Consider the following 144,179-nt stretch of genomic DNA (forward strand, 5'->3'; position numbering starts at 1 on the left):
TCCCCCAAAGAGGCAGCAGCCTGCTTCCTCCACTGTCTGGGAAGTGGTGCATTCCCAGGAGCCAGCGAGGGGACACACCTGGGATTAAGGTGAATAAATCACAAGAAGACAGCTATAGTCTGCTCTTCTTCATTTCCCAATCTTAAGAATTGATGAGATTTAGTTTTTCCTACCGAAAGTTGTCCCTTCACAGTTGGGTGTTAGAGGCAAGCAGTGCCTTATTGTGTATCTGTTAATGTTCTCATGAGCATGTTTGCTCCAGGAAACTCCCTTCTTAACTTGTGATAGGGGAGAGAACTCCCAGCACGTCCATTTATCATATGCCTAGAGTAACTGGGAAGTGATCTTTTCTCAAACATGAGTTACAGAGCTTCCTATGTGCCGTTTATCAATGTCTACTGTGGAAGGGGAGAACACAGGGTAAGTTTATTACTTAAAGAATGTGCTCTCTGTTGTCCTTAGAGCCCAATTTCCCACACCTTGTTCTAGAACATAATGATACTGAATCTTGATGAATATTGATGAAAACATTGATTAGGTTAGTTCCTAGAGTTACCTGCTACCAAACACGGAATAGGCGTTTAGATTGGCTTTACTTTTAGGCTTCTGTGTCTACCTAAACACATCTTGGTTAGATGTTTAATATCTAACGTAGGCAAGGGATATTTCCTCAGATGAAAGCTCAACCACTTTGAAGTTGGAAACAATCTAGAACTCTGAACTAGGCAAATTGAGTTTTAGAATTTTCTCTGCCACTTCTCAAGAAGGAAAAAAAGGACCAAAGCTTCACTAAAAAACAAAATGGAGGGTTGAGATTTTGGCTCAGTGGTAGAAAACTTGCCTGGCACATGTGAGGCACTCGGTTCAATCTTCAGTACCAAATAAAATAAACAAAATTAACACATCGTGACATATATATATATATATATATATATATATATATATATATATATATATATATAATTTTTTTTTTAAAGGAAAGAGTCCTACATTTCTTTCCCCTCCCATCAAAATGTTCCTTACATGGGGCTACAAACCTTGGCTGAATGGGAAAGAATGTCACTACTTGCATTCACATGAAATAGTTAACACAGGAAATACTTCCCACTTTTAAGGAGTCAATATAAACAAAAAACTCATTGCCTCCAGATTTCCTTTTCAAAAAGCTGGTAGCAGTGTGTGCCTGTGGTATGAGTACGTGGGAGGCTAAGGTGGAAGGATCACTTGAACCCAGAAGTTCAAGACTAGCCTGGGAAAATTAGTGCGACCCCCAACTCAGAAATAAACCAAACCCAAACAAAAATCCAACAGCTGTTGTGTGGACAGATGATAATTTCAAGCTAAACTCCCTCATGCCACTCAAGCTTATGGGTTCACCTCAACAAACATTCATTTACCACCTACTTCTTTATCTCCCTCTCACATCCTACTTATACCCCTGGGGCCCGGGCCCTCATTAATGTTGAACAAGAGTGAATGTTGAGGTTTGTGGAGAAGAGACTCCGGTTAGTAGGTACTTAGTGGAGTGGCAGAAACATAGAAGATGTCTGAAACATATGATTAAATATGAATGACCATATGGACAGTACCTCCAGGAGGTCAAGGTCTAAACATAGGCCAGGGGAGTGCACTTGGAGACACATGAGAGAAAGTTTGGGGGAGGCCCCAGGGTTAAAGGGGGGGTTCCTAGTTCTACATTGTAACTGTTTTCCTTCTTCAGTTCACCATACAAGGTAACTGGGTCAGCCCCCTGTTAGGACTATGACTCTTCTAGCAGGGAAGGGAGACACTTGATAGTCCTTTGGAGACAGAGGGACTCCCTCATTGAGGTTTTCTGACAGATGTCATTCCCCTGCTCTGTATTCCAGTTTATTTTCATCAGATGTTTGTTGAGAGCCACAGAAGTGGCCCCAGCAAAATTCCAGCTGATTGGCTCCTCTGTGGTGCCGCTCATTGGGCTGTTTCCCCGCCCTTTCAGACCACGGAGCTGTTCATTGGGGGACTCTTTTGGCTCCGCCCATGAGACCCAGCCAATCGGCCCTTAGGGCGGGAAGACCACCGGTTGAGAGGTTCCTGGAAGAGAAGGTGGAGGCAGTTGGGCTCTGAGGGAATTCCTGGAGAGCTTGGTGGTGTGCTTGACAAGTGGCTAGTGAATTGTGCCCAGCCAGACTGTGGCAGATGTTTTGAATAACATCATACCCTTTCTCTTTCATGATGGGGGACGCTTAAAATCACAGTCCCGGAAAATCACCTTTACACAAACATCTTTTAAAAGCAAACTCCAGGCCCAAGCCAGTGGTCCAATTCCATTTTTAAAAAGGTTATTAATATTAAGTAAAATAGTTGATCTGATTAAAAACACTTTCATCGAAGCACAACATTCCTGCCAACAATATTAAGAGTTGAATTATTGATTTTTTTTTTAAACAGCAGATAGTCCATTAGCAAGGAAGAAAAGAAAAAAAAAAAAAAAGAAAAGTGATTCCTCCTCCTTCACTTTTGGTGTAACAGGGTGAAAGTAGTGACCTACTGTTAGGGACCCAAGCAAGAGGATGGCTAAGTGTGGGAGGGCGAGAAGGCAGAGGAAGGGGCCTGGCCTGGGGGCTGTTGGGGAGAAGGGACGGTAGCAGAGGCAGGAGAGGTGAGACGCCTAGTGGAGCCAAGGGGCCCCTGGTGCCCGCAGCCCGTCGGGCGCCCCGCGGCCACAGCCGCAGCAGCGCTCACCGGGGTGCTGCCGCTCCCGGCCACCAGAGGGCGCGGCCGGAGCCAGCGCGGCGGAGCCCGAGAAGGGAGGAGGGGAGCCGGTGGAGAAGGGTCAGCCGCGGCGGCAGGGCGGCGGCAGCGGCGCAGCTCTGCTCCCAGTGCGTCTCGGTCCCCGCGTCCAGGCAGGACGCTCAGCCCCGGCGACCGGGATGCAGCCGCCAGCCTGCCGTGTCCGCCGCCTCGCGTCCCCCGCGCTGCTGGCGCTCCTCGCGTGCTCCGCTGGTAAGTAGCGGGCGGCCCGGGCGTGCGCTGGCGAGGCTTGGGGCTTCTCGGGCGCAGCTGCCCGAGCCCCAATGAGCCCCAGGAGGGAGGTGCTGGGTGGCCCAGCCTGGCCCCGCTGGTTTCCGCGTCCCGCTGCCCCGTCGTCGCCGCGCCGCCTCTCAGCAGCGCCATCTCCCGGCGCCCAGGCGGGACCCGGGGCGTGCCCGCCCGGTGCCTTTCTGTCCCGGGTCCCCGCCGCCCCTGCCGGGCCCCAGACTCGCGTCTCTCCGCCTCCTTCCGCCTGGAACAGGCGGGCTGGCGGGCGGCCGAGCAGCCGGGGCGCAGCGCCCATCCCCACAGGAAGCGGAGGGAGCTGTGCAACTGCGAGAAACTTTGAAAGAGGTTGGCTGCGGCCCCTCCCCCCGAGTCCCGCCGCTGTTCGCCAGTCCCGAGCCCCGAGCGTCCGCGCTGCGCCCTGGCTGCGCCCTGGCTGCGCCCGCGTGGGATGCCAGGCGGCAGCTGCCCCGCGCGCACTCCGCGACCGGGCGTCCCTCCCTCTGCGCGGCCTCGGACTTGCCCCGGCTCGCTAGGATGTGCGGCCAACTTGGCACCCTCCCTACTCTGATTCTGGGAGGGAGGACGGGGTGCCGGGCCGGGCCTCGGTGTGAGCGGGAGTGGTGTGGGGACACCATGGGGAAGCTGTCTGAAGTCTGGGATCTTCACTGGGCAAATTAGAAAACCCGTCTGAAAACAATGCTCTCCGACTCTCCTGCTGTGGTAGAGGTTTTCTCAGAGCGCAGGAAAGGATAGCAGAGAATTCGGCAACATTTCTTAGCGGCTCCTCTGGGATTCCAAGATGTTGATTGTCACTGGGGTGTGGGCCCCCCAGGCTGGGAGAGGTGACCTTGACTGGCATCAGCCAACTGATCCATAGGAGACAAGTCCTCCTGGTATGCCAGGGCAAGGACCCTAGGAGCAAAAAGGAACCCTGGGCCCAGGAACCAGTGCAGGGAGCAACGCGCACAGGACAGGTGGGAACCTGGGTTCAAGAGGTAGACCTGCTCCTAAATGGCAGAAAGGGAGACTATCACTGCCCAGGTAGTGTTGATTGTGCAAGATGAAACTGCAACTCTAAGGTACTGGGCCGCGGGCTGAAGACATGTTTGAATTCGAGTAAATGGGGGGACCAAATGAGATGGGCAGAACCTGAAGCGAGTGGAGAGACCTGATCCTTGATTCCAAGAGGATCCTCTTATGGCTTAGGGCAGCGCCAGACTCTCCTCTACCGGCCTGCTCTGGCTCCAGAGTTTATGCTGACCTGCCAATGTTAAGAGGCATTCCCGCTAGGAAAACAGCTGGAAATGGACAGAGCAGTTGCTCGCCCCTTCCCCATTCCCTTTTTTTTTGCTTGTGATTGTCATCTTTTGGGGGCAGGAAATGGGTGATAAACAGAGTTAGGTCACCCCCCTAGAGTGTATGGTAAAGAATTTAAGAGGGGGGGGTACGCTGGAGATTATGGAACTAAATTGACTCCTGGAGAACTTCAGACCTTCTGTGAAATAGATTGGTCTTCATTTGGAGTAAGTGGGCCCTCTGAGGGATCACTAGGTAAAGAGCTACATGAGCAGGTGCCCAAATTAGTTTGAGATCAGAGAGGAGAAAAAGTGTCACTTTTAAATCCAAGCTGCTGTGGGACATAAATGGCTGTTTTATCTGTTCTTGTGCTCTGGGATTCTGCCAAGTTCCTTCCTAATGCTAGAAAATAGGAGAGGCAAATGGAGGGGATCTGGAAAGGCCAGGTAGACCAGGTCCTGGACATTTTAAGGATGCTCAGGAGGTCTGCATTCTGCCTTCCAACAATTTAGGTGTTGCCCCAAGCCACAGAGGTTAGCTCTGCAATTTTCTGCAAATGCCTGATAGGAGAGTCTGATGGGCCCAGGAATATCAGGGATGCTCTACCTCCTGGAATGTTTTCCTCTTTGCTGCAGTTGGGCACAAGGTGGGATTGAGCCATGACTCAGAAACAGAGGACTATAAGCAGGAGAGTGGCATGGGGAAAAGTGCAAGAAACCACCAGTTTGGTGGTGGTGGTGGTGGATGGTTGCACCTTTACATTAAAACAAAAAAAAAAAAAAACCCCAAAAACTCTAGTCTAGAGAAAGAGGATGCTGTCAGGGGGAAAAACACTGAAAAAACCCCAGATAGCTCTCTGGGGCTTAAGTTAAAATATTAAAAAGAGTCCTAAGATAAAAAGGAAAAAGAAGCCATGATATGATAGACACTGTTGTTTCATTTGGACTCAGGAAGCTATCCTAAAGCCTTCACTATTTCTGGCTCAAACTTTAGGCCTCCTCAAGGCCCAGACTCCCCCGACTTCTGCCTCTGGAAATGATGCCAACAGTAGGGCAGAGCGGGGATCTGAGCCAGCTGCAGTGGCTCCCGCTTCTCCACTGCTCTGTCTCCTTTACTATCCAAGTTAAGGAAGGAGTTCAAACAATGCCAAAAGGATATTCAGATCTTATTTTCTGGGGAGGCGCTAGAAATGAATTGGAGAACAACAAAGGCAGGTTGGGAGTAATTATGGTCATATCATTTTTTCCTTCAAAACCTCTGTCTTGAGCTCATGGTTTCTGTGTTGCATTCACACTTGGTCCTGTGCATCTAAATTTATAGTGTTTTGCTCCGATCAGTCTTGTTTTGTCCAACTTGAGTTTTTAGTCCTTTGTCTTTCCTTCTTCTGTCTTTATTCAGAGATCAATTATTCAAGGAGAAGCTGTAAAATCTTTGTTTCCTGTTAGTTTTTATGTTTATTTCTGTGCATCTGTGTACTATATGTTGTGTCTCTATAGAATATCTATCATGTACCTGGTATCAAAATTGGTTTATAGATAAATGAGTACTCATAAATTTAGTAAATGGATCCAAATGTTTTTTAGTTCACATGACTTAAACGTTTCAGAAAAAGTTCAATTTAAATTGGCTAAACAGATAAGAATTACTAACCCACATGTTTTTCTAGGTGGTCAAGCAATCAATAGTGTTGCTTTCTATAAGATGTTTAAAGTATAATATCCATTGCTTCTAGAATTTTTCTTTAGCAGAAACTGATGGCATGTACCTGTAAACTACACTTGTCTCATAGCTTGGTTTTCATGAGTAACCTAAAGTTAACAATTAAAAATGAGTAAACTAGATTAAACATAAATGGGATTAGTTTTCATAAATGTGTTAGAGGAGACATTTGATCAATTTTCAAAATTAAAATAGTAAAACATCAATTGCTAAATATTAATTCAGGTACTCTTCTTAAATTCCATAAGATAATATATACTTTAGTATTATATTGTTTTTATAAATTGGTAAATGAAAAAAAGGGGGAATTTCATATTGCTTTGTTTCTGCATCTTCACTAAAGCAAGGTTACAAAGGATAAGATTCTAATACATGTAATTCTATGTGCAAAGAGTACAAAAGGTTTCAGCTGTGTTTAATTAAAGTACTGCAAAAAGCATATAAAGAATTTCATGCTATTAAAATGGAGTAATTTGTCTAAATTTAGAAATTTCATAAGGATTGTTCCAAAAGGTAAATTTAAGAGTCAGCAACTAAAAAGATATAAAAGGTATGGAAATATATTTTAATGTAAAAATGTTTCTGGAGGAAAAAATATTTCATGTGGTGAAATAAACAAGTCATAAAATGTCCATGTAAGTTATGCAAGGATTTTGGAGGATGAATCTCAAAAAAATTGGGTGTGGTTAAGTTGGCTGTTATGAACATGATCAGTTAATGTATTTAAGGGTTTTTCCTGAGGTCAAATATTAATGTGCTAATAGAAACCAGAATTTAATTCTGTATGTGTTAAAGTAACAAGGGTTTCTTAAAACATTGGTCTGGTCTTATCTAGCAGGATAATTTTTTATGTCTTTTAGGTTCTATTATTTAGGAGAGATAGTCTTAGAGGAATTAGGGGTTGTACAAATCAAATTGAATATACAACTAATTTTTAGATTATTACACTACATTGAACATTCTATTTTTTTTAAGCTTAAACTTGGTTAATCTGAGGACATCATTGTAATTGTGATTCTGTTACTAGCTTCTTTATATATCAGATATATTTATGTCCTCCAAGTATATAAGTCTTTTTTACAGCATTTTACTAAGCTGGTGTTCTCCAAAATAAAGCCTATAATAATAGTTTATTTTAGGCTTATTTAAAAAATAACAAATTTATTTATTTATTTATATCAGTTACTATTTTATAGTCAGATAAAAATGACTATCATAATAATTATACATGTATATGGTTTTCTGATAATCCTTACACTGGGGTGGGAATTTAATGTATTTTTAGAAGATAATAAGGAGAGCCTGGTTTGTTTAATTGTTGACAGTATGAAACATAAGACATTTTGCCACTTTTCCCAAAAAGAAAGTTGGAAGCTCTCTAATTGCTTTTTAAAAAAATTATTATTATTATTCATGTTCCTGATAAGATGATACATTGTGTTAATTGATATTCATATAATCTCAGGAAATAATATACAAAAACTTTATAAAATGACATCTAAGAGATAAAACACTTTTCTTGTCAAGAGGCCACCTCATCTGTGTTAAGACTCTGCCTCTTATTCCATGTTAGAACAACTCCAAAGAGGGCTAAATTTAACTTTATTTAAAGTTAAGTTCAAAAGATAGATTTCTTGTTGTTAAGATTACTGTGATCTCAAAATAAATAAGGGATGTAATATATAACTAAGTAAAGGTTTGAGATTATAAAAATTATGCTTCTTGGTTTATAGCTATTATACAAACTACATGTTTTTGTTCTTGTCAATTCATTATGTATTTTCCTTGTAAACTTTATAACTGCTGTTAGTGGTTTACAGAAGTACAACTTTTAATATAACAATCTGAATTATTTGAGACAAAAAGCTATCACCTATAGGACAGATAGGATATAAGGCTCACTTCTAGCACTAACACTAGCCCCTATTAAATAGAAATGTTAAGTAACTATAAAATTATAGACATTAATAGTACTCCTACTCTAGGACTGGTAAAATTGGCCTGCTAGGTGTTTAAAACCAAAATTGGAGACTAAAGTTAATGAAATAAAGGTCAAGAAAAAAAATTGCCAATATTTTGGCACTTACCCTTTAAGTCAACCAGAACCTAGAACAATGAGACCCTATTATTATTATTATTATTATTATTATTCATGTTCCCAATAAAATGATATATTGTGTTAATTGATATTGGCCTTGCACTTCTGGTGAGTCACTCTGAACTCCTCATCAGGGAGACTGAGAGGACCCTAGAGAACAAGAAGCCAACCAATGCACATGCTGCAAAGAAGAGGGTCATTGGAGAGGGGAATGTCCCAATGTTTCCAAGGGAAGCCAAATGTAGTCAGCAAGACCCTCACCTATTCTGGCAGATGGCACACTGGTAGAAGAAACTAGAGGAGGTCAGAGGCTTCTCACTCATCCCAAAGAGTAACCCCCAGAGGAATCTCAGCTGATTTTTAACAGTAGTAGGAACAAGGTCAATTCTGACCAACTTGGTCTTAAACACCTGGTAGGGAAATTATAACCGAAGTATAGCCATACATGGGCTGGTGTTCATGGCTAAGGAGGTACAACTGGTGCAAAGGGGTTGGAGATCACCTGGAAGTTACAACTAAGCAAACTGTGTCAGGAAACCCACCCTCACTGGATCAAGTGTTGTCAATTATCTTGTTAATGCTTAGGTCTAGCCATACTAGATACTCAGGATTCTCCACTTATCAGATTCTTTATGGACCTCCTCCTCCTAGTATAAGAGGTATACAAGAAGCTCTTTTAAATATTGGAACACATTTCTCTGAGGTAGCAGAGGCAGGCTCTAGATTCAGCCTTGACCACTATACACCATTGGGTTCGGGAAAAGCTGCTTGTGAGCCTGACCACAGATGCCTACCTGTTTAAACCAGGAGATGCTATTTGGGTAAAAGAGTGGAATGTCCAACCCCTAAAGCCTCTTTGGAGGAGTCTGCTCACCATCATTTTGTCCACCCCTACTGCAGTAAAAGTGGCCAGTGTGGCCCCTTGGACTCATCACAGCAGAGTGCAACCAACCTTATGATTGGGTGTACCTTCCCAGTCCAGCTACACCATGTAAGTTGACCATCCAAAACGAGCAAGCTACACCCCGAGAGGCTCCCAAGGACTACAGCCCTGCTTTAGTCACTTCGGACGCTGACTAATCTATGCATGGCAGAAGCTTGAGGAATCAACCGCTGGCTGGGATAAATGGACAGGTCTTATTTTCTATGTACAGGGAGGCTTTGGTGCTGCCCCCCGCCCCACCCCCGCCACTTTATTCCTCTCTGTTGCCACACTCTTAGCCTTAGTTTTCACTGTAGGATCAACAGCAACTGCTCCAGCCAGCTGGCACTGGGTTGAAAAGCTTCTATTAGCAGTCTCTCACCTCCTTTTGACAGGATGCTTTGTTACTCTTGGTTGTGTTTGATCTGGCTCCCGACTGTGGGCTTGAGTCTCTTACCCCGTGACCCATGTCTTCATATGACTCAACAGGCCAAGTTGTAGCCACAACCCTACTTGATCATAACCATTTCTCCTACTAGGAAACTATCTCAGGAATCTGCAGGTTGGATAAAAAGGTCACCCACATCTCAGTCCAGACCTGTGAAAGGTTAGAATCCCAGGGAATTATTTGGAGGATAGTTTTCAACTTTGGGGGGGGGGATTCAAGAGTCTCCTAAGTATTGTGGTTTTTATGTTAAGGGGTCTGCCTTCTCCTGCCTTGCCTGTTACCCCTGGTTATAAGATCTATTTCTAGTTTCATAGAGGCTCTGGTTAAAAGGAAAATGGTCACTTATGTCATGATGTTATGGAAATATAAACCATTAAAACTCTTTGATCCTGAAAGAATCTTAGCATCAAAGTGGGAAATGTGGTAGAGATTTTATCAGGGCGCAGAAAAAGATAACTTGGCACCATCAGTATCAATGTGAACCTTCCCCAACTCAGTTGCAACACTGTGGCTACTCTGTAGTGTAGAAAATAGAAGTCCTAACCTGAAATATGTACTACCTCACACGGGAAACAAGGAACTACTATGTAAAAGGAAACTGACAAGCACATATAAAGCTATACCTCCCTATGCTAAATTCTCAGCCTTTGGATGAGAATCCACTGAGCCTCTGTTGGCACAAATAAACACTTCCTGCTGAACGCCCTGGGGTCCTGTGTCTCTGAGCGCGAATCCTGCTTCCACAATGTCCATTTCTTTTTCCAATCTCCTCACAAAGGCCTATGACCCCACCCCTTTCTCATAAAAGGATGTGGTAAAAGTCTTTTTTTTTTTTTTAATCGTTATGATTGACTATGATGTGATTTGTTCAAATTGAAAAGCTTGGCTGAAAAAGTTATTTCCTTTCAGAGTGTTATAATGACACTGTCCTCTCAGGCTTGCTTGAGTTTCTAGGCTCCAAAAAGGCAGTAATTTCAAATTTTTAGAAATGGTAGAATGTTGCAGTTGAGGAAGAGGCGTAGCATTATTGCACACTGCTTTCGTTAGCCACTGGAACCTTGACAGTCTGTGTGTAATTGTATCGAAGTTCTCCAAATAGGGGCCTTATTTGCTGTTTCTGTACATCCCAGACATTTCTGTAGGTGCTCTGTAAGTGTGGGAAAATCGAATCACATTAGTTGGTAATTGTTCACACACATGATTAATTTGCCGACTCTGTAATTAAAATTGTTAGGGCACCTTGGACAGAGAAGGCTGTAATTGATCATCTTTGGTGGAAGAAAGCATTGTTGGGTGGTAGCCCTAGGGAGAAGGGGAAGTTGAAGATTTACGAGCAGGTGACGACTGCTGGCTGTATCAGTTGGCTTATTGCCTGGAAGTTTGTAACTCACCAAATGAGTGGGTGGTAGCAGAAACTGGCATTCTATTTACAGCACTGCACTTAATAATGCTGTACTGGGGATATTATGCTTGTACATGATGCCCACAATGTATAGGCTGAAATGTACATTTGCATTTCTATGTGTAATCCTTTATTACCGTTAGGGGAATATTTGCACAGTCCAAACTTGATATTACACTGAAGGACATTCAGAATGAACTAAATGTCAACACATTTCTAGAGATGTCGATTAGCCTTGTGAAGTTGTCAGATAAGCACAATAAATAAGACATAAAACCCATTAAAAGGTCCCTGTGAGACATTTGGGCTTTGTGAACTGGCTTTCATGGGTTGGTAGAGACGGGAGGCTGTATTCTCTGGGGTCGGAAGTAAATCATGACTATGTTTTATTGAGGTTTAGTTTGATGTTAAGGGAGGGACATCGAAACATATGAAAACAAAGAAACATATAAGGATATCATGAGTGGGGCCTGATGATTGCCTTAAAATTCTGCTAAAACAGTGTAATAAGAGTCCTGAGATGGGATCAATCCTGAAAGTTTATGAATACCTTAAATATTCCCTTACAAGATTGGTTCAGCTATGGATAGTTTCTTGACAGACTTAACATTTATTTAAAAATTTTTTGGCAGGGTGGTGGGGGGAGGTCAAGATAGCACACATCTGTAATCTCAATGTCTCTGGAGGCTGAGGCAGGAGGATTGTGAGTTCAAAGGCAGCCTCAGCAATGTTGAGGGGCTGAGCAACTCAGGGAGACCCTGTCTTAAATAAAATACAAAATAGGGCTGGGATGTGGCTCAGTGGTTGAGTGCTCCTGAGTTCAATCCCCAGTACCCAAAAAAAAAAAAAAAACCCAGAATAAGAAAAATAAAAAGATAAAGAAAGAAACATTTGTTTTAAATCCATATGCATATACAGACAAAATTCACAGTAACTTCTGTCCTAATGTCTGGCACCAGTTGTGGAGTCAGATTTATTCAAGCCTTTTGGTCACTACTTATTTATTAGCTGAATGACTTTGAAGCCTCATTTTTTTCATATAAAACTGAAGACATGTATTGGTTGGGAACCTGGAAACTTTTCTGTCTCTTATAGTTTTAAGAAAATGATTCCACAGAGGCAGAAACTGCTAATTGCCTACACAAGAGTCCTTTGAACCCTCTTTTCCTAGCAAAACTCAATGGGATTATACTGAGGTTGAGGGGATGGTTGGAGGAATGGTGTCAGTGGTGGCAATGTGAAGCATTTTCAGTAGCTCTTGCAAATAGGGGTGTCTAGTGATGAATCCATAAAGATTATTGGACAGAACAATCCAGTAATCCTGCTCGAATGCAGGCCCTTTTTGCCATGTTTCATTCCCCCTTCTCCCTATTGCTTGTTCCATGGATCTGATGGCTGGAGCTGTGGAGGCCATGTTGTGGCTAGGAGGTGACCTTGAAGACAGAGGCAGGCAGTAGTAAGGATGATAGAATGGAAAGAGAAGAAGTCTGGGTGCCAGGAAGGTGTGGAGCATCCTGTCAGTCCTGTCTATCACCTATTTGCAGTTTTGCCTTGTATGAGACTCTATGCAGCCAAACAGTCCTAATTGATACATCTGTGAAGAAGCTGATTCAAACCAATGGTAAAATAATAGGTATTAGCTTGTATCTTTCACATCCCTGTCTCCTCTCGGTAGGAGCCAAGATTGTATTTCTTAGCGCCTGCCAAAATTAGGAATGATTTTTTGTTCTGAGCCAATTCTTGCTCAGATTCCTTTCATTGCAGCGAGTCAGAAGTTTTAAAACAGCAAGTCAGACCTAATTCCAGGCTGTGTGTGTGTGTGTGTGTGTGTGTGTGTGTGTGTGTGTGTGTTAAACCCTCCCTTTATTACTGAGGCAGTACACAGCTATCACCGGTACAAATTTAATCTTACAGGTGCATTCTTTGTCATTCAGGACCCCCAAGTTAGCATAGCCTCCTTGGTCCTGAACTTGATCCATGGGGGTTTGCCTGCAGTTGACAGTCAACCTCTGGGGTACAAGGAGCATCTTCTGCAAGTGGGACAGGGGATAGAGAGAAGATGTTTGTACCCTTTTTAAAATTTCCTTGGAACTGAACATTTTGGGGCACATAATATAGCACGTCCTAATAATTAACCTCATTTGAAGCATCAAGGTCAAAGATTTTTGCAGCTGGTTAGATACATTGTAAGAAAATAAGCAAGCATAATGTCTAGGCATAAAGATAGTACGTATAAGGACTTTGCAACTGATTTTCCTCTTGTAGAACAATGCATTTGGCATTGTTCAGGTTCCTGCTTAAAAATAATGTACCGGAGTCCCCATAGGTTTACCCCACCTCTCCCACGATAAAGGAAAGTTGTGGTGAGTGTCAAACTCCTTGTGCCTAGTATTGATTGAGAGTCTCCCTTGCGGCCGTGATTTCAAAGTATTGTTCACTAAGAGACTCCCAGAGAAACACCATTGTTATTGTACAGGCTCACTTGAATTGCTAGACCGTGTTGATTTCCAAACAGTAAAAAGAACATTACAAGGAAAAACTACCCAAAGTTTGCTTCATTTATTAAAAAGTAATTGTTGAGGACCTACTATGTGTCAAGCATCGGGATATTGCTGGAACAAGACGGATCTGCCTGTCTCCCCCCTTGTAGAGCTGGCAGAGTAGGAGGGAAGGAGACAAAAAACAATAACTACATAGAAGCTCACTGCAGCTTCTGTGGAAGACGCTTTGAGAACATGTTGCAGAAAGATCTATGGCTTTCAGCAAGTCTGGGGCAGGGGTTTTCTACTGAGAAAGATCTTGTACTCAGGGAACATTCATCAATGTCTTGAGACCTTTCGGATGTCACTGGATGGTGTGGCAGTGGTTGCTGCTAGCATCCAGAGCCAGGGACATAGCTGGGTGACCTACAATGCACAGGACAGCTGTGCCCCACCACCAAACAATTGATTATTGGGCCCCAAATCTCAACAGAACCAGGGTTGAGAAACCTTGGAATGAGAGCTTAAAGAAGGCCTCCATGAGGAAGTGACACGACCTCCCAGACGCGAAGGGGAAGTGGAACCCGTGAAGTGGAGGGGAAAAGAGCGAGCCATCTGAGGGACCCAGCTAGGCTGTGAAGGAATCCTGTGGAGGAAGGACAGAGCCCCAGCGAGTGTGAGAAAGGGGCAGGCGACATCAGCAGGGGCCAGCTTGGACAGGGCTTGCAGACTGGGTAATGCATTCAGGGCTGTGTTGAAGGGCTGTCATGGGACAGTGCGTGACTTGACTTGATGGAGCTCGATCTGGTCGTCCTGTGGAATGGGGGTCGGAGGTTGTCGGTGTGGACCTGGGGAACCAACCGTGAGGAGGCGGCCATAGCAAACTAGTTGAGAGATGATTACGAATCTCTAAGCCGCTGTGATAGATTGGGCACAGTGGGCTGGGAGAGAGGGTGGGGGCAGGGATGAGTCATGGATTTCTGTCAGGAGCTGCCTGTGTGTTGTGTACCGACTTAGGCACTAATGAGGAAGACCAGATTTAAAAAAAAAAGTTCTTATGGTTAAATATGCATAGCGTAAGATTTATTCAGCCTCATAAATCTTAGGCATATAATTTTGTGGCATGAAATACCAGACTTTTTTTTTTCAGATATATTTTTTGGGGGAAGTGAAGCTGATCAGTTCTGGACAAATTCAGGTTATGAACTGTTAGATATTTGGGTGAGGAGCTCAGAGGAGAGGTCCTGCTGGAGAGGTATTTGGGCTTGGAAGTCCCTGCACTATGTGGCAATTTGAAAGTTTTTTTTTTTCTTTTCTTTCTTTTTTTTTGAAGAGAGACTTGATTGACAGAATAAATTCACCTAAGCTTTTATTCCAAATGTATGTGTACAGAGATTTGGTAGAAGTTGGGGGAAGAAAGCAGTCTTTATCTGTATGGTGGAAAGCTGAGAATTCAGACAAAAAAAGAAAAAAGATTTTCGTCTCATCAAAGAAGATTTGCATGGATTTGAAGTCTAGCAATACCATTTCCTCCTAGGGATATATAACTTATCTTTATTCCTAAAAGACTATGTTATGAAATGGAAAAGGTGATATATTTTAGTTTACATCATTACTTCCCATAAGCAGCTCAAGGCTTTTTATGCATCATGTTAAATTTATCTCCTCTAGGTCCTTGAGGGGTTTATGCAGGAGGGCTGCACTTTTTACAAAATAAAGGAAGTTAAGTGGACAAGGCCAGCTGTGAAAATAGCCTCGTTATTTCCCTAGATTTCCTGTCTAGCTGTCCGTCCCTGTGCTAAGACTTTGCTGTTGGTAACAGGAGCAAAGGGCTCTTTGCCTTTTACTGTAGGCCAGGTACTGTTCTGAACCTGAACGTACACTGCCCTCTTTTTGATTCTTATTTCATTTTCCCCTCTGAAGGGAGAAAAGCAGGCTCAGAGAGGTCAAGTCACGAACCTGAGATTGCTGAACTACTAAACGGCACAGCTGGATTTGAACCCAGTTGGTTTGAGTCTAGGGTTTGTGTTTTGACCCTGTGCTGTTCTATTTCTTGTAGTCAGGTAAGGCTGGGGTCTCAGGTCTCTTGGACTGTGACATCTTTCTGTTGCATTATGAAGCTTTAAGGACACAGCTCCTGGAAAGAACTTGAAGATTCCTTCAAGAACCGAGTTCCCTCCTGTTTCCTTCCCTGCCTGGGCATTCCTTTTTGTCTTCTTAGAGTTTTTTTCCCTGAGATGTTGTGGTCCCCTGCCCTGATTTGGCTCCCCATGTCGTTCCTGCAGGTGCACCCTGTCTTGTGACTTTGTCCTCTGGTACTGCACTCCATGCCGGGCTCCCCATCTGGAGGCTGGCTGCTGTGGGAGACTTCCACTTGAACGTCCTCAGGATCTGGGGAACCAGACGGAGGTTTCCCACACACCTGCTCTCCCACCCTGAGGATTAGCCTGTGTGTGATGTCCCAGGCAAGGTGCCCTCTCCCTCCCGCCCTCAGCAGTATGATCTGTCAAAGGCTCCAGCTTCTGTATCTTCAGCCTCAGTCCTCTGTGCCTGGACACTGCCCCACCTCGGTTCAGGCCTGGATCTGCCCTTGCCTGACTCCAGTAGCTTCCTAGCTGGCCTGTTGGAATCCTTTTTGTCTCCCCACAGCCGCTCTCCACACTAGCTCCAGAACATGCCTGGGACACAGCTTAATATGGTATTTTCCCTCTTTGAATACTTCAAATGATTTTCCAGATTCCCTAACACTAACCCCTTTCATGATATGGCTCCTGCTAATCTCAGCCTCATCTCTAGCCCTAGTCAGTCTCCCTTAGATGTCTCCACCCTAGACTACCCTACCTTAGCCAGGTGTTCCTGCCTCTGAAGTCCTAGGCTGTGCTGGAGGAGTGGTGAATTCAGGGAACTCTGACAGATCAGGTCTGGCCTCTTGCCTCAAAAATCAAATGGAGAAAATATTCAGCATTTGTTTTTTGGGGATTGGGTAACTTTACTTAGCATTATCTTCTCCAACGCCATCCATTTACCTGCAAATGCCATGATTTTATTCTCTTTTATTGCTGAGTAATATTCCATTGTGTATATAGGCCACATTTTTTTAAAATACATTCATTCACTGAAGGGATCTGGATTGGCTCCACAGTTTAGCTATTGTGAATTGTGCTGCTATAAACATTGATGTGGCTGCGTCCCTGTAGTATGCTGTTTTAAAGTCTTTCGGGTATAGTTGGAGGAGAGGGATAGCTGGGTCAAATGGTGGTTCCATTCCCAGATTTCCAAGGAATCTCCATACTGCTTTCCATATTGGCTGCACCAATTTGCAGTCCCACCAGCAGTGTATGAGTGTGCCTTTTCCCCCACATCCTTGCCAACATTTATTGTTGTTTGTCTTCATAATAGCTGCCATTCTGACTGGGGTGAGATGATAGAGTAGTTTTGATATCTCTGATATAAGGAGGCTGACTCATGGAGAGGGAGCATGGGAGGAATAGATGAATTCTAGATAGGGCAGAGGGGTGGGAGGGAAAGGGAGGGAGCAGGGGATTAACAAGGATGGAGGAATGTGATGGACATCATTATCCAAAGTACAAGTATAAAGACACGAATTGGTGTATATAGTAGGTGTCAACCTACTATATGCAACCAGAGATATGAAAAATTGTGCTGTATGTGTGTAATAAGAATTGTAATGCATTCTGCTGTCATTTAGTTTTTAAAAAATCAATAAAAAATGAAAAAAAAATCAAATGGAAAAAGTAATGGTAAGGTAGGGAAGGGATTCAATCAGTATAGCTATATCAGAAAGCAGAGGGACTTGCAGGCATCCTTAGTCCTGTTCAGACAAGGGCTTCAGGTTTAAATGGGGGTAGGGACAAAAGTGGAGGGGAGGAGGAAAGAAGGAGAGGGGTGGGAGTGTGCACAGATACGCAGCCTTGGTCAAACTGGGATCTGGTTGGTTATTTTCCCAGGTCTGGTTCTGATGGCTCCAGGGAAGTCATTTTTGCTTGAGGGGATAAGCTGGTTCCCATCATGAGGTGATGGCTCCTGCTGAGGGGGACAGCCTTGGTTCCTGTCATGGGGTAATTGTTCCCTTCAGAGGGCCAGTCCCATCATGGGGTGATCTGTCTGCAAGGCTTGCTGTTCCTGGGATCTTGAAAACATCTTATTTCCTCTTATCTGGGTGCCTTCAGCCTTCAAGGGGGAGGATTATCAGCTTTAGACAGACACTCCTTAAATAATTAACATGTCTACCTGCAGAGTGGAGCAGGAATCTGACCCACAGTTTAAGACAGAAAGGAGACAGATACAAAGTGAAGGCAGAGACGCCAAGCTTTAAATTACCCCTCGGACATCTGCAGGCCAAGTGCAGAGTCAGTGCTTTCAGCAGAAGCAACCTCTAAGCCCCGTCACAGCCTCACCCCAGCAACTCTCCTCAAGTGTCCTGCCTCACTCACTCCCCCTCTCAGCAGTCCTTGCCTCCCCTCAGCTTCCTTTCCCGGTTACATTTTTCTCTTGCAGATGTTCATGCCCCGGGCACACGGGACTGTTGACCCTGCTTTGTGTGTGGAGGTCTGTTTCCAGGTCTCCTTGGCTTTGCACTTGAAGTCCCTGTTGCACCTGCATTGGATCTGCTGCCCCAAGCAGGGCATTGAGCTCACACCAAGCCCTGCTTCCCTCCCTGGTAGCCTCCCTTCTGCTCCCTCCGCTGGGGCTCCCTCGTGACTGCCATTAGAATGAGCTTCTCTCTACTTGTTTTTTTGACTGACTGGCTCCTCTCCTCCATTAGCGGGTAAGCTCCTGGGGAGCTGCACATACATCTCCAGTTTCCCCACTTTTAGCATAATGTGTGACACCTGATACACACACAGCAACTCTAGTCTATTGAACTCAAATGATAATCTGAGTGAGTAATGATAAGGACAATAGCTGCTGACACCTACAGCACTTAGTATGTGCCAGGCCCTATTCTCAATATTACACTAGCTAAGCCATTGGGTCCTTAGACACTTTGTGGGCTGGTTCTGTCATTTAGCCCCAGAATGGAGTGACAAGGCCCTGCACTCTGGGGAAGTGGCTGGAGCTGCTACCCTGCGTGTCTGCAACTGCAAGGCCAGTGGATGAAGGGAAGCGAGGCAGGCTCTCTCCCTTGTCACAGGGCCACACTTTTTTCCTTCTGTTCCCTTCAACCTCTGTGGATGACCTCCAAAGCATGTAATTGGAAACAAATAAACTGGCCTTGGGCCACATGTGCATCCTGGAGCTTAAGGACCCTTCTAGAGGACCTGGAATTAAACCTGGAAAGCTCCCGGGATGGGGAGAGCCTGGAGGCTGGAGCGGCACTTGGTGAAATATTTTGTAAGTAGGTCACAGAAAAGAAAGTGAAGCCAAGGGTTTCCCCCCACAGTGCATTAGAAGAAAAAGTCTGTGTGACATCCTAGCCAGAGCCAGAGCCAGAGCCAGGCTGGGCACCTGCTGCAGATTTCCAGGATGTGTCCCTGTGCTGGGTGGCAGTGCCACAGCAATAGGTTTAACCCACCCTCTGGCTTTTATGCAGGGCACACACTGACAGACTGACGGTCATTTCCCTGGTCATCTGTATGACCTCAGCTGTTGCCTGAGCTTTTACACACAAGGGCTTTATGCTTCATTGAATTTACAACCCCTCTGAGGTGGAGTTATTTGGTGACTTTGTGAGTTCTTTTTTTTTTTTTTTTTGTGCATTGGGCTGGTTTCTATGTAGATGCTCCTGGGAGAGAGTTCGGGAAGACAATTCAGGAGAATAAAATCGAGTCGGGAATTAGGAAGCAAAATTATCTTCCCTGTCTGGATACAGGGGTCCCTTGCCCCCTCTCAGGAACCAGAAAAGAAAGTTGATTAGTGTTGCTTAAATGCATTGCAATTACCTCCTCGAGTTTTCGTACACTCTGGGGTTTAGGGTAGTCTATAAATCTTAGTCCCGGGTTAGTTGTAAAATCTTGATTTATCCTTCCGTATAGGTGTGCTAACACATTCATCAGCTTGAATTATTTAGAGTTATCATGAAAAGGATCTGATTTCTATTGCCTTCCTGATTTGCACTTTAAATATAGTTCCCTGTCTCCAGAATTCATGTTGAAAATAGAAAGAGAATATTACTTTTAAGCAGTAGTTTGGCATATAACAGCATGATTTACCTTAGAGTATTTCTCCAATTGCTTGTTAAGGCACTCAGACCAAGTTTGTAAGAATCTGAATCTGGAAATTACCATGAAACCAACACCAAACATGGAGCCCCAGGTGGCCACTGCTGTTTGCTCCTTTGATCTGGGTCCCTGAATTGGGGGACTCTTCCTCCCTCCCTCTGTCCCCCATTGGATAGCCCAGGCCCACGTGGGTGTTCAATTCACAGTGTGAACTCCCCCTCTTTTTCTTTTAGCACTGGGGAGACTTTAATTTTTGAGAAAAATTAAGCCCATCATATACATAAGAAATATATGACATTTCATGCAGGCTTGAAATTAACAATTCAGCTTTTGTGACAACGTATAGAATGAGAATTACCTATAAATACAGCATACTTACAGTTCTCATGCATCATAATCTTATACTGTGATTTATACAGCTTCTCTTTATATTTTATATATCCCACCATGCTCACATGATTAATGTACCCTAAATCTGTGCCACTTTGGGATTTAGAAATTTAAAGAGAGAGAAAAAGCAAGCACAATAACCTATCTCATCTTGCTTTACGAAAATGAAAACATTTATGTAATGAACTAATTTAAGAAATTGAGGACTTACACACTTTAGTAGCTAGGATTAAACATAAGCAATACAAAATTGAATAAATCGTGTTAGAGTTGTGGAAAGGAAAAGGAATAAGTTCTTCCTTGCAAATTTTTTTTTCTCATTTTCCTCATTTATTTGCACCATTTCTACTTCATTTCCATGAAACCGGGATATTGTTGGTAGGAATTCTGCAAATGATTCATTATTTTAACATTAGATTTATTAGTGGCAGAGCCTGTTCTGTACCTTCAGAATACATTTAGGTCCTTGATGATTTCTTTTGTTTGATGGAGATTTTGTAAATGTAACAATAAAACCAACTGGCATTTTAAAAATACATATTTAAAAAAATATTCTTCTAACGAGGACTGTCTTGCCGTATGATGGGTTCTTAGGAAAGCACTGATGGATTTCTTATGCCATTGCTTTAAATATTATATAATTTGTATCTATCATGAGAAAAGGGAGTTTGTAATTTAACATCAGAATGATAGGGAGAATTTTTTTTTTAAAGGATTTTAAAACTCTACATCTGTGTATTTTGGATGGAACTAGAATCTAGTTTAACATTAGCTCAGTTAAGCCTTGCCTGAATGAAGGAGTGGTGTCTTGATTTCAACAAACAGGATTGCTGGAACTCGCTTGATTTATTAGCAGTATCTTTCCTCTGGGTAATTCCCACTTTAAACATTTCGTTGTCAAATGATATTTGCTGCTTACTTATGAAAGGCGATGTGTGAGTAATTTTCAGTACTTAAGAGGCATCTTTCCCGCACCTGGCTCTACATTCTGAGGGCCAGTGGCTTTCTTGTGGACAAGTGCTTCCTTGTCTGACCTTGCAAAGAAGTCAGGTGAAAGTCAACGCTGGTTATTAGATGATGTCTCCAAAGCTGTTAAATTAAGAAAGCAATTTTACTTCCTTAAAGAGGAAATTCTAACCCCTAGATCTTTGTCCATGTTTGGAGTAGGAGTGGATTGGGGTGAGGAAGACATAGTTTTTGAATTATAGTCATGTATTAGTCTGGTCATACTAATTCAAATTTTTACAATTCTCAGAATGTTCTGTTTTCCGAAATTCTGTGGCACTAAGGTTACAACAACCTTAGTTGTAACCTCCCTGGAAGATGCTTCTCATTTATTTATTCATTTTTGGTGCCTGGGATCCATCCCAGGGCCTTGCACAAAGGAAGCACATGCTCTATCGCTGAGCTATGCCCCTAGCTCCTGATGTTTCTTAAATAATTCTATTTCAATATCTTCTTAGGGGATTTAAGTGTGCAGAGTACACTAAATGCAAATGGAATAAAACAAAACAAAAATATTAAGTATGCTGAAACAGAATTTAAATGGCATTTGAGGTTACATCTTGCCTCTGTTCTTAGACCTTGATGGATAAATATTTGGATTTTGCTTTTCCTCTGTGTGTGCACGAATCTGTGAGCATGCATCAGTGAGAGCATGGATCAGACCCTGGTAAAAAATAAGCACAGGGTTTGGGAGTGGACCACGAAACTCCTTCCCTCTACTGATTAGGTGCTACTGTTTTAGGAGTAGGCAGCCCTTGAGTGATATGAACCCAGGACTATAATGAAGACTTACATTCTTTCATCCAAAATTATTGAGCTGCTTCTATGTTCTAGCTATGCTCTTGGTGTATGGGGCAAATAGTCCATAAAACTATTTCTGGATAAGTAAACTGATGTATAAGTTGAAAAGACATGTGATAATTCTCTGATGAAAAGGGTGAGGGGATGAGGTGGGTGTGGAGTTGGGGATTTATTGTTTTAGACGAGGAGGTCTCAGAGAGGCCTCCTGTTCTATCTGCTCGTATCTAAATTCCACTTGCAGAGGTTCATTTGGCTTGCATTTCAATTTTGCCCTGCCTTTTGAAATGTCATTCTGGAACTGGAAACGATTAAACCATGTTATTCATTTGCTCTTTAGTGTGAGTATGTTTTAGATTATTTCCTTTGCGCAAATGTTAATGGGGAATTTGAGGCAATGGATGTCTGGGGGCAAGGAGGTATTAGGTGGAAGGGACCCAAATGGGTGGAGTTGTCTCTCCCCTCTGAGTGGGGTCTCCCTGCCCTCAGGGTGCTCTACCTCTGACACTTCTTGGACTACATCACTGCTCCATGGTATCGCTGCTCTGATTCTTTAAGTGCATTCCTGCACCTTGGCATTGCCCATTCTCCCCAGGAATGCTGACTGGAGAAAGCTAAGGCTTTGCAATGCTTGCCGCTGGGCTCTTTAGGAAAAGTGCACTGTACAATGAAGGTATTATTTTTTTGTTCATTAACCTTCTTGACTGTTTGGATTATCATTTTGCTTTATATTTTTAATGCAGAGCCCAAGTGTGTCTCTCGGGAGATCTTTGTCTATTTATGGGCTCTGACTCAAAACATTAAATCATTCTGAATGGGGAGTGATTTTAATTCTCCTCACTCCTGCCCTGTGGCTTTAGTGGGTTCTCTACACTCTCCTTGCCCACTAACAGCGGCATCTGTGTTACACTTCTAACCCTGCAGCACCCCCCCACCACCACCACTACCACCACCAAAAAAACAAAACAAAAAACTCCAAAATTAGTTCTGTTGCCTGCCAGGCTCTGGTAGTGGTGGCAAGGGTGGGAATTTGTACTTCCCCCTGGATTCTCAGGAATTTTCCTTTGCTTGTGAAGTCACCAGAATCAAGGTTTCTAAGAAATATTTTGTATACATATTGTGTGTGTTTGTGTGTGTGTATGTGTGGTTTATGAACACAAATGGCATACACAGATTTTAATTTCTTTGATGTCATATTTCTTTTGCTTGGTAGTGCAAGCAGGTTGACTTCACATCAATGAATAATTCTAGGTCTGAGATGAAAAAAACAAACAATACTACTTTGCAGAGATGCAGCTGCTTAAAAATGAGCAAAATGTATCTTGTGAAAGTCTCTTTTTTTCCCCTCATTATAAACAAAACTATTGAATGTGAGAGCAAACCTAGATTGCTATTTTAATTTTAAAATATTCCTTTTTTTTCTCTTTTTTTTTTCAGCTTTTGCTTCGATGTCAGAAGATGTAAAGAAAGAGGTCAAGGTACTGATTCTAATGTTGTCTGCCCCTCATCTCAGAGACTCTTTTATATTTAATGGGAACTGTAAAGATTTTATCCTTCAGTAGTTGATGTGTTTCTTTTGTTGTACAAATTAATGTAATGTTGACTCACATAGATTTGAAACCCTAACAGCAGCCTACAGGTAGACTTGCTTAAAAAAAAATCATTTCATAGTCATAGTAGATCCATTAGGTTTTGAAATCATTTTAGGATCAAAGGTAGTTGGCATGGCAGTAGACGTTTTAGAAGTCTTGCTTGAGCACCAGTTTTCTCCAGTCTTACTCTATCCTAACATTACACTTAGTATTTTTCAGTCTGTGAAAGGATTTGGCTTTGTCACTTAGTCCAAATCCATGCATATCATTTCTTCATGATAGTTCAGTGAACATTTTTCGGGTCTGAAAAAAAAAAGTTAGCACTTTAGTTGTTATTGATTAGTACATTAGTACATTAGACTGTCAAGAGCCTGATTCCTGTTACCTTGAAGGTGGGAGGGGATGCTGGGTTTTAGACCCCCAAAGGCAACCAAGCTGCCATAATCTTTGCATGCTCAGAATCAAAAACCAGACTGGGGGACCAGCAGAGAGGGGGCAACAAATCTCAGAGCTGCTTTGCTTTGATCATTGGTTGTGTTCAAGAACCTCATCTAAGTGTTTACCATTTGCACTTTGCAAGGGACCAATTTAGCACACGAGAAAGAGAAGAAGCAGTATTTCCATTGAAACAGTATTTCAGAACAATTTGTTTTTGTCATATTAATTATGGTTTTGTTGAGTCTGACTTACCCCACAATTTGTATAAATGTGTTTTATCAAGAGTATTATCTCGTCTAACTATACTGTGAGGTTCTGCCACAGGGGAACTGATAACAATGATGTCTTATGATTTTAAAACTCTTTATGGCTAATAAAGCATCTTCACACATTTCACTTAATTTGATCTTCTCAATGATTCTGTTATTGCAAAGTAAATATTTCCAGATATAACAGAGAAAATAAAGCCTTAGAGAAGTTAAGTGATTTTTACGAAGGTCACATGATTATTAAGAAATGAAGTTAAAAGTTTCTGAATCCTTGAATTTTTCACCCTTTACTATTTTATGTTATATAGTCCTGCGCATTCTAATACGTATTTGGCAATTGTGAGGTTATTTAATGACAAATTTACTATAATTTGCCATATAATCATTGCAGATTTTATAACAATTTATTTTTTCATAAAAAAGTGAGTTGTGACCATTATGTGAAGCTTTTCTTTCTTTCTTTTTTTTTTAATATGCTGGTGTTACTTAAAAATAATTTATCACAAAACTCCCCTTTGTATAAGATTAGGATGCACGGAATACTTATGGATAAATAATAACAAAATCGCATAGTCCAAATCCATGCATATAATTTCTTTATGATAGTTTAGTGAACATTTTTCTGGTCTGAAAAAAAAGTTAATACATTAGTTGTTATTGATTAGTACATTGTAGCTGAAATATTGCACTTGAGAAAATTTAGTACAGTGTTACAAATCGTGGACTTCGAAAATTTAATCTTCCGTGTCTGAGGATTTGCACCACTATTTTCTTATCTTATATTAGACCTGTGTACTGTTAGTACTGCAACACTCTAAAGCCATGCAAGTGGCCTTTTTCTAATGTTCTGATGATGTGCTTGTGCTGAGCATTCTAGGCAGTGGGTGAGAAGACAAATGCTCATCCATGTGCCACTGGTGAATACATCTCTGCTCTGTTCACCTTTTAAGCAGGTGAGGAACAGAAGTAGACCATGCAATGATTATATGGTGAAAGGGTATAAACCAATTTTTTGATTAAAAAACAGGAGTGGTATGGTTATGCAGTGGTGACGATTATGTGGGGAAATATGGTAAAGTGCTACCTAATGATTATTAATAGGGAATTAAAGTTTTGTTTAATAAATTTAGAAATTATAGTGCAGTCTTTTAAATATAAGTTTAAGGTATTTTTTCAAATATTATATATGTATATATTGCTTTAAGTATATATGTAAATATAAATAAAGATAAACAAGCCCTATATTTTAATGTCATCTTTCGTTCAAAGGTATTGATGCACTTGAAAGATGTCATTAATTGCACCTATGCATGGGCTTCCCAGCCAAAATAGCTGTTATTCCCATGAGCAGAGACTATGATAACATGTCTATGCTATAATCAATACACCTGAAACTGGTAGACGGAGAAAAATTAGTTTGTACAATGTTGTTCAAAATCTTTAGTTGAACCTGGAGATAAAGTTTAAGGCTCTGAATATTGACCACTTGAATTTTGTTGTCATTAATTTGTCACCCAAGCAGTACTGATGGAGGTCTTTCCCGCCACTGTGGCCCAAGGCAGCTGCCTCCAGTTCACCTCACCTCATGCTTGCCTTAGTCAAAGGCCCCATGTTAGACTTTTTGTCCCATGCAGGCTATCTTAGTTGGGCTGGGTTCTGCCCCCAAGCAATATGTACACTCACTGTTGGTATTGAGTTTGGCTCCCTATCAAAATCCTGAGAGCTGCCGGTGACCTCAGGTACATTTGTGGCCTGACCTCTGGGCTCTCTCCTCTGTCAGGTTCCTAATGCCTGAACCACCTTGGATTCTGACCTATGGACAGTTTCAGGGAAGCCTGCCCACTCCAGGCTGTAGGTGCTGCCTCAGTTGTGACTGTCCACCTGCCTTCAGACTGTGCTGTGGTAGCCTGTGGTGGCAGGTGTCTTTGCATCCTGTGTGGTGTGAGGTTAATTGTGTACGCTGGAGGCAAAGTGCCATAGTTCATCTATTCTCCATCACATTGTGGGACTTAGACTCCCTGTTTCTCAGCTTGCTCATCTCTAAGATGGGGTAAGAGGATCTACTTCAAAGGGCTGTTATGAAGGTGTGTGTGTGTGTGTGTGTGTGTGTGTGTTTGTGTAACTCAGAATAGTACCAGTCCTAATGGTTTACCTAATAGTAAGAAATGTCTTATGCAACCTTTCAAGGGGTTGCTTAAATAATCTCTTCTGCCTAGGCAAGTCAAAGCAACAAAGTAAAAGACCTGATTACTTTCACTAGTTAAATTTCTTTTTGTGGTAGCAGCTGAAGTCATATGAAATAGATGATGATGGTGACAAGAATTGGAGCCAGATGAGAAACTGAGGCCTGACCCAGTAATTGGTAGAGGCAGATTTAGAGAACAGCACCAGCTTACAACTGGTTACAATAATGAGAACACATCTGGAATAATGTACTTGAAATCTAGAGTGAGGTGGTGAGGACAGAGTTGGAAGATGGCATTTTATTTCTCTTTCTTCATCAAAAATTACATACCAAATATTTTGAGCATGTTATACTTTGTTTTTGTGAAGAAGTTTCAAATTAAGCATTGCATATTTCGATTGCATGTGTTCAAATCTGTTGTGGCTTAAAAACATCAAACCCATGTAAAAGAGTGACACAGGTGTCTGTTCCTGGCTAGGGTGGGAGCTGTTGGCAGAGTAAATGCATTAATAACCAATGTCTTTCCTATCTGAATGGTAATTCAGTTGACTTATACAACCTTGACTGTGAGCACATTCTGATTAATATTGATAGTCAGTATAAGAAATGTGGCAGCAGAGATAATAAAACAAACCATGTGTTTCTTTCTTCTTAGAAAGAGCTAAGACTATTCACGAGGGGCGCTGAAGACAGAATTTTAAATGTTCTGTCAGTTTGTTCATTTACTCTCATTTTCTATCTCAAAGGGGAGATGACTCAAGACCATTCTGGTTCCATTTCAGTTCACCTAATTCAGCAACCGTTCCTTGGGTGTTTTATTTTAACAGTTTACAGATTGAGTCATTTGAAATAGCTAATCATTTCCTAGCTATTGTGTCAGCCAATCTGAGCTACAGTGCTTAATAACAACTAGAGATACATAATTTGGGTTCCTGTTTTTAGGTTTCACAAAGCTATCCGGTAGAAAGTTCAGCTGGTATCCCAGTTTGTTGAAGTCGGTCTGGAAGCACTGCATTCTGCTCTTTTTTTTTTTTTTTTTGTCTTTCAATGTGTTGTTAAAGGTGACTTCTGTTGTAGATGTTAGTTTTAGCTTACTCTCAAAATACATTCATATCTAAAGGATGCCTCTGGGCAAGGCTGTGCGTGCATGGTGGTGTGAGGAAGGGGCATTACAGAGGGCTTGACTTTCACCCGGGTTTTGTGGCTAGTGACTTGGGTCCTGGAAAATTCCTTTATCTTCCTTATGATAAAGGATTGTCTTGTTGGTGAAAGGGCTGTGTTGGATTTAATCAGCTCCAGTGCTCTTTCTAGATGGTAACATTGGACCTTTCTGTGAGCCTTTTCTGGCAGCCAAGTTTGTGGCCTTGCAAGGAGCTGACAGCTTTGGTTCAAGGGCAAACATAAGGTTAATGGTGGGAAGCAGTGATGCCCTGGAGCCAAGGTCAGTGCTCCCAGCCCCCACAGCAGGTGGTTCTGATCAGGTGTGGCATTTAGGGGATTTCGTGCAGGGAGTCTATTATCACTAACTTAAGATCTAACCTGGCTTTGGCTCCCTACAGTTAGAGATGTAGGTTAAACTCTCTGGGCTTTTCAAGTGGGTTCTTCCAAAAGCCTCTTTTATCAGGATTAAGTGACATTAGATCCTGAGATCTAACAAATAAGCACCTAACCGTGAATTCTTCCCTGGCTCAGTGGCATTTCTAGTCTTGAGACAAAGATAATAATTTTGTAAAATGCCATGTGCAGTTGTCATTCCCCTGCATTTAGCTCTCCCTCCTCCCTGCCTATTGTCCCTGCCTCTTTGGCATTCTTAAAGGACACATTGCTTTGTGGCTGTATCTTGGCTTTTAAGCTGCTCCCGGTTTTGATGGTAGAGGCTCACAATCAATCCTTAGTGCAGTGTGTGAAGGAAATTGAGGGATATTTGCCACCATCCAGGTAATTACAGCATGTGGCTGTTGAGAGTGGAAAGGGCGATTAAGAAGAAAACAAGAAGAAAACGCCTTTTCAGTCTGTGGAGGAGATAACAGAAATGGCAGATTCAGCTGCTGATTCCTTGTACTTTGTCAAAGAATCTCTTGAGAGTTCCTCCTTGAATCGCATAGGGTCAGAACCAGGTATTTCCGTGGCAGCATCTAGATTTCTGTGTCTGGAGATTGCCAGCTCCGAGGTTCCTCTTTTATATTTGTGACTGTGTGTGGTACTATCTTAACAAAATACCTGAGACTGGTCATTTGTAAAGAACTAAGGTTAATTTCTTACAGTTCTGGAGGCTTTGAAGTCCAAGGTGGGGGCATCCTGTGAGGGCTTTTTTTTTTTTTTTTTTTTTGCTAGAATCATCCCATGGTGGAAGGCAGAAGGGCAAGAGAGCATGTGTGAGAGCAGAGGACTGAACCAGGATTTATAACAACTCACTCTTAATGACATGAACCCACTTGTGAGGGCTGAGCCCTAATCACCTGTTAAGGGTTCCATCTCTCAACACTGTTGCACTGAGGATGAAGTTTTCAACATGTGCTTTTGGGGGAGCATATTCAAGCCATAGCCACTACCATCAGCTGACCTCCTCTGCAGCCCTGTGCAGGCCCCTAGGGCTGCTTTGCAGGAAGCAGAGAATGTGGTGGGAACCTTCCTGGTGACAGTAGGTCCAAACTCCCAAAGAGCACTTTTTAATGAGGAATACCCTGCCAGTAAGGGGACTGTCTCTAATCGGTTTGTGATGCTTTAGAGTTGACAAGGTTTCTAAAATTAACTTTCAAAGAACATCATCCTACACAGGAGGAAAGAGCTTCAGCTCAGTTAAGCGATTTGCCCAGGATCATGTAAGAGAAGCGCAGTTCTGATTCAGCGCTTCTGGTATGAGGCGGAAGTACTCCGTTGCTGCTTTCCCACCTTATGTTGTGGCCTTCTTTCTTTAGGAAAGTGTTTCCAAGCTTCTGTCTTCAAGTCTTCCCCCTAAGTGTTAATAGGTACCATACATATTTATCCATAGATTGCTAGCTCTTGTTATTCGATGAGATTTATCATTTTCTCTTTCATTTTAAACATAGGATTTGAAGAAAAGTGGGATATCAAGAAAAAATGGCATAGGTAAGTGATTTTTTTTAAACCTAAGATGTATGTATTTAGGCAAATTTTTTGTACATTATATTTCATAAAGTAGATTTTTTTTTCTTTTTACTTATGGGATAAATTTTGTTGTTCAAATACTCTTTCCTATTATGCAGAGGTGGGGAGAACACTTTTCAGACTGGCATATTGGTATATGATAGGTGTTAGAGGTAACAATTAAAGTCTTAGATTTAATTCCCTCAGCCATCACTCACTGAGCTTTCATGAGGGTATAGCATCATGCCTGGTGGGTGCTGTGGGGGGTGCAGAGCAGGACAAGACATAGTCTCTGTTCTTAGGGGCTGTGTTAGTTCATTTTCTGTTGCTATAACAAATACCTGAGGATGAGTATTTATGGAGAAAAAATTTTTATTTAGTTTATAGTTCTGGAGGCCGAAAGTCCAAGTACATGAGGTTCCATTTGTTCTGACTCTGGTGAGGGCCCCCCTGTTGGCTGCATCAGATCATGGCAGATGGCATCATGGCAGGGATGAGTGGGAGAGGCAAATGTCACATGGCAAGACAGGAAGCCAGAGAGATTCAGGAGTCAGGCTTGTTCTTTTATAGCAGCTCATTCTCAGAGGAATTAACTGGGCCCTCAGGAGAGCTACGTTGATCTCTTCTGAGGGCAGCACCCCAATGACCTAACCACCTCCCATGAGGCTCCACCTCTGAAAGATCCCACCACTTCACAGCCCTGCCTCTCTGGGGACCAAGCCTCCAGATCATAAACCTTTGAGGGACACATTCAAAAGATATCCACACCATAGCAGAGACTTGTACTTTGTGGGAAAAGAGGACCAGCTGTGGCCTTTGCTCATGCTGTGTTCTTCTAGAGCCAGGCTCTGTCCTTAACTGGTGGGTGGATGGCTGTGTGCCCTTTAGGGTCAGTTCAGTCACATCCTCAGACTCATCTGGGGGACTCTGGCCCGAAAGCTGCTCCTCCCTCCTTTGTGACACACCGCCCTTCTGTCACAGCCCATCTACACGTTGTTGGTACTTCCCATCCCAGCATGTTGTAATCATCCTTAGGGATGTGACCATGAGTTAGTCACTTGTTAATGTCATTTCGTGTGCAGACAGAGGGCAAGGCTGCACCTCTTGAAGTTGGAGTGGGCCTGACCTCCAGGAGTGTGAATTTTGTCCTTGTCCTTCATCCCAGGATAGGCCATAGAGACCTGGAAGACAAGCTTTGGATAACAGGGAGAGGGAACACTCTCCTTTCTAGGCCTTTCCTTCCTGAGCCTGGATTCTGAGGATGCAGAAGAGCAGGAAGCTACCTCCCCAACCCTGCACATGGAAGGGGAGGTGCATCTGGGGCCTGTGAGGGCAAGGTTCAGGGTCTGTGGGCTCTGAGAGTAGCTGCATTTAAGGGGCCATGTCTATTCATTGTTTTTTCTTCTATTACAACACCGGCTTTGGTTCAGCTGCTCCTTCCCACGAGGAGATTTCTCTCTGCTGCCCCCACTGGTGGTTTTGGATATTTGTAGGTTTATTTCATGGGAGCTGTTGGGTCTCCTCCTAGTGCTTGTATTTAGAGACCTGAGTCTGCAACATGAGCTTGAAACTACCCAGGGGAAGTTACCTTGGACAAGTAAATTGACAATCTTACAACTGCAAACTGCAAGTCATGGTGATACCCAACTTGGTATCAGTTCATCTGAAAAAGACCCAGGGGGCTTCTTTCTCCCAAGTCTTCCTGTGCACCTACAGGAATAGGAGGCTACTAAAAAGCAATACCTTCATAGTCATGGTGTCATCAGAAAAGCCAGAGTGCCACAACTCTGGGCTCACAGTACTCAGAGCAGATCACAGCCTTCACACACCGGTTGGTCATTTTTCCTCTTTTGGCTCACTGCCTAATCAGTCAACTCACTAGTGTGCAATTGCTCTTGCTAAGAAGACACACTTGGAGTGGCTCTTCCTGTGTATGGGTGTGTATGTCTGTATGCACGTTTACCCCTCAGTTATAGATCATAAGGCTACTTGTTAGTCACCTTTTTCAGAAGAAACTGTATTGATTTCTCATCAGAAAAGCACCAGTATGATGAAATCCATTCTACGGGGTCATTTCTGAGTGCTTGGCCCCTCTCCAATGGGTGCTCAGCAACAGATGAAGTTGTTTCTCTTCCAGGCATCCTTTTCTAACTTTACCCTTGGCCCTGTTGCCTTTCCTGAATCTTCTCTGCAGCACACCGTTAGCTGCAGTATCTCCTTGGTCCTTTCCGTATCCTTGACTAATTTCTTTATATTCCCCTTCTTCTAGCCTGTCACATTGATAGTCATTGTCAGGCACTTAACATGCCACCCATTTATTACACATTGTTGTAGGAGAAATGATGGCAGTCTGTCACGGGTTGTGCCAGTGTTTGCTGAAGGTGAGTTGCAGTGAGTTCAGAGATGTGCTACTAAGATGCAAAGAAAATAGTGCAATCGTCTTATTCAGCTGTGTCCAGTGGGCAGTGGGAACCTGAGAGTCCGGCGGCTGAATGGCATCAACAGAGAAAACGGCTGCCCAGATAAACTCTGGGATCTGGACTTGGCCAGAATGTGATTTGGCTGAGGGAGGGACTAGGTTGTATGTCAGAAAATAGTTCTTGGTTCTGATGTGAAGAACTGCTGTGATTTAAGCATGTAAGTTGTTTTTAGCTGTAGCAGCCTGATTATTCCCTGGAGTGGGTTGGGACTGAAGAACATGTTAGTGATCTTCTTTATTCATTAATGTCAGGTGTCCCCTTCCTCTTTAGCCTTGGCCCCGAAATATCTCCAACATGCATCCTATTTCTTAGCCAGTTCCAACTGTTAATATTTTCAGAGTCCTAAATTCAACTCTCTGTTCCAAGCCTTCGCTGCTCTCTCTGCAGGGAAGGTCTCCCCCCATCCTTTCTTTTTGTGCCTGTCCCCAGGACATAGTGGCCTCATTCCCTCCTATTGGCAGACCCTGCTGCCTGCAGCCACACTTAGCTCCTAAGACCCTAGTCAGTTTGAAGGCAGTTCATTTGCATTCCAAGCCTCATAGCACAGCATATAAGTCCTTCATGATCTGGTGGGGCTGAGTCTGACTCTCTCTCTAACTTTATCACCCATAGTGCTTCTCATTCTTTTTTCAGAGGGCCTGCCAGATTCTCTGGGTAGGTACTCAGGAATGCTACAGAAGTAAGGCAGGCTGCCAGCTCTGTAATAACCCCTTGTCTTCATTCCCTAATGATCTGCTACCCTCTGTGTGTGAGACAGCAGAACACTGCAGCCTTTTGAAGGGAATGGTGGAAATCTCTCTTTCCAGGATCGTTTCTTGACCCAGCCTCACCTGCTTCCCATGCTCCCCTAGTACCCTGGTCTTAGCTCTGGCTTTCCACCTCCTGGTTTGGTTATCACAGCCTGACTTCTGAGCTATAGGCTCCAACATTTCATTGCTGTGACTGTGCTCATTCATCTGTGCATTCCAGAGCCTTGCACTTAGTGGGCACTTGGAAGATGGTTGCTGAATAAATGCATGTAGCATGCAAGATTGGAGTACATAAAAAGGAAGGGGTGAGGGTGGTTTCTTAGTAGTTGTGTTAAAAAATGAATGGCAGAAATTCACAGGCATGACTCAGATATATGAAAAGGGGAAGAATTTGCTTTTGTTCTTATAAGATCTCTTCCCTGCATGGAAGAACTGTGGTCTTTGTGAGAACAATGAGAAATTTGCTAAGCTGGTAGAAGCATCAAGAGTCAGTTACCATGGTGCAGGTAGGGTCAACTTTTTGACAGACAGATCTTCTATTCTTTTAAAGATTTTATTATGAAGCAATTTGAACACATGAAAAGGCATAAATACAGAGATACTGAATATCCATGTATCTTCCACTTAGATTAAGAAACACAGCACTACTGCTACAGCCAAAGCCTGTTAACCGTTATCCTCATGCAGTGTTTATCATTCTCATATAATCTTTTATATTTTTACATGATATGTATGCCTACATATAATATAGATCCACTTTATGAGTATTTCTTGTTCTATATTTGCAAACTGTTGATTTATATAGTTATTCTTATGCAATTTGTTTTTTTTCCCCCAGGATTATCTTTTTGGTATTCAGCCACAGTATTTGGATTGATACATATCATGCTAGTTAGTTTTTACATGTGGCTACTTTATGTTCAGAGTACTAGTTACTTTTTACTGCTATGTAGTATTCTGATTTATATATCTTGTTAGTGGATATTTGGGTTGCTTTCTTTCTTTTTTTCCTTTTATACAATGCCACTGTGAACACTCTTTTTATATGTCCTTGTATACACATGAGAGATTTTCAAGGATGATTAATAGGAGTGGAATTTCTGGGTCATGTGCATCTTCAACCTTATTAAATATGGAAAAAAATTATCCCCTGAAGCTCCATTCTTATAAAAATAAATCTTTATCACTTCTGTTTTGATATACCACCTTATATTAGTGTTTTAGATATAGTGGATCGAAGATAACATTTCAGTTGAAATGTAAAACACCCCTTTAAGCTTTATCCATGTGTTTGGTGCACAGAGCCAAGAAGTCGATTTAAAGTAGATGGAATGGTTATGTTTACCTAAACTCCTAAAGGGAAGGAATTAGGTCATATTCAGTAGGTTGTTCAGCATTTCCTTTTAAATTTTTTATTGAGTTTTAACCAAGGAACATTTCAGATTATTTTTAGGAACTAGGTGGCTCTCTGCGGAGCTGTCTGTTGTCTGAATATTTGAGTGAGTGAAGAAATGAATGGAATTATAGAACCAAACATAAGAACAAAACGACACAGTGGAATACAGTTAAAACCAAATTGGGCCTGGTGGTGACATCCCTGTAATCCCAGCTACGTAGGAGGCTGAGGCAGGAGGATCGTGAGTTCAAAGCCAGGCTCAGCAACTTAGGCTTTAAGCAACTCATCAAGGCCCTCTTTCTATTAAAATATAAAAAAGGGCCAGAATTGTGGCTTGGTGGCTAAGCATCCCTGGGTTCAATCCATGGTCCAAAACAAAACAAAACAAAACAACAAATTAGTGTCCTTGAGCAGATGTGTTAAGGAGATAGGCTTGTGGTGGGAAGAAGGTCCCTGTATTGGTCTGCTATACATGTGGCTGGAGGTCACAATATATGTGACATCTTCTTTCTGCCCACACCCTTGTTTGGTGGCAGGGTGATGCCACTGTGGCTGTTTCTATCTATTCCTGTATTATGAGTTCAGAGACCCAATGTGCTTCTTAAGTATGTGGCTTGAACATCTGCCTCTAGTGGCAGGACCTCTGGGAATTGCCCCCGCTAGGTGGGCATGACATCCTAGGGTTTTGCTTGCTATTATAAAAGACTGGACCCTCTTAAAGTGGGCCCTCGCGGGCTGGCAGATGCTCCTTGGGTGTGGTCATAAGTGGGCTTTTGTGTGGCACTTTGGCCAGCGCCTGCGGTTGTTCATGTTTTGCAGCCATCTTCCTGGGGAGAACCTCTAATCTGGCTAAATTCCTTGTGATGTATGGTAGGGATGATTGAGGCATTTATTTGCAAATACTTGTGAACTCATGGGACATATGTATTCACTGTTAAGTGTCACTGTAAAGGGCTCCAGAACATTCTCAAAATGGCATAGTAGTGGTTCATTAGGGCTATGTTCTACTTTAGGTATGAACTGTCTTCCACAGGCCCCTGTGTTAGACTTGGTCCCCAGACTCTGGTGCCACTGGGAGGTGGTGGGACCTTTGAGAGGTGGAGAAGGAAGGTAGGTTATTGGAGGCATGTCCTTCAAGGGGATAGTCTCTCTTTGTTTCCTGGATGTCATGATGTACTGTGCCACCAGAGGTCCAGAGCAACAGGGGCAGGCGGCCATGGGCTGAAGTTTTCAAAACTATGAGCCCAAATAAATCCTTCCTCCTATAAGTTTGTTATCTCAGGTGTTTTGTCACCGAAACAGAAAGATAACATAGACTATATAACAGAGTGTCCCAGAATGGGTGGCTTAATCAGATATTTATCATCTCCCAATTCTGGAGGCTGCAAGTCCGAGACCAAGGTGTTGACGGGGCTGGTTTCCTCTGTGGGCTCTGAGGAAGAGTCTGTCCCAGGCCTCTCTCCCTGGATTGTGGATGGTCATCTTCTCCACATGTTTTCACACCACTTTTCTCCACATGTCACCTCAGTGTCCAGATTTTCACTTTTTATAAGGACCCTGACCCACACTAACGACCTCATTTAACTTGATTGCCTCTGTAAAGGTTCAATGCCATAAGGTCACATTCTGGGTACTGAGGGTGAGAACTTCAACCCATGACAATAGCAGCACAGCGCGGGAGTATGTGGTTGTGGGATTTTCAGTCACTAGGGAAGTGGTTATTCTAGTCACTTTCGAACTCTGGCACATTCTTTTTGACAGATGCAGGAGCACATTCTCCGTTTGTTACCACAGCCTTGGTCTAGTACAGTGAGCTTATTTACTTGCTAACTTCTAGGAAGTTCATTTCGGAAACCAGTTTAAAAGCTTTGTCTCTGAAATTTTATATAAATAGATTTCCCCTGCTGAGAGTTCATTGCCTGAAGGATTATTTTGTAGTTGATGCTGGGTTTTCCCCCCCCTTACTTATTTTCAAGTTTATTTCAAACATTGTTTTAAAATACCTGAAAAAAATTTTTTTTTGTTTTTTTTTTTTTTTTTGGTTCTAGGCTTAAAAGAAATTGTATTTGTCATCCAGAGCCAAAGTTATTCTTTTCATGCAAAGAAAGCAGAGCAATTGAAAAAGATCATCTTAAAAGAGGCTGCAAATCTTACACAGGTATGTGGAGATGGTTTGGAGTGTCTGTAATTATGTATTTCTTCATATATTTTATGTTTTCCCAAACACCAAATCTGTAGAAAATCAATTTTATTCAGACGAGAGTAACTCATCTGACTCATTTGGCTTATTTAATATTGTCTCTTTGTTGTTGAAAATGCTCTTCTTAATTCCTAATGCTCAAAGCATCATATACTAAATTATTGTGCATGTGTGTGTGTATAATATTTATATATGTATTTAACTTAGAATTATACAATCGTGTAGGGCTTTGTATGGCTTTGCCATGAAGTCTGATAAAACAAAGTAGAAGAAATGACTTTTTAAAGGCAGGACTTAAAATAGAGATAATTAATATTCAGCATTTTGGTAACAAGTTCTAAAGGCAATTTTCATGTTGAAATAACATTTTCATTAATCTTAGTGTGGTGCTCTCTCTGTGAGCCTCTTAATCTGTTTTTTAATTGGATGTCATTAATTGAACTTTGATTTGATTTATAATGTAATATCCCAGGAGGATTATGGAGAGGAAAATCTACACATACAGGTACATTTTAATGACATTTAAAATAGACATGAGCTGAATCTAAAGTTGCTATGAATAATGGTGAGGTTTCACACAAAGGAAGATCTACTTTCTTGTTCAGGAGTCCCCTTTTATTTGTGGGAATGTGTTCCAAGACCCCCAGTGGATGCCTGAAACTGCAAATAGTACCAAATTACATACTATGTTTTCCCTATACATACATATTTAGGATGAAGTTTAGTTTGTAAATTAGGCACAGTAAGAGATTAACAACAAAAACTAACAATAAAATAGAATAATTAGAGCAATGCATTGTAATAATATTGTCAGCACCACTGTTGTTTTAAATTGTGCACCATTTTGAGTAGTATGATAAAATCTTGGGCTTTTTTGCTTAGTCCTTCCCAGGACATGAACCATCTCTTTGTTCAGTGTGTCCTTGCTATATATGCTACCTGCTCACTAGTCACTTAATAGTTATAAGTAAAATAAGGGTTACTTGGACATAAACACTATAATTCCACAGCAGTCAGTCTGATAACTAAGTTGACTGTTGTGACTAGTGGGTGGGTAGCATGTAAAACAAGGATACACTGGACAAAGCGATGATTTATGTCCTAGGAAGGACTCAGGAAGACAGCCCAAGATTTCATCATACTACTCAAAATGGTGCACAATTTAAAACTTCAGGAATCTTTTTTTTTTTTAAATAGAGTTTTTCATGTAACATTTTAATATTGTGGTTGATCTCCAGTAATTTAGATCATAGTTAAAGGGGGATTCATGTATTGCTGTATATGTGCTTTCTTCTTTAACCAAGTGAAAAAAACTTCCTTTAGGGCCTTTGCACCAGATTGCTATGGTGCTTCAAGACAGTATATTTGTCTGTATTCAAATGCTATTTCTTGGTTTTCTTAGGAAATGACTTTTTTTGCCAAGAGACATGCATGTTTGACGGATTGCTTTCTTCTCTTGGTGGGGGCTGGAAAATAAAGGATCAGAAATATCAATGGAGTTAAGCATCCTTAACAATATTTGAGACAAAGACATTGCTGAGAGTAAAGTTTACTGTATCTTGTCTTTAAATGATTGACATAAACTTCAAAAACCTCCCAGCATCCCTACAAGAGCAAGCTCTCTAGGTTGCCCCATTTGGAACATTATAATTTCTCAGGGAGAGAAAAGAATTGCATGCTTTTGACAGATTATTGTTTTTGGTAATCAGAGATTAGATGAGCCTCATAGGTTTAAAGTTCATCTTTGTCCAGAAACTTAACTTTTAATTTTTTTTTTTTTAAACTGGGTCTTCCTGATCTCATGAGAGGGGCAGACACACAGCAACCTTGACTAGCTAAGTTCCATCTGTTCTGGTGGAGGCATTAGTGGGGGGGCCAAATGCAGGCTGCTGCAAAGAGAGGAGCACAGTATCCTGAATAGTCTTTCCGTTGTGTCCACACAAACATGAACTGGATTTAGGTTAACTGGACCTTGGCCACTAACCTAAATTATGTGACCACAATTACACAATATTGGCAGGTCAGTACACAGTTAGGCATCACTTACTCATATATGAATTAAGGGTACCCTTTTTCCTGTGTGCCTGCCTGTTCCCTACTCCCAGAAATGCCTTCCGTCTTGCAGAGAAAGACTCGTGTGTGGATTATGTGTCATCCCCATGTATTTAACCCACAGGAGTAACTTTTGCCATTAATGTGGATAATAACATTCTTTGCCAACAAAATCTAGTTGGTTGAATTTACCCCCATACTTTCTCTGCTATTTGTCTACTCTTATTTTTCTTCTTCTTTTGTGTAGATGAGTACACATCATTGACTCTCCTACCTTTCCTCTTTACTCATCTGGGAAGCTTAGTTTACAGGGCACCTTGGAGCAGAACAATGTTCCTGAGACTTGGTCTGCAGTGAGGATAAGGCATGAGAGTACTTTTTTTGTGGGAAGTAATAGAAATTATATAAAAAATTATACAAAGGAAATTCTTTTTTTTCTCATTAGGACAAAAGAGACTTGGGAGGGTTATTCTAGGGGCTGGATGTGCCTACCTTTCTTTGGAGGCTCTGCAAAAAGTAGGGCCTAGAGGTGCAAGATTGCTGGGTGATTTAAACTGACCATAGACCCTATGGGAGGGTGGTTAAGGTTCTCATTGAAACAGAACATGACAAATTTTTATTTAGGAATGAAAAATGTGTGTTGGCTGGAGCTTCTTGGTGTCTCTCAGTGTTTTATTTTGTTAGTTTTTTGGTACTGGGGATTGAACCCAGGGCCTCGTGCATGCTAAACACATGCTCTACCACTGAGCTTCATTCCCAGCCCTTTCCAGGAGTTGAGGCAGGATGGCAGGCAGCTGAGAGGGATTAGATCCAGCCGAGTGGAGGAAGCCTTCCGTGTTTCTTCCCCTTTGCCTGGATAATTATACCAAAGCTTATGGACTGATGTTTCTGCCCCTGGATCCCAGCATTGTCTCCTGTCACTCAATTCTTTGAGCTTTGCTTCCCAGCAATTTCAAACTTCTTCTGCCCACCTTGTGCCTCTGTGGCTCTGCAGGAGTTGAGCTTATCTTTCTCCTATCCCCAGGAGGCCTTTCTGTGTCCCTTCCTGACCCTCCCTTGCAAAGCACTTTCTCTGTGGTCCCGCTTCTGTATCTTGTACAAATTCTATTGTGTACTTTTTCACTTTGTATTATTGCTTGTTATCATTTTGTCTTTCCTACAAATTTTGAGAGCAGAGAAAAGAATGTGTCTTATTAAGTTTTTGATTTCTCAGAACCAAGCGCAGTGTTGTGTACTTAGCCTGAGTTTTCGGTGAATGTTAATTGAATTGCATCCTGAAATTCATTATCTCTTCTTTCCCAGAGCTGCTTTCTTTTCTATTGTAATAGGATTTCCTTTTCACTTCTCTTCCAGACAGCATAGATACCTTTGGTCATGCGCAGGCACACACATGCACCCAGGTGTACACATACACACACACACACACACACACACACACGCATGCACACACATTGCATTAAGTCACAGGTTCTCTGAAGACAGACACTTCTTTGGATCTCTTCACAGCACTTTAGACAAAGGAAGTATCAATATGTGGTAGTCAGATTGCAAAAAATTCCCTTGACTTTTTTAACATAGACAACATAAAAATGGTTTAAGGAAGGTAGATTTACTTTCCCTCCCAAACAGCCCAGTCAGTGGTCAGGCTGGGGTAGGAGGCTCTACTCCAGGTTTCTTGCTCCAAGTTTCTTGTCCTTTTCCACCCTGCAATGTGTGGAGGACAAGTATGAGGACCTTGAAGTTATATATGTCCCTTTTCCTTATGTACCACTGTCCCGAACATAATCAGGTAGGCATACCAAGGCTGGAAATGCAGTGTCTGGTTCAGTGGCCTTAGGTCCAGGCAGAACTCAGGGGGTCTAACCCTTAATAGGAAGATGGTAGGATGGGTTCTGGGGAACAAACTGATGTCTCTGCTAAATTTAGGATTTTGTTTACACTTCAAGGACTCGCCTAGTCTGTAGAAGAATTTATCTATGCATATCTCATCATTCAGTATTTACAGATTTACTATGGGCAAAGTACTGGGAAGATGAAGATCAGGAAGATAAAGTCCAAGAGAGGAGACAGGCCCATCAGCAGGCAATCTTATAGCAACGTGGGAGTGCTGTGATGGAAGGGTGCATAAAAGAGGGGTCCCCATCATGGCCGGGAGGGGAAGTGGGCAGCTAAAGAGGAGATACAGGGCATAAAAAGGGACTTGTGAGAGCCAAGTCCTGCATATCAGGCTCCAGTTAGGTTGAGGTCAGGGATGGGAGAGGAGGCCAGCAGGTAGGACAGCCAGGTGAGAGGTGTGGAATGTGAGGGCCTGCCATTCTGAGAGGGTATCAGCTGGGATTCAGCCATGTGGGAAGCCAGCCTGGGAAGGGAGATGGAGACATGGTCACAAGGAACTGTGTGTACCCTGGAGAGCCAGGCCTTACTCAGGGCTTCTTAGGGGGCACCACTGGCGTTTTGAGAACCATCCCTTTGATGCCTGAGATGTTTGGTGTCTCTGGCTCCTGGCATCCTCCAGTTACTGTTACAGCTAGAGTGACCCCTGGTTGAAGCTTCCTGCTAGAGAGGACCGTCGGGAGTAGACCTGGTTGGATATGCGTCTTAAGCCCAGCCTCTGTTAACTGTGGGAGGATGGCAGTAGGAGAGCCAAGACCAGGGTAGGGGCTTCACTCTGAGGCCGTCAGATTAGCCTGGGGCAGGGCTGCTCAGGTGCATGGCCCATGCTGCTGGGCCCTCACCATGGCCAGTGGGGAAGCACTGGATCTGCACAGGGGGGGATATGGAGGTTTATGGGCCAGATGGTAGGATTTAGGCATGGGCTAGAGGAGAAGGAAGGATTGCTTCCAGCTAGGACTCAGGTGAGGTAGTGCTACTAGGTGAGGCCGAGGATGGCTCTTTGCAGGTTCAGCAGGGGAAGCTGACTGCGTGTTTACAGAGGTCACATCCTCAATGGTATTGTCAGTGGCCAGAGGCTGGGTATTTGTTTGAAGCTCATGAAAAAGGCTTGGCCAGGAGCTGGTGAACTTGAGCTTTATAAAGCAGCACATAGGGCTGGGATCTGGAAGCTGGAAGGGCAGTGGACCCTAGGGAAGACGGGTGTCTAGGGGCCAGGTCGATCAAGGGCAGCCCTCTAGGAAGGCTGAGGGGTGGACAGAGAGGTGCAGAGAGAAGGGTGAAGTGTGATGCAGGGAACCCCAGGTTCATTCTTTCAAATAGTGTCCAGTCCTGTGATGTTCTCCAGAGAGGCCTCTTAGGGCATCTCAAGCTGCCCATCTTACAGGGCTTTCTCCTGGGACTCCTGCCTGTGCGCTTACCTCAGGAAGCATCACAAACCAGTGTGTTGTAGCTGGCTCATGATACTGTCATTATTATCTCCATTCTAATCTTTAATTGTGGTTCAAAAGCACCTATCACAAAATCAAACTCTTAAGTGTGCAGTTTGGTAGTGTCAAGTACATTCAGGTTGGCAACCCATCTTCAGAACTTTTCATCCTGCCACACTGAGGCTCTGAACCCATCAAACAACAACTGCCCATTTCTCTTTCCCACAGCCCTTGACCACCACCATTCTACTTCCTGTCTCTGTGAGTTTGGATACTCTGGGTCCTTCACATGATGGAGCCATACAGTATTTGCCCTTTAGTAATGGGTTTATTTCACTTAATATTGTCTTCAAGGCTCACTTGTGTTATAATGAATGTCTAAATATCCTTTTTAAAAAATGTCCAATATTATTATTTTATTTTGACAGACTATGTTGTTACTGGTAACCCCAGCGTACCATAATGGAAAATTTTGTCTTCTGAAACCTGGTTTCTGGGGTGCCCTTTGACATTTTTCAAGGACTCCCGCATGGTTAACTTGATACTGTGCATCTGTCCTGCCTTCAGACAGCAAACTGCCTTCATATTTCCCATGGCACCTAGTAGAATGTCAAACGTACAGTGTTAGAAACTGTATTTACATGGATGCATTTTTCTCAGCTTTCAAAACTCAGGAAAAACTTCATTCCTCAAAGTATTTTTCTTATACTTTATTTGATGCTTCTACTCAGTTTTGGTATGCATGCACTATATTGTCTTTTATTTATATTTACACTTTGCAGCTTGGACAACCTGTTGAGTTAGGGGACTTAGATGGCCACTAGGTGGCGATATTGATATTACTTTTAAAGACGTGTAATTAAGTATTATCATTAAGCGACCCCCTCCAACATTTAATTTTTGTGATAGTAAACAGTCTATACTAAAGGGATAAGGAACCCTCCCTCTAATTACAAGATAGTCTGTTGTTATTTCAAAATTCTTTGCTTGCATGGAAGTCAGCTATGAGTACTGAAGGAGTTATCACAAATTTGAGCGCTGGGATTTAATTCATTCAAAACATGCTGAGTGTACTGTCAAGGCCTAAGTAGTTTCATATTTGGATCAAGTCTTTAGGAAGTTAAAATGGCCAGAAAGATTTTAAAATTTGAAACTATACTTGATACTCCATCATTTTTTTCTCTTTGTAGAGATTTTTATCATGTGATGAAAAGTCTAGTTTTCTAGTCTAGTAGCTCAGTGATAGAGTGCTTGCCTTGCATGTGTGAGGCACTGGGTCTGATCCTAAGCACCACATAAAAAATAAACAAATAAAATAAAGGCATTCTGTCCGGACACAACTATAAATTTTTTTTTAAAACAATTCTAGTTTATTCCACAAATAGCATTTTAGAGATCTAAAAATTGTTGATAGTTAACAGAGGACAAGCAGACAATTCTGGGGGGCAATGATGATATGTCCTGCCCTGGAACTGCATGAAGATAGAGAAACAATATCAACTTGTGAGAAATAAATGCTGAAATGCATAGGTTGGTGGGGGGGGGGCATGCAGTGTCATCTTAAAGAGACAGAATGACCCCCTAATTGAGGTTTAACTGGGACCTTTTTCAAGAAATTGATATGCTCTTGAGAAAGAATTGACAGCCCAGTCTGCTGTGGAAGCTGGGATAAGGGAAATCTAAGAGGCAGATACTATCTCTTCCAGGGAGGACCACAGGGTGTGGCAGTGTGTGCTGTACTAATGTGTGAGATGTATGGGGCCCTCCTGTCACAGGGTCCTGAATTAGGACGCCTTCAGATTGCAAATTTTGGTTTCTCCATAGATTTGCCCATTGTGAGCATTCACAAATGTTGCTGGGTGAGGGGGGGGAAATCAGTAGTTAATTTTAACCATTTGCATATTTATTTGATAGCTCAAAATATCTATGCCTCCCACAATACCAGATGTCTAGAACTGCTGTTTATTTATTCATTACTCCTGTCAGGTTGCACTTGACTAGAAAGTCTGCCAAAAAATTAAGGTGCAAAAATTTAATGGATTCTGTGATTATGCATCTGCTTCTAGATATTCTCTTTGCTTTGGCAAGTCATTACCTGTGCCTGTTTTGCCTGAAGGTGCTAAAATGCAGTCTTATTATAAACACAAACATTTTTCATCCTTACAGTGGGAACAAAAAAGACCAAAAAAAAAAAAAACCAAAAAAACCCCCCAAAACAGGAGCCTAAACTAACATTCTATCTGAAATTTAATCTGTATTTGTTGTTGTTACAAGAGGGGTGAAACTTTTCCTCATTTTCTGAGATAGTTTGGGTCCTTATGGGTTGTCATTCCCATCTCCAGTTTTGAAGCTTGTAATGTAGTATATAGTCACTTGAAGTTTACATGTTACATGTTTTTGTAATTCTTTCTAGTCATTAAGTCAGCAGACTTTATTGACTATTATTCTACATGGAGAAGGCTGTTCTAGATAGCTGTGGTACAAAGGCTTAAAAAGGAATTTAGAAAGGATATTTCAGTTGTGTGAATTACTTATAAGATGGCACATTTTTCATACCATAAGTGAGGTTTTCTTACATGGAAATTAGAAGTACAGAATAAGTGTACTAATGTATTTAATCAATAATTGGTAATTGAGCATTGGTAGTTGTATTAGGCCCTTTTGTCAATAGTAAAAGAACACCTGTAGATAATACACAAGGTCCTTGGGAATTCTGATACATATCTGAAGCCATTTAAGAAGTGTAACATTTTGTAAAAATATGAGTTGATATCATGCTAATTGTGCATGTGAAGCCAGAAAGGATAAAGAGAAGACTTTGGTGAAATCAAAGAAAAGGAAAAATTAGAATATAGTTCTGGAAGGTGAAGACCTGAGTTGCTGTGGAGGTCAACTTTTGGGATGCCAATGGAGACTGGAGTTTGTGCAGGCACCACTTGCCTGGTTTCACATGCATAATTCACATGATACTAACTCATGTCTTGACACAGTGGTGTACATCGTGGCTTCAAATAGATATCACAATTGTCGAGAGCCTCATGGATTGTCTTCTCAAGTCTTTTTACTATAAAATTTTTACAGACTTTGCATGCACAAAGTATTGTGTTTGGAGCACTAGTGATCCTTTTAGTTTACCATGAAGGAAAAAGAAGGTTGAGAAGATGGGGCGTGTGGCTGATGAACAGGGGGTTCCCAAATGCAAGTCTTCAGATAGAGGAAGAGAAATTTTGAAGAAGTGCCATTTTTTCCCTGAGTTCTTTTTTTAAAAAATTTTATGTTTTTTTTTCTTTTTAAAATTTTTGTTCTAATTATTTATACATGACAGTAGAATGCATTTTGACACATCCCACATAAATGGAGTATAACTTCTCATTCTTCTGGTTCCTGAGTTCTTTTTTTCCCCCCTCCCTCCATTACAGATGACAGGGTAATGTGAAATTTTAAAGATTGATCATTTTAAGAGATACACAGTCAAAAAGCAAATTGGAGGTGAAATCTGACAGCAGAGTTTGTGGGACACTCTTTTAATAAGTCAGGCACTTGGATTTATTTTGTTTTAAATGTCTATTATGTGAACAGCACCTGTGTGCCAATTATGATTTGACTTCTATGTTTTGAGTGTAACAGAATCCTTCCTGAAGGGATGTTTAGGTGTCAGCTCTTATTTTTTGTTACATGAAATGGGAGAAAACAGCTCAGTCTTGGGGGACGACTCTTTGGAGTGTCTTGAATTTTCGTTAGGGTGGAAAGAAAGGCTGTCATCTGCGACTCTTTAGTTTTTCCTTCTTATCCTACACTGAAATAACCTTTCCTGGAGCTTCAGAAGTATATGAATCACCTGCCTAAAATGATCAAAACCCATTATTGTACTCCAAAGGAATTTCCCAATAAGATTAAATTGGGAATAATAAAGGGAAGAAAATGAAGGGCTTAATTGTGTTGTTTTGGGTAGGCACTAGTAAAACAGCGATCCAGGCACCCTTTGAAGAGTCTGAAATGGGAACTTTGACCTTAGCACAAGTTGAAGGTCGTGTGTGGTCAGGGAATTGCGTGGGGACAGGGAGGTAAAGGCCCTGCGGAATGAGGAGTTAGAGGCAGAGGACAGAGTGTGGAATTAAGGTAGGACTGGGGAAATGGGCAGAACCATGGATACATTATGTTTCTGTTTTTTTTTAAATTTTTATTTTAGTTGTAGATGGACACAATGCCTTTGTTTTATTTATTTATCTTTTTATGTGGTGCTGAAGATTGAACCCAGGACCTCAAATATCCTAGGCAAGCATGCTACCATGAGCTCTAGCTCCAGCTCTATATTTCTGTTTTTTTAAGGCAATTTGCCAAAAACATAAAATAATTCCAAAAGTGGGAGATGATTAAAAGTTTATTTGTGGGGCGGGGGGGGTGGGACGGGGGGCGGAGGGAAGGCAGGGAATGAGGAACAAATATTAGATGACCTGTTCAGCTTTAGGACAAATGGAGCTAACATAGCTGCTTAGAAACCTCTCCATCCTCCCTACCCCTAAGTATATAACTTTTGAAGGGAACAGACATTTCTAATTTTGTTGCCTTCTATTGCAAGGAGACTCTAATCCTTATTTAAAATCTGGCAGAATCTCAACCTTACAAATAAATCATACTTTTTTTGCTTGTTCGCAGGAAAGTTTTGGAAATCACCATGTTCTGGAGATGAGTTCATCAAGCCTTGGCTCATTAGATCTAAAAAAAAAAAAACCACAAAAAACCTAATTTCCATAAAATAAGCCAGGAGAGCTGGCAAAGCCTTTAATAAATTAGTGTGAAGAAGCTTGAGAAAGGTGGGCTGGTGCTTTCTATTTTTAGAAATTTGCTTTATTGGAGACAGTGTGAAGTACTTCATTAAAAGGTTAGCTTTGAGAATCATGTATGTGATTTATGGCCTCATCTTTTTGAGGCTATCATTAAACTTTCCTTTTGAGATGAAAGCAATTGAATATTTAATTACTTACTAAAAGTCCTTTGTAGGGAGGTACAAATTGTCAGGTGTTACGTAGTCATATTCATAGTTTTTTTTATTAAACTGGATACTTTATTATATTGCTGTTGAATAAGAATTTATTCAGGTATTCACTTAATAAATATCTGTCAAACATTCACTTTGTGAAAGGGCATGGGCAGGATGCCCCAGGAGCAAACAGATTGTTTTTACACATTCTTTCACTAAAATAACACTGTTGCTTTTCACATATACAACTGGCATTCTTAGAAGCATCTTCTGTGCATGTGTCTTTACCTAGTATACTCTGTGCAGCACAGGAAACAGAACATTGCAACTCAAGGTAGGTTTGCCCAGCAATGATGACATCTTTGTGCTATTTGAAAGACCATGTTATGAACTCATGAGTCTATTTTGGCTGCCCAGTCTTTGAACCCCTTCCTTATCCTGGAGACTCTTCTTGTGACTTTGGAGGGAGCCAGAGCTTGACTACTAAGGGGGCAAAGGCCAGATGTTGTCTCCCTGAGTGCCAAGGGGGGAGGCCCTGCAATGGGTCGGCATGGTCAGTTGGATGTTGTCAAGCGGGGTTTTGAATCTGGAGCTAGGGTCCCAAAGAAGAAGGTCACTTTAGAACTCTCTTCTGGTGGTGACATAGGGGCTAGTGGTGACAGTGGGGTCAAGTTAAGAGCCAGAGCATGCAAGTGTATAGAGGAGACAGGTGCTTCATGCAGGTACAGATGGGACCTTGAGTGTGATGTCCAGCAGAGGTGGCCTCCCCAGGCTGTGGGTCACTGTAGACGGCCACACCCTGTGCCAGGTGCTGGACATGGCACTTGCCTTCCCTCCAGGATTCCCATTCTCATCAGGGGAACAGGCCGTTCCAGCAGCTGCATTGCTGCTTAAATCCCTGCAGACTTGAGAACACAGGCAAGCACACCTCCACCCCTGCCTCGAAAGGCAAGGGTTTATGGCATTTGAACTAAGCCTTGAAAGAGTTAAGAGCCTGCAAGAGTCCTCCCGCAGGCAGCTGTGAGAACTCCCATGGATGGAGGCAGTGAACCAGGGGTCCCACCGAATGTGAGTGAGTGCATGAAAGGAAGGAGGATGAGCTCTTTGGAGAGTTTGAGGAGCTGGGGAAGAATCTAGTTTATGGGGCTGGAGTTGGGAGTGGAGACAGAGTTGGAAAGTGGAGTCAGAATCAAAGCCGACTTTTATTGATTCTCATCAGCATCATTTTTATTTCATGCTCACGTTGTTGCCCTGTTGTCTGCTGTTTCCAAGCATGAGCTCATTTAACTGTGAGTGACTGTTATTCTTCCCGATTTGCAACGAGGAAGCTGAGACATAGATTAAGTGATTTTCTCATGCTCACATCACTCCTGTGTGGTGGATCCAGGCCAGCATCTGTTCTGATGGGCTCCAAAGCCTCTTCTCTGCACTGCTGGTGGGGCTGGAATCACCCGCACAGCAGATCAGCCTAGCAGATGTGTGGAAGTGATTTCTTTGTCGGTCAGTAAACTGTGACCTTTCATCCCATCCCTTCACCTGGCTTTATGTCTTTATGGCATTTGTCCCTGACATTTTTCTGGTAGATTTATTTACTTACTATTTGTCTCCTTCCTTAGAACATGAGATCCAGGAGGACAGGGACTCTGTTTTTATCACAACTGTTCACTTTGTCCCTAGAACAATGTCGGCCACATAGTAGCTGCTCAACAAATATTGTAAAACAGTAGGAGTCTTCACACCATTACCATGTGAGAAGTGTTTGGCCGGTACTAACTTATTTGATTTTGTTATCTCATTAGAAATTGAGATAGAGCCACAGCTGGGTTAAGGAACTTCTTCAACATCACAAGCCTAGAAAAAAAATAAAAGCTAGGATTCAGATGCAAGTACTTAATCTTCAGAAATCAGGTCCTTAAATGCTAAGCTTTACTGCTATTCTGAGAGAATGAATGATTAGTTAAGACAGATTTATATAAGCCATAAAATGTACTTAGTAATGTATTTCAAAGTAAATAGTTTGTCAAGTAAAATTTATAAATAAAGATGCCATATTTTTCTTTTTTAGGAAAGGACAATTAATGAGTAAGACAGGGGTCTGGAAAAAGCAAAATAGTACATATATTTTTAAATGTAGACTCAGATTCCTGGAAAGTGTATTATTATAGCATCACTTATAATCTAAGACCATAAATGGACCATAAATGAATACTGGATTTTAATGGCTAGTAAATCTGTCTCCAGTATGTTCCAAACAGCATTTTACACATCCCTTATCTTCATAAGATGTACTTACCTCTTATGGAAGAAACTGTAATAATAAACAGATGTTAATTTTCATCATAATTTATTTGTTAGTTTTAAAAGCTCAGTTCAGTGCCTCAGAACTATATGATAGTTGGAATTTGTAATTACAGTTTAACTGGAATCAGTCTTGAAATAGAATTCAGTCTTTTAGAACCTCTGCCTAATACTTAACAAATGTATTGGCTTTTGCTTTCTAATTTAGCATTCAGTCTGAACGAGACAGTCCATACATCCATATTCTTCTAAGTATAGAGGTTAGATTAAGGTAAGTCCAAATTGCAAATACTAGGAAATTGTCTCCTGACCAAAGGAGAGATCAACAGCTAAATCGTTGAATTCTTTCCAGACACAGGCAAAAGTGTTTCAAAGTCAATTGTAACCAATAATTAAAGTTATCTATGATATTTTAAATATTCATGTTTGAATCCATTTTCAAGCATTGACTTTTTCATTCCTGCAATCAACATTTCATTTGCTTTCCCTTTTCTGTCACCTGCTCACATTTTATCATTTAATTTCTAGCCCTTTCATGCTTGCAACAGTTAGGACATTTTCTCATTATGGGTGGAATTTTGCATCACCTTTTAGATTTGAAATAGTAGCAAGGTCTGGTGCTTAGGCATCATTTAGATTGATATCAGATGATTGCTGCATACAGGAGTGCCTTTACCATCTTCCAAACAGCTCCCGATAATGTGCATAGAACATTTTCTTACTCTTCCCTTGATTTTTTTTTCATTTGAAAAATCTCTTCATCCCTATCCAATGACTTAATGAAAACACTTGCTTTGAAGCTTGAAGTGTTGCAAGATGGTGGCATAGCACTTTTATAGGAGGTCTCAATCATATAGAACATCTGTGACTTTAACTCCAAGTGGTAAGAAGTAAGATCCGATCATCTGATAGAAGATTTAATTGTGACCTTTTTGATTTTTTATCTCAGAGGCTCTAATACATCTCCATATGTGTGTGTGTATGTGTGTGTGTGTGTTTGTGTCTGTGTGTGTGTGTTTGTGTGTATGTGTGTGTGTGTGTTTGTGTCTGTGTGTGTGTGTATGGGAAGAATAAAAGTTCTTGGGCCTTTTGAGGATTAGTAGATTAACATTTATTTATACTTAAGATGACTATGGCTTACTCTATGGTAAATCAAAATTAGGATTCTGAGTGTGAAGGTGGAACCTACTTTGTGTTTTGGAGTGCTCACACACCTTTGGAGTCTATTCCTGACAAATGTGCAAGTTTTTGAAGTGTTTCTATTTGGAGATACAAGGAGAAGAACCTCAGTGGCCCTTGTTGTGGTCACAAATAGAAGCCTTTATGAAATCCATTGTACACTTTAGTGAATAAAAGGTAACAAAGCCAGGGATGATTTTAATCCACTAATAATCCACAGGGGTTATTTCATTCTAGGATTTGACTCCTTTGTTCTGAAGAAACCATTGTGGCATTTTTATTGTGGTGGGGGAAGTTATTTATAGACCTATCTCCTGGTGTCCCTCAGGAAAGCAGCCTTGCAGTGGAAGAGGGAAGCCAGTTAATATCTGAGTTAATATTTGTTAATATTATACATGTCCTATAAGTAGGACGTGCATACTTGTTTGGAAGTCACATTTTGAGTTGCATTTATTTTCCCTCAATTTTTAAAGAAAATTAACTATATTGTAACTCCCAAAAGACTCTTAAAATGTATATCTCATCATTCTATCATCTGGATACAAATATTTTCATTTTCTCGTTCCCTTAGTTCCTGTTCATATATGAATTTGTTTTAATGTCGAAATCGTGTCTATTTTTTCCCATTTAACATAAAGATATTTCCACTGTTAAAAAGTTTTCATCATAATTTTGGTTCCTACTTTGTAACTCATTAGCACTTATCTTTATGTAAAACTTTAAAAAGTACTTGCTAAATTTCTTTTCTTGTCTAGTTCACATTAGCATCCACTCATCATTATTTCAATTTTATGCAAATAGTAATATCATTAGTTTCTTTACACATGAATGTTTGCTCTTATATAATCCTTCATGAATATGTGTGTGTGTGTGTATGTGTGTGTGTATACACACACATATATATAGCAAGTTTTAAAAGACAATGAAAATTACTGCATAATTCAGAAGTGACAGTAGGAAAGGCCTGAATTATTTATCTTGTACTCTCTTGGGTAAATGCTAATTTATCCTTTAAGTTTGCTTTTTTCTAATGTGCCATATTGTTTGCCTGATTTAATTTGATTACTGTTTTTACATTTCATATTTGTACTTTAAAGTTGAAATAAATACTACATAAATGAAAGCAACGAGGTTTATTTGATATTTGATTCCAGTGATTTATGATAAAAACTATCTTTAATAAAATATATATAAACTTGAAGATTGATGTGGAACCCACATTGGTGCACTAACTAAATATTTAAGATTTATTCTTAAATTATGTCTGTGTTGATGGTTACCTGGAACATAATCTTATAACTAGTATAAACACAGGATATAATAAGTTTGTTGGAAGAGGAGGTGTAGTCATATCAGATATGAAGACTTGGCTTTTGTAATGACTTGAAACATAGTGAATAGTGCTTTCCTTCAAAGCGAACACCCATATCCTTAAAACATTACTCTCTGAACATATATATGCGTATTTATTTCTGTAAACCACAACCACACTTGTGCCTGATTTCTGAATCTTAGTTCCTTCTATATTTATAAATTTGAAGATTCCAACATTATGTTATCCCTTTTTTTGCTTGAGTAATTAAGGAGTATAGGTCTAGTATTCAGGACCAACTTTTCATTTCTGTGGTGCTTTCAAGCACTTTAAAATGTTATTTTTAAATTGCTTTAAACAAATAGTTGTTTTTTTTTTAAACATGAAATAGATTAGATATTGTATCCTCTTGTTTAGCCACAGGGTTTTACTTAACCCATTTTACATATCTTGTGTATAAACAAAAAACTGAGTTATCCTGACTGCTTCCCCTGGGCTCTTGCCTTCTAGTTACCTTTGCAAATCTGCCATTTTCCAGTTAGTACCGAGTGTCCCTGAAGACCCTCCTTGTGTTTCTTGAGCACTGTCGGGTGTCTGCGTGGTTGTTTAGATTCATCCAAGATACTTCACTTGCAGTAGCTTCTGAAGAAAACCAGAAAGAAGAGAACATTGTGAAGAGTAACCTGTTGGGTCTCTAGATGTACTTGTATCTTATGCTTTTGGGCAGGGGAACTTGTCAGTTGCATTTTTTTTTTTTTTTTGAACACGGTGGTCAAGAATCTGATCAGTTGTATTTATTTTCTTCGTTCCTGTGTTTTTAGGAGCTGCCTACAGTCCTCCTTCTTCATGAGCTGGCTAAGCAGGAAGGAGCATGGACCATACTCCCCCTGTTACCGCAGTAGGTGCATTTAACGCCAACATGTCAATTACTGACATTTCAACCTGACCACTTTTGTGCTCCCTGGTTTTCTTATTAAGAAGGTGCTTTTCCTCAGTCAACAAGTGAAGTAAATTTGAGTTTTACTTTTTATGATTACCATATTAAACAGATTTCTTGATTGGTTCTTATTCATACATAGCTTTTAATTTTAAATGTGCTTTATTCTTAAAAGATTGAATGCTTCAAGTTGATATTTGAAAATTATTTTTCTTGTGAACTGGTGTTGTTATGGAGATAATTGACTTTAAGAACTCTGGCTGCTCTGTAGACCATTGGTGTATGGCTTTACTATAAGTCGAAACTCTAGACGTTGAAGAAGAGTTGAGAGGAAAAACCCTCTATTGTCGGCCGTTCTATTTGAACTTCATCCATTCCTTACCTACCAGTTTTAAGTCTTACTATAAACTCATTTTACACAGATGATGACTGTAACTTATTTCTTTTTGTTAGCTTTTCTGGAACATATAGCCGCAATTCATCATGGATTTTCTTCTGTGAAGAGGAGACAAGGATAGAGATTCCCAAACTCTTAGAAACACTCAGACGATACGATCCATCTAAGGTGAGTACAACTTCAGTGCTGGTATGTATACTTTCCAGCTAATGCTTCAGAGAAAAAGTTTAATTTCGATTAAGAGGCGTTAGAATAAAGACAATTAATAATTGTAATAAATTCTAATAAAGACAATTTAAAGTGAAAAGGAATGAAGGAATAGGTGAATATCTGGAAGCTATGTTAAAAAAATTCTCTGGGAGGCTTATGGGTTATGGAGAGATGGAATGTAGAGTGAGCATCCCCAATGAAAAAAATCCCCAATGAAAAAAATCTATTTATATGTGCTAAAAATTTCAGTCAAAAAATTACACACAGAAGAGTTCATAAACAGTTTCCCATAGAAATAAACTTAAATTGGTTATTTTTACTTTTTATCATTCAGAAAATATATGTATTATTTTATATAGAAGTATTTTTGAGTACCAGCAGTGTGTTAGGCACCCTGGACAGCAGGAGCTAGGATAACACAGACAAGGATCCTGACCACATGGATGGTATAGAACAGGAGCCTTTAGTGAATCAATTACAGTTAAAAGAGATCTAAAATAAGGAGAAGATTGAGAGGCGCTTAGAAGCATATAACAAGGTGTTGAGCCTAATCTAGGAGGGTCAGGGCAGCAAAGGATGCTTACTCTCATCTAAGTCCTATAGGATGAGCAGGAATTAGCAGAAGAGGATATCCAGGCAGAAGGAACTTATTTGAGAAGGACTGAAGTGAGAAGGAATGGTTCTTGCATTAGAGGGATTCAGTGAAGTTCACAACCACTTTCGTATTTTTAGGTCTTATTTTGTGTGTACATTTGATACAGCAACAGGATTTTGTTTCCCTCTGAATCCCTAGCTTTGAGCAGAGGGTTGAACATTTAGGAGGGGTCAATGACCCCTTTGTGAATGGCTGAAAACCCTAAAATATCATCTTTCCTTCCAGATTGTGGTCAAAGGCTCAGAGTGCTTAGAAGGCTGCCCTGGACATAGGTCAAGAGTCAATCAAGGGACTGGGGATATAGCTCAGTTGGTAGAGTGCTTGCCTTGCATGCACAAGGGACTGGGGATATAGCTCAGTTGGTAGAGCGCTTGCCATGCATGCACTAGGCCCTGGGTTCAATCCCCAGCACCACATTCAGTTCTCTTAGAAAAGCCTAGGTTGCAACCTGGTTGCTTTATGGGATCCTTTAGACTTGGGATAAGCAGAGTTGGACCCTTTCTGGTACCGCTAGTTACCTACGCCACCTGGAAGCCCACTCCAGAAAAGTATGTGGTTTAATGACTTTCTGGGGAATGAAAGGCCAGTTATGGCTTCCTGCTTGGTTTGTTGATATAGATGTAAAGAAGGGCAGCGGGCGGTAGTCATTAGATTAAGTTCTCAAATATAGGGGTAGTCTGTTACTGTAATATAAACCACTGATTTTGATGATCTTTAAATGCTGGAAGGATCTACATGGTTTCTCTTTTTTGCTTTTGATTCTGGGAAGGTATAGATATAATTGGATGAGAAGGTTGTTAGGTGAAAAAACAAAGTCTTCAAAGAAGAGAAAAGTTATGAACCCAACTCCTCCAGTCTTTTGAAATGAAGCTAACTAGCATCTATGTACTTGGTTGCCATGTTTTATATAAATCCTTCATTAAGCTTTTATGCTTTTTTTTTTTTTTTTTTGACTTGAGAAAAACTCCCAAATCTTTCTTAGGATGTAGGAGTTTCAGTCTCCTCCTGGTGTTCGGTTCACCTGAAGATTATTTTTCCATTATCCATGGCTCTAATTCTGTACAGGAGATGGTGACTCACTGTGCTTTTTAATGAAAATTGGGATGATAAATGTAAAAGTTCAAAACAAGTTCATGAAAAGCAAGTACAGAACAGAGGTGAAATGAGATGTTTTTTCCCTCTTTTCTGAACTCTGCCTCTGGGGAGAAAAATGTCTATGATGCTTTATTTCTTTTGAAACTAACATTGAGGAATAAAGATTACATAATTTAAAGTGAGCTCAATCCCATATGATTTTTTTAACCCCTTTATTCTTTTTTCCTAAGATTTAAAGATCTTAGGAAAAAAAGCACAAAGCAAGCCTGACTTTGATATTGACACAAATAAGCCACATTCAAACAATAACTATATAATGTGTTAGAAATCAGGTCTTTTGTTTGCTTCTGATATTTTCCTTTAATATCATTCAGCCATTCTTACAAATGCAAATTTATATTGTTTATATAGTATTTTAAATATAAAAATAAATCTTTATTAAATGATCTCTGCTAAATGGCCTTCCTAGGTGGTTTCTGTAATTTTTCATATCTCATTTGTTGTCTTTTTTTTTCTCATAGTATGCTTTTCATGGGTGTGTGTTTGATGAAGTGTGTTGACTTCTTGTATTTATTTTTAATAGAGGTGAAATATCCTACAGTGTGTATCACTACTGTGAAGCCATTAAAGTCATGAAAAAAATAGGGGGTTTGGCTCTTTCCATAGATTCTATATTAGTTACTTCCTTAAAGTTGTGTATAGCCTGCACAAAAATATTGAAAAACATTCTTACATAGTTTATAATAGCTAGACACTGCAGTTAGGAGACAAAATATGACAACATGTTTTACATAAAATTATGTTTGGAATGAGAGGTTTTAGTAGTAAAAGATTGGTAAGAAGGTTGCCAAAATATACCAAGGTGTTTATTTTCTTTATAGGCTATAGAGGCATGGTATGATAAATGGGTGATTTTCTTTTTTTAAAAAAAAATTGTTCTAATTAGTTATACATGACAGTAGAATGCACTTTGATACATCATATATAGATGGAGTATGATTTCTCATTCTTCTGGTTGTACATGTTGTAGAATCCCACCAGTCAAATAGTTCTATATGTACATAGGATAATAATGTCTGATTCATTCTACTATCTTTCCTATTCTTATAACCCCCCCTCTCCCTTCACTCACTTCTACCTAAAGTAACTCTGTTCTTCTCTAGCACCCCACCTTCTTATTGTGAATTAACATCCATATATCAGAGAAAATATTTGGCCTTTGATTGTTTAGGATTGGCTTATTTTGCTTAGCATCATATTCTCCAGCTCCATCCGTTTACCAGCAAATACCATAATTTCATTCTTCTTTAAGGCTGAGTAATATTCTATCATGTGTGTATGTATATATATATATATATATATATATATATATATATATATATATAAAATACATATAATATATACTATATGTAGCATATAATACATATATATATTATATGTATTTTATATATATATATTTATATATATCACATTTTTTAACTCCATTCATCTATTGGAGGACACCTAGTTCCATAGTTTAGCTATTGTGAATTGAGCTGCTATGAGCATTAATGTAGCTGCAAAACTATAGTATGCTGATTTGAAGTCCTTTGTGTATAAACCGAGACGTGGGATAGCTGGGTCAAATGGTGGTTCTATTCCAAGTTATCTGAGGAATCTCCATACTGCTTTCCATAGTGGTTGCACCAATTGGCAGTCCCACCAGCAATGTAAGAGTGTGCCTTTCCCCCCACATTCTTGCCAACATTTATTGTTGCTTGTATTCTTGATAATTGCCATTCTGACTAGAGTGAGATGGAATCTTAGTTTAGTTTTGATTTGCATTTCTGTAATTGCTAAAGATTTTGAACATGTATTTGTTGATCGATTGGATTTCTTCTGTGAAGTGTCTCTTCAGTTTCTTAGCCCATTTATTGATTGGGTTATTTGTTGTTATTTTGGTGTTAAGTTTTCTTTAGCTCTTTATATAACCTGGAGATTAGTGCTGTATCGGAGGTGCATATGGTAAAATTTTCTTCCATTCTTAGGCTCTCTCTTCATGTTATTGTTTCCTTTGCTGAGAAGAAGCTTTTTAGTTTGAATCCATCCCATTTGTTGATTCTTGATTTTATTTCTTGCAATATAGGAGTCTTGTTAAGGAAGTCAGATCCTAAACTGACATGGTGAAGATCTGGGCCTATGTTTTCTTCAATTAGGCGCAGGGTCTCTGCTCTAGTGCCTAAGTCTTTGATCCACTTTGAGTTGATTTTTGTGCAGGGTGAGAGATAGGGGTTTAATTTCATTTTGTTACATGTAACTTTCCAATTTTCCCAGCATTGGAAAGAGTTTGATAGTTTTGATAAAGAGCTAAGTTATTGACTTTTTAAAAAGCTATTGAAATCCATCTGAAGCTGAGGTTATTTGCCTTGATCATTACTGGGCATTCTTCTCACCTCGTAATGACTTAAACTAGGGCTCTGGGAGTTATTTGGGATACAACCACAAGCACAGTAAGACTCTTAAAAGTTGTTGAAGGGTACATAAGCACTATATCCCTCCCACTTTTATATTTGTATAAGGGATAGAATAAGGTGGCATTAGTTGAATCAGAAAGAAAATACATCAAAATTTTTAGAACTTAGGGTAACTTGATTTGTTATGTTCTAGTTTCTTCAGTCTGTCCCCAGGGCTTTCTCCATTTAACAAAATGTTAAATTTCTTTCATTTAACAAAAAGCAACTCAGTGCCCATTACATGTTAGAGATACTAGAGGGATAGCAGTGAACAAAATAGATGACATCCATGCCCCCAAGGAGATGATGCTGTGTTTCAGAGAAGGATGTGATCAAAATGAAAACAAATATATAATACATCAGATGCCAACAAGTGTTATGGAGAAAAAGCAGAATGGGGGTACAAGAGATTGAGAATGGGCTTCCTAGTCCATGTAGGGTGTTCAGAGAGTACCTCACTGATCAGGGCTCACTGGAGCAGACTGAGAAGGAAGTGAGGGAGTGAACCAGGTCTTCCCCACTCCTGTATCAGACCTGCCACTTCATACCTCTGCTTATCTAAAGAAACTTCAGACTCAATACGTTCAAAACTGAGCTTTTCATGCCCTCCAGTGTCCCTTCCATGCTCAGTCCTCCTATTCTCAGAAATGGCATCACTGTCTATCGAGTTGCTCATAAAACAAACAAACAAACAAAACAAAATAAAAAAAAACTAGGACTTGTGATAGTTTCCTCTTTTTTATCTTCAGCTCCACGTTTGTCTGTCCAGCTGGATCTACTTTCAGAATATCTCAGTCAACCATCTTCTCTCTAGTACTAGTACTGTGGTCCAAGCCACCACCATCTCTTGCCTTGACCACTAATAGAGCCTCCAAATTGTTCTCCTCATTTCTGTTCTCCCCATCCTAATAATCTAGCTCCTCTATGATTCAGATCTTACCACTTACCTGCTCAGAAACTTCCAGTGGTTTCCCATTTCACCAAAGATATTTTCATTGGGTATAGTTTCCTAGATGGGCGAAGTCATTCTTTAGTCTTTGGTCACTCTAAGGATGTTGTACCATCGTCTTAACCTCCCATTATTTCACTTGAGAAATCAACTGTTTATCTTTTTTTTTTTTATTCTGTTGAAATAGATGTTGTACACATTTGCCTCCTTCCTTGAACACTCTTCACTAGCTGCTTTTTAAATTTCTCTATCTTTGGATTTCGATAGTTTTACCGTTATGTGCTTGTGTGTTGTTTGCTTTTGTTCATCCTGATTTGAATTTATAGAGATTCTTAAATCTATGGCTTGATGACTTTTGTTAGTTTTAGAAAGTTCTAAGCCTGTATTCAACTATTGCTTCATTTTCCTCCCCTCTCTTTTCATATCCTTGGTTTCAAATTTCATGAATTTTTCTGTCTTTTCAATAGTGCCTCAAAAGGAGGAAAATACAGAAAAGCACTTAAGGCTTTACTGACTTGCCTTCAAGATCACAAATCTTCTCTTCCATTGTGTTTAATATCCTTTTGAATTCCTAACTTCAGTCCTTGAATCATTCAGTGTTAGTATTTCCATTTGACTCCTGTTTATAGATTCTAGTTCTTTGATACGGTTCTCCATCCTTTCATCTATTTTCTTAAACATATTAATAATGTTTAAAGTTTTGCTCGATAGCTACAAAATTGAATTTCCCTGTGCATCTGTGTTTTTCACTTAATCTCTTTGTTTTTGATTTGGCCTTATTTCTTGTCTTGCCTTTTAGTTTTTGACTGAATGCTACATATTTAATGTGAAAAATTAAGGGGGCTGTGGATGATAGAAACTTTCTTTGGGAGAATATAATATTCTTCTGTGTCACAGGCCTGGTTTGGGTAAGTCTGTTTACAGATCACCCTTACTCTTAGCATCCTTTCATCCTGGTAGGGTCTTCCCAGAACCATAGACCACTGAAGACTTTGCTCAGCTTTTTAGCCTTTCCACTTCTGCTTCCTGTTTGGTTCTGGGCCAATCTTGGGTTCCCAGAGATGGGTTTTTCAATTGTGAAATTTTAGCCTTCACATCCTGTCTGCCTTTGTTGTTTTCCAAGGACTTCAATCATTTGTGTTACATATTTCTCCAGCATTCATACCTGTTTTTAATAGTGACATAGATCTAATCCAGGCTATTCTGTTGTGGCCAAAAGTGGAAGTCTTTTATTGCCCTTAGAATAAATCTTATGTTCCTTTCCTCTGATTCAGAAAACCAATCTGGTCTGTCTTCTGCCTGTCTCTTTCATACCATGTTCCCCAAATCCAGCATCTGCTAGCCAACCTAGATGTATTTTGTCATCAAGTTTTTTCTTACCTCAGGGACTTTTGCGTTAACTTCCTCAGATTTCTGCAGAGTGGGCTCCTTGGTATTATTTCATTTCCATTTATTTGTTACATGAGGTATTTCCCTTTTGATCCAGGACAGCCCCCAGTCAATTGCTGTATTTATTTGTTAATTCCTATCTCCCTGCTATAGTGTAAGCTATATTGCTGCCTGCTGGAGATTCTCAATAAATATTAATTGAATGAATGAATGAATGAATGCATAAAATAGACACTGGATTCTCAAAAGAATCTTTCAGATCTTTCTTTGAAAACCTTAGTGAAGCATAGGAGCTACTATTCTCTTTGCTTTCATAATATTTTTATATGGAATATTCTATAAAATACCACTTTTATATACTTATGGTATAATGATGACTCACATTTTGTTCATCCCGATGATCTGATCTTGAACTACATATATATACATAGATATAGATATATTCATTGTCATAGTGGTTTAATTATATTTTTGTTCCAATTCTGCCAAAGTACATAATCTGTGTTAACTCTATCTCCCATGATATTTAATTAATTAAAACTAATGGTACGACTTTGCTTTGGGTTTTACATGAAATGGCCTTTCTATAAAATGACATTTTATATTTCTATTTAACAGGAATGGTTTTTAGGAAAAGCATTACATGATGAAGAATCTTCAGTAATTCACCATTATGCCTTTTCTGAAAATCCTACGGTTTTTAAATATCCAGACTTTGCTGCCGGCTGGGCCCTTAGTATTCCACTTGTAAACAAGTAAGAATTGATTATTCGACTTTTTTTTTTTTTTTTTTTTGGTGTATGTACCAACTTTTACTTTGCTGAGTTCTGTTCCTGCTGGATCTCAGGATCTCAAATGAGTTTTTCAGCCAGAGGCAGTGGGTGGTAAAATGAAAAAAAAGGGACATGGAGCGAGAGCCCTGAGGGCTGTTGCTTCAAGTCTGTCACTTATGAGTCCCCTCAGACAAATCACTCCATTTCTCTGTACTTCCTCTTACTCACCTGCAAAGTAAAGCAGGCAATAAATTGTGAGACCAAGGAGAGCACGTAAGGGCCCTGAGAACTGTGTACAAGGAAGCAACACGACTCTTTTGAAGGGACTTGGTTTGCTTCTCAGTATTACATTGATTGCAAGTAAGAAAGCGAATCAGTAGCATGCTGAGGTGGGGGGCGGATGGCTTGTTTTCTGCGTGGTTATGCATGTTAAACAGGGGCCCGGCAGGAGGGACGGCCAGCAGAAGGTGCTGTCGGTGGTCATACCCAGGTGTGTGTGTGCACAGCTGCAGCGGTGCTTGATTACATATGGAAAGTGAAGATGATTAAGTTGCAATTCAGGAGAAGTGTGATTGTCGAAAGGCTCTTGTCAATCTGAATACTTCATGCTCCTTAAAGAATGAAAAGTTGACAAAACACTTGTAACCTTTATATCTTCAGAGATGAAAGGGTTTTCGCTTCTCATTCAGTGTCCTGCTTCTAGGGCTTGGGGTTTGAAAAGAGACTGTGTTGCCCCTAGCTGGCCAAAACTTGTTCACTATTCTCTTCACTTTTGAAAGTTCTGTAGAGTATAATATCCTTCTTCCCCGTGTAGAATCCACACCACCACCACCACTAGAGCAAGACTTCCTCTGTTGGGCGAGGGGTCTAGTTCAGGAGTAGAGTTCTTGCCTAGCATGCATGAGGCCCTGATTATATTCCCAGCGCCACACACACAAAACAAACAAACAAACAAAAAACCAGTAGCAGCAAGACCTATTTTTTTTCTATTTCAATTTATTTTTAACTGATATATAAATACATAAAGTTGTATGTATTAATGGGATACCATGTGCTATATGATATACATTATACAGTGTGTAAAATTTAAATCATTATACAAGTTATACATGTCTCTGACTTCAAACATTTATCACATGTTTATGGTGAAAACATTCACACTCCTTTCTTGTAGCTTTTGATTGACAGCACATAATTACCTGATTATAGTGAAATCACACCAGAACTTCTTTCTCCCATCTAACTGTAACTCAGCACCCATTGATCTACCTTTTTCTCTCCCTTCCTCTCACTTCTCTTCCCAGTCTCTAGTAACCACTATTCTACTCTCATATTCTATAAGATCAAATTTTTAGGTTCCAAATATGAGTGAAATCATACAGTACATGTCTTTCTGTGCCTGGCTTATTTTATTTAACATAATGATCTCTAGTTTCATCTACGTTGTGGCAATTGACAGGATTTCATTCTTTTTTTATGACTGACTGGTATACATATATACCACAATTTGTTTTTTGTCTGTTTATCACTTGATGGACACTTAGGTTGTTTTCATTTCTTGGCTATTGTGAAAATAGTGAGCTGTTTCAGCCTTTCCCCATTCAGCATTATGCTAGCTATTAGTTTATTATACATGACCTTTATGATGTTCATCTGTATAGATGATCATCTAGTTTTCAACCTTCATTCTATTAATGTGTTATATCATGGTTATTGATTCATGTATGTCAAACCTTCCTTGAATTCCTGGGAGGAATCCCACTTGATCATGGTGAATAATTGTTTCAATATGCTGTTGAATTTGTATTGCCAATATTTTGTTGACGATTTTTGCATTAATACCCATCAAGGATATTGGCTTATAGCTTTCTATTTTGTTGTATCCTTGTCTGGTTTTGGTATCAGAGTGATGCTGACATTGTATAATGAATTTGGGGAAATTCCTCTCTTTAGTTTCTTAGAACAACTTAAGAAAAATTGGTATTAGTTCTTTTTATATTGGGTAGAACTCAGAACTGAAGCCATCTGATCCTAGGCTTTTGTTTGATGGGAGACTTTATTCCAGTTCTATCTTGTTGTTCATTATTGGTCTGTATAGTGTTTCTTTTTCTTCGTGGTTCAGTCTTGGTATGGTGTGTGTGTCCGGCAATCTATTTCTTCCTCGCTATCCCCCCTAGTTTTTCTAACCTTCCTTGCTCCTGGGGAACAGCTATGTGATGTATCAGGAAGTTGTGTCACATACAATTCCTTTTGGGAACTGAGTTATGTGGGAAGGAGGCATCCTCACAGAGGAGGATGTGGCTTGAGGGATCTTAGCAGGGGACGAGGCTGGCAGCTAAAGCAGTGAGCTGCTGATATAGTAGCTCCCTGGTGAAGCTCCTTGGCTGCTTATTTCTGTGCAAATCTGGGTTTCGTTCTTGGAGTCTCGGCCTAGAGTTTCTTTACTCAGACATTCCAGCAATTCTTTGAGCCTGAATAAATGCAGCCTGTGTTTCAACTATCCAGAGTGGATTCTTTTGTCTCCAACAAAGACCCCTGACTCTGTACCCTGTCCTTAGGCTGCTGGGCAAGAATGCCCTTCTCCCAGCTGGGGCCAAGCATGCCTAAGAGAGTCTGCCTGGTTTCCCTGCTCTTGTCTTGGGAGTGTCAGGAAGGAAGGGAAAAGAAGATAAGAAGAGACAGTATCATTCCCTCTCACCCTCCACTGTTTCACCTGGCTCTGCTCCCTGTGGGGGAGAGGGGAGAGTGTCTTCCTTCACCTGCTCAAGGTCATATTTATTCTTACATTAAATCACTTTTGGTTTGTTGCAAATTATAGGCCAGGAGCTGCCAGCAACCTTGTGTTTGGAGCCCAGTTTAGTGACCTTCTTTTTGGTCTGAACTCTTAAAAAAAAAAAAAATGAGCTCTAAGCTGCACGTCCTCATCCAAAGCACTGTGCCTTGTTGCTCCAGATTCCGTCCAGCCCCCAGTCAAGAAGGCTTCCCTCATCCTTCCTTGCTCTCTTGACTTTGCTCCCTAGTGTGGAAGGCTCAGGACTGATTTCTCCATGGGAAGAGGCCAGTGTGGCTGTGATTTCTTTGACTTGGGGTTATAAGCTCTTCATAAGCTTGTTTGTCTCCTGTTCCCCATAGTTCAACCATGTCCCTTTAGAAAGGCACAAGCACCGCTCCCTCTGCCTGGTGAAGCGCTGTGACACACCACTCCTTCTCCCTCCAGGGCTATGGAGCAACCTGGTGGACCTAGGAGCCCAAGTACAGTGGACATGGGGACGTAGCTATTTCTCTGAGGCCAGTAGATCTTCTTTCCCCATCCCTGCCCTCTGACTGCTTGGTCTCTCATCCTGAGGGCAAATCCTGGTTGTCTAGAGAGTTCTGCCCATCAGTTCCCCCATCTTCCTCTGGCAGACTTTCATAGAGGCCTCTTGGTGCTGAATTCAGTTTTGAGTTAGGTGTAGAAGTAACTGTTTTTTGCTTCTCTTTTGAGTTTTTTTTTTTTTTTTAAACCAGGTGGATGGAATTAATCTCTTTGAACACCTCTTTGATTCCTAGTATCCTCTTCTAGGACTGGCTCAGCCAACTCTTATTGCCTGACTGGCTGGCTTGAGAGTACGACTTTTTCTACAGATCCTCGTGGGTCTCCCTCTGCCCATACTCCTCATCAGGCTTGAAGACACCAAAGCCCCGGCTGGTTCCATTGGCTCTGGCGGATGCCAGCTTCCTAACTACTTCACGTTTCCCATGCAAGTAGCTGCCCAGGGCTTTGCCAACTAGGGCTGTAGGTTGTACACTAGCCCAGGTGCGAGTCCTGTTTGTGGGAGGACTTTTTGTTATGGATTTTCTGGCATTGTGCAGGCAAGTCCCACAGGAGACCACAGTCATGACTCCCTTCTCTCATGTTCTCGAGGCTGTTGAACACATCGGTTGACAAGGGACAGAGCCACGTACACAGCTTCCATAGGAGGCTCAGGTCTCTTTGTGGTCATGCTTACCGATATTTTCCACTGAGATGTGAGAGAGAACTGAGGGCCTCATCACCGCAGCAGGGTGGGTAGGTGTCTTAGTCGTTTTGGGCTGTCTGAACAAAGAACCATGAACTGGTGGCTTATAAATTACAGGTTTGTTTCTCAGAGTCCTGGAGGCCAGGAAGTCTAAGATCAAGGCACCTGAAGATTCGGTGTCTAGTGAGGCCCCCTTTCTGGTTCACTGATAACACATCACGGTTGTCCTCACATGGTAGAAGGGTCACACAAGCTCCCTCAGGCCTCTATTATTAGAATTCTGTTGCCATTCCTGAGATCTCTCTCCCTATGAGCTAATCACCTCCCCATGCCCCCAAATCCAGTCTCCTAATAACATCATCTTGAGGGTTAGATTTCAGCATATGGATTTTAGGGGAATGTAGACATCTAGATCCTAGGAATAGCGAACTATGGCTAAGGAATTTAGGGCCAAGAGACTAATCTTTTGCACAAAGTTCTTTCCCCATAACTTAACACCATAGAGGAATGAGGTACCAGATAACCTGAATCGGTCTCATCTGCTCTTCACAACACTGAACAGTGATCCATAAACTATAGCATGCTTTTAGTGGATTAATTCCCATGATCTTCTCCCTGTTTTGCCTCCCTTTCCCCTGCCAGCAAAAACAAACCAAAACTTTAGATTCTACTATAGTAAAAGATTCAAATTCCAGTTTTTTTAGACCATGTTTATTCTTTTCCCCTGATGCAGACAAGTAATCAAACCAAATGATATAACACCTCTGGCATAGCAACTCTCTCGTGACCAAGGTATACTGTTAAGTGATTTTCTAACAGGAGTTCCTTATTCTATAAGTAATTGGTATTGCACTTAGAACTAAAGGGGAACAGAGGATCTCGATTAGTCCCATCAACTGCAAAAATTTCCTAGTTGTTTTTTCTCAGTTCTGAACTGAAGCACTGACCTATTTCCTCCTGTTATTAGGAACTATGTGAGTTGGCACGCTTTGGGGTGCAAATAACAGTAAACAACTCAAAGTGGATTAAGGAAATGTTATTGCTGTAACTGGAGGTGAGGTCTCTGGTTGGTTGACACGAGTTCAGCAGCATGATTGAGGACTCAAGTTCTCTCTGTCTCTTGCCTATAGGTCACAGTGTCTGTTTATCCTAAATCTGTTTCCTTTTGTGGTTTCAAGACAGTAAGGACTTGATGTTTCCTTTTTCTCTCCACCAGCAGAGAACCTCTCCCCCAGGGGAAGCTAAGCCCTTATCCTGAGTCTGGTTGGGCTCTTTTAAGGCACACACCAACCTTGGACTGACCGTTAATAATTACCAGGGATTGCAGTGTTTTGATTGGTCCAGAATTTTCAGGTTCTGATCTTGAAGCTTATTTAATTCTTTGGCTTAATAATTAATCAAAATCAAAATTTGTTTAGGAAGAAGGAAGGGGGAACTGCAATGCATAAGCAAGGAGCAATGCCCATTACAGGGACACTGATTCCTTTGTCTGATGTTATGCCCACTTCAGAGATAAGGCAACAATTTAGAGATACTAAGTGCTTCTTTTGCCTAAGTCACTGTGACAACTGGTTACTTAAACACATTTCATGACACACACTTCCTTAGACTTTTTCCTAGGAGAAATAATATCTGTTTTAATGATCCTACAACAATGCGTTTTGAATTAACACGGCTCAACGTTTCTAACAGTCCATCTGTGGGATCCTCTGACATGCCCTGGTGCTCTATCCACATGATCTCTTGAAAAAAAAATTGTATCTTTGGAGAAACTCTAATAATTAAATTTCCAATAAGATGATTTCTTCAAATGTATGTTATTATAGAAAATTGTTACTGGTTTTCTCCATTGTTTTTCTACCTTTTACCTTAGATTTCCTGTAATATCTTGCTCTGCTGACTGATTCCCAAGTGATACTAGAAAAGTCAACTTAGAAGTTTGCCTGTTATTGAGTTGAAGGGGCCCATGATCTTTTACACATCCTCAGTCTAGCTGGCTGTGTCATTAGAACTGTGCTATTAGGTGTGTGGTTTAACAGCTTCTAAAAATTAGGAAAACTGAGTTTCAAATATCATAGATATAAAGAACTGAATATTTAATGAGAAGACATTGTATACAAGTAGAATTTCTGGCCTTCATTGTTTGTTTAGCATTGTTTGGTACTAAAATTGACATTTGAAAACCCTTGTGCTATGATGCTTACTGCATGAGAAAATGAAAGATAGTTCCCAATATTAGGGGTTGCCTTTTAAAATAGATGAGCATCCTATATATTCTTAGGACTTGTATATATTTGCAAATAACTGACTTAGGCCCCAGGCAGCACTAGAAGCTGATTTCATGATGTTGGGGTAATCATAGCTTGGTTTGTGTGGACTCCCTGGGCTGCAAGAGATAGCCACTTAAACCCTATAGGTTATGTTTTTATTTGTTCTCTAATCCATCATTGTATGTTTCAAAGAAATTCTATCAGTGTTTTTTATTTTTTATCCCTCTGAGCTGTCCCTCAAAAAAAAAAAAAAAAGAATTCAAGAATTGAATGAGAAAGAAACTTGAAAAATAAAGCATATATTTAAAGCAACAATTCAAAGGTCGATTGTCTATTGAGAAGGGGAAGTATGAAATAACCATCTAACAATGGCTGTCGCACACCACTTGGATTCTGATCCCTTCTGTGTCCCTTGTCTCTGGCAATAAGCCTGGGTATGACATTTTTTGTCTTTGGAGTTGAAATGAGCTGAATATTTACTGTATGTGGTCTGATTAGCTTTTGAAGGCCTGTGGTGTGACTCTAAATCCCAAAGTTACCTTGATATAGTTTATTTGGGAAATCAGTCTCCAACTGAGCAGAATTCAAATTGAAATAAGATCCTGCTTGCCAGAGCAGGTTTTTTTCTTTCCTCTTACTGTACATCAGGAATGTATTGGAGGATGTAGTTTCTCTATGAATTCTCACCCACTCTTACTGACAGATCTGTGGGCAGATATTGAACAGGATTTTGACAGATACCACCTGGGTCTTCTTTTGTTGCTACCTGCTCTTAATACATTCATATCAACCATGAGACAAATGCTTTATAACTAAACTTAAATAATAAGCTTTCTCTTCCTCCTTTATCTTCTAATCAGAAATGAATTTTTAAAAATAAAAAATTAAGAGTTCAATTGGTACATAATTGTACATATTCATGGAGTATAGTGTAATATTTTGATACATGTATATAATGTATAATAATCATATCAGGGTAATATGGCATATCAATCACCTCAAACATGTATTTTTTTGTGTGTTCAAATATTGAAAATCCTCTCTTCTAATTATTTTTAAATTCAATTATTACTTGCTGTAGTTACCTGGCTGGGTTATAGAACACTAGAACTTAATTCTCTTATTGAATGTATCTTTATACCTGTTAACCATCCCTTCTCTATCCCTTCCTGCTCCCTACTCTTCATAGTGCCTGGTAACCACTATTTTTTTTTTAAATATTTATTTATTTTCTTTAGTTTTTGGTGGACACAACATCTTTGTTTGTATGTGGTGCTGAGGATCGAACCCGGGCCGCACGCATGCTAGGCAAGCGCGCTACCGCTTGAGCCACATCCCCAACCCTGGTAACCACTATTTTACTGAAAAGCGTTTTGGGGCATTTTTTTACACCAGGTTTGAGGCTCAAACCCAGGGTCTTATGCATGCTAGGCAAGCATTTTGTCACTGAGATACTGCCCCAGCCCTCTAAGAAGTAAATATTTGTAAAGCAAAAAAATCTTTCATGACCCAAATGGAATAAGATGTAATTATAAGCACAGTAAAAAAAAATGTTTGAAACTTAGTACTATTGTTCCTTTTAAATCACTATTATTTCTTGATAGTTAAAATATGTATCAGGAGGTTTATAATTACACTGGGGGAATATTCAGCTATAAAAACTAATATGAAACCATATGGTATTTAGGTGACCTTGGTAAATATGTAATTCTGTCTTGGCCAGTTTGCCATCAAAATATATATCCCCTCATTCCTTCAGGGAGCCTGTTAGTGATCATTCTGTCCATGTAGGGTGGATAGTGCCGTTGAGAGCAGCACAGAGAGGGATATGTCCATGACAGATGTGAATGCATGTGATAGTGCTGTGTTTGTTTGGAGCAAAGGAACTTTCCATTCTGGTGGGCAGGTCTGGTAAAGTTTCCCAGGGAAGCTGTCCTTGGGTTTGGTCTTGAAGTAGAAAAGGTTGTCAAGTGAAGATTGGGTATAGACACAGTAGGCAGATATCCGTGGGAAAGAATAGTGGGAAGGCAAGTTCTCCTTAGAGTAGGTGGGCACTAAAGCCCTGGGTTGGGGGCAAGGTAGGATTTTCAAGACGAGCCAGGTATGTAGGAATGTAGCTTCTTTTATTTTTGCTACTGGGGATTGAACCCAGGGGCACTTAACCATTGAGCCACATCCCCAGCCCATTTTATTTTTTATTTTGAGACAGGGTCTCACTAAGGTGCTCAGGGCCTTGCTAAGTTGCTAAGGCTGGCTTTGAACTCACAATCCTGCCTCAGTTGCCCGAGTACAGGCATGTGCCTCCACACCCAGCAAGGACTTTATTTTATATGAAAGGAACTGTGGGGGATTTCTTTTGAGTAGAAAACTGTCTTAAAAAATGTTGTTATTCTTCCTTGAAACCACATGCTTTTTCTAAGACCCCACTACCTAATAATTCATTAGGATTATTAAAATTTTAAAATTTTGTAGGAACTTTGGTTTCTTTGTCACGCACACATCTTTCTTTTATTCTCTGGAGTCAGTATTTAATGCAAGGCTTATCACAGCCGAACCTCGTGGCTTTTTTTCCTAAGGCATTTTAATTATTATATTTTATATTATTGGCAGATGTTGAAATAATAAATGCGACATCTGCAGCAAGTGTTGCGTTCTTGTTCCTGTCGACAAACCATTGCATTTTTCTCAATCCTTTCCCTCAAGGAAATTAGACTCTTGCTTTTATCTTAAAATTTATATTTTTCTGTTTTCAAATATTAGAAAGTCTCAGGAATGTCTTATTCTCATTGGAAATGTCTTTTGATTAAAAAAAAATAATCAACGTGTCTCTATTTTCTAGGCTCAACAAGAGGTTAAAGAGTGAACCCCTAAAATCTGACTTCACAATAGATTTACAACATGAGGTATGTCATGGTTGGTTTGATTAAAAGTTTCAGTAGTCAAAAATATTGTGTATTTTGATATAAAAGCTATTTTGTATTCCCGAAGAGTGCATTTTTCTCTACTCACAACCATTTTCTCTCCACTGAAGTAATTTGACAGCACTCCAATAAACTAGGTTCTTCTATTTTTAAGCTGATTTAATTATTTAGGTAGAGAACGAGAAGTGAAAAAAATTGTATCTTATGATTCATGATTCTCTGTTTTTAAAGTAGATGGAAAGGTCCGGAGGTGAATTTTTTAAAGTATGCAAAAATGTCATTCAAAGCACTGATAGTCTTACTTGTTTTTTTTTTTTCTTTTTTTGGTACTGGGTATTGAACCCAGAGGTGCTTAAATACTGAGCCACATCCCAAGCCCTTTTTTTTGTATTATATTAGGGACAGGGTCTCACTGAGTTGCTTAGTGCTTCACTAAATTGCTGAGACTGGCTTTGAACATGCAATCCTCCGGCCTCAGCTTCTCGAGCTACTGGGATTACAGGCGTGTGCCACCATGTCCAGCTTACTTGGTGTTTTGGTTGTACACTTGCTGTTATGAACTGAATGTTTGTGTCTGTGCCCCCAAATTCATATGTTGAAACCTAGTCCTTAATGCTGTATTCTATGGGGAGGTTATTAGGTCATGAAGGTGGAGCCCTAGAAATGAAATTAGGGCCCTCATAAAAGAGACCCCAGAGAGCCTACTCACTCCTTCTACCATATGAAGACAAGAAAGGGGCCATCCATGAACCAGGAAGCAGGCTTTTATTGGACACTGATCTTGAACTTCCCAGCCTCCAAAGCTGTGAGACATTAATTTCTGTTGCTTATTAGCCAGTCTATGGTACCAGCCCTAATGGACTAAGACGTGTGCCTTTGTTGTGTGTCTATTTTGCTGTCTGGAACAGATTTGAGCCAACTAGTCCTAAGCAGGCAGCTGTAGTGTGCCATGCTGGGCAACAGCACCTATTGTTCCCTTGGCCTTTAGTGGATATCTGTGATGAGTTGTCGTGGAAGCACCTTGGACACCTATAAGAATGTCCCTTTTGACATTTCTTCCATGGGCCTGAAACAGACCTGAACCATGGAGGTAAATCTGGATGTGCTTTTCAGGCCAGCAGTACTGGCAGCCATCCAGGGGTGAAAAGGCACCACCCCCGTGAGCTGGGGCTTCGGCTCAGTGGTAGAGCACTCGCCCCGCATGTGTGAGCCCCTGGGTTTGATCCTCAGCACCACATAAAAATAAATAAAATAAAGATATTGTGTCCATCACAGCATATATATATATATATATTTTTTTTTCATATATATATATATGAAAAAAGAAAGGCACATCCATGACCCTTTAACATCTTGGGTGTTTCTAGACAATGAAATGGCTTAGTTGAGAGAAATATACTTTTTTTAAAAAAAGTCATTTTTCTCTTCTACAGAAAGGAAAGAATGACTTAAAAACCAGGTCTGTCTCGATATGTTTAATGAGAAGTAAGTCCTGGAACAGATATCCAAGCTTGAGTAGATATCTAAACATCGAAGGGTAGTTTTAAATACCTGTGAAGCATACCTGGTTTATCAGAGAAAAATGACATCACTTGCCCTGAGGCTACCTGTTCACTTCTCCCAGTTGTAGTCCCCTTTGGAAATAGATAATATTATGTCCCAAATTAGAGAATACAGACCATTTCTCCACTTCCAAAAGTTAAGCATGAACTAGGCCATAAAGTGTGCCTAAAAAGATTTCCTATGACTGTCTTATAGACTAAAATAATACTAAGTTAGACATTGGTAACAAGAGCACAGTAATAACACACACAGGTATATTTGGTCATAATGAAAAAAAAATTTAAGTGGGTCATTCTTAAAAATTAAAACCCAGAGTGAACACTCTTGAATTTTCTCTCTCCCTTACTTTTCTTCATGCTTTATGACATTTTGCATAGTTTTGCATCCTTTTGGACTTTATATAAACAGAAATGCACCAGGAATATTGTTCTAATTTGAGACGGATCCATGTTGATTCTGCAGCTCTAATGAGCTTACTTCACACACTGTGGCTCTCTTCTATGGCCTTACCACAATTAATTTGTTCTTCCTCCTGTTAGTGGGCTTCTGAGTGGCTCCTGGCTTTTTGCTCTTAGGATCATTGTTCCTATGAATATTTTTGACATGTGCCATAAAGATCATCTGCAGGTTTCTCTAAGGCAGAGGCTTATAAACATTTTTTTTTTTTTACTGTGACCCACTTTAAAAAAATATATTTTTCATTGTGACCCATATTTGTGTGTGTTGTTACTGATGTCTAAGTTTAGTATCATTGCAGTCTATATCACAGTCATTTGAAAAAATTTTAGGTTTACTTTATGGCCTAGTTCATGTTCGATTTTTATAAACAGAGAAAAAGATGCATATTTTCTAATTTGGTGTATAATTCTCCATCAGTCTGATCAAAGAAGGTATTAATTGTTCCTTTAAGATATTTTACTTCCTCTTCCTTTGTTGCTTCATTTCATTTGTTTTGTCTGCTTGATTTATCATTTACTAGGGGAGCAGTGTGGTGCTCTTCCATAATAATGGTGAATTTGACTGTGTGTCCTTGTGGAACTGCAGGCTCTTGCTCTTTGTACTTTGAGGATATGTTATTTGGTGCATGCTATTTTAGAATTGTTGTATCTTCTTAGTGAATTTATCATCTTTAGTGATGCTCTTTGTCATAATGCATATTTGTCGACATGATACTTGTACACTAGCTTTCTTTTGTTTCATAATCATTTTTCAAGTTTTTTCTTTCAACTTTGTTTTGTACTTTTCTTTAGGATAAGGACATGCTTTTAAAGAGGACATGCTTTTTTCCCCTCTTCCTGGTTTGATCATCTTTATGCCACATAGCAAATTTATACTTACATTGATTTTCATTACTAATAATATTTGAATTGATTTCCATCACTTTATCTCTCCTCCATTTCTCTCTATTTTTCTTGTTAAAAACTTCTTTTTTATCTTTCTTATTGCTCCCTATTTTTTCTGCTTTATTATTTAGGAAATTCAATCCCTCTGTCTTCTATACTTTAAAGGTTAAAATGTTTTAACATGCTTTCCTAACCTAATAATGGCTAATTAGTATTCAGAGAACTGAAGGGCTTGACAGTAATTTAACTCAAATTGTGGCACTGTTTATATGCTATTATTATCCAGTATCTCTGTGCCTTCTCCCTTTTTACCCTGAACCTTGGCTGTGGTCATTTCTTCATGCAGTTAACCTTTGTGTTACCATCATTGTGTGTTTGCCACCTTTGGTACCATCCCATCTTGCTTTGTAGACCTCCTAACTGGGGGCACCTTTATTCTTCCTGAAACACATATAACTCTTTTAGTGAGGTGGTAATCCTGTTAATTCTTTTTTTTTTTTTTTTTTTAGTATTCATTTTTAACTTCATTCATGAGATACACTTACATCATGTGTACAATCCTAGGTTGTCAGTCATTTTTCTCTCATCTTAATGATGTAATTCCATTGTATTCTGGCTTCTGTTGCTGAAGTGATAAGAAATCAGTCCTTAGACTAATGTGGTTCCTTTGTATATAATATGTTATTTTCTGTTTGCTTTTAAGATTCTTGGATTTCTGTTCTGTAGATTCACTATGACATGTGTGGCTGGGACCCTTTCCTGTTTAGGATTCATTAGACCTCTCTATAATAGGATTGTTAAGCATCTTTTGAAAATTCCCAGCCATTGTCTTGTGAACTATCTTCTCATTCCTATTCTCTTTGTTCCATTCTCCTGGAACTTTAGATGGAGCCTAGAGTTATGAACTTCTCTTTTACATATTTCATCTCAATTTCTTATTATACTATCTTTTTAGATTATTTGAACAGTTTATTCTTTAGTTCTCTAATTTTTTATTCAGCTGTATGTAAAATGCCATTTATCCTAACCATTAAATTTTTCATTTTAATTATTGTTTTTATTTCCAGAATCTCTATTCAGTTATTTTTCAAATTTGTTTTCGTGCTCTGTATACTCTTTTTAAACAAGTTGCTCATGTTTTAAATTTTTTAAAATAAAAATTTATTAAATATAGTACTTTTATAATTTGTAGTTAATAATTTTAATATCTGAAGTTTTGGATGTGACCTAATTTTGTCTGTGGGCTCTTTTTACTTATTGTGATTTTCCTCTTGTTTTTCTGGAACTTTGTGGTAGGGGTCCTCTGAGGCCTGTATTAAGGTCGTTTCTCAGCACAAGGATTGACATGAGCTTCTGCTTGCTGATAGCACCTTTTACTGACTTGGGACTACTTGGCTCCATTTCACATGTATTTAGACCTTTCCAGGTGCACAAATCATGGAGGCCTGCCTTTTGGTTACACAATTCCCAAAGAGAGTTGGAGATGACTTTTCACCTCTGCCTGGCTTCCAGGCCCCAGCTCTGGGTGGCCGTTTGGACCTAGCCCCATCCTACCTGGGCAGTCCTAGGCCTCACGCTCTTCCCTGCATCAGAAACTCAGCATTTCCAAAAGTTTTCAAAAGTCAGTTGACACTAAATGGGCAAAGCCACCCTGGGTGCTTTTCCCCTGGGTTCTTACTACCATAGTTTGTCCTCGGAGGCTCCATACTCTTGGGACCATTTAGCAGTACACTTCAGATGACTTTAAAGGCATTTAGCCAACATTTTGATTTGTTCTCCACAAGTTGGCTGCTCCGTGTAGGTAAACAGTAGGTTGAAGGAAACCAGAGCCATGATACCACGACCTTACCTTTGTCTCTGTGACATTCTGGAATGTGTTCCTTCCCTCTAATTGCTTATTGACAACTTTGATTTTTCTTTTTTTTTATTTGGAGGGCTGAATATTGACTCATGGCTTTCCCATTTTGTTTAAGTTAAAAAAAATCCCATTGAATATTGACACCTTGATCCATTTCAATCTAACGCTCTTCTGAGAAGGCGTGTTACACTGACCCTTGAGATATTTTGTACCTTCTTACACTTGTGGCGTTGGCTGAGTTCCTTCCTCACCGCTGATCTCCTGTCTCCCACAGATTGCCCTCTACATCTGGGACAAAGGCGGAGGACCTCCCCTAACCCCTGTGCCTGAGTTTTGTACAGACCGTGTGGATTCCCACTGTGCTACCCAATTCCGTTCTTTTCTACCGCTTTGTGTAAGTAATAGAAGAAAGACTTCCTTGCAGATCAAAGGAAAATACATGCTGTATATAACATTGTCCTAGTATACTTTAAATACTAATGTGTGTGTGTGTGTGTGTGTGTGTGTGTGTGTGTGTGTGTGTATGTATATATCAACCTTGCCCAGGGCCAGGCATTTTTATTCCATGCTCTGGAAAGGCAGTTTCAAACATTTTCTTGGGTACGTAGGCCTTGCCCACAAGCCCATCCCCTTTCCTCTCTCAGCAGGTAACCCTGCTCTTGACCTCACCTGAGACTATCCAGAACTTCTCTTGTCAGATCTGTGGCCCAGTCCCCAGGAGGAGCCTGAGGACCCCAAAACTCACTAGACTGTTAACAGTTTTTTTCTCATGAGGGAAAATATACTCAAAACACTCAAATGGTGTATGTTGCTCTTAGCTCAGTCACCCAGAAGCGGGTGTGTGGCATCTTAAAAGGTACACAGACACAGCACAGTGCAACCGTGGAGGGAATCCGCACTGTTTACAGTCCCTGAGGAGGAAACTGTTTACTGGATGGTACCAGAACTACCCAGGGAGGGGCTGGGGGAAAGGTTAGGCTGGGCTACAATCTCACTGTTCCAGAAACATTCTAAGAGTGAAACTGATAGGAAAATAGGTTTTATTCAACACTACCTTTAAGGGAAGATAGAAGAAACTTACTGTTTTCAAAGTTCCATCTTCAGCTGGGTGTAGTGGCCCACGCCTATAATCCCAGCAATTTGGGAGCTGAGCCAGGAGGATTATAAGTTTGAGGCCAGCCTCTGCAATTCAGTGAGACCCTGTCTCAAAATTTAAAAAGGGCTGGGGATGTAGCTCAGTGGTCCATGGTAAAGCACCCTGGGTTAAATCCCTGGTACAAAAAGAAGAAAAAATAAAAGTTCCATCTTCAAAATCTCTGAAGGTACACAGAGCTTCCAAAGGAGAGGAGACAGTGAAGTGTGACAAAGGGCAAGAAAAGTAGCCGTGGGGATTCACTTGCCCAGTGCTCCTGCAGGGTGATCTCACTCTCAACTCCCTTGGCACTTGAGAGAGAGAGAGAGAGAGAGAGTGAGTGTGTGTGTGTGTATGTGTGTGTGTGTGTGTGTGTGTGTGTAGGGGGGTTTGCCGTCATTTAGTTTCCATTCTTGGATTGAGGAAATTGTTCTTAATTCGGGGAGGGGGGAGTTCAAATTCAAATTCATCCTGTTTAAAAGCCAGTCTTTCTAAACATAATGCCTGCTTGCTCTTTAATGATACTGGTGCTCTGAGTGACATGTCAGGGTTGGGGTTAGGTGTCACTATAAATCAGCCCCAAATGATTGAGGAAGTGTGTCTGAATGTTATTACAGGCCTAAGACAGGAACAAAGGGGTCAGAACACCTGCCCCCAGGAAGCAGAAGGTGTGCTGTGTGCTGTGTGTTGACAGATCCCCCTGTGTGCCCCTTTCTTCTGCATGATCCTCCCTACGTTTGAAGTGATCCATCTTTGGCAGAGGGCAGAACATCCTTGGCTCAGACCTGGGAAGCCAGTAAAAAGGTCGTAAAAATAACTTTCAACATCAAACTAAGGCCAGGCCCAGAAAACAGAGTCATCACTGGTTTTGTACTAAATCATCTGTCTTCTTTCTCCTTTTGTCAAAATCTTCACCAGCTGGGGAAAGAAAAGGAAACACAAGTAACATTTATTAATCACCTGCTATGTGCTTAATTATTACAGTATCAATGACAGCCATAAGGGCTTATTATTTCTCTTTTCTAAATGAACAGACAGAAGTTCAGAGAGCTTAAGAGTCTTAAACATGGCACACAGTCTATAAATGCTCCAGCTGTGACCTAGGTCCAGAGATTATGCTGTCAGCTGGATGACAGTTTTGGAATTTTTTTTTTTTTGTAGGTGTGTGTGTGTGTGTGTCCCTAAAACTTTACCTTCAATATAGGCTTGACATTCCTGATATTGGTTACCTTGAGCTCTAGCACTTGTGAGATCTAATGTGGGCATGATTAAGGTAACGCTGACTCATATGTATTCTTTTTCTTTTTTTTTTTTAGGGACAACCTGTGAAGAAGGAGGATATTTTTGTTGCAGTAAAAACATGCAAGCAATTTCATGGTGAAAGAAGTATGTTTTGGGTTATTCATTTTTATTGAATTTTTAAATCCAAACTGCCTTTGAAATAAAGTACAAACCGGGTATAAATTCAAGAAAGGCGCAGGATGCTGAAATGATAGCAGTTACCTAATCAGCATTCTTCATCCTACCCCTACAATCACTGAGCTCAATTAGGAAGGACAACTCTGTATTTAAACACGAGTGGCCAGTGCCCTTCTAAATACCGTTTAGAGCAATATTTTAATTAGAATGGAAAAGCTCAGCTGTGGCAATCTTGGAGACAATGTGTGCACTTTGTATGTCCATTTTGTCCTACTGTGTCCATTCTCTGAACTACATGAAGAATATCAGAGAGAGGGGATCTCAAATAACAGAACCAACAAGAATATCTTCTTTAAGGCTCTGCCTTTAAAAAATACTTATTCCAAATGCACATGTTGGCACTTTTTAATAAAGGTATATATTTGCTCATGAGTAGATTTATTGGAGAAAAAGGAAACAGCTACTTTTGGAACAGGGGCCCTTAAGGAAATCCTGGCATGCAAATGAAGGTTGTTTTGATTCTCTCTTGGTGTCATTACAGAATTGCGCTAGTTATGGTGCTAATGTTTTTTTTTAAAACCCGTCCTAAATATAAATAGACATAATTTCTCTCTTTTTACACCTCACTTCAAGCAGCACTTTTCTGATATTGAAAATTAGGCAGTCTTTTGCATTTTCTAATTTTAACATATATTTTAATTTTTTTTCCCATGAAAAGACTGTCGATTTCACCCAGGGTGTGATATTTATGTAGGAGAGGCTTCTAAACCAGCTGTCATGTTCATGGGATGCAGCAGTGGGGGAAATTCACTTACATATTTTCTGTGATAACATTATGCATACAAATTATATTTTAAAGGGTAAGATGTTTTCCAAACAAAGGAATATAATAACTTGGGATTATAGTATTGCCTAAGACATCAAGATAAATTAAAATCTTACAATCAGCAAATCTCTTAAAATATCTTAAAAACCTTCATATTTGCCAAAAACAGTCATGTCAAATTTCAGATCCTATTAAATCTGACTAAATTTATGCATTCATTATGCAAGAAGTTCTAAAATAGTCATTCTTAAATATTAGTTCTTAATTCTAAAATATTCTTAAAATATTAAGAGTGACTATAGCATTAAAATAAGATTTTTGTTTATTATACTTCTAATCTAAATTTATTTTCTTTTAAAATGCTTTTTTCATAGTTCAGAAGGGCTCTTTGTGGGTTGTCTTGTGAATAAGTATCTTTTCAAAAAGGTGATTGGGAAGTGAACTATTCTTTTTTGTTTTATTTTGTAGTAAGCAGAAATAGTTGAATTGATGTCATTGATCTTGAAGCTGCTCTGGAATAGTGACTATTTTTGTAATAGAGATGTTAAGAATGCTGGTGTTGAGGGGTTGGGGCGGGGGTAGTATTCTCCTTTGAAACACATTTTTTTCAGGTTACAGTGAAGCAGTGAAATTAGGGACTCTCTCTGTTGTATTTTTCCTGTTCTACAGAAATGGGAGAAAAGTTTGTTAATTTTTATTTAGTAATTTTGAGTAATTTCGTTTTCTGATTCCTTTGTTTATATAAAGTTGAGATAATCTTTTCAGGTATCTGGCATGCAAATGAAGGTTGTTTTGATTCTCTCTTGGTGTCATTACAGAATCGTGCTAGTTATGGTGCTAATGTTTTGTTTTTTTTTTAAACCCATCCTAAATATAAATAGACATAATTTCTCTCTTTTTACACCTCACTTCAAGCAGCACTTTTCTGATATTGAAAATTCGGCAGTCTTTTGCATTTTCTAATTTTAACATTATGTTTTAATTTTTTTCCCATGAAAAGACTGTTGATTAGGGACCCTCTCTGTTGTATTTTTATATTTGAATTTTTTAATATTATTTTTTTATATTATTTTTATTTTTATATTTTTTATATTAAAATTCTCCTGAATTTTATATTTGAATTTTGAGTCAAAGATCTTTAAAAATTACAACATCTTAAAAACCTTTTAGAAACATTAGAAACAAACCTCCCAGATACATTTAGCTTTTTTCTTTTTTTTTTGTACCAGGAATTGAACCCAGGGGCACTTAACCTCTGAGCTACGTACCCAGCCTTTCTTTTCTTTTCTTTTTAATTTTGAGTCAGGGTCTTACTAAGTTGCTTAGGGCCTCAGTAAGTTGCTGAGGCTGGTTTTGAACTTGTGATCCTCCTGCTTCAACCTCCCCCAATTGCCAGGATTATAGGAATGCACCACCATGTCCCACTTATGAGGCTTTTGTAGTTGGGTTTCTCTCACCAGACATCTGTCAACTTAGGTGCATGTATTTGAAAAGGTAGCCTAAGGTGCAGCATAAGGATCTTTGGTCTCCATTTTGCTCTGTGGAAATGAAGCCTGCCTCACCAGTGGGTTAGAGTCTAAGTAACCACTCATTGGCCCGAAGAATGAACCATCCAGTCATCGTATCAGTGACAAGGCCAATGCTGAGGTAATGGCTTCAAACTGCTGAACCTGTTTATGTCTTCGGTTGTGTTTTTTCTTATATATTCGATCTTCTAATTTCATGTGGACAATTCCTCAAGATGTGATAATGGTTGGGAATTATCATTGGATATTGTAGAGAAAGCTGAACATGGAATGATCTACAAGTGGTCAAATCCTCGAAGCCCATTGCGTAGGGGGACAGGACTCGGATTTCCTGGCTCCTGAATCCCTGTGTTCTTTCTACCAGAGCACAACTATGCTGTAATCTCCTTGGATGTAGGACAAGCTCACCTTGATAAGTTGTCTTTAATATTCATGTTGATGCCCTTCGGGGTTCAAGGTCAGTTTGGAGTTTGCAGGAAGCTAAGAAAGTTCAGGCCTTTCATTTTCAGGGGCAAGGAATTGAAACCCGAGAGGTCTGCAGTACACCTAGGGCTGGGAATTTAGGCTGCCCTCTTCCAAGCACGTTACTGCTAACATCAAGCCCAATACATGGTTTAGGATATTTTTAGCTTTTTCCTATTCTCTGTGCACTCTGGTAGAAATGCTTGAAAGAACATCAGGCCAAATGGCACCAGAGGGGGAATAAAATAGAAAAGAAACTCTATTTATCTTTGAAAAATTGAGAGTGGGCTATACTGTGATTGATGAGCACTCCCTTTTCTTTCATTAGCATTGATTACCTCCCTGGATGAGGATGGGGAATGGACAAGCAAGGAAAAATACATGTTGGATTCTTTTTTTTTTTTTTAATACTCTCATGGACAAATTGATAATATAAGCAAGTTCCAAGTTTTTAAAAAAATATTTTACACATTGTTTTTGTTTTTTGCCTAACCATGAAACATCTATGTTATGGCATTTGTCCGGATTCTGATATAAATGAAATAGAATAATCTTAGAACACAGAAAAAAAATGCATTTAATATTTTGGTTCCAGAAAGTAATTCATGTTGACCCTGTTGAAATCGAACTCTCTCAGAGAGGCAAACATTTAGCAGGATTTTAAAGAACTTTCAAAGTGTTACGTATGCTGATGAATTGGGTATAGCGGGCAACATTATATGTAAGCAAGAAAAGATTTCTGGAGTTTTAATATGCAGCTGGATTACTTCCTGTGGGGTCTGTGTTTTTCACTGCATGGTGACATGAGCCGTCTGAGAACCTCAAGCACGTTCCTGACACCTTCTGCTCTGGGGTGCATGAGTCTCACCTACCTCATGGCGGACACCAATTTTGCTCATCAACTGATGGATCGTGAACCTCTCCCCTCCTGCAGTTTTGCTCTAATTAAAGAAGTTAAATTGCTATTTGCTCGGCCTTTAGTTCCTTATCACAGCTTCCTGAACTCTTAAAAATATACACCTTATTCCTTTCAGATTTAAAGAAAATACAAAACCCATTTGCTATCTTTACTGCTGTGATCTTGTCTAAAAGAGGCCTGTTGGAACTAATTTATTAAGGGGAATGTTGGGTAGCTGGCGTTTTCTTTGATGAAAGAAGCTGCAGGTACCAGGCACAATATGCTTATGTGAAAGGTGAGGCTTGCACTGAAATGCAGCCAGATGGAAGGCCCTGCTGGGGTCAGAAGAGGGGATGGGATGGAATGAGCTGTTGAAGAGCGGCAGGAGAGTCAGGCGAAGGCTGGCTGTGTTCTTGCCCCGAAGTTGAATAGCTGATGATCCAAATTGCCTAAAAATGTTGTTTTCAACCAGCCAGGAGGGCGGATTCCCAGTCTTAAGTATGCCTCAGTGTTAAAATGAGGAATTAGAGCACACTCCTGTGTGTCCCTCTCTCTCCTGGGAAGCACAGCCAGGGTTTCATTTGCGGTCACTGAATCATACACAGGGACACAAGGTTCATTTACCAATCAAAAGTAGCAGATTCCTCTAAATCAAAATAGCCATTCACAGTCGATTGATTGAACATTTATAAAACATTCAAGGATCAAATTCATTTTCATTCATAATATGATACAGTTTTGCAAGTGAATTCTCCAGGGGTAGAAACATGTGTTTCTGTACCTCATAGCGAGACACATCTTCTGCTTGGAAGATTTATGCCATCTGTGCAGCTAGGATTTGTTTTTAATAGCAGAATTTTTACTTTGCCCCTATGCTAAGTTATCCTGTGGCAAACTTTTTTGAAAGAGGCATTCATTACTATTTTGTTATGTGGTAGAAAGTATGGTTTTCTTTCTTGCAAGCAAGATATGTAGTTATCTTGAAGGGTTCTTTTTTTGTGTGTTTTAAAATTTTTTTTTTAATTTAATATTTTTAGGAGTGCAGTGCCTTGGTAGAATGTATGATATTTTGTAATAGTAGGATAAATTCATTTTAGAATTCAAACAGTTCTAATAAAATAGGCCAGTATTCTAAAAGTTTATTTAGAATCAAAGTAGGAAATAAAGCTGTAATTTGTTATTATAGAAGACTTAACTTAGTTTCAAATTCTTTATGGCTAGAATCTATGATAAAAACAGAGGAAATATATTGATGAGGGCATCGACAGAACAAATTGTTTAATGCTTTGGCATTATAGAATCATAGTATATTACAACATTAGAATGTTTGGCCTGTTTTTTAATGATTGATAATGATGGTACCATCCTTGTATCATAGGATGTATTGTCATTATGCATAAAATCATCCTTTTTTAACTAGTTTCTAAAAAACAGTCTTAGGCCTTTTATAGAGACACCTATACCTACAAAATTCAGACCTCCTTCAACTGTTTATTGAGCAACTACTATGTCCTAGGCACTGTGTCAGGCATTGGGGAATAAGTCACAGACACACAGTAGCCCTTACCATTATGAAATTTCTATTTCAAACTAAAACCAAAAGTACACAGGGACACAAATTTCATAGTCAGGTAGTTAGTAGAGCAGAAGTAGTTAGGTAGAGCAGAGAGCTAAGTCACACTTGATTTTTATTTCAATTTCACTTAAATCAAGTAATTGAGAATAAATACCTGTGCTGTTTAATAAAGCTCTTAGAGTAAAAAAAGACTGGAGGCTAAAGTCTGAGGAAATTGAAAGCAGAATTTGCACTGCCTGCTAGGCCCATGCTGGGGTCTGAGGAAAGTTCTTGACCTTACCTCACAGCTTCTTCCTGGTTACGCAATAGGCATTTTACCCAAGAGAATGAAATTTTAGTGAAGGCAAACTGCAGGGTGCCTTTCTCGGGTAAGCCCTCTTACTTATTATATGCAAAGCAAACTGGGGCTTGCCTGGGTTAAGATTTTTGTTGTGCTAGAATTTGGGAAGTAGAAGTGTAAGGTGTTTAAATTTTTTTTTTTTTGTCCTCCAGCATCTTTCTCTATTATTTATGACATCTTTGACCATTTTGGCAGCGAAAAATCTTTACAACTATGTGCCTTTCTATAGTTGCAAAACAGTTACACTTTAATGTTTAAAAATATTTAGTGGATAATTTGGCGATTATTTTATAAATATTCAGAATTCATAATCATTTTTCTTTCATAAAAGTTGGTGGATAGTGGATTTTAAAAGAACACACTTTTATATTTTGTATATAAATGTTGTCTGAGCTGGGTTCTACATTTGCTGATTTCCATAACTAAACATTTGAATTTTACATTGCACTGAGAGTTTTTGCATATAATGGGCTTTAATTTGGGTTGGGAAAAGGGAAGAGAGGTAAGATCTGATAAAGTCTCAAAAAAGGAAGTGAAGCTGGATGTGCACAAGCCACACCTGTAATCCCAGTGGCTTGGGAGGCTGAGACAGGAGGATCATGAGTTCAAAGCCAGCCTCAGCAAAAAGAGAGGAGCTAAGCAACTCAGTGAGACTTTGTCTCTAAATAAAATACAAAAATAAAAAAGTGGGGGGCTAGGGATGTGGGATGTGGCTCAGTGGTCGAGTGCTCCTGAGTTCAATCCCTGGTACCAAAAAAAAAAAGCAAGTGAAGATTTGCTTCATTAGTTAAAGATCTTAAATTAACATGGTCTAAAATCTGTTAAAACAACAACAGAGCTGGATTTGGTGGCAGACACATGTAATCCCAGCAGCTCAGAAGCTGAGGCAGGAGGATTGCAAGTTTGAGGCCAGCCTCAGCAACTTAGTGAGACCCTATCTCAAAAAAAAAAAAAAAAAAAAAAAAAGGAAAGGACCAGGGATGTGGCTCAGTGGTTAAGTGTGCCTGGGTTCAATCCCAGTACCAACAGAAACAACAGCAGAAACCCCTTTCTCAAGGTTCAGAGATGCTCAGATAGTAATTAAAAAAAATTTTTTTTTTATGTATTTTTTTTAATTTATTGTTGGTCGTTCAAAACATTACATAGTTCTTAATACATCATATTTCACAGTTTGATTCAGGTGGGTTATGAACTCCCAATTTTACCCCGTATACAGATTGCTGTATCACATCAGTTACCCTTCCATTGATTGACATATTGCCTTTCTAGTGTCTGATGTATTCTGCTGTCTGTCCTATTCTCTACTATCCCCCCTCCCCTCCCCTCCCCTCCCCTCCCCTTTTCTCTCTCTACCCCTTCTACTGTAAATCATTTCTTCCATTTGTATTATCTTGTCTTACCCCTCCTTTCCTCTTATATGTCATTTTGTATAACCCTGAGGATCGCCTTCCATTTCCATGCGATTTCCCTTCTCACTCCCTTTCCCACCCACCTCTCTTCCCTGTTTAATGTACATCTTCTTCTCAAGCTCTTTGTCCCTACCCTGTCCTTGTTTACTCCCCTTATATCAAAGGAGTCATTTGGTATTTGTTTTTTAAAGATTGACTGGCTTCACTTAGCATAATCTGCTCTAATGCCATCCATTTCCCTCCAAATTCTATGATTTTGTCATTTTTTAATGCAGAATAATACTCCATTGTGTATAAATGCCACATTTTTCTTTATCCACTCATCTATTGAAGGGCATCTAGGCTGATTCCACAATCTTGCTATGGTGAATTGTGCTGCTATGAACATCGATGTAGCAGTGTCCCTGTAGCATGCTCTTTTTAGGTCTTTTGGGAATAGACCGAGAAGGGGAATAGCTGGGTCAAATGGTGGTTCCATTCCCAGCTTTCCAAGAAATCTCCATACTGCTTTCCAAATTGGCTGCACCAATTTGCAGTCCCACCAGCAATGAACAAGAGTGCCCTTTTCCCCGCATCCTCTCCAGCACTTATTGTTGTCTGACTTCCTAATGGCTGCCAATCTTACTGGAGTGAGATGGTATCTTAGGGTAGTTTTGATTTGCATTTCTCTGACTGCTAGTGATGGTGAGCATTTTTTCATGTACTTATTGATTGATTGTATGTCCTCCTCTGAGAAGTGTCTGTTCAGGTCCTTGGCCCATTTATTGATTGGGTTATTTGTTATCTTATTGTCTAATTTTTTGAGTTCTTTGTATATTCTGGTTATTAGGGCTCTATCTGAAGTGTGTGGAGTAAAGATTTGTTCCCAGGATGTAGGCTCCCTGTTTATCTCTCTTATTGTTTCTTTTGCTGAGAAAAAACTTTTTAGTTTGAGTAAGTCCCATTTGTTGATTCTAGTTGTTAACTCTTGCGCTATGGGTGTCCTATTGAGGAATTTGGAGCCTGATCCCACAGTATGTAGATCATAACCAACTTTTTCTTCTATCAGATGCCGTGTCTCTGATTTAATATCAAGCTCCTTGATCCATTTTGAGTTAACTTTTGTGGATGGCGAGAGATAGGGATTCAGATTCATTTTGATGCAAATGGATTTCCAGTTTTCCCAGCACCATTTGTTGAAGATGCTATCCTTCCTCCATTGCATGCTTTTAGCCCCTTTATCAAATATAAGATAGTTGTAGTTTTGTGGATTGGTTACTGTATCCTCTATTCTGTACCATTGGTCCACCCGCCTGTTTTGGTACCAGTACCATGCTGTTTTTGTTACTATTGCTCTGTAGTATAGTTTGAAGTCTGGTATCGCTATACCGCCTGATTCACACTTCCTGCTTAGCATTGTTTTTGCTATTCTGGGTCTTTTATTATTCCATATGAATTTCATGATTCTCTTTTCTATTTCTGCAAGAAATGCTGTTGGGATTTTGATTGGTATTGCATTGAACTTATAGAGAACTTTTGGTAATATTGCCATTTTGATGATGTTAGTTCTGCCTATCCATGAGCAGGGTATATTTTTCCATCTTCTAAGGTCTTCTTCTATATCTTTCTTTAGGGTTCTGTAATTTTCATTGTATAAATCTTTCACCTCTTTTGTTAGGTTGATTCCCAAGTATTTTATTTTTTGGGGGGATATTGTGAATGGAGTAGTTGTCCTCATTTCCCTTTCAGAGGATTTGTCGCTGATATACAGGAATGCCTTTGATTTATGCGTGTTGATCTTATATCCTGCCACTTTGCTGAATTCATTTATTAGCTCTAATAGCTTCTTTGTAGACCCTTTTGGGTCTGCTAGGTATAGAATCATATCATCTGCAAACAGTGATAATTTAAGTTCTTCTTTTCCTATTTTTATGCCTTTAATTTCTTTCATCTGTCTAATTGCTCTGGCCAGTGTTTCGAGGACTATGTTGAACAGAAGTGGTGAGAGAGGGCATCCCTGTCTTGTACCCGATCTTAGTGGGAATGCCTTCAATTTTTCTCCATTCAGAGTGATGCTGGCCTGTGGCTTATCATAGATGGCTTTTACAATGTTGAGGTATGATCCAGTTATCCCTAATTTTTCTAGAGTTTTGAACATAAAGGGATGCTGTACTTTGTCTAATGCTTTTTCTGCATCTATCGAGATGATCATATGGTTCTTATTTTTAAGTCTATTGATGTGGTGAATAACATTTATTGATTTCCGTATATTGAACCAGCCTTGCCTCCCAGGGATGAATCCTACTTGATCATGGTGTATAATTTTTTTGATATGTATTTGAATCCGATTCGCCAGAATTTTGTTGAGGATTTTTGCGTCAAGGTTCATTAGAGATATTGGTCTGTAGTTTTCTTTCTTTGAAGTGTCTTTGTCTGGTTTCGGAATCAGGGTGATGTTGGCCTCGTAGAATGAATTTGGAAGTTCTCCCTCTTTTTTTATTTCTTGAAATAGCTTGAAAAGTATTGGTGTTAGTTCCTCTTTAAATGTTTTGTAAAACTCTGCTGTATACCCATCCGGTCCTGGGCTTTTCTTAGTTGGTAATCTTTTGATGGTTTCTTCTATTTCCTCTATTGTTATTGGTCTGTTTAGGTTGTCTATATCCTCCTGACTCAATCTGGGCAGATCATAAGACTTAAGGAATTTATCTATGCCTTCACTATCTTCTATTTTATTGGAGTATAAGGATTCAAAATAATTTCTGATTATCATCTGTATTTCTGAAGTGTCTGTTGTGATATTGCCTTTTTCATCCCGTATGCTAGTAATTTGGGTTCTCTCTCTTCTTCTCTTCGTTAGCATGGCTAAGGGTCTGTCAATTTTATTTATTTTTTCAAAAAACCAACTTTTAGTTTTGTCGATTTTTTCAATTGTTTCTTTTGTTTCAATTTCATTAATTTCAGCTCTGATTTTAATTATTTCTTGCCTTCTACTTCTTTTGCTGTTGTTTAAAAAAATTTTTTTTAAGAGAATAATTACTTGGATAGTCAGCCAGGTGAATTAATGCAAACTTGGGATCAGTTTACACATAAGATATGCAGACCACTACCATTGAGCATCTAAACCTAAAATACAAAAATCCAGGAAAGTTCTCCATTGTTTGTATTTATTGTGGTATAGAAAAACAATTTGTTGTCAACAAGAATTTTAAAGTCTTCAGTGACTCTCAATTTTATTTCTCTCATGTTTTTCAAAAGTGTGACACTAATATAAGTCACCACACACAGCTTCTCAGAGGCAAGGCCGTGCTTTCTCTGGGGTTGAGGGATCCTGGTGGTGTCTTGCGTGGGGACATGCACGGCTTGACGGGGTCCTCCCATGCTCCATTGTAAGAGGGTCGAATTTGCATCTCAACCAGAACCACAGTGAATATTCCAGTCCTTAAAAGCATTTCTCTTTCCTACCTGCCCACAACACATTTAAAAAATCCATTTGTAGGTAGACTAAGCTATTGGGAAAAGAGAGACATTAGTTAAAATTCTCTGAAACACAAGAGTAGTATTAGACTAGAAAATTGGTCATTGTAGGGAAGTAAGTGCATTTATCACAGGAAATGAGAACTGCTTGGTTCTAGGGGACGTTGAAAATGCTCTAAGAAGAGGGTTTTGGTTGTGTGCAGTTAGCAGTGAACAGTGCTGAGACTTCTCAGGGCCCTGGGACACCTGTAGAGGAGGAAGTCACCTTTGTCCTACGCAGGTGATCCTGCTGCCATTTTGAGTTTTCAAGCTTCCCATTATTACTGTGCCAGTGACTGTCACCTCTGTTTTTTTCAGTACCCATCATAAAGCTGACTTGGGAGGGACAGGCGAGCCTCATCGAGTACTACAGTGACTATGCGGAAAGTTCCATCCCCACCGTGGATTTGGGAATTCCCAATACAGAGAGAGGTGAGAGCTTCCTTCTTACTCTTCCCCTTAAATCAAATCCTTATTCTGAAATATAGCAAATAAGGATAAAGATAAGATATTTTTAAGTACTGAAATTTTTACTTCTTGTCAGTTTGTTTTTTCTTTTCTTTCTTTTTTTTTTTTTCTTCTTATTCTAACAGCCAACATCTATACCCACAGATGCAGTCTGGTTCCTCAAATTAAAGATTCTGTAGTACAGACAAGGACCTTGCAGTCTATTTTGGGTCTGTTCCATTGCTGTGATCCAGTGCACGTCCGTTCCAATAGAGCTGAGCACTAGGTCTTTCATTCTGCCACAGTGCAGCCCGGACATATGGGACGTGCAAAGTTAACTTGTCATCTTCCCACAGACAGCCTCCATCTTTTTAAGCCGATGGTCCAGTTCACATCTCGTGTGCCTCTCTGAGTAGCTCCTGTCCCTGTTCTGCACTGTTAGCTGTAGAGTAAGCTCTATGTTATTTTTTAGTATTTTGATTAGCAAAGCGTTGGAAATATACCGGCTTTTCTCTTCAGATGGCAGGTTTTCTAGTTAAAAAATTCTTATTTTTTTAAAAAAGGAAAGTAGACATTTGGCCACCTCATTATAAGATGCTTTTAGTCCATCTGACTGTTAATCTAGTATTTCCCCCATCCATATTATTTTGGTCCCCCACCTCCTTTTATGAATAAAACAAAAAAATTGCAGCCTGTAATTGCTGTGAGATTGAAAACTTTCTTATTTGTCTGGACTGAAGGTACTAATTTTCTACTGCAAATTATCTGTGTGACCTCATGTAATTCCCCTAAGCTCTCCCACTTTCCATTTTCATTTTCTCATGTGTGAAATGAATGGCTTAGACTTCGTGGCCTCTGAAGTTTTTCCTTGTTCTCTATGTCTGTGAAAATTAGAGAATGCTGCTTTCTAGGAAAATGTCCAATTTTTAAGATCCATGGTAACATCCAAGCTTGTAATTACTTATGAGAGTTTCAAACTAAAAACTTTTAAAAGATGAATTTACCTAGGTTAGAGAAAATAATGCATCGTAAATTTTCTTCTTACCTTTCCCAGGTCATTGTGGAAAAACATTTGCCATTTTAGAAAGATTTCTGAATCACAATCGGAACAAAATACCATGGCTCCTCATTGTGGATGATGATACATTAATTAGGTAAGGAGTTGTTCTCATCCCAAGTGCTTTAAATTCTACATATATCCATATTTGAAAGCTGTGGTGCCTTTGGAGTGTTCCAAGCCACTACTTAATGAGAGGGCAGCAGGAACCTACAGACTCTTGGTTGAAGAGATGGGGCTGAGAGACTCAGGAGACAAAGTTGTTAGAGTTTTTAGGACAGAGCATCAGAGAGGAGAGAGCACTGAAGATGGTCTAAGGAAGCTTTCAGAGTAATTAGAGGGAGGAGGGAGTTGTGGTAGATGCCCAAAGGGGCTGGGCTTGGGGCCCGTTGCCACCAGCCACACTGGAAAGTCCACGATTGGCAGAGTATTGGGTAGAGTACACAGGAGAGTCTAGCTTCAATAGCAAGGACTAGTTAACCCTAGACCAAACACCACTCTAGTCCCACTTAGCAAATCTGAAAAAGAAAGAAGAGAGATGTAGGTATAAATAAGTCTGAAATAATCTTCTAGTCTTTCACCTTCTACAGCTGAAAATTACATGATCTGGTGTGCAAAAACCCACTGGATTGGATTAACAGCAAATTAGGCATTGTGGAGGACAGTGGTGAAATTCAAAACAGTACAGAAGAAAATGGTGAACTTAGAAGCATTGCAGTAAGAAGTACCCAAAATGAATGAAACACAAAAGTAAAATATAAATTTAGAAAATGCACAGAGCATCAGTGAGACAGTTTCAAAGGCATTTGGAGTCCCCCGAAAAAAGGGAAACAACTTATATTTAAGGAAATATTTCCCAAATTTGATGAAAATCATAAACCCACAAATCCAAGAAGCTCAGTGAACCCAAGCCCCAAAGCAGAGCAGTAGTGCCTCTAACACTGCAGGAGGGATGTCCTCTTCAATAACATCTCAGATAGCAGTTATTGTACCCATAGCCGCGTCACTTAGGTCCCCGGTCTTTACCACTCCACTGGAAATGTTGCCATATGATCAATTTGAACCTTGTTACTGTTCCTTTCAAAACTCTGATATCATCCTTGGTAACAATCATTATTGTCCTTAGTCCTGAGACTGAGTAATCTGCAGGATTCAGGGCCAACCCCTCTTCTCCATGGAAAACAACAGCACAGAGGTAGTCTTTCTGTTGTCATAGAAACACGGAGCTTTGACTTGTGGAAGATCAACACGTATTTGGAGACATGAAAAAATGCCATGAATGCAAAATTTTTTTAAAAAAGGACAAAACAGAGAAGAGAGGAAACTAGAATTTAATACACTCAAGAAAGAAATAGAAGGCAAATTCATATCAGCAATTATAGCTAAATTATAAAACAGTCCAAAGTAAACAAATTACAATGAAATTTTAATAAGAATTATTAGAATCCTAGGTGTTTGTCTTTTTTCGAGTTGTTTATTTCACTTAGTGTAATATCATCAAAGCTCATCTGTGTTGGAGCACATTGTTCAATTTTTTTCCCTTTTTAAGGCTGAATGATATTTCATTGAATGGATGTATCATGTTCTGCTTCTCTATCCATCTGCTGATGGACGCTCAGGTTACTTGCACAGTTGAGCTTTTGGGAATAATGCTGCTATGAATTTGAGTGTGTAGGTGGCTCTTCAAGACCCTGGTCTCAATTCTTTGGGGTGTATAATGAGAAGTGGCATTCCTGGATCATAGGACAATTTAGTGTTGACTTCAGGGAAGCATTCTAATATGTTACACATTTAGAAATTAGTTAACTTAGATAGAAAAAAAAAATCAACGAGGATGGGGCGAAAATGAAAACAAACTGGACCCAACTGTACTTCATGTGAAAATATAATCACGCTAAGAATGAAAAAAATATAACGAATGCAAGTAATTTTTGAAGATAGTATTTAAATATATACCTTCAGTCAAGAGTGAGAAGAAGGGAGGAACTACAAACAAATCCTGATGTTTTAGTATGGGTCTGATTTTGGAAGTGGTGTGGGCAAAGCAATTCTGAAATTATTTTAGGTATATTATAGACTTGAATAGATGTTGATATTGTGGGGAGCCAGTTTTCTGAGTATGGAAGAGAATATGAATAAAGAACAGAGGAGGTCAAGGGAAAGCTTTGTGGGAAGGGCCTGAAATTGAAAGAATTTATAATTTTGGTAAGAACTCACGATTTCTGAATTTTGTGTGTGTGTGTGTGTTCACATATCTGTTTCCTGGCTTTTTCTTCTGCAAGAGGCTAGAAGCAAAGATACTCCAGAGTATTGAGACACTATTGCCTAGAGTTAGTAGTACGGCTTTCCTCACTCAAAGGAATCAGGGCTGGCTTCTCGGAGAGATGGCAAATGCCAGGGCCAAGGCAAGGCAGGCACAAAATTCATTCCAGGACATCTTTTTATATTAGAAAGCCAGGAGGTGCTAGGAGAAAGAAGTTGGGGGCAGAGTGGCAAAGAGGACGAGGAAGAAAAGAACATGTTATGAGGACACAGAGGCAGCTTGAATGGGTTCCATTGGCTAAATCTGGGACATGTAAAGCATCAGTGTAATTGAAGACAGTAATGAATTATGAGCCATTAGAATTAAAAATCATGAGTCCATCCTTATAATACATACATACACATGTACATAAATGGAGAGAAGGTGGGCTCTTGCTCGCAGGATGACAGTGAGTTCTGGTCGATAAAGGTGCAGGGAGGGTTGGTGTTGGAAAAGTCATCACTTAGTAACCATCATAGTGAAGTTTGATTCAGGCAAGAATCGCTAATGCAAAACTAGAGCCCGTTTTGATGAGGACTGGGATATTTGTCTATGTTAAAGTTTCTACACAGAGATGCCTAGTAATGGCAGGGGAAATATAGATACTGTCCCGTGGGGCAACCAGACAGTGCCTTACTTGGATGATCAAGTAAGTCTTACCAAGGATGGGCAGATGGACACATCTGTGCCACACACACACAGAGTCACTCATGTTATACCGTGACTGGGCTGCGAAACATCCGACAAGCCCAACATGCAAATGGTTCTGTTTGAGGAAAGGTGAGGGGCTTGCAGCATTGAAAACTACCAATGTTTCAAAAGATAAAGCATAGCTATGGAGCTGGTTCTAGATTAAAGAAGATTAAAGTGAAATGATTAATACATACAATAAGGGATCCTGGCCTTCATTCTGATGCTATACATGACATTACTGAGTTAATTGTAAAATTAGACTAGTGATTGGCTTAGTAGAAGCACTGTGTCAGTGGTTCAGTTTTGAGTCATTATAACTAAGGCTTCTGTCTGTATTTCTGTACAAGTCCATATAGACACCCGCCTTCTTTTCAGCTAAAATGCATAGGAGTGGACCATCTGGGACATAGAGCAGGTGGAAGTTTAACTCTTTCAATAACTCATTGTACCTATGTTAATTTTCCTGAAGTTGCTTGCTTTTACCATTCTTAGGAAATATGCATGGATGCATATTGGAGGAAAGGACCATGATATATACAACTTGCTTTCTAATATTTCAGAAGAGGGAAATATGCATGTACATATAATCAACATGTATGTGTTGTGGGAGGGTATACACCTGCAGAATCCATAGAATGATAAAACCGATAGGGTAAGTGTTAAGCACTGGTTAAGTCTGGGTAAGGGATATAGGAATTCTTTGTCCCAGTCTTGTAACTTTTCTGTAATCTTGAAATTATTCCCAAGGAAAAAGTTCAAAAATAAAAACCATAATAGGTCAGGTTGGAACATCCTCTTTATTTTAAAGATCAATATTTAACAGTTAAAATCTGTCTACGCTACTAAGAAGCATCAGTGTAACTCTGATCACACTTGCTGTCGAGCGTCTCCATGCTGTTTTTCTTCATTTCTGTGCCTCAAAATTGCCTGAAATGGGAACAGATTGTTAAATGAAGTTCTTTTCCTGGATCAGTAGCCAAATCTCCATAGATAGAATTGGAGATCTATCTGCTTTATCCACATTTCCACTTTTTAGCGAATATGAAGTATGTGATAATTATCAGACTCCATTTGTGATCCTTCGGCTTTAAAGTAATATTGTGAATATGGAAATAGTGTTATAAAGAAAAGAAACCCAGAGATGTTAAATTCCCATTATTTTAACCTTACAATTGAAGAAATTGAAGGTTTCGGTTTAAATCGACAGTTTCACAATATGCAGGAAAAAGAGAAATATCACAAAGCTCTTTTTCTTTTTTTCAGGTCCAGAAGTAGACATAAATTTGCCCTAGAAAGCTCTGGGTTTTTGCAGAACCTTTTTTCAAACAAAAGGCTACAATTTCCTTACAGATATTTATGAGTATATTTTCCGTCACTGAATAGTATCAGCATACTTATTTGCCTTTCTCTGTGGAGCTATTTATCAGATGACTTGAAGACTGATTTCAAATTAGGTGTTTAGCATGTTTAACATGTATATTGAATATAGCATAGTGTCCAGAGATGGTGTTCTCTGGTCACTCAGAAACTGCCAACATTTTCAGAAGCCTTGACCTTCAGACAGAATGTAAACCTGGTCTGCAGACTTATAGACCCTTTGAGCACCAGCACTTGCAGGAGGTTTTTTTAAATATATATACACGTTCAATATTTTCTTTGCTTTCACCTTCAACTTTATCAGCTGGGGCATTTCTGTAGGATGCCATGAGTATGGATGGAAAAGGGACCTCTTTTGTACCTCTCCACTAGTTACTGAAGGGGGTCCAAGGAGATAGATATCAGCAAAGGGAGACCTCAACTCCAGATGATGGGGTCCTTGACAAATGACTCAGAAAGGAATTTTAAGATGTGTCAGATAGAGGCATCAACAGAGATTTACTGGGAAAGCAAGGAGTACACATTCAAAGAGAGTGCAGGCTGTCTGAAGAGTGAAAAGCAGCCTTTTGGGGTCTCTGGCTTTTCTCTTCAAAGGAAACTTTGTGCGATCCTTGGTTGTATCTTCTTCATTATTTGATCAATAGTTAGTGTGGGGAAAGTATCCAATATATAGGTTTCCTCTCTCCCCTTGCTCAATCTAGTCTAAAAATACATGGATGAGTGGGCTCATTAATAGTGCACAGGGCAGTGTTCATAAGTGGGTGAATTTTCAGTAACTTTAAGGTCAGGAGTGACAGGCCTGGAGAACAATTGGCTAGGGGAGTATTAAAATTACAGTATCCTCGTCTTCCTTTTGTCTCCTTTCTATCTTTTTATTCTACCTCATTATCACTACCCCATCCCCTTACAGAGAAGAGAAATTAGTCTTTAGAAAACTGGTGTGCTCAAGTTAACACTGCTTGTGGGAAAAGCTTTCACGGTTAGAGATTTAGAGAAACGCCTCATATCAACCCACCTCTTGGAGATTCATGATGCTTATGAATCACAGGCTGAGACACATGCCAAAGTTTGGCCCATTAGAAATTTTTGCAAAGTTATTGACCATGGAAACTTTGTTTTTAAGGATTAGTAATTAATATCTTAAGGAATGCTATGACCTGGTGATGTGGGACCTCAAAATCTCCAGATGCAACAGTAGGAAGACTTTATAAGGCATCTCTAAGTGATGGAAGTTCTTAGAAGAGAAAACTTGCCTTTTCTCACCAACCTTTGCCACTACATTAAAAAATGATTTCTAGTTTTTATTTTTCTGGGAAATCTTTTTATTTCATCCTCAAAGTAGCTATAGTTGCAGGCATTGTTCTGTCCAGCTCATGGATATTCTCACTGCCCTTTGTGAGCTGTTTAGACACATAACAAAGACTGATGGGGGCAAAGGGCATTTAAAGGGATGCACAGAGACCAAAAGTTCATGCCCTGGGGTGGTCTTACTGAGTATTGGTGGGTGTGTGTCATACTCACTGTCCCAATTCTTTCCTTATCTTCCAGCTACATGTCCCTGAACACATTTACACCTCACAGTTCTTTTTGGAACATTTAAGGATTTAAAAAATAGAAACAACCAAGTCCACCTGAAAAGGTGTGAGGATTAGTCCATACTCACCTGCAGGTAGGACGGGTGGAAGTGAGGTTTATAGCACACTGGCCACCTCAGGCCACTGACCCGCCACCTACTCCCCCAAATGAGGCAACCAGGTCCTGGCAGAGGCTGCTTCAAACTGGGTAGTGAGCATCTGGTTTCTCAGTTTCTCTTTTGCTTCCGGTAATGTACAGTGTTCATACATTTCTTTTTTTTTTTGGGAGGGGGGTCTTTAGTAAATCCATTTATTCCATAAATCACTTGAATTTCATCCCAGCATTTTCCTTATATAGAGCTATGTAACAAAAAGAGGGAGATGTAAGAACTATGAAATATTTATTTTGAGACTACACATGAATTAAATAATTATTACTTATGTTCCCTTTGGTATCTCAGCATCTCCAGGCTCCGGCACTTGCTTAGCTGCTACGACTCCAGTAAACCCATAGTCCTGGGAGAGCGCTACGGATATGGCCTGGGCACTGATGGCTACAGCTATGTCACAGGAGGAGGAGGGTAAGTGTAAGCATGGCTTTTTACAAATACAGAGAACTCTCAGTGTCTGTGGGGGATTTGGGTCCAGGACCCCAGCACGATATTCAAGTCCCTTATATAAGTTGAAGTATTTGCATATAATCTATGTACATCCTACTGTATACTTTAACCTCTGGATTGCTTGTAATACCTATTACTATGTAAATGCCATGGACGTAGTTCTTATATTGTGTTATTTAGAAAATAATGACAAGTAAAAATGTCTATGTCACCCAAAGAGGTTGGAGGGGTTCCCAGTTGGGAGACCTTAATTCAGCTCCAGTGGGTTCCTTATGCAGAAGAATTTCAGCACTTCAGTCAGAGACACAGAGATTTATTTAGAAAAGAAATGTATATTTAAGGGAGAATGCAGACTATCCAGAGCGAGAGATGCACTTTTGGGCCCCTGTCTCTTCTTTGGAAGAAAACTTGGTAAGAGGTGATTGTGGGGAGGTGTATGGGGATCATGTCAGTCTGGTGCTGAGAGACAATTTATGATGGTCTGGCCATTTTCAGGATCTTAGGCTGCTGTGGTCTCCATTATCTGATCAGTTATAGGTTTCTTAGTATATCATATCTCTTGGCTTAATTGATTTGTTTGTGGGTTAGTTAACAGTGCCTAAGGTAATTATCATGAGTGAGTGAATTTTCAGTAACTTCAAGATTTGCAGATTTCCAAAAAATTTGGGAGTCACAGGCCTGGGAGAGAGGTAGGCTCAAGGAGTGACAGGCCTGGAAAGATATGAGGAATCTTAAATTAAAATTATATTTCCTTGTTCTTCCTTTATTTGTCCTGTCTACCTGTCTCATTTCCTTTATCCTACCTCATATTACATGTTCAGTACAGGTGCATTTTTTTAAAAAAAATTTTTGATTTATGATCAGTTGGATCCATGAACGTGGAGCCTGCAGGTAGAGAGGACTGAACTTCCCATTCTACAAGGCAGAGGAGGGTCTGTGGAACTGGGATCTATACTGACATACGAGTCTCTTTAAATAGTAGCTGTTCCTCTAATAGGAAAGTGAATATTATATTTGTGAAACCTGAACATGAAAAGAACCCACAATAAAGAAAATTTACCCCTTGAAGAGACAATATGAAAATATTTTTCAAAGTACTTGCTAGAAATGGCCCTATAATAACTAGTGCTTCTAGGCAGCCAGTTACTTTGGATTGTCTATTTAAAAAAATTACTTATAGATTTTAATTTTAAAAAATAAGCCATTATACTTTAAAATTATCCAATGCTTAATAAATCACATTTAGAAAAAGAGTAGTATAGAAACTTAGACAATTGAATAACATTTGTGTAGGATTTATAGGTTTTAAATAACAGTAAAAAATCAATCTTTTTAAATGAAGCACCTGCCTCATCTCTTATGGGGAAAGATTTTAATTTGATTTATATGGGTAAATCAATTGAGCAGTTAGTTGTTTCTATTACTGCTATAGTCTTTGCTACTAGGGTGTTTAGGGAGAATGTTAACTTGTCTTCCACTCTAGTCATTTAAATTCATTCAACTGATTTTTTTTTGAATGTTCATTATACACCGGGCAGCATTATATTCAGTGATTATATATACCTCTTAAAGACTAGGACCTTTTATTTCTATTTTTTAATCCCTTAGATCAGAACATGTCTCTCTCACCATTTTTTTCTCTCACTTTAACAAAATACCTGAGACTGGGTAACTTATATTTATTTAGTTTAAGTTTTGGAAGTCCAAAACCATAGTGCTCACACCTGCTCAGCACTGGCGAGGCCCTTCTGGATATATCACAACATGGCTGATAGCGCCATGACAGGAATATGTGCAAGAGGGAGAGGTCACATATTTAGTCAGGAAACAGGAGATTAAAGGGTCAGGCTTGATCTTTTTATAATAATCCTCCCTTGTGGTAACTAACTACAGGGTCCCTTAAGAATAAAATTAGCCTCTTCACCTTCCACCAGGCCCCACCCCTTAAATATTTCACTCTCTCTCAACACTGAGACTCTGGAAACCAAGCTTTCAACACATGAATCTTTAGAGGATGCATTAAAGTCTTATCCATATCACAGCAGGTTTCTTCTGCAGGTTCTCAAGTGTCTTACTGCAGGTGTTCTGGTTAGATCTAGCCCATCCAGTGGTGAATACAGAATGGTTATGGAGTGAGGTCTGCTGTGGTAGGATCACTGAGCCTGAGCAGGAGCACTGATCTTTAAGTAGTGTCCTGCACCTATCAGAAGGCACTAGCAATGGGAAATGGGGGTCCAGGGAAGTCAAGAAAGGTTGACCTTTTTGTTAAAAAAGGGTTTAAGCTGTTTTCAGCCACAAAGTGATGTGTGTAGCTTTCTGGGTAAGGTATTAGGTCCAATTAAGGATGAGGGCATGACATACATTGAGCCAGAACTTGTCACTTTTGGCAGGGTCCTGCTGTCTGTACATGGGTTTATATATTTTGTAGCTCAGTAATATTCATATACTCTTAATAAAGAATTGCCTTTTTGTGTGATTTCTGAGAGCATGTGGTTTCGTTGTCCTTCTTGCTTATTGGATTTAACTGTTATTTGTGGGACCAGCACTTGAGACCTTCTGAAACCTCACTTTATGTTACCTAACCAGAGTGGTCTTTTATGATGCCTGGTGGGGGCTGGTGCTTATTCACTCCACTAGCCGAGTATGTGCCAAGCACTGGCCACGCATAGGTGAGAGCCCCACCGCACATCCCATGCAGGAGGCAGATACATTGCATAATTGCATCTACTCCCTTTCTCTTGTCTGTGACAGGCTCTGATAGGCCACCAAGGTAGCCCCTTTAACCTTTTCTGTGTTCAGCCTCTACCTACCTGGCTGGTGGATATTTCCCGCCACCTCTTGTTTTCATACCTTGTAACCTCTTCCCCTCACCAGACATCTTCCTCATTCGCTTGGGAACATCGTGGGCATTCTCTACTCTTGCTACCTGCATTTCCTCAGCTCCTTACTCACCCTTCTGCCTAATTCACCTTGTCAAGGTCTCATGGAACCACACTGTGGTCAAATCAAATGAATCGTTTCCAGTCTTCATCTGTTTTTTCCCCCTGAGCAGCCTTTGACAGATCTCACAGTTTACTTGAAACACTTTTTCTCTTGCTTTCCAGAGCAACATCCGGACCTTTTCCATTCCTGTCTTTCTGGTCAGACCTTCTCAGTTCTTTTTGTCTGTCCATTTAAAGTCTGTCTTTCTTAGCCATCTTTTCTAATTTCTCTTATCTTCTCCCTCTACATTCTTCCAGAGTGATTTTATCCACCTCCATGTACCCAGATCCCTGTCTCCAGCCCAGGATTCTCTCCCACTCCTGATGCATACATCCGCCTACCAAAGGACACCTCCACTTGGTGATTCACAGGCACATCACCTCCCATGCTGAACTCATCATTTATGACATTAGCTCCTAACCTGGTCCCTTTCCATTGGCCCTCTCTCAGAGAAGGCACTAAGATGTACGATTTCCTACCCTGGAGCCTGTAAGGCAGCTCTCTCCCTTCTCTTTATCTTTCCCACTCTCTGGCTGTGGACTGAATTCCTGAGTTGTGTCATGTCCTGAATCTCTCTCTCTTCAGTACTTCTCTCCACCTCCTCCACCATCATGGCTGCTACCATCTCTGCTCAGGCTTCCTGCTCTCCCACTTTCTTGTGTTCATCCATCCCACGTGGTCATGCACACCGTAGTTAGAGAGCCCATTCTAATAGGCAGATCTCATCCTATCTCCCCTGCTCGCAAGCCATCAGCTGCTTCTCCTCACCTTATCTTCCCCCAAAGACACGAACCATTTTTTAACATCTGGCATCTAAGACAAGGAAATGACCAATCACATTTCACCAAGAGTCAAGCTGGTCTTGGATGAGGCCTCAGTTTTGACCACCTAGAGATCACCTAAGCTGCAGATCTAGGTGCTGCTGAACCCTCTGCAGCCGGGCCAAAGGTTCGAGCAGGGCCTCTCTTCCACCTGCAGGCCCCGGTCACCCCTGAAAGTTGCTTGGCCCCTGCTCATCTGGTGGAGATTCCACTCTAGAAATTTGTTCATCGGTTTCATCGTGTCCAGCTCTCTTCAAAAATTCCATAAATGAGTCTGATTTTTACTTTATTTATGTTTCCATGTATGACTGCAGCGTGAAAATCTCTTTCATCCTTTTATATCCTGAGTGGACCTACAACTTTTACCCTCACCTGTAGGACAAAACCTGACCAAGGCTCCCAAGGCCCCATCTGGTCTTGGCAGATGAATTGCCATCCTGGCTCTCAGCCTGAAGAATTCATGCAGAACTTATTGCTCTTTCTCAGGAACACTGTCTTCCCCACATTCCCCCCCCCACCATATATGGCATCTGTGGGTCTCTACAGTTTCAGATTTCTGTCTGCCTATTTCCTTCTCATTTTTTTTGGACTCAATCTAGCTGTTATTTTTCTACTCCTAGAAGCCTGTAGCCCACCTTAGCCCCTGAAATCTGGGCTTAATGCCTTTCTAATGTACTTTCATAGCATATTATATAAACTGTTATCATTTAATTGTCTATTTACATTCCTATTTTCTACTTAAATTAAGAATTATTTGCAGGTAGCACCTGTGTCTTATTTCTCATTATATCCCCACTTCAGAGCAGAGGGGCTTGTTTTTATCAAGGTACGGTGAATAAATGGATAAACAAACCACGAAAACCGGGCATTTGGGTTTTACCTAAGCAACATGACCCATGGTATATTTGGGTTTTTAAAGTACTTTTATACTTTTATACAGAAACATTCTTCATGAGATTGCTTCTTCTGCCAACCTTTGACAAAAGTTGCCTATACAATGTGATATAGTTCCTCCAGCACTACAATAGGATTTACTGATGTTCTAGATGGAGAACCAATGTACTTTTTTTTTGCAATAGTAAGTCAGGATCAGTGGTTAGGAAAATCTGTTCATAGACAGTAACAGCATTTTTAAATAATGAAATATAGAGCAGAATAGAATAAAATGGTATCGGTGTCTTGTGAAATGTTTCACTTCTATTCTCTCTCTCTCTCTCTCTCTCATGCACACACAACACACACACACACACACACACACACACATACATAAATGGTTGCAGTGTAAAGTTCTGGGTTTTCTAATTATGCTACCATCAAGTACGTTCTTCACATTCACACCCTCGAGCCCGAGCCCCTTCACCTCCCTTCCCCATCCCAGGTCCCTCATGACAGGGCAGGGCAGGTCAGAGGCGTGGACTGCAGTGAAGTGTGTGTGTGTGCTGTGTTTGGAAGGTACGACCTTTATAGTGTTTGAATGCAAGTGTCTCCTTTTTCCTTTCTTTTTTTGCTCTGTGGGAGTTTGGCTATTTGGAGAAAATGAGTCAAGTGGCTCTTTTCTTTTTTGAACTTGTTTATTTTTATATATATGAGTTTGGGCAGGAAGCTGTCCCTGGGGAGGTCATAACCTCTTGGAAAAATGACTTCACCCTTGGAAGAGGCCATAGGCAGTGTTACCCAGAGACATCCGTGACCTGCCCGTCTGCTGGAGGCTGGAAGACAGGTGTGGTCTTGATGCGTGTCATCTTCTGTGTGTGCTCTTCTGTATCTACGGGCATGATGTTTTTTGGGTGAGCCCTCACCTCCCGTTTCATTTTTTTCTCATTTTTAAAATTCATGGATTATGTAGTAAAGGCAATGGAACCATTTACCTTGCAGCTTTTCTTGCCTTTTTTCCCCCTCCAGGGCTGGGGATTGAACCCAGGGCCTCCTGCGGGTCAGGCAAGCACTCTTGAGCCACATCCCCAGCCCTTAAACTTGTAGTTTTTTATCATCTTCTTAATATTTAAAAGGTGGTGGATAGAGCAGACCAGTGTTCTTTTCTACCATCCTATGATTGGTAATTTCTCCTTTGGGGAGACAACTTGGCTTGGAAAGAACTCAGGAGCTTACTAATAATTCAATATTATTAACGGCCCATGTGCACATAGCTGATGTGAATAATTAATGTGAGGCTGTTCCGAGTGAGTAGGCAAAAGCACAAACTAATAAGAAATTTCACGCTGACAGTTTATCTTCCTGTGAAGCTGGTTTTTCAGAGAGTGGACCAGAATCAAAGGCTGTCTTTTTCTTTCTCATCCTACCAGGAGCTGGCAAAATTAAAAAAGAAAGCATTGTTCACTGTGTTCTGTCAGCACCTCCCCCACACAGGCCATTTTTTCAGGGTGGGGTAGGTTGAGGCCAACCTGGGGGACTTGGCACAGGTGTTTGACTCAGCCCCAAAGATATGTGACCTGGGAAGTGTTCACTGGTGGACAGTAGACTTTCCAAGGTAAAGGGCATTTCTGGTGGGTTTTCAAAGTTGCAGTTTACCTTTCTGTGTGATTGAATATTTCTTCTTTCTAAACACTTGTATTTCCCTGTACCATCTAAAATAAAGAACTTTAGTTATCTTGAGTAAGTCCCATGCCATTGTGACATCTGGTATCTTGCAAGGGCAAGGGGCAAATGTTCTGTGTGGTTGCTTCCTCAGTACTTGGTCTCAGATATGAAACTGCATTGTACTGGTCTCAGATCGCTGTGGAAACTCCATTTTTGAATTAGATTGTATTCCAATCTGTCCCTTTTTTCCCTTCCTACCAGACTGACTCAGAACTCTTCCTCCCCTGGGAAGATCTGTGCAAAGGCAGCTTTGTTCTCTCTTGTTTGCTACATCAAACTTTTATTGAGTGCCTACTGTATGTGTGCAAGGCCGTATGTTTGGCTTTGGAATGTGTGCTTGAATTTTAGGTAGTTTTGCCTTGGAGAAAGTCTTCAGCGATTGGGAATAAACTGGTGAACTATATTAATCCCTTTAGACCTGTCAGCTTTGGGGCTATTCCAAATCTGAAAAGATTTATTACATTATAGGACCAGAAACCTATATGGAAACCAGAAACCAATCAATATTTTTAAAAGAAGAGAATTTATTGTGGGAACTTGGTACCAAACTGTTAGAATGGGCCAGAGGGCTAAAAGAGAGCTGGTGGTTTTCCCTAGAGATTAGTAGCTGTAGAAAACTGCTATTGCCCCTAACGGAGGAGCAGAGAAAACTATTTGCTGGGCCCATTTCTGCAGCGTTGCTATAACTGTTGCCACTGTTGAATCACCACCTTGCATAAGAGCCAGGCCCAAGGACTCACATCCTGCATATCTCCAGAGCACGCAGCTGCCCCTGCTACCTGCCTCTGCTGCAGAGACCAGAACCAGGAGCAGATGGTCTCTGCTAGCATTGGGCCCATTGTTGTGTGTCAAAAGCAGGACTCAGATGGCAAAGGAGGCTGGAAAGGGATATTTCAAAATATTTTAGCAAGAGCACAGAAAGACTGGAATGAGGCTCGAGTTCCACCAGGATGCCTGTTTTTTTTTTTCCTCTATTTCTCCCTCCATCACCTTAAAGAAGCTTCTGTAAAATAGAATCGCTGGTACAATGATGGTTTTTTCAATCACATTTTATCTCCTTGTTAGCCGTGACCTGTGAGTAAGATTCAGTGTTTCTGAGTCCATCTCTCTGATGGGAACATTGGCAGAGTTTGTTATTCGTCTCACTGAGGATTTTGAAATTCTGGGACTATTCTAATATTCCAAATGTCATATTAAAACAAGAACATTGCCTAGTGTGAGTTTGCAGGAAATACACCTAAAGTCACCTAGTAGGTAGATAAACATCTCTTAGAAGTGATTTTGCTTTTCACAGAAGGCACAAAAACATTTTCCCAGAGTCACTACTAAATGGAAGTCAGCTGATCCCCGTCTCCTGCCTTCCCCAGCAGTGTGGCTCTGAAGCAGAGTTCTCTGTTGAGATTGATGGGCTCCGTGGAGTTGCTCTAACCCACTTCTCTGTCTGCTCTGGCTCCCACTAGCATGGTCTTCAGCCGAGAAGCCGTCAGGAGACTTCTCGCGAGCAAATGCCGATGCCACAGCATTGATTCCCCTGACGACATGGTCCTGGGCATGTGCTTTAGTGGGCTGGGCATCCCTATGATACACAGCCCTCTCTTCCATCAGGTGAGACCATGGGTTCTATTCTTACCACAGGGGGAAGGGGGGATTTCCCTCCCATTTAAGGGCTCTACTCCTTTCTCTTCTTATATTTTGGGAATGATCTTAAGAACTATATCGACAAGCCCCAGGGGACATTCTTAACGAACCTTGTGTCCTCCATGAATGCTATGAAGATGGAAAGCAAATACATCTAGGAACCCAAATGGTGCTGGGCTAGTGTCTTTGTGTGTAGGACCTGGCAAAAGCTTCTCTCTCTTTCTCTTTGTTTTCAGTTAAAACAAACTGATGACATTTAAAAAATTTTGGATGTTATCTAAAAATATATAGGACTGACCTAATTTTGTCCTAGTGGTCATCAACTGTGTGTAGTTCAACACTATCCTCAGGTTTTATACTATCCACCTCGCTTTGATTTTACCTGGACTTCTCCCTTTTGATTGTCATTAAACCAACTGGCTAACATCTATTAATTTCCAATATGCTACCTGAATATATTTTGAGGGCTACAGAAAAGAAGAGATGATATTTATCAGGCATGATTAGTTGTTATAGTGTCACCGTATGCATTTTGGGGTTGGAGAAAGGAATCCTTCTGCATTGTTTTTAGTACTATTTCATGAATCTAGTCAGTGAATGTCCTTCTATTCTAAGACTAATAGCAGGTGTACATAAACTAAAAATAACCATAGATCTATACCCATCTAATGTACTCCTTCAAGAAATTCAAAGCCTTTTGAAATCTGAATGTCTTTTAAGTGCTCTTCCTTACATCGAAAATATATTCTTCATGCTTTATTTAATAATAGGAGGAAATGCTATCATAGCAATTTAGAAAATGGAGCATGAGAAAAACAACACTATAGAAAACAACTTGAACAAAGCAAAGAAAGTGTTGCATTATCAAGAAAGGCAGACTCCATTTCTATGTCCTTGAGACGGTAAGGGAGTATAAAAGTAGACCTTTACTAAAAAGAAATTCATGGTAAACCTCCTTGCTGGTACCAGAATGAAGGCACTTATCCATCCTCGAGAAGTCTGACCCATTTTAAGCCAATGAATTGTGTTCTGATGACTCAGAAAAGCAAGATATTCTCTGTCTCTTCCTCTTTTGCTTTATCTCATGATGTTTCACTCATAGAAAAGGAAGGTTAATTAAATCTGCTGGTGTATAAGGAAAGTAATTTGTCAAGGTTATATAGTGTGACAGGTCTTAGATTGTTAGGGTCACTTTTTCTCTTAGGAAAGAACACATTAGTATATAAACTAATAAGAAGAAAAGAGAGAAGGAAAACAATCTAACCCTTAAGCAAAAGTCCTTTGAAGGTAATTTTTTAAAAAGTTTGGTTTTTTTTCCCACACTTTAAAACCCTTCTCTAAATCACATAATCAATTTTAAACTTTTCCAAAATCATAAAATATGTTTAAAACCTATCCTCCCCTAAAGAGACTGCTGTATCTTCCAATCCTTAAGCCTCTTTTAGAGTTTGACATTATTTGGACAGTACTTTCTGTTTGTAATGTTTGAACACAGATCCAAACAGCTCTTTTATTCATATTGACAGTGACATAAGAGGCAAAGTAATAAAGTCTAAGAGTGCTGATGAGTCAGAGGGAGAGAGATTATTTGGAAACAGCCTGGCACTGTTTCCTGGGCCATATTCCTTCTGTTTCCAGTCAGGGGATATAACCGTGAAATCATAGATTTAGAAGGGGACTCCAAGGGATGTCTCGTACATCCATTCAGTAAAAGCAAAGTATCTAGAGTGCATGGTTTTGTTCTTCCAAAATTATATGCCACTAATGGATCTGGTGGTGTCAATGGTATTGAATTCCCTGCACAAAGTACAAGCAAGCTGGGCAAAATTGTCAAAATAACGATTTCAAGCCTCTGGAAATCAAATAAAAGCTAACAATAAATTGAGAAACATTGATTTCTGAAAAATTGCTACACTTCAAGGTAAGAACAGTAGATCTGAGGCTTTCTTGCCTGAAACCACTACCATCCTTAAGTCCTCCCCAGCCCCTTAACTTAGTTAGAACAGCAGTTTTACCAGAATGGACCTGGATGGAATAAACAACACTTTGCTGCCAGAGGGGGAGGGACTTGATTGGGGAAGGGGAGATGAACACCCACAGGTATATCAGCTAAAAATGTTAATGTTGGTAGGAAACAAAGAAAAGCAACCTGCATCTTTACTGGTCTGAAGTTGCAGTCTGAGTTAAGGTGAGGAAATGTGACATCTTATGCCCTAGAAATAAGAGTAGCTACATGGTTAGATAAACTCTTTACACTTATCCCTAGCCCGTTTGAAAACTGTGCAAATGTGTAAGAGTGGGGTTGAGTCCAGCGGAAAGCAAAGTCAAGGCATGTTTGAAAACTGGCTGAAGCTGTAGATTGCTTTCCAGCCCACACACAGATGGAAGCCCTGCAGACTGGAGATGTTTAAGCACAACTTCTGTGCATATGTTAGTCCAACTAAGTTATTCAGGGGCAGAGATGACTTGATTCAGGCCAGGTCAAAACTAAAAGTAAGAACTCTAACTAATCAGCATTTGTACATGATAGGGAGAAAGAGTCCATAGTATAAGTCCAGGCAAGTTACTTTAAAAGGAAAGCAATAAAAATGAATCAGATTTGTGGGTTGATATAATACACTATCTAAAAATTACCAGTTTTGATTAAATAATCCTGAGACATATACAAAGAAACATCATCGGGGAAAATGCAATGAATAGAAACTAACTCTTGAGTAGGACCAGATGTTGGATTTGATAAGTGAATACTTCAGAGCACTAATAAAAATACAGTCATAGAATTAAAGGAAACTCTGCTCAAAGAACTAAAGACAAATATAATGACAATGACAATAAATAGGGGTTCTTTTTAAAATACCTTTATTTTGTTTATTTGTTTATTTTTATGTGGTGCTGAGGATCAAACCCAGTGAATGCCTCATGCACGTGAGCCAAGCGGTCTACCACTGAGTCACAAGCCCAGCCCTAAATAGGGATTCTTAATAGGAAAAAATAGAAATCAACATAAAGAACCCAATGAAGTCTATAATTACAAAATCCAATAACTGAAATTAGAAATCATATAGCTTAATTTAACAGTATGTTTGAGATGGCAGAAGAAAAATCTCAGTGAATTCGATGAATGATCAATAGAAATTACCAAATCTAAAGGAAACTGAGGACAAAAAACTGTAGAAAAATGAACAGACCTCCTAGACATGATGAACCACAGAGTGCACCAACATTCACTTGAGGGCAGTCCTGGAGAGAGAGGGTAGGGAAAATGGGACCACAGAAATTTCTTTTTAAGAAGTAACTGTTGGAACTTTCTAAACGTAGTAAGAAAGAATCTGTGGAGCCAAGAAACTCAACAAATTCCAAAAAGGGTAATAATGAAAAGAATCACATGACAAACTTTGAAAAGACCAAAACAAACAGAAAATCTTGAGAGCAACAAGCCTGATCATCGTGAAGAGCGGGACAAATATGATGATTAGGTGAGTTCTCATAAATAATGAGGCAAAAAGAAAAAAACAACAACTGTCAATCAATCATCCTCTATTCAGTAAAATTATGCTTCCAAATGAAAGTGAAATAAAGACATTCTCAGATGAACAAAAAAGATTTCTTTTGCTAGTACACATTCCCTTCAAGAACGAGCTGGAAAAAGTCCTTCAGGCTGAAAGGAGATGGCATGAAATGGTAACTGGAATATACAGGTAGGAATGAAGAACACTGAAAAGGGTTTTGTTGGTAAATATGAAAGACGTGTGTGCTTCTGTGTGTGTGTGGGGGGGGGTTGTGTGTGTTTGCATGAATATGTGTGATTAAGAGAAGAGGACAGAACATACATGTATGTTTATATGTGTGTCTATAAATTAAGAGAAGGAATGTGTATGTGTATAAAGCAAGGGAAGGAATTTGAGCTGTTGTAGCAAAGTTGATTTTGTTAGAATTATCTGTAATCTGATAAGTTACAGATGCATGTTGTCCCTGGAGCAACCTCTAAGAACCACCATTTGACCCTGTTATCCCACTCCTTGGTACACATCCAAAGGATTTAAAATCAACATACTATAGTGATGCAGCCACAGTTCACAACAGCTAAGCTATGGAAACAACCTAGATGCCCTTAAACAGATGAATGGAGTGGCATATATACTCAATGGAGTATTACTCAGCCATAAAGAATGACTTTATGACATGTGCCAGTAAATAAATACATATTTAAAGTTAGTTTTCTGTTTGCTAATCATAGCATGAATCTTTGACGTATTAGGTTTCTATTGGTCTCGTGGGTTGTAATTCAGTTTCTTCAGTAAATACATTTGTTTAAACAGATTTTCTGTTTCTTCTTGAAACAGTTTTGCTAATGAATATGATTTCAGTAACTTTTCCATTTTGTTTAAAATGTTGGCATGATTTCGGTAAAGTAATGATATCCCCTCTTGCATTCCTGATTTGGTGATGTGTATTGTCTCTCTTTTTTTCTTGACCAACTTAGCTAAGCTTCTGCCAGTTTCATGCCAAAAAATCATACCAAAATCATAGCAGTTTTCTCTAGTGAAACCAACAAGTTAGTGCTAAAATTTCTATGGAAAGGCGGAATGATTTTTTAAAAGATTCAAAATTAGAGAAATTATACTAGCTGATTTCAAACCTTACTATAAATATATAATAATAAAGACAATGTAAAATTGTGTGAAGTTAAACATACATCTGTGGAATAGGATAAAGATTCTAGAAATAAGCCCTCCCATTGATGTAAACTGATTTTTATCCAGGGCATTTCAGTGGTGGAAAGAAACAAATGGTGCTGGAACAATTGTATATCAATATACCATGAGAAAACTTTGAATCTTGCCTTACACCATGCAAAAAAAATTAATTCAAAATGGGTGAGAGTTCACAATGTGGGAAGTAAAGCTTAAACTTTTAGAAAGTTAGGGATAATTTGCTGTGACCTGAATTTAGGCAAGGATTTTTTATTAAAATTAAAAGCATGACCCAAAAAGGAAGAATTAATAAGTCAAACTTCATATAACCTTTATTCCTTAAGAGATATTGGAAAAACCAAACCAAACCACAGTGTAGGATAAAATATTTACAAATTATATATCTGATAGGGGACACGGGTCTAGAATATAATGTCCTTTTACAACTCAATGAGAAATGAAATCTTTAAGTTTGGAGTGGGCAAAAAAAAATTTGAATGGACATTTCACTAAAGAAGATAAGTGAATGACTAATAAGCAAAAAAATTCTTATTATTATTCACAATAATCTAAAATTGAAAGCAATCAGAATGTTTATCAACTAATGACTAGGTGAATAGAATATGGTATCTTTGTTTTGGTCAGTTTTTTCAATGCTGAGAGAAAGGACCTGACCAGAACAATTTTGGAGGAGGAAAGGTTTATTTGAGGGCTCGTGATTTCAGAGGTTAGCCCATAGAAGGCTGCCTCCATTTCTCAGGGCTCCAGGAGAGACTGGACATCATGGTGGGAGAGTGTGGTGGAGGGAAGTGGCTCACATCATGGTGATCAGCAAGTAGAAAGAGAAACTCCATTTCCAGATACAAAATATGTACCCCAAAACCATGTCCCCTAGTCCCACCTCCTCCAGCCACACCCTATCACTTCAGTTACCACTCAGTTAATCCCTATCAGGGGATTAATCCACTGATTGGGTTAAGCTTCTTACAACTGGATCATTTCTCCTCTGAACCTTGCATTGTCTTACAATTGGGGGGCACCTCACATCCAAACCATAACAGTGTTCATGCATGGTAGCATTAGTCAGTAGCACAAAGGTATGAACTACCGATACTTGCAACAGTGCTGAGCCAGGAACAAAATATTCACATTGTGTGATTCCATTCTTAAGAGAAAGGCGACACTGTAGAGATGAGACAAATCAGGGGTTTCTTGGGGCTGCCAGTAGGAGTGGGGATTAATTGCAATTATACACAAGGAGATTGGTGGTGGTGGTGAAATTGTAATGTTCTAAAACTGGTTTTATGGTTGCCCCCAAATCATTTTTTTCTTTATTTGTTTTTGGAAATTTTTAAAGTGTTTCAAACACTGTTTCTCTGGGTGAACTGTATAGTGTATAAACCATTCTTTTTGGGTGTATTGTATGTCTAAGGAGGTACAATTTTAATCTCTATTTGTGGAACTGCTCATTGAGCTCTAAAGAGGGATAAGAAGGTTTTAATGGTTCTCAATTTATGTCCTTGTACAGTTGAAGCAGTCTCTCTTGCCTATCACATTCAAGGTTGCCCTTCCCCACCCCTGTACCTGCCTGTTTGGGATTTCCTTTTGGCATTTTGGACAGAGATGGGATAAGAGGTTCTATAGACTTCTCTGTGTTATGGATGCTTCTGGGGATGGATTTTTTTTTCTAGTTTTGCCTTATTCTTTTCTGTGACCTCATGCATTGAAAATGACAGCACATTCTAATGCTTAATGAGCCAACTGTTCACAGGTATGCATGGGCTTGCTGAGATGCTATTAATCACTCTTGGAATCCGTGTTAACAGAGGGATTTTTTCCCTCCTGTTCGATGCATTAGTATCTCTGGCAATTCATTTTCACTTGTGAAAAATAAGCCAGGATTTCTTTTCTTTGCTTTTACTTCTTTCTTCTGAGAACACTGTGGGAATTACCCCAGAAATGAATTGAGAGCCTGTTTCTCTCTGGTTTTCTTTCCTGCTGGTAAACTCTCACAGGGCCTCACAAATAAGCATTATCTAATATATGAATTCCTTCAACTAATATTTGAAACTTTCCCAGTGCAATTAGACTATATTCCGGTATGTATTTTTATTGGTCTATCTTCCCTCTTAAAATTCCCTTCTTAGACTTTTAAACTCCATGAGTCCTTAGAATCCTTAAAGGGTAATACAGTAGCAATTGTGAGAGTTCTTCCCCCACATTATTTTAACTTTTCCTCACATTTGAGCTGTGTCTTTGTGTCACTCCGAGGAGCATCCCAATGAGGCTAGGCTCGTTGAGGCATTGTTGGGTGTGTGGCTGGAGCAGTGGGCCAAGGACGGGCAGCAGGTGTCCTGGTGCAACCTTAATGGGAGCTGGCCACCTCTTTCTTGTCCCCATTCCAACATTTGCTAATTTGATTACTTCTGAGAGCTCCAGTTTCCTCATTTCAATAATATTCTGTCCTTCTTGGAAGGTTTCAAGGATTAAATGAGATAAAATTTAACAAAGGTAACACCATTTAAGAGAGTTTATTTAAGTATCCACATCAAAAATGTAGGCAGATTATACTAAAATACTAGCCTAGAAAAGACTTGTTTTTAAAATGTATTATATTTAATTTTAATAGTCAAGATGATTTTCTGTTGATAAACCAATGAATTACTCTATAAAACAGATGGGCCATATAAATTCATAAGCAAATTAAGAAAATCGAGAGAACATGATTGCTCTGTTTAGAGCAAACGAAATTGTCTAGCTCTGATTTTCCTTCTAACATTATAGTTTGTAACTTCAGTCTCTAAAACATTCTAGGTTATATCTGATCCTGCTTATGGTTTCTAAGTTCTAGAGAATTCTGAAATGATGATAACACAGAAAAACTTTACAGTCCTCTTGCAAAGTGCTTTGGTTAACTCACATTTTTGAAAATTCATATTTCTGGAACTAGAATTATATAACTTCTCTCTGATGGACCCCATGTTGTCTTTCTTTGGAAGATATCACTCCATTATGGTAGAGAACTAGATAGGCCGAGGGACCCTGAGAACTCCTCACCCCAGTGAACTGCATAACCCATGTGTGATGGGGTTTCCCGAGAGGGACCTGGGAATTAATTTTGCTGCTTTTATTCGGAGATCATAATACTAAGTTAAATGACTTACCTAGGAAAACTTTTCACGCTTACTGCCATGCTTAAAGACTCTTCCACAGACAAAACTATGGGATCTCCAAGTAAAAATCAAAGCATCTGGGATATTAAAGTAATTGGAGACTCAAAAGCAAGGAACCTGGAGTTAGAAGAAGATGGTAGAAAATAAGGTTCCCTCTTGCTTTTTGATTCCCGTAACCAGTAACAAATATTGAAATGAAGCATTTGCTATTTAAATTCAAATGTTATTTGGAAACAGTTATTTTTGATCACCAAAAGAGCATAATTCTTTGTTCTTCATGCAGGCTCGGCCAACAGATTACTCAAAGGACTTACTTTCTCATCAGGTTCCTATATCATTTCACAAATATTGGAACATCGATCCAGTGAAGGTGTATTTCACGTGGTTGGCACCCAATGAGGAGGAAAAAGCCACACAAAAGACACAAAATGTTTTTAGAGAAGAGTTGTGAAGCCTGGCAGCCAGGGAGCATGGATTGGGGAAGGGAGCAGAAATGGAGACTTGACATTGATGAGAGCTGCAGCCAAGTCAGGATGGCACCTGGCGTTTTGCCAGGGGGAGTGGTTGAGAGGTGGCGCCAGCAAGCCATTAGGATGGTGATGGTTGAATTCTCGCGGAGTTCCCGTTGAGTTCCTGTTGAGCTCTCGTGGAATTCCTAGAGAGTTCGTGTGGGTTCGCGGAGTTCCCGTTGAGTTCCAGTAGAGCTCTCGCGGAGTTCCTGGAGAGTTCGCGGGGGTGGCGTTCACGGGGTTCGGAAATAAAGTTTGTTCCTGCTTGAATCTACAAGTGGCTCATGACATCCCGGTTATTTGTGCCCAGCCAGACTGCGGCATTTGGTGGCCCATGCGGGGAGCGCCTGAAGCTTGGGGGTAAGTGAAACTGCTTGCCACTGAGGGCAGGGCGAGAGAATGGGTGACCATTTCAAAAAACAATGTGTTCTTGTTTTGATTTGTTTTGTTTTTGTTTCAAGCTGCCTGTCCCTAGAACTTTCTCAGGCAAACTGGGGAAAGTGGTTGGCTCAAGGTTTGAAGTTGTTCGGCCCTGAGGAAGAGATAGAGATAGACCACGGATACACATGTCAAGAAAATAGAAAATCTGATACAAATTTTTGTTCCATTTTTGTTTCATTCTGTTTTGGTTTTGTTTTGTGTTATCTTGTTGGGTTGCGTTATCTTTGTAGCAGAAATATGGGGTCAGAAATTAGCAAAAAACAAACCGAAAGAGTGTTAAGTAAATTGCTAGAGGAAGGAGGCACCTCAGTAAAACCGAGAACAGTTCGGGCATACGTTGATACCATACAAAAATGTAGGAGGGCAGTGAATTCCCCATGCTTTAGATTTCAAAACAGTGAAGCAGCTGAAAGAGGCTGTAACAACCTATGGTCCTCAAGCACCCTTCACTGTAAGCATGGTCGAATCCATTACCAACTTGAACATAATACCAGCATATTGGGCTAGTATGTGCAAAGCTGTGCTAAAGGAGGACATTATCTGTTATGGAAGGTTGCTAATCAGGAATTTTGCATGGAGACGGCTAGGCAAAATGCAGCAGCCAGTTATACTCAGAGAAATCTAGATGTGTTGTTAGGAAAGGGACCTTATGAGGGTCAGCTGCAACAAATTAGATATGATCCTGCCATATACTCACAAATCGCTTTAGCTGCGGTTAGGGCATGGAAAACTTTACAGGGGCATGGAGATTTACAAGGTCAATTATCTAAGATAATACAAAGAGCTAATGAACCTTAGGCTGAATTTGTAGATAGGCTTATACAAACAGCTACCAGAATCTTTGGGGATGTAGAACAAGCGATGCCATTAATAAAACAACTAGCCTATGAACAGGCAAATAGATGGTGCAGGGGTGCCATTAGACCATGGAAACATGGAGATTTAAACACACATATTAAATTATGCAGAGACATTAATGAACAAGGACAAGTCTTGGCAGCTGCAGTACAACAGGCTTTAGGTGCCAGGCCAAAAACATGCTACAATTGTGAACAAACAGGACATTTTAAAAGGAGTTGCCCCATAGGAGGAGGGTTTAACAAAACTAGGTATCAAAGGGGTAGAATACCGGGTATTTGCCCACGATGCTGTAGAGGGAGACATTGGGCTAATGAATGCCATTCTCAAACCACTATAGAGGGTACTCCGTTATAAAAAAACGGACAAGGACCAGGTGTTTACCCATGATATCATGAAGAAAAACATTGGGCTCCATTGCCAAAAAACGGACAGGGGGTCCCCATGCTCCGGGGCCCATGACTACAAATATACGGGGCACTGGAAGAACCCAGCAACACCATCAGGGTAGTGCCCAGGACACATTATCCATTAGATCTCTCATCAGACAAACCATAGGGAGTGCAGGGTTGGACATCTGTGCCTCCACCAGAACAGTACTCCAGAGATGGGAGTTCAAATCATTCCCACAGGGGTAAAAGGACCTCTTCCCCAAGGAACAGTAGGCTTATTATTAGGATGCAGTTCTTCTACTCTAAAAGGACTTATGATAAGTCCTGGGGTATTGATTCCGATTATGAAGGTGAAATAAAAATTATAGCCAGTTCTCCAAGGGGTATATCAGCAATTTCACCAGGAGATAGAATAGCACAGTTATTAATAATACCCAGCCTACATGATAAATTTTCCAGTTGTACTATAGAAAGAGGTTCCAGGGGATTAGGCTCCACAGGTGTAGATTAGGCTATGCTTTCTTTAAATTTAGATTCTCCCCCCCATGCTAAAACTAAATATTCAAGGACATGAATTTAATGGGCTACTGGATACAGGTGCAGACCTTGGCATTATCTCTCTTCAAGAATGGCCAAAACATTGGCCATTACAACAAGCCACTCAAACGCTTTGAGGCCTAGGAGTAGCAACTAATCCCCATAGAAGTGCAATGGTATTAGATTGGAAGGATCCTGAAGGATGTGAAGGAACTATACAGCCCTATGTATTGGATCATCTTCCCGTAAATTTATGGGGACGAGATGTCCTAGATCAACTAGGTTTGACGTTAACAAATAACATAAATTCAAATGCGCCCACTATTATGGCTAGACAAAGTTTTAGGAAAGGAAAAGGATTAGGAGAAAAAGGATAAAGTATAGTGGCACCAATACAAATAGATCAAGAAATAGATAGACATGGATTGGGTTTTCAGGAGGGGTCACTGAGACAATAAAAATTACTTGGAAATCAGAAAGACCAGTGTGGGTTCCTCAGTGGCCCCTGACTAAAGAAAAGATACAAGCAGCCCATGACCTGGTCAAACAACAATTAGCGGAAGGACATATACAACCCTCTGTATCTCCCAATATTACTCCCATTTTTGTCATAAAAAAGAAATCTGGTAAATGGAGATTATTGCAAGATTTAAGAGCCATTAATAATGAGATGGTTATTATGGGACCTGCTCAATCGGGGATTCCTCAATTGTCTGCTTTGCCAAAAACCTGGTATGTTTTAGTTACAGATATTAAAGATTTTTTTTTTCAATTCCAATTCATCCTGAGGATAGTCCACGTTTTGCATTTACTATCCCTGCGCTGAATCATGAAGGTCCCAATCAGAGATATGAATGGAAAGTACTCCCTCAAGGGATGGCTAGTAGCCCGACTATGTATCAAATTTATGTTAACAAAGCAATCCAGCCACTTAGAAATCAAAATCCTGAACTACAAATATTTCACTGTATGGACGATGTATTATTAGAATGTTATGCCACACTTACAAATTTATTAAAAAATTATAATCTAGAGATAGCAATAGATAAAGTACAATTAAATTTTCCAATTAATTATTTAAGAGTTCTATTATCCTCGACCATGGTCCGTCCACCAAAAATTCAAATACGAGTAGATCAACTCAAATCACTTAACGACTTTCAAAAGTTATTAGGACACATAAATTGGATAAGGCCTTATCTAGGTATATCAACAGGAGAGTTGGGACCTTTATTTGATATCTTAAAAGGTCCATCAGATCCAAATTCACCCCGAATGTTAACGCCTGAAGCAAGAAAGGCATTAAAAATCATTGAAACATATATGGAAAATATGCATTTTGATAGAATTGATATGTTTGCCTTTATTATTTATTGTACTACCAACAAAAAATATTTCTACAGGAGTATTTTGGCAAGAAGGTCCATTATTGTGGATACATTTATCTTACTCTCCTAACACTATTCTTACTAGGTATCCTGAAGTTGTAGGACAATTAATACTCAAAGGAATAAAAGCAGCAAAGGGAGTGTTTGGAATTTCTCCCAATAAAATTATTACTCCATATACTATGAATCAAATTGATGAGCTAGCTAATGAGTTAAATACTTGGGCAATAATCATGTGCAAATCTAATGTTTCATTTGATAATCACTTACCATCTAATCCTTTGTTGTCTTTTTAGTCTTCACATCCTGTAGTTTTTCCAAAAATGACAAAAAAAAAAAAACAAAAAACACCTATCGTGAATGCTCCAAATGTATTCACTGATGGGTCAAATAATGGTACAGCAGCAGTACTTACACCTAATCAAACTTTTACATTTTTAGTACCCAAACAATCAGCTCAAAAGGTAGAGCTTAATGCAGTATTACAAGCTTTTGTGATGGTTAAAGATTCTGTATTTAATTTATTTTCCGATAGTCAGTATATAGTTAATGCTATAGTATCCCTTGAAGATGCTGGTAGGGTTTCCCCTTCCTCTACTGTTTTCTCTTTGTTTTCCACTACACAAAGTCTAATCTGGGACAGAAAAGATCCATTCTTTATAGGACATATCAGGGAACATACAGGATTGCCTGGAGCCCTTAGTTTGGGCAATGATTTAGCAGATAAAACTACACATGACATATTTTTTTCTACGCTAGAAGAAGCTACAAATTTTCATAAATCCTTCCATGTCAATGCAAATACTTTAAAAAGGCATTTTAAAATAACTAAGGAACAAGCTAGATAAATAATAAAACAATGTCAAAATTGTGTGACCTTTTTACCACAAGTTAATCTTGGAGTCAATCCTAGAGGACTGATACCTAACCATATTTGGCAGATGGACGTCACACACTTGCCAGAATTTGGAAAGTTAAAGTATTTGCATGTTACAGTTGATACTTCTTCCGGATTTTTGATGGGCTCCCTTCATGCCGGAGAAAAAACTAGAGATGTTATAGCTCATTGCTTACAAAACTTTGCCACTGTGGGCGTTCCAAAACAGTTAAAAACAGATAATGGCCCTGGCTATACTTCTACCTCTTTTAAGCAATTTTGCTCATCATTTGGCAATACTCATATAACAGGAATCCCATACAATCCACAGGGACAAGGCATAGTTGAAAGAGCTCATCAAACTATTAAAATGTACTTATTAAAGCAAAAGGAGGGAATTAGGAAGGGGTATATATCCCCCAAAGATAAACTTAAAATAACCCTTTTTACTCTAAACTTTTCAAATTTGGATTCATCAGGGCTTAGTGCTGCGGAAAGGCACATGTGTCCAAAAAATGTACATAAGCCCAAGGTACTTTGGAAGGATAAACTAACAGGACAATGGAAAGGTCCTGACCCAGTGATTTTCTGGAGTCGGGGGGGGGGGGGTGTCTGTTTGTGTGTTTCCACAGGGCAAACAGCAGCCAATTTGGATTCCAGAAAGACTAACTCAAGTGATTTCTACAGACCAAAAAGAAGATGATTTGGCTCAAATCCATAACAGCTGATAACCAGAACTCCAGTTTGGCTATCTTTACATATGTGACAGTGGTTCTCCCACACCTGGAGGCTAATGAATAATGAACACCATTAAGGCCTATTTCAAATGTAAGAAACCTTGGGACTTGCTTGTGGGAATACCTTCAGACCCATATGCAAGTTACAGGAAGAAGGATGGGATATCAAAAGAAGAGTCAAACCCAGGTGGTAACCAGGATGCTTTTTTCAGTATCTATTTTATTATTGCCCTTTCCCACATCATGAAGTTCTATTTTGTTTTTTGAGCTCATACAGACCTAGGTTAATGTTTTTCTGATCAGTTCTATTTTTTGGCTGGAGTTTTTGAGCATTGCAATGGGGATTTCACCTGTGAAAAGCTACAAGGCCTTTACTATTATGTTATGTGTTGTATGTATTGTGTTATGTGTGCACACTTGTGTTATGTGTTGTATGTCTGTATGTGCGTATGTCCATATATCATATATGAGGAGCGCTCATGAAAAAATGGATCCAAATATTTTTTTTTTATTCACGTGATTTAAATGGTTTAATTTAAATTAGGTAAACAGCTGTTGAGGATTGTTTTAAAAGGTGGTTAACAGATCTGTTTGTTTACTTTCACCTTTCCTTTTCATTATATCTAATTCTATTCAGGATACTTAATTGTTTAGAAAATTGTTTATTTTTTTTTTAGTGCCTGCTGGAATGTTACATAATTTTTTTTAGCCATCACTACCAGAATTTCTATCTTTATCCCAGTGCCAGTGAAGACAAAGATAAAACCAAACTACAGCTTCTACGCTAGCTATCACAACAAACTGTATAAACTGATGCATCAATGAATAATGTAACTCAACAAGTGATACTCAATCAAGGAGTCGATTTACTTTGGGAGGAAATGGACATATTCATGGATTCCTCTGCTTTGAACTACTTGCAAAACTTGCCTGGACTAGGTATCACTTGTATGCATTGTGAATTATCTGTTGGTGCAGCGAATTGTGGTAGTGCCGGGGTATCTTTGCTGATGGTGTCATCGATGGTACAATTTTTCCAAAAGGAGTTGTCAATGGCTTGATATCATGGCGTTTTGTATCCTCCCCTTTCTGCTTGTAGCAGGTTATTTATGGTGTTTGTGTAAAAACCACTATCCACAAGTATGGCTAAATGCTGGGCCGGTAGTCAATGACGGGTAAGATCCAATTACAATGGTACCAACCTAAGACAGGAGGCTGACACCTTGAGGTCAGCTCATCCAATGATGGGTAAGGACCATATATAGTATTGGACAACCTAAGACAGGCATAGTCCCTAAGCCACATGCTTGTTGTTTAATTAAATAGAAGGTGGGAGATGTTGAGAGCCACAGCCGAGTAGGGATGGTGCCTGGCGTTTTGCCAGGGGGAGTGGTTGAGAGGTGGCGCCAGCAAGCCATTAGGATGGTGATGGTTGAGTTCTCTCGGAGTTCCCGTTGAGTTCCGGTTGAGCTCTTGCGGAGTTCCTGGAGAGTTTGCGGGGGTGGCGTAGGCGGGGTTCGGAAGTAAAGTTCATTCCTGCTTGAATCTACAAGTGGCTCCTGACCTCCCAGTTTCTCATCAAGATCCTGTATAATTTCACAAACATTGGAACATCGATCCAGTGAAGGTGTGTTTCACGTGGTTGGCACCCAATGAGGAGGAAAAAGCCACACAAAAGGCTTTAGAGAAGAATTGTGAAGCCTGGCGTCCAGGGAGCATGGATTGGGGTAGGGAGCAGAAATGGAGACTTGACATTGTCCCACTCTACTGAGCTCATACTGCCACTGTGTGCCACCTGGCATTGGATACTTCCTGACTTTAGGTGCAAATCATGTATATGGCATATTTTTTTTTTTTGATGGGGGAAGAGAAGGAATGATGGGTGAAAACAATGTTGTTGTTGTTGTTTTCCTGAGAAAATCATGTGTTTTTTGACTTATGCAATTATTGTAATACAGTGATTACTGTGCATTTTTTAGGCTGTGATATAGCAGCTTTATTACTGTCACAGGAAAATAAATGGTACCAGAAGTCCCTTTCCTGTTCTTTCTCTTCATTAAATGAGTTTCAGTTGGGCAAGGCACTGAAGAGAAGTGATTATCGTTCTGTATAAAGAAGAGTGACTGTCATTTGACATGGATACTGCCAATGATATGAACTTTTAAACCTTTTTATTGAAGGTGAAAATTATTTCCTGGGAACTCAGTAGAAATAATGTTGTATTAAGGATCATTCAAGAGAGCATCATAAAAGTGTAGCTCTGCAATTCCCTGTAGTCTATATGATCATGTTGTTTTATCTATTCTTTTACTGTTTGTACTTCATAAAGAGAGAATGTGAGGTCCGCTAGAGCTTCCTATTTCTTTAGAAGTTCATCTGTGCTCCCCTTTGACCCCAAAGCCCTATCTTTATGGCTACCTGTAACAAAAGTATTGGGTGCTAACAGAAAAGTGTTAAAGTATTTAAAAACAAAATGCTGATGTGTCATTCAAGTTAATAAGCCCCATGTGAGTCTCAGGAAGTGATATTTGAATCTGATGTTTTTACTCTTGTTTTTCTTTTCATGTTACTTAATGATTCTCTTCTGGCTCGGAATAAACATCCCTAGCCCCAACCAGTGCCCAATGAGACCCTCCTGGAAGGACATTATGGTGATTTGGCAATTTAGCTGGGATTTTAAAGAATGAAATTTAAACATAGCATTTTAAAACGGCTCTAATTTTCAGATCATATCTTCAATATATAGTGATTTAGCATTCAGTGTGGATGTACAAAAGGTATTCTGTTTTTCATGTTTAATTATATAATTCAGTTTTATAATGATATTTGCATAAGATATGATTTTAATATGTCAAACTTATTTTTGTATAATAGAACACCTTCTTTTTCTTTATTTTTTTAATACCTGCTAATCATTAATTTTGCTTATAATGTTTTTTATATAGTTCAACACAGGGTTTTAAAGTCATACCACCAAAAGAAGCTTTGTGTCTTTTATGCTAATTAATTTCAATAGGAAATCAATTTTATTTTAATTAAAGTAATGTAAATAGTTGGAATAGATATCTGATTTCAAGATATTGGGGAACTTCTTTATGTTTTTATGAGTGCATTATGCATATGCATCATATTCATACTTGAGTGGAATATAATTTGCTGTATTGCAATCCCCACTCCTTCCACTTTCCCTCCACTCCCGTCTGCCCCTTCTCCCCTTCCTCTGCTCTACTGATCTTCTTTCTATTTATTTATTCTTTTTTAAATTGGTGCTTTAGAGATATACATGAAGGTGGAATTCATGGTGGTATATTCGTATCTGTACACGGCATAATTTGTTTGATTTCATTCAGCGGTTCTTCCTTTTTCTTGTCCCACCTCCCTCCCTCTCCTCAATTTCCTCCTTTCTACTAGGGTAATCTCTCTTCTAATTTCATGGGATTCCCCATTCTTTTTTTAATTCCTTATTTTTCTCTACCTTCCAAATCTGAGAGAAAACATTTGACCTATGACTTTCTGAGTCAGGTTTATTTCATTGAGCATGTTCTCCAGTTCCAACCACTTACCAGCAAATGCCATAATTTCATTCTTTTTTTTTTTTATATAGCTGAAAGACCTCCATTGTATTTCTTTATCACATTTTTCTTGATCCGTTCATCTGTCGACAGGTATCTGTCTGGCTCCACAAGTTGGCTATTGTGAATTGCACTGCCATAAACACTGACGTCCCTGGATCACTATAATATGCTGAGTTTTAGATCCTTTAGATAAAATACCAAGGAATGGAACAGCTGGGTCTGTGCTTCCATGACTTGCCTTTGAGGAATCATCATACTGCTTTCCAAAGTGGTTTTGCAGTCCCATCAAAAATGTCTATCTTTTTCACCAAATCCTTACCGACATTTATTATTATTTGTATTTTTCTTTTGACAGATGTCTGTTTACTTCTTTTGCACACCTTATTGATTGGATTATTTCTTTTTCTGGTGTTAAGTTTTTTGAGTTCTTTATATATTCAACATATTAATCCACTGTTGGGAGAGTAGCTGGCTGGCAAAGATTTTCTCCCATTCTGTTGACTCTCTTTACACTCTTATTTCCTTCCTGTGCAAAAGCTTTTTAATTTGATGCCATCCCACTTATTGATACTTGGTTTTATTTTTTGAGCTTTAGGGGTCTTTTTGAGGAAGTTGGTTTCTGTACCAGTATGTTGGAGTGTTGATGTTTTCTTCCAGCAGTTACAAAATGTTTGATCTAATTCCTAGGTCTTGAGTTCACTTTGAGTTGACTTTTGTGCAGGGGGAGAAATAGGGATCTAATTTCAATCTTCCACTTATGGATATCCATTTTTTTCCCACACCATTTCTTAAAAAGGCTATCTTTTCTGCAATGTATGTTTTTGACAACATTTCCCTGATGTCTATGTATGTGAGTTTCTCTCTGGGTCTTCTAGTCCATTTCTCTTCATGTCTGTTTGATGCCATTACCATGCTATTTTTTTTTAGTATTTATTTTTTAGTTATAAGTGGACCCAATGTCTTTATTTGTATGTGGTGCTGAGAATCGAACCCAGTGCCCCACACATGCTAGGCAAGCATTCTACCACTGAGCCACAACCCCAGCCCCCATGCTATTTTTGTTACTATAGCAAGGTGGTATAATTTGAGATCAGGTGTTGTCAGATGATCAGGTGATGCCTCCTGCATCACTCTTCTTGCTCAGTATTGCTTGGGGTAATCCAGGTCTGTTCCATATGAATTTTAGTACTATTTTTTTTTCTAATTTCTGTGAAGAATGTCATTGGTATTTTGATGGGGATTACATTGAATCTGTATATCACTTTTGGTAATGCAGACAATATTAATTCTGCCTATCTAAGAACATAGGGGGTCTTTCCATCTCCTAGTCTTTCTTTCCATCTTCAATTTCTTTCTTCAGTCTTCTGAAGTTTTCATTGTAGAAGTTAGATTTATTCTTAAATTTTTTTTTTTTAGGTTATTGGGATAGTTTTCCTGATTTTTTTTCTCGGCAAATTCACTATTGGAGTATAGAGAAGCTATTGCTTTTTAATTTTTTAATATCTTCTTTTTTAAAGATATTTTAAATTAATTTTTAAATTTGTTTTAATTAGTTATACATGACAGTAGAATGCATTTATGCACTTTGATATATCATACATAGATGGGATATAATTTCTCATATTTCTGAGTGTACCTGTTGCAGAATTATATTGGTCATGGAGTCACATATATACATACAGTAGTTATGTCTGTTTCAATTTACTATTTTTCCTATCCCTATAGCCCCTCCCCTCTCCTCCCTTAAGTTCCCTTTATCTAATCTAAGGTAACACTATTCTTCTCTAGTGCTCCCTACCTTATTGTGAATTAGCATCTGCATTTTAGAGAAAACATTCAGCCTTTGATTTTTTGGGGATTGGCTTATTTCATGTAGCATGATATTCTCCAACTCCCATCTACTTACTGGCAAATGCCATAATTTATCTCTTCTTCAAATCTTAGTAATATTCCATTTATATATATATATATATATATATATATATATATATATATATATTACATTTTCTTTATCTATTCATCTATTGAAGGACATCTACATTGGTTCCATAGTTAAGCTATCGTCAATTGAGATGCTATAAATATCGATATGGCTGCATTACTACAATATGCTGATTTTATGTCCTTTGGGTACATACCGAGGAGTGGGATACCTGGGTCAAATGGTGGTTCTATTCCAAGTTTTCTGAGGAATCTCCATACTGCTTTCCATAATGGTTGCACCAATTGACAGTCCTACCAGCAATGTATGAGTGTGCCTTTTTCTGTACATCCTCGCCAACATTTATTGTTGCCTGTATTTTTGATGATTGCCATTCTGACAGGAGTGAGATGAAATCTTTTTTTTTTTTTAAATATTTATTTATTTTTGCTTGAGCCACATCCCCAGCCCCGAGATGAAATCTTAAAGTAGTTTTGATTTGCATTTCTCTAATTGCTAGAGATGTTGAACACTTTTTCATATATTTATTGATTGGTCATATTCTTTTTCTGTGAAGTATCTGTTCAGTTCCTTAGCCCATTTATTGATTGGGTTATTTGGTTTTTTTTTTTTTTGGTGATAAGTTTTTTTGAGTTCTTTATATATCCTAGAGATTAATGCTTTATCAGAGGTGCATGTGGTAAAGATTTTCTCCCAGTCTGTAGGCTCTCTTATCATATTATTGATTGTTTCCTTTGCTGAGAATAAGCTTTTTAATTTGAATCCATCCCATTTATTGATTCTTGGTTTTACTTCTTGCTCTGTAAAAGTCTTGTTAAGGAAGTCTGATCCTAGGCTGACATGGTGAAGATTTGGGCCTATTTTTTCTTCTATTAGGCACAGGATCTCTGTTCTAGTGCTTAATATTTGATCCACTTTGAATTGATTTTTGTGCAGGGTGAGAGATAGAGGTTTAATTTCATTTTGCTGCAAAGGGATTTCCAGTTTTGCCAGCACCATTTGTTGAATGGGCTATCTTTTCTCCAGTGAATGTTTTTAGCACCTTTGTCTAGTATGACATAACTGTATTTATGTGAGTTTGTCTCTGTGTCCTCTATTCTGTACCACTGGTCTACAAGTCTATTTGGTGCCAATACCATGGTGTTTTTGTTACTATAGCTCTGTAGTATAGTTTAAGGTCTGGTATTGTGAGGCTTCCTGCTTCACTTTTCTTGCTAAGGATTGCTTTAGCTATTCTCTTATTTTTCCAAATAAATTTTATGATTGCTTTTTCTATTTCTATGAAGAATGACATTGGGATTTTGATAGGAATTGCATTAAATCTATATAATGCTTTTGGTAGTATGGCTATTTTGAAATATTAATTCTACCAATCCAGGATCATGGGAGATCTTTCCACTTCTGAGGTTTTCTTCATTATTTGAAAATTTTTTCTGATATAATTTTACTGAAAGGCTGTGCATTCCTTTAGTTTGTATTTCAGTGCCTACTTCTGTGCCAGTGATTCTTACATTTGGTCTCTTAGGGTTATCCCAGATTTCTTATATATTCTGATCATTGTCTCTTATCATATTTTTTGTTATTATTGTTGACTTTGTTTTCAAGATTATGTATTTTGTCTTCAGGATTGAAATTCTGGCATTGTGGTCTAATCTATTAGTGATATCTTCAATTGAATTTTTAATTTGATTTGTCGAGTCATTCATTTTCAGGAATTCTGTTTTGTTGTTTTTCAGAATCCCTGTATCATTTCAATAAATGTTCTTTCACTTCCTGGATTTTTTTCTCTTAGTTCATCAGTTTCCTAAATTCTTTTTCTGGCATTTCTTCTACGGCGGTATCAGTTGTGTTGTGAGCTGTTTGGAGGAGGCTTGTTCCCTTGCTTTTTCATATTGTCAGTATTTCTTCCAATCGGCTGGGATGATTATCTCTTCTACTTTTATATGTGAGTTTTTAGTGAGCTGATTTCTCTTTATTATGTGTCCTAGGTTGGGTAAATGTCTTGGTGTCAATATTTTCACCCACTTTGCTCTTATATTCAGTCTGGAACAACACACTGAGAGGAGACATGAATCCCCAATAATTACAGCCACTTCAGGACAGAGCCTTCTACTAATAAATTTAAAATAAAAACTTACTAAAATGTTCTTCAGCAATCTACTAATCTGAGAGGTAAATGGCAGCAATTTTCTTGAATTGGTTGAGAAACTGAATAATAAGAAAAGTGAAATTGCTCTTGAGCTCTGCTTGGCTCTCTGGTCAGCTATTCTCTCACTGCCTCAATCTGGGCTGGGGAAGAGTTCAGACTTACGTCTGTTTCACCTCCACCAACTTATGGGAGCCAGGTTATTTATTTATTTTATTTTTCTTGCTGAGGTTTTTGAAACAGAGTTCTCCTTTTTTCCTGGGGTTTAAGTTGTTGTGCCATTTATTTATTCTCAACTCTGACCCACAGTGGTCAAATTTATTAGGAGAGTCTATACAGAGTTTCAGTCCCTTTTTGGCTGGCCAACTCTGATAAGCCCCTCTCTCTGGAAGTCTCAGTCCATATACAGCAGAGAAGATATGGAATGTGTCAACCTATTCTCTAGCCCTTTCTAGGCTTGAAAGATGTGACTTAGGGATCACCAGATTTGCTCTGAATTTAATTGGTCTCAGTTCCCCAACCCCCACCATGAAAGGTTTTTTTTTTTTTTTTTTTTTAGGCTCAGTTTGCCAGTGTGAATTGCTGTCTTGACTGAGTCTTTGGGAGATGCTGTGATAGTGATGCTTCCTTTGAACCACCTTACTCCTTTCCCCCAAAGGATAAACAACATAGATTAAATGAATGTTAAAAAATATAGCTCACTAGTATAGTAAAAATATAGTAAAGAAATATAGTAAAAAAATATAGTAAAGAAGTTGGGGTATGAAAGCAGAAGGAAGGTTGGAGTATTAAAAAGGTGAGAAGAGAGAAAGTGGAAGAGAGGTGATACATGAAGGCTTTAAAGAGGGAGGAATTGAAGAAGAAGAAAAAGGGAGAGAACAAGATATTTTGCTATTAGAGCTTGGGGCGAGAAGAGTAAGAGTAATAAAACAAGTAGAGCAAACAATACCAACCCTGCCCCTATCCTGAATTTTTTTAAAAAAAATCTATTAAAAAATCAAACAAATCACTGCCTCTTAGAAAAACAAAACCAAATAGTAAAAGGTTAATAAAAGGAAAAAACATGATAAAATAGGGGGGAAATTATGTATATATGTATGTACTCATATATACAAATATAACCACAACAACTCAAAGAATAATAGAAAAAGAATTTAAAAATTCTTAATTAAAATGCTGGAATTTTTTTTCACTGAGATGTCTCTACCTCTTAGAGCAAGCCAACCTCCTTTTGTGGTTTTGACCACTTCACTCGCTGGAATGGACTGGAAGTGTAGCTGGTTGAAATAGCTCTCAGCTTCTCTGCTCACCAGCATGGGGGTGGGGATAAAACTGGAAGTAACTTCTATTGGGATTTTGTTCAGATGTCTTAGATCTGTGCTCTTCCTATTTGGATGTGGTGCAGAGATATATTTGTGTAGTTCTTTTTGCTGGGGTAGTGTTCTAAATGGAACTTTGGACCATCATTTGGAGCAATACTCTGGACATATTACATCCTTGTACCCCCCCACCCCACCCCGCCAGGGTAGAGTAGATGAGTATCTCGGCAGAACCTCAGGATTCTAGCAGCTCCCCAGACTTCTACTCATAGGCAGGGTACCCGCCACTCTGGGTGGATGTTGCATGGTACCCCACCATTAAACATGAACTTCCAAGTCTCCATCCCTAAATATAATCTGATTCTTTTCAGCTGGTCATTTGCTCCAGTGTTCAAAGGGATAGCTGGTTGTCTTCCCCTATAACACATTGACTTGTTCAGTGTCCTTAATCCTCTTTAGCTGGTCATTCATATCACAGAGCCCAGAGGGAGAGCAGGTTGCACTCTCCCCCGTATCTCTGTCTTGAATCTCCTGTATCTACCACTGTTCTCTATAACTGCTTTGGGATCCTGGTTTGCCAGGTGCACTTTAAGTCACTTTGTTATCATTGGCCAAGGCAGAGTGGAAGTATTTGCCAAGAACCCTTGGGTTCCCATAGGAACAAGATTCATTATAAACCCCTCAAGCTGGACGTCCATCTCAGTTCTTCACTTTTCAGTTGAGAATCATGGAGCACAAACAACTCTGCTGCGAGTCTTTGTTTCAGCTAATTACAGGCTGCCTTCTTCAGGTTTTTATGTGCCAAATTTGTTCACCACGTTTCTCTTTCCCTTTGTGTTGCGCTTCCCTTGTCAGTGACAGAGCAGCCCGGCTGCTGCTGGGCTCTGGTGTATTTCCTTAGACCCTTTGTTCACAACACCAGACTCTCTGGGCTTCTCCTAATCTCTGCCAGACAAATATTGACTCACATTGATTTTCTCCAGATGCCTACCTTGTTAGGAAGCAGTATTCCTGTTGTTTCAATTCCAGACAGCAGAGTGTGGGAAGTGCCTTCTACTTCACCGTTTCAGACCCTTCCCGTGTGTATTTTAACAATTTCTTTTTCAAGTAGCTTAAGTTTAACTCATTTTTCAGAGTGATGCAAGAGCATTGACTATTCTTTCAAAATAGCAAGTACCAGATCTAGTGTGTTGCCGTCCGGTGCGTACCTGGTGTCTCAGTCCTACAACAAAATCCACTGGACTCAGTGTTGTGGGAATGGGTTTTGTGACTCAACCAAGGAGTGGATCACGGACAGTCAGTTGGACGAGAGGCACCATGAGGATTTCAGATGGCATCAGCATGGTTGTCTTTACAGCTGGAATGGTGGTCACTGCCACCTTTGTGTTTCTGCAGTGACACCCCTGGAGGACCCTGTCTTTCTATACCAGTGAACAGTCTTCAGTTCTTTCTACTCCTGTCGACTACTTGTTACCAGCCCGAGAACTGCATTTAGCTTATCGGGATGGAACCCGCCTGTCTGCACATGGAGGTCCATCTCAAGCTTTCTTCTGCGTTATGATCAGTGCCTTCTGCTGATCCTGGAGAACCTCCTCTCGTATTTTTAGGTGTTTTGTTAATTATATTTACTTTTTTGGAACTATGTAAGCCTGACCACAAATAAAACATTGTTGCCTAAATTTCTGATTTCTCAAGTGTTCTATGTGTTGGTCCACACCTAGAGTGAAAGTTAGGAGGATTGTGAGGAAAAGGGATCAATGAAATCAGGGTGGAAAGTTGGCAATTCAGTAAATACTATTTTAAGAGAGAAAAATTAATAAAAGCTATGCTTTTTAGAAAAAAAAAACCAGAGGTTGAAAGTACAGGTTATAAAGTCATTTTCCTTTACTATATAACAAATCAGAAATGCTATTTGAGAGATGATCCCCATTTAGTTCATATCTAAAGAATCAGTTTTGAGTCTGAACTTTCCAGGACAGCTACTGTCTGTCCTCTTCACCTTTCCTTTGGCTTTTAAACAGAGATTTCTTTCCAAATGGCTATTTTTATCTTATGGAAGTTAACCTCAAGGATTTAGGTATGGAAGGTCATTTTTACTGTTAAGCCATTGCTGATGATATAGCTAAAGCAAGGATTTTTTTTATATCTTTCTTAAATCAGAAATTCATTGATACCAGGCTGGGGATGTGGCTCAAGTGGTAGCGCGCTCGCCTGGCATGCGTGCTGCCCGGGTTCGATCCTAAGCACCACATACAAACAAAGATGTTGTGTCCAATGAAAACTAAAAAATAAATATTAAAAAATTCTCTCTCTGTCTCTCTCTCAAAAAAAAAAAAAAAGAAATTCATTGATACCAAAATAACCCTTATAGATTGCTTGGGAACCGAAAACAATAGTATGTACATGGATATTTGAATAGTGCTCTCTACCTTTCCTGATTTATTGAAAACCTTTAAGTGTTTCCACATAATAGTTGACTATATATGGATATTTCCCAAAAAATTAACATGTAGATGTTTGTAAAAATGTTTTTGATGTCTTTCATTCATAATTAGAGTTGTAATTTCTATGGAATAAGATGAACCAGTCAAGAAGTCATTCAAACACTGTTTAGTGAACACACCACTCACCACTCTATCACTCTATTCCTGCCATCTTTGAGTGGCTACGATATGTAACTATTACTACTTGCAAACTATGTTTTCCTTCTACCTACAGAGTGAAGATTTTAGCTCATGGTTTTACTTTAAAGGCACTGATATTCTAAGAGGGGTGTTCACCCCTTTTCCTACATTAATGGGAGTTTTTTTTTGGGGGGGCACATCATGGACAAACCATAATATTCTATCTACCCTTTGACCGCCAGAGCTTATGTCCACTTCACAATGCAACATGCATTTTGTTCACCTCCAAGAGACCTGTAGTCTTGGTTTTAGTCAGCTTTTGTGTTTCTGTTGAACAAAAGACATGAAAAGAACACTGTGGAGGAGGAAAGGTGTATTTTAACACACAGTGCCCGAGGTTTAGTCCATGGCTGGCTGACTCCATGACACTAGTCCTTAGGGGAGGCAGAAAGATACCTTCAAGATATCTTTCCTATTGTGTCTGTGCATCTTAGCATCTCTTCAGAGCCTGTGAGCTCTTCAACAAGCTTACCTTTCTTGTCCCCAGCTTTACACATAGTTTTCTGGCCAAACCAGAAATTTTTTTTAAAAAATCCTTTAGCTGTTTTCTGCTCCTGATTCTCAGAGTAAACCTGGCTGAAAGCTTTCGGCAATATCCACTGATTGAATGCTGTGCTGCTTTTGAAAATTTTTCTGCCAGATTAATTAGTCCATCACTTTTAAATTGAGCCTCATACAGTGAATGTCTCAGGACATGGGCTTAACGTAGCCAAGTTCTTTAGTAGAATATAACACCAGTGGCCTCGTCATTTTTTTCTAAAAGCTCATGAGCACAGACTGCATTCTTACTATAATCTGGTTTTCTGAACTCCCACCAGAATTTCCCATTAAGCTTCCACTTACAACATTATAAAGCTTCTGCAGCCGGTAACTTTAAACTTTTAAAAATTTCCCCCACAAACCAGTTCCAAAGGCTTTTGAAACTCATGGCCAGGTTAGTCACAGCAAAGATCCCAATTCTAAATACCAATTTCTGTTTTAGTCAGAGTTTGAGTTATGACCAAAAGTACCTGACAAGACCAACTTAAAGGACAAAGAGTTTATTTGGGGATCATGGTTTCAGAGGTCTCAATCCATAGATGGCAGCTCCCTTGCTCAGGCCCAAGGTGAGTGAACCCTGGGGGACAGACCCAGTGGAGGAAAGCCGTTCAGCTCATGATAGGGCTCAGGAAGCAGAGAGAGGGAGAGGGGATAAGGAGCCACAGGAAACATGCACTCTTTCAGGGCATGACCATAGCGATTTGCTTCCTCCAGCCCCACTCTCCTGCCTACAAGTTACCACCTCATTCATTTGAACTAGGATGAACTGATTAGGATGCAACTCTCACAGTTCAGTCATTTCACCTCTGAACATTCCTGCATTAACAGGAGCTTTGGGAGGGACTTCTTAGATCCAAACCATAACAAAGGGATAGAGGGAGAAGGGACATTAATGAACACGATGGTTTCTGATAACAATGATGCTACAAAGACACTAAGAACAGAGTAGTGTGATGGTGAGAACAGGGTAGGGGTTAGTTCTACTTTGGGAGGAGTGGGCAGAGAGGTCCTATCTGAGACAAAGGAAGCAGGAATATAGAGATCTATGGCAGGAAAAGGGAACAGCCAACATTAAGGCTCCACTGTGGGGACAAGCTTAGATGTCTGAGCAAAGAAAGCAAGTCTGTGTGATTATTTCTTCGATGGGAGAATTCACCATCAAATGAAAGAAGGGGGTAAGCACTGATATAGGAAGATTTTTTTAGATTTGTTGACATGAACACATGAGTGTTTACATCTGGTCATTTCTAATGTGAGATAATGTTATCTATAGTGTCTTAACTTTTTATATATGCTTGCTTTTATGGAGAAAAGCAGCATGAATTTTAGTAACAGCAATGACCAACACTTACATCATGCTCTCTATATTTGGCATTAAGTATCTCCTATGTTAACTTAATTAATCTTCATAATAATCCTTTTAAGTGGCTATGTTTGTTTTCTCCAAACTATGTTGGAGTAATTGAGACATTCAGAGATTCTATCACCAACTGAAGATTACCTATCCAGTAAGTGGCAGTGCTAGGTGAACTCAGACATTTTTGACCCCAGGGTCGATGCTTTTAATCCCTTTTCTCTTTCACCTCTATCAACAACATGTAGCCCCCTCCCAGATGGAGTGTATATCCAGCTCTAAACACCTGCACAAGTAAAGATGATGGAGAATACAAGGATTAACCATGCAGTAAGCGAAGAGAGATTACATGACAAAAACAAATTATAAAAGTGGTATGTGCTGGGAGATTGAAAAAGGAAGAAACTGGCTAACTGGGGTTGGATTTTAAACATTTGTACTACTCCTTTTGAAAATAACATATCTGGTAAAGGTAAATATATTCATACCCACCGACTTGGTAGTTTTTCTCAGATACTCACCCTAGTGAGTTCTTCCATCCATGATTCAGGAAGCACGCACAAGAACTTTCACAGCCACAAATGTTGTTTGTCAGAGCTGAAAGCTGAAACCAACCTATGCGTCCATTCCTTGAGGAATGGATAAATAAGTTGTGGCATATCTTTTATAGTATCTTTATATTGTACATATGTATATCTTTACAGTGTAGTAACTAACATGAATGACCTGCAGCTAAATGCAATATCTGAATGTGAAACAAACTAAAAAGTCAGAATTTGATTAAAATCAAATTCTATGCATGTATTATTTATCAAAATAAACCCAATTACCATGCATAACTAATTCTTTAATAAGAATAAATATTTTAAAATAAGACTTTTGTAGTATTTCAATTACATAACAAAATATCCAAGATGAAAAATAAGTATGCATATACAGACGTACACATATATCTTACATACACATATCTAAAAAATCATAAAGTTAGAGACAAAAAGCACAGAATTAAAGATATTGGTTACGTCCACCACAAAGAAAGGGGTATAGAGTAAGCTCTGAGAGTGACACCAGGGGGACTCAAAGGTTATGGTCATATTAAAACAGGAGTGGAGGGCCATGCCCTCCGGGGTTGTAGCAGACCCCAGCAGTTCACCATGAGATTCTTCTTCCTTCAGGATTCTTGTCTGGTGAATTTGAAGAATGAAATCCACAGACCAGGATGAGTGAGTGTAAGGGTAGGATTTATTGACTAGAAACAGGAATAGAACTCTTACGCTGAAGAGGGAACCCCAGAGCAGGCTTTTCCCCTCTGGGTGTGCCAGTCTAGGGGTTAAGCTAGCACTTGGGTCACTGCTATTGGACCAAACTTATGCTCATTAGGGTTTGAAAAAGTGCTAATGCTATCCATCCAAAATTATGCTAATTAGAGTTTGGAAAGGAAATCGCGCTATTGATTACTCCTGGATCCCATTTAGGTTTGCCTTGCTTCCATTTTCTCCCCCTTACCAGGAGAGGGAGAAGTCATTGAATTGCGCATGCTCAGAGGGAAGGCTGGCGGGGCAGTGCGCTTCTACAACGGGCATCCCTACTGTGTGCAGGCCTGGGCTGCTGTGGGGTGACAGGGTAGACTTGTCCCCACTCATCTCATTGCTTCAGGACCACCATGCAGGCTCCACGCCCCGGTGGACTGTGCTTGCCACCTGCGCTCCAACCCACCAGGGTTGCCACTTGGCTGCTCCACAGCTCTGCGGCTGCTGCTTTGCAGGAATCAGAAGGCCGGCTACCAAGCTTGGCAGCCCGGGAGGAGTGTCAATTTCTATTTCTTAAACAGGTTGGTGTGTGTGTTTTATAAGTACTCTTTACACTATATCTATGTGTATGTTTGTGTGTTTATAAGTGCTCTTTATACTATATATATGAGTATGTGCATATATATGCATGTGTGTACATTCTGAATATCACTGGAAGTTCGTTCAACACTTAATTTTAATGTAATTAGTGTTAATAGTGACTGATCTAATTTTCTTAAAAAGTCTCATTTTGCACCTAGTGTGCATAAATGTATTTCCTGTGGCTGCTGTAACATTTATCACAAACTGGTTGGAATTATCACTGTTTTGTGTTTGTTAAAATTGTGAGAGTCCAATAGCCTTATTGCATGCTCTTCCACTTCTTTCCCTTTCCGTCCAAGCTGGCATGGTTTCTGCTGATATAACAATCTCAAAAACTTTGTGAGTCTCCTATGAACATTAAAGGGATCTATGTCATTATATAAGGGGTTGCTTCACAGATGGTTCTGATCATATCATCTCTATTCCTGAGTTCTACCCAGTTTATTGGGGAATTCATGAGCCATGCACTCCAAAAGAACCCTTCATGTGAAGGAATATCTAACTTTTTGTTCCTTTTCAAGGTACTATCTTGATTGTCTAGATATATCCTTAGAGTTTTTCTCAGAGCATGCTTTCCTAATAGTGAATCTCCTCATTTTAACATTTTTTACAATCAGGATCACCTAAGACTTTGCCAAATTGTCAAGGCAGGTTCCTTTTTTGCTGAACAATTATTCACTTAATTTATCTCTTTCCTCTCAAATTTTATTATGGATTGAGTATCTCAGATTCCCAAATGCTTAAGAACAGAAATGTTTCAGAATTTGGAGTTTTTCAGATTTGGGGATATTTGAATGGACTTTACCAGTTGGTACTCAAAGAGTTTCAGATTTCAGAACATTTCAAATTTCTGATTTTCGGTTTAGAGAAGTTTGACCAGTGCAGCTGTAAGAATAAACCAGATTGTAACTTCAGTACTTTGCTTTTGCACCAAGTATGCAAAAGTTCATGGCTTACAAGCTCTTCTTTCCAAAAACTGTAGGGCATAATTAAGCTAGATGCTCTCACTAGCATCCCCTTTCTTCCAGTTTCGAAAACCATTTTCTTTTCTTCAAAGCTCTCACCAACAGTGTTGTTAAGGTTTAAATTTTGCCAACACTCGGTTTCTGTTGTGGCATTTTCTACATGCTCCTCCCTTCTCTTGCATCTTCCCCTGAACCATTAAGGTCCTTTCACAACAGTCTGTTTAAAGGAAAGTAGGCTTTTTGTCACCAGGGACTGCAAACATTTTCCAAGATTTTATTCATTACCCAGTTCCAAAGCCACTTCCACATTTTGAGGCCTCCGTTATAGTAGTACCTCATTCCCCAGCATCAAAATGGGTATTTTGGGTTGCTATAACAAATTACCCGCAATGTTGGTTGCTTAAAACAATGGAAATTAATTTGCTTAGAGTTCTGGAGGCCAGAAATCTGAAGTCAGCATCGTTGCACCAAAAATCAAGGAGTTGGTGGGCAGTGCTCCCTCCAGATATGTGGCTTATCTCTAGCGGCTTCTGGTGGCTGCAGCATTCAGCCATTCATGGCCACATTGCTCTAGACTCTGTGGTCACATGACTCACTTTGCTCTGTGTGCAAATCTGCCTCTCATAAGCAAATATGATTATGATAATGATAATCCCCTTCTATCTCTAGATCGTTTACTTAAACACATCCACAGATTCCCATGCCCCTTTTTTTGCCATCGAGTTCGTAGGTTACAAGGACTAACGTGTGGATTTGCGGGGCGGAGGAATGGGAGTAGCATTCAACCTACTACAGGATGCTCTCCTTGTTGAAGCTCATGAGGGAATTAGGGGAGGCTAGGGAAGACATGCTCATTTATTCATTCATTGGACAAATGTTCTTTGAGTGACTTAATTGTGCCCAGCAACGTACTAGACACTGTGCATTGTACTGGGGACTCAGTGGTTCCACCTAAATCATCCCACACCAAGAAAAACCACATGTTTTCTTTCTTTTTTAATTTTAAATATAAGCCTAGTTCTTTGGACAGAGAAGAAGTTAAAGACCTGCCTTGTGGCATTCCGGGCTTCTTTGCACACCTCTGCTGGACATTTACACACGTCTCTAAGTGTAGAATTCCTTCCACACTCTTACCTTCCTGCTCTATTCCTTCTCTGGGTTTTTCTTAATCCCTCACCCAGCCTGGAAGCTGTTCTGCTTCTCTGTATTGAGGTGGAAGAGCCCTGGATTAGAAGGAGCCAGTGCTAACTTTCCTAAGCAATTTCGGGAAGTTTCACTTTGTGTCTTTGGGTGTCTATTTTGTAATCAAATGAAGCGGTTTGAACTTTAAAACATTATTATTTTACCATCTAAATATAGGACCTGCATCACATCGCTAAATATTCCCCATAGGTGCAATTTCTGCATCTGTACTGCTTTATAAAAAGACTTTAATTTCAAGACTTCAAGATTCTCTAATTAAAATGAATTATCTGCTCTATCACCTTGGAAAAATCTTGTCATACTGAGTTTAATCAATTTGAATATAACTGATTTTGATTCATGGATGCACAAACATAGAAAAATTCTGTAAGAAGAAAAATTTAAGACAACATGTTTTTATGGATGCAAAAGTTAACTTTGGCTCTCTCAATAACAATTTCTTCAGCATCTATTATCTTCCAGTTTTTGGACATGTAAGAGTGAGCAAAAGCAGAAAGTTTATGTCTTTGTTGAATTTATAATGTAGAGCATGGGTAGGAATTAAGAATGACTACTACTAATGAAATGCATAAACTTTAATAAGTGAATATTAGGAACTGTGATTTTAAAATTTTTTAATAAAGCAATTATCCAGGGGGGTCGGGGAAAGTGTTCCAAGATACATCATGTACAAATGCCCTGTGGCTGGAATGTTCAAGGATCACACTTTACATACCCCTCGTGTCTTGCTTTCTTCATTTAATGTATCGTTGACATCTCACATTGTATGTTTATAATAGAATTTATCTAAAGAAGTCTGTAACATTACTTTAATTCTTTGCTCTTTTCACACTTTGAATCAATTTGTATAAGAGATTTGATTGAAGCAAGAGAAGGATGATTTAGCTAAGATTAGACATTACGGAAATGATTTTGACTTAGATTAGTTACATTGATCATATTAGGTGGGTGAACTATAGAACTTTTTTTTTTTTTTTTTGGTACCAGGGATTGGACTTAACCACCAGGGAAATTAACCACTGAGCTGCTGCAGTCCGGCTGCAGCAAAATAACCGGAGGTGGGGAGGTGGGGTATATATCCATTCCACACAGCTTATCTTAATTAACATAAACTAGATACAGCAGTCAACCAATAAGGAATCTCCACACTTAATGGCTCACTGGCGCCACCTCACAAACCACTCCCCCTGGCAAAATGCCAGGTGCCATCCCGACTTGTTTACAGACTCTAACACTGAACCACATCCCCAACTTCTTTAATTGTTAAATTTTGAGTCAATGACTCACTAAGTTGCGTAAGTCCTGGGTATGTTTCTGAGGCTGGCTTTGAACTTGCAATACTCCTGCCTCAGCCTCCTGAACTTTTTTCCTTTGAATATATTACTTTGAAATAAGTAAAAACAAAATAATAAAAACATCTGAAATCCAACTCTTGAAGATGAACCCATCTCCTAACTTCCTTCTCTCCTGCCCTCTCTCTTGCTTTATGTATTTACATGTGTTCGCATAAACACACACACACACACACACACACACAAATGCAGTTGCTTTGTACATACCGATAGCAAAATTTTGTATATCTGTTCAGGATTATTTATTTAGACTAAATCCCTACTTGTGAAATAGTACATAGAATAATATAAACATTTTAATGCATTTATTATCAATCACCGAAGAGCACTCTAGCAATATACCAAGTTCTACTCCACCAGTTCTGTAGAAATTTTCATATTTCATGATAATCTTCTTTATGAGAGCCTTCTGTCTTCTTCTATGTTTCATTCTTCATTTTGATTTAAATCTAACTGTTAATTATTATACTGGAAAGTTCCCAAATGAAGGGACTTCAGCTCACTCATTTTTAGGCCCTTGACTGAGAGCGTGTTCTCAAATAAAACACTGAAGAGTACTACTCTGTAGGTCAGCCAGAATGGTCAATACAGGGCTGACTACCTGCTCCTTTTACCCTGAGGATGCTCTCTCTGTGCTTTATTTATTAGCTAATGTAAGGGGTTTTCCCCCACGTATTTCCGCAACACATGATCTAAAGTATTCCTCTTTTTGAGATTCTAAGGGTATTACGTACTGAAGTTAAGAGGGCAGTTTATAGCCTTCCAAAAATAAGTGGAGCAGATTTTTTGTTTTTTTTTTTATTGCTGTCTGGAACGAAAGTCCATCAGAACAACGCACTGTGGGCAGGATTTGTTTCTACCAGGGACAGTGCCTCTCCATCTCTCTTCTCTCATTACCTACCCCAGGCAGACCAGCTGCGCCCAGTCCTCCATCAACTGTGAGACTCCTTTCAGCGCTTGTCACCTGTGGAGAGGTGAGACACACAAATAGGGCAGAAGAGATGGTTGGCCACCCGTTGACCACCTGTAAAGCTGCTGCCCGCTGTGACGGCTTTCATCTCCTTTGTAGACAGGCTTTGTCCCTTCCTCTGTTGTGTGTCTCCACAGGGCCTGGCTGGCACCCTGCACACGCATCAGACTTGTCAATTAACTTTATATATGGCTTTTTCCCTCTGGTCTTTACCCAGATATCTGGATGGTCAGGAGGGGATTTTCTGTTTTGATCTAGAAAGAATTTTGTCTTTCTTCTCTTGCCAACTTCTTCCTGCCTCGGGTTAGATGAGATTTGTACCTAATTATTGTTGTTCCTCCTGCTATCCCAGCTCACAGAACAGGGCCAACCCCTCCGTCCAGGCTCAGGAAGTACCTTGGAAGAGAGCATAAATAAGGGGCTGGACCTCTTTAGTGCTTCCCATGTCAGCTCAGCAAAAAAGGGAAAGGAAAAGGGGCACCCAGGACCCCCCAGAAGAAGGCAGGGTAGCTGGCTGCAGCAGCCATGTGGAAGGGGGGCAGAGACACCTCCTGCTGGCTGCAGGTCTGACTTCAGAGGGGACACATCCTTCCCCATGTAAAGCAGGTCAGGAAAGGACTTCTTGGGAGCTGGGTCATTCCTAATCTTCAACCGTGTTTCCCAGGGGCTTTAAGACCCAAATGTCCACAGTGGTCAAGAACCCAGTCTCAAGGTTCAATGTCCTGATTTACAGATCTCTAGATATATTCTGGAGATTTTGAGAGATCTCTGTGATAATGTTTGAATTTTCCCCCCCTTGTGGTTAGATAACACGATGAAAATAAACCTTAGCATCTGGACAACCAGTAACAACTACAATTTATTGTGCCTATGATTGTGTTGGTACCAATCACCCACCAATGCCAAAATGAAAACTATCGTGTTCTTTTACCAACTACAAAGGTAAAATTTTCCTTTATCAGAGATAATCAACTATTGAAAGTCATTTCACAAAACATTATTTGATAGATTAATGGTTTGAGTTGATGCGGAAACAATACAGTAGTTTAGGGTGAGTAATATTAAACCGTGTCATTAATTTGTCCAAAAAATTGGGGATGGATTGGTCCATAGATGCATTTGTGTATGGCAAAGTCCAAGTGAAGTCATGATACATTGCAAAAAGTAGGGTTTGCATTAAAGACAAAATAGAAACAATAACAATAAAATTAGATGTATTGTTTACACGGAGTGAATAAGCCATTTCCCTTATTACTGTTTTCCTTAAAGAATCTGAATGTTTTAATTATCTATAAGCTTGAAAATAAACTTTAGTTTCTAGGTCTTTAATTCCCCTAATAATTTGATTAGAAATATTAATTGAAAGTGGATTTCAATAATATCAGAAAGCTAACCTTGTCTTCAAAAGATCTAATTGCTGTAACAGTGTTGTCATATGGTCCTATTAGTGTTGTTTGGGTTACCTGAGACATTTAATTACTGGGAACCAGCAAACAAGGTGTTTGCAGAGAGACAGATGGGACGGTGTGCACAGGATCCCAGAGGTCCTCCTCAGGTTGCCAGATGTGCTAGATACTTTCTGGTTGCCTTTCAGATCCACTCCCCACACTTCTTTGCATCCTCGGGCTAGGTAGTCGAGTGGGCCACGAACAGATGGGTGGGAAAAGGACAATGAAGGATGGACCTTAGGTGTGTGCATCGAGGAAAATCCGGGAGTCATAAACTGAGACTGCAGGGAACTTTCTCGGAACAGGCAGGCATCTGGGGAATGAGAATGCCCAACTTTCCCCCAAGCGGCAGGTAATTATAATCCCTGAGGGAAATGTAATTTAAAATCAAGGGGAACCTTAATGGAAGCAGAAAAAGCAGGGTCTGGTATGTTAAAACCTCCCCCAGCCAAAGTTAATTATAACCCCTACTGCTACCAGGCCATGTCATTATCTCTTGGAAGCAGGCCACCATGACCCTCTATTATCACCAGAACTGCCCAATCACACTGCCGACCAGACCATGAAGACCCTCGCAAAGAAAGTTTGCTGAGGGCTAGTCAAAGGGTAATAAACTGACTGAGGAGGCAGGAATATTGAAGCAAGAACAGGGAGACTCAATCTCCTTAAAAACTCCAACTTTGTGAGTGCCACAGGGCCCTCTGTTCCAGGTGGTTCGAAAGGTTCCTAGGCTGTATATCACCCTTGCTTATCACTCTAATTGTTGTTATTACTAATTCTTACTAGATAATTATCTAGTTGCCATGGTAATCAGGACCAAAGTGGCTGCCTCCGTTCTGGAATGGGCCCATGTCCTGTAACCCTTGAAGGGTCACTGGATCTCTGGCTTCCTCTTGGGTTTGGCCACTATAGGGAGGTAGTGGGGAGTGAGGCATCTCACCTCTGGCTCCCTCTCTGCTGGTCAGATGAGGGTTGATATGCCACCTGTCAAGGGCCTTTGTACCTGTCGGGGAGCCTTTCCCATACAGCTTCTCTGTATCTGGTCCTGGAGCAGCTGCTGCCCTGCCCCTTCAGGTGAGGGGGTGTTAAGTAGCTCCTCACAGTTGCTCATATAGAAGTGCTGCATGATTCCTGGTCATGTCCCTAAGCTCTGCATGCTCCTTTGCAAAATACACAGTCCTTTTCTAACACTGCTTAGTTCTCTGATTTGACTGTTGCATGCTTATCAAATTTCTTCCCTGGCAGAAAGACCAGCGAGTTAGCTGGGCCCAGGGGGCTCCCCTCTCCTCAGCAGGAGAGGCTGTATTTCCACAAGATGCTCTCAATTCTGTCTCCAGCATGCAGCTCCCCTGAGCAGCTGCCACTCAAACCCAGGCTGTTCCCAGCTTGCAATCCAACTTGCATGTATGCAACAGAGAGCCAGGACCAACTGGGGAGGAGGGTGTGGGGTGAGCTGGTGGGTAACCTTCCTTCCTCTCCTGGAGTACAGCTTCAGGGCCCTCATGCATCCAGCTGTGCTCTGCCCAAGCACATGTTCCCATGGGATGCCAGGAGGTTAGGGAAACAGTTAGGATCTGCTGTCCCTGTGCCTGTGATTTCCAGCCAGCACTGTGGGACAGTTCTTGGTGTCTGCCTGAACCCTTTTGCTCAAAGTCTTGAAGTTATTGATAACATTTTGTAGATCTATGTGAACAAGAATCTTAGGTAATAGCATTATTAGAGTCAGACTATGAAACATTCACAACAAAACAAATCTGAGGTTCTGTTTTCTGCTATTAAACCTAACCCCAGCAACTTAGTTTTAAAACAAGAACTAAAGCAAAGCAAGCAAATAAAAAAAAAACATCACATTTAATCAATGTTGTAGTTCACTTTATTGGCTTGAGGATGCTGTTTGTATTTTCTTTGCAAATTAGTTTTGCTTTTATGGATGTATAAGAAATGTACAATAAGAAATGTATATAAGAGATGTACAATCATTCTTACATTTGTACATGCTTAATAAAAATAATAATGAAAGTAATTTAAGCTAATGGTCAGAATCCATGAGCAACATTACTTGGGAAAGTGCCTCATATTATTCAAATTTGATAGACATGGATTGTCGTTATAATATGAGAGTGCTGGGAATCACAGTCTATGGATTTTAATCCTGTTTCTACAACTCACTATGAGACAATGGACAAGTTAATTATAATTCTACAACTCACTATGAGACAATGGACAAGTTAATTGATCTCTCTGCACCACAGGTTTCTGTAAAATGTGTACGATGATTATAGTTCCTGTCTTTTAGGGCTGTTGTGAGGAAGAAATGAGTTCAATAATATAATATCAAAATACATAGCATGCTGTATACAATTCGACTTGAAAGTGATGTATGGTCTTTAGAAATTACTCATGCTATCTTGCTCCTAATCTTCCAAATTCTAATAAATTTCCCTAGTCACACAAAAATGTATTGATGGTACCACATATCTATTTGTAATCCATGTGGGTGCTATTAGCTAATAACTTTCATTACTGAAAAATGAATAAACATCAATAAAGGATATAGACCATTCTGAAATTTCCCTGCACAAGGGATTTAGGAAGGTTGCCAATAAAAAATTCTGAAAAAAAGAGGGCATGAGATGTGTGCCTGGGGAGGATTTTCTGATTATAACAGGTATTAATTATTTGATTATGAGCTTGCACATGCTCTTTTGGTATAGAAAAGGTGTCCTGGCTTGCTTTAATTGATGAGTTTCTCAAGAACCCAAAGATTGATTAAAATTTTTGATTTGTTTTCATATTAGGCACCATAATCATGAAACTACCTAAAGATACTTCACATTTAAAAAAAAAACATATTTTGGGGAAGGTTTATCTCTCTAAAGAATATGCTCAAGGTTTCAGATTGCAATTGGGAGAACCATGAAAATAAACGTGGAAACTTTTCACTGAGCCAGAGATTTCCAGGTGCCGTGACTACTAGCTTTCCCAATATATCACAATTTGGTGGCTTCACACAACTCAGATTAATTATCTGACACCTCTGAGGTCATAAGTCTGAAATAGGTCTTACTGAGCTGAAAAGCAAGTGGTCTGCAAGGCTGCATTCCTTTGGGAAGTCCTGGGGAGAGTTCATATCCTTACCTTTTCCATCTTCTACAGTTCACCAATATTCCTGGGCTCCTGGGTCCTTCCTCCTGGATTAACCTTTGCTTTGCTGAACATCCCTGTTGAAATCACAATCTACTTTCTTGCTCTGGAGGAATTGCTTGCTATTGGATTCATCTCTCAGACGAGAATCCCCCCTGGAAAACAGCAACGAGCTCAATTTTACCACAGCTTCTAAAACTGTTTGTTGGAAATTTATATGACTATAGTTTTGATTTCCTTCATGAAATTATTTTCCCTTATGTGTATTTCCTATAAAGAGTCACTGTGGAAATTGACTTAGCAGAAGCTGAGTATCTTAAGTGTGAGTCCAAAGATCCTATTATTTGAAAGCACCAGCTTAATGGAGGAGGTTGGCTTCCAACTCCTTCTGGTCAGGTCAAGACCTCAAATCACTGCACATTTCTTTGATGAGTTGCCCTGCTTTCCATGATGAAGTGTGAGAACACCAAGGAGTGATCATATGCAAACAGACACGTTGATGAGCTGTTATAGAAATGTTAGTGGTCTCTGGTGTGTAGATTCTCAATCTTCTGTGCAATATCAGGGTTTACAGATATTATTAAAAAGGATAGGATAATACCAGTTGCATTCAAGCTGCACATAAATACATGTGGTATTGATTTAGCAGAGAAAGTACTGGCCAGACACATAACATAATCAAATGTGTAACCCAAAGCAGCATTTAATAGAAGTACACCCAAGTAAATTTGACTTCCAGCCACTGAAAACACCAACCTCATCCTAGGGACTTGTAAATGCATTACTTTTCATAGCAAAAGGGACTTGTCATTAAGAATCCTGAGATGGGGAGAGAATCTTGAATTATTTTGGTTGCATGGCATCCTTGTGATTACAATGGACCTTATAAGAGGGAGGCTTGAAGATGCTAACACTGCTGGCTTTGAGGATAGAAGAAGGAGCCAAGGAATATGGGTGGCCTGTAGATGCTGGAAAAGGTAAGGAAGCAGATTCTCCCCTAGGACCTCTGGAAGGAATGCAGCCCTGTGGGCCACTTGATTTTCAACCTAGAAATACCTATATCAGACTTGTGACCTCCAGAGATGTCAGAGAATTAATTCGTGTTAAGGCACCAAATGCAGCTGTGTTAAGCCAGTTCTGTTTTTATGTGCTGATCAAAACACACATCCTCACTGCAAGACTAATGAATGTGTTTCCCTGGAAGGGGAACTTGGGGGTGCTGAAGAGGAAGCTTTCAAATGATCCTGTGTTATATCAATTGCACTTTGAGGGAATAAAGAATCAAATGCATTTTTGAAGAAACGGAAAGCTGCTATGGGCAATGTGTTATCAAACATCAGAGCAAAGAGGCCTACAGAGAAGTAGGAAGTTTTAATCCACAAAAATGAACAGTTAGAGGGGGAAAATACAAGTCAGAAAAATATCGTGCATGTTAGTCAATTTTCTGTCACTATAACAAAATACCTGAGATACAAAGAGAAAAGGTTTATTTGGGCTCAAGTTTTGAAGGTGCTAGTCTATGAACAGTTGACCCCTATTGTTTTGTGCTTGTGGCTTGGCAGCACATTGTGATGGGAGTTCATGGTAGAGCAAAACTTCTCACCTCATGACCAAAATGTAAAGAGAAAGAAGCAGCTAACAGTTCCACAGTCCCCTTTCTGGGCATGCTCCCTAGGTACCTCCCAACAGGATTCACCTTCTTAAGATTCCATCTCCTCACAATAGCACCCCAATAGCTGGGGACTAACCCTTTAACACATGGACCTTTGGGGACATTGATACCTAAACCACAGCACTGTGCATTTCAGTCAGAACCATTCCTTGGAGGTACGACTTCTACAGGAAATGAAGGGGGTGGAATCTTGCAGTATCTGTGCAGAAAGAAGGTGGTTAGTCATGATCGAATGCTAATGAAACCACTCCTGAAAGAGGAAATTCCACATCAAGCAGGGAAATTCTAGAACAGCTCTGAGGCTTGGTACACCTAAGCACTGATGAATGAGGACTTTTTTTTTTTTTTTTTTTAATGTTGGTGTTTTTCCTGAGATCTGGCAGATGGTTTTCACTTCTACCCAATGCCAACTCTGAGTCAGGCAATTTTTCTTAGGGATAGGGTAGAGAAGTTCTACTTCTATACTGAAGTTATAGCCTTTTGTGGTCCCAGATTTATTGGGGGTGTTTTTTTTGTTTTTTGTTTTTTTGGTTTTGTTTTTGTATTAGATTCCCCAACCTGAGCGTGCCCTGGGATTTGTCTCCTATGCCCTTCAGAAAGGAGGAGGATGCCTGAAAACCAATATCAAGTTAATCCAGTTGGGACAAGATCCCTCAGTGTGAAAACAACCTGCTCCATTCCATTGACTTCTTCAGTTCCCATCTCCAGTTAGTTTTCATCTTGTACCTTCTTTACTTATTTCCATTCACCTTTGTATTTAAGGAGATGTAAAAAAAAATATTTTATCCATTCCATCCTAGTTATTTTCAGCAGTGTGGCTGACACCATTCCACTATCCTCCTGGGAACAGAAATTCCTCATTTTTCTTAAATATTGCAAAGACTTTAAAAAATAAATGCAGATAGGTTAACATTATTATTCTAAAATGTAAAAAAAACAAAGTTATGGCTTTTGTTTGCTTTGAATCGATATAATGATTTGTATAAAGGTTTGGCATGGCAATGCCAT

At 39.7% G+C, this 144,179-nt stretch overlaps 1 protein-coding gene across 1 annotated transcript; it reads left to right on the forward strand.

Annotated features, from left to right (window-relative positions):
* Positions 1-2,828: 2,828 nt before the first annotated feature.
* Positions 2,829-112,005, forward strand: B3glct (beta 3-glucosyltransferase). Its single transcript, XM_026388380.2, has 15 exons — positions 2,829-2,985; positions 23,199-23,239; positions 29,296-29,335; positions 36,027-36,136; positions 52,142-52,218; positions 52,711-52,822; positions 60,063-60,199; positions 69,325-69,388; positions 74,445-74,564; positions 76,619-76,688; positions 87,569-87,682; positions 88,752-88,851; positions 95,162-95,281; positions 103,182-103,326; positions 111,510-112,005. Exons 1-15 carry the CDS (start codon positions 2,913-2,915, stop codon positions 111,675-111,677), a joined length of 1,491 nt encoding a protein of 496 aa, XP_026244165.2. The 5' UTR covers positions 2,829-2,912; the 3' UTR covers positions 111,678-112,005.
* Positions 112,006-144,179: the final 32,174 nt, after the last annotated feature.

The sequence above is a fragment of the Urocitellus parryii genome, chromosome 2 (assembly GCF_045843805.1).
Source record: "Urocitellus parryii isolate mUroPar1 chromosome 2, mUroPar1.hap1, whole genome shotgun sequence".
In the NCBI taxonomy this organism is placed as follows: Eukaryota; Metazoa; Chordata; class Mammalia; order Rodentia; family Sciuridae; genus Urocitellus; species Urocitellus parryii.

Excerpts from the sequence above, each read along its gene's own strand:
- B3glct (XM_026388380.2), top strand. The coding sequence starts at position 2,913 with ATGCAGCCGCCAGCCTGCCGTGTCCGCCGCCTCGCGTCCCCCGCGCTG. Across the intron at positions 2,986-23,198 it reads GCTCCTCGCGTGCTCCGCTG|CTTTTGCTTCGATGTCAGAA; the intron begins GTAAGTAGCGGG and ends TTTTTTTTTCAG. Across the intron at positions 87,683-88,751 it reads AATTCCCAATACAGAGAGAG|GTCATTGTGGAAAAACATTT; the intron begins GTGAGAGCTTCC and ends TACCTTTCCCAG.